The following is a 144179-nucleotide window of genomic DNA, read 5'->3' as shown; positions in this document are numbered from 1 at the left end:
GCCCCAGATGCAAGGTGAGAAGCTAGTTATTATATAAAGGGTGAGCAAAAAAAAATGCGTAGATTTTTAAAATTCAAATTGCGCGGCTAGTGTTAATGGTAGAAAAAAGGCACGCATATCGTTAGAACCGCTAAGAAGTCTATTTTTAGAAAATATAAAAACGATTTCTATGCTATGTATAGTTTAGGAGCTACGTGTTAGAATGTCCCAACTGACTTAAAACTTGACTTGCGAGTAAATTTTGGGACATTTTACCATCTGGCTCCTAGATTATTTGTAGCACAGGAACCGTTCTTATATTTCCAAAAAATACAGTTCATAGCGGTTCTAACGGTATGCGTAACATTTTTCTACTTTTAACACAAGCAGCGCAATTTGAAATTTAAAAATGTAGGCATCTCTTTTTGCAAAATATCTTCTCTAATTTTTAGTTATATTTTAAAATTTACTCGCAAGTCAAGTTTTACACCAGTTTGGACATTTTAACACGTAGCTCCTAAACTATGCGTAGCACAGGAATCGTTTTTATATTTCCTGAAAATAGACTTCTTAGCGGTTCTAACGACATGCATGCCTTTTTTCTACCATTAACACAAGCCGCTCAATTTGAATTTTTAAAATCTACGCATTTTTTTTTGCTCACCCCTTATGTAGAGTATTAACATTTATTAGTACTAAGATTTCTTTGGAATTCATGGCTTGTTTATAACAGTATAGTTAGTTTTCGATGTTGTAATTGATTCTCTGATGACTAGCTAAAGTGCTACATGTGCTGAATTGAATACCCACCGTTTGTTATTGCCTTAGCTTAATAACTTGCATAGCAAGTAAACTGCAATGATAAGATAAGACCTTACATACGAAAGTACATAACAAAGAGAATTTAGTTCGCTTTCATGTTTAGAATCTCCAGTGTCTAAATATACTTTTAAAGTAAGAAATTTCTGGATTAAGAATTTATTAAATCAACAACATATGACTTTTGTCACGTAAAAGAGGAACATCAGTGGATGCTAACCATTAGTACATAGCCTGCGAGTCTTCCATACAATATGACATGTCCACAAGTTGTCGGACTGCATTATTTTTATTTAGATAGATGTCATAAAATCAAAATTCGTTAGGGGTTAAGTTACGCACATCAATTGTTAATTATTTACAATTGGTTCTGATTTAACATAAATTTAAAAATTGCCCATATATTGTAGATTCGCGTCCAATAACATTGCTTGCATGGATGTTTAGTATGGAATAAAGTATCTGTGCTGTTTGAGAAATAGACTATTGAGAACTGTGTTGTGTACAACCCTTTAGTTTTCACTACTGATCACCATGTAAAATTTGATTCTATTATTATGACATAATCTTTGATAATCTAATTTTCATGACAAATCATTGTTTTGTCAGCAATTCTGTTTAAAAAAAAGCGAGGATACAAATGTTCAAGTATGGCTTCCGATTCGTTTCCGCTGAATAATAACCGGTACTGTATGGTCTTACTGAAAATGCATCAAGGATCTTTAGGCATAATACATGAACGATACATTAATGACGATAAAAAATTACCCCTTCTATGGATTGAAAAGTTAATATACTTTCTATTTTAGAAGAAATAAATTAAAATTCAATAAAGGTACCTGATGTTTACTAGTCGACAAATGGTTACCAGAGCAGGATCTTTAAATCATTTTAGTGGTGAGCCAGATCGGGGTGAGCCGAATTTTAGCCAATCACAGCGCGGCATTTCATAAAATGCTGTGCTCTCATTGGTGGAAAGTTGGCTAACCCCGATCTGGCTCACCATTAAAATGATTTAAAAATCCAGCTCAGTGTAGTTTACAGTCTCATCCTTCCATGAAAATGCAGACAAAAAATAAAAGTCTAGGTTTAAGACGCTTTCCGTTGGTCTTCTCCCATAATTTTTATTTTCCTTTGAGTGGATAACTGTTAATAATACTATATGAAAAACATTTGTTGATACATCTAAAATAAAACTAAATGTAGATCCTCTAGACCTCCAGAATGTCTCCTGTGCTTGCAATTTTGTAAATTAAACTGGTTCTAAAAGATTTATACAAACTCTCTTTTCTTGACTTTAAAATTTCGCTACTTTATCAAATCTTACAAACAAGCAGTTACCAAATTTTTCCACCGATATTTTTTATTCTGGAGAAGAAATAATTAAGTTTATCATCATTGGGGATAATCATCAATTTATCTCTCTTATATTATTAATGCTATATTGTGCGTATGTATAAGATGCGGAGATAAAAATCAAAGTTCAACTTCAAATAACAACAGAAAAAGTCATTATTTATTAATTTAATTATTTTACTGATTGAGAAGAGTTGTGTCATTTCAAATGCGTTTTAATTCCGGAGGTGGTACAAAATTACAACACACAAAAATAAATATATTCAGGGTTTGCAAGAATGAGACATTTTAACTTTGCTCAATTTTAAAATCTGTTAATTGTATTTCTCGTATTCATTCGAATCCGGTGGATAGGAACCGGTTCTCATCCATACGAAAAAACTATGTCTAGCATCGTATTATATCCAGTTTTCTACGAATATAGAAATGTACAATCATAAGATTAAAACCAGTTTTTTTAGCCGGTGCCTCCGGCACCTCGGGGCTAAAAAAAAACTAGTTTTAATCTCATATTTGTACTTTCTATATCCGCGGAAAACCGTTTATAATACGATGCGAGAAATAACTATTATCGTATTCATTCGAATCCGGTGGATAGGAACCGGTTCTACTTCTCATCCATACGAAAAAACTATGTCTAGCATCGTATTATATCCAGCTTTCTACGAATGTAAAAATATACAATCATAAGATTAAAACCAGTTTTTTTAGCTGAAAAAAAACATTTTAAATCTTATAATTGTACATTCTATATCCGCGGAAAGCCGATTATAATACCATGCGAGATATAACTATTAAAAGCTTTACACCTTATTTTCTCCCCCTTCACTTACCCTTCACTATGAAAGATAAACACTTAAAAAATAAATTAGTTTTCAAAATAACGTAACTTTTTCTTTTATTCATTTAAAAAAAAACTTTTTGCCTACCTCTCTAAATGTTATAAAACTTTCAACAAGTTCTCTACCCTTGGATATAATCGTCTTTGTTTTTAGATTTTCAAAAGACCCACTTAGATTTGATCTTTGTACATTAAATTTTAGCCCATTATATGAATTATTTAGAATATCATATGATATGTTCACCAATAAGATACATGATCTCTCATTAATTCATTCAAATCTTTAACATATGCGTAAATTAATGAAATATTGACAAATTTAGAATTTTTATTACGCACAGCATGTTCAATAAAACGTCGTTTGCCTCATTCTGTCTATGTGAAGTATCTTATAGTGCCTATAAAAAAATAACGTCATACAATACAATTGTCCAATGATATACAAGTATATATACATATGTATATATATATATTTAGATTTTAGATTTAGATTTTAGATTTATTATTATTATTCCACTAGTTACATATAATATAATAATAAAGCACATTAGGATTTAATAATGAATTACAATTAACATATACAGTATTATATATTAAAATATAACTAGGAAGATTCATGGCACTACACTGTATCTTGGTACTTTGTAGATTTACCCACGACTTGGTTCTGTTTTTCAGGTTGGGGATTGGGTGAAGGCGGCAGAAGGACAAGACAGGCTGAAAGGCCAAAAGTCATGTTCAAATGTGTTATATTTTTTAAATTTAGTAGCCTTCATTCCTGCCTATCCTTCTTTGCCCTGAGAATGATTACATACTTATGAAAGTATGGATACTTATGAAAGAAAAAAACTTCCGGTAAGCAGGTTTATGGTTCATATTGTTACTTTTTTTTGTTATTTAATACAGTAGTTGTTTATTTTTATTTTATATAGTATCTCTTTGCAAACTAGCTGTAAATGGTTAAATCACATACACTGTCAGTTGGGTTATTTTGTCATTTTATGTCATGTCACAGTAGTTTCATTTTATCATTCTTTGTCTTTGTATATTTTTTGCTCTTGTTGTAATTTACAAAGAGTAATTTCATAGTACTTTTTTTATTTTTTTTGTGGTGAGTTTTCAGGTTTGTATATGTTTGTGTTTTTATTGATGGTTTGTTTTGTTTTTCTGTCACTGAGTGTTTGAGTTTTCTCTGTCTGCGTTATGAGCTGTGTGTCATAGTTTTGATTCCAGAGCAAGCTGTTGATCTAAAATAAAGAAATTGATTTTTGATTTTTAGTAATTAGGAGTGTCCTTTTAAGGACTTGTTTATATTTAATTAATATTATTGACTGTTCATGAATAAGATTGTAATTTTATAACTTAAAACTCAGCAATTAGCAGTTTTAATTTTATTTTTGACGAATCAATGAATATTTCTAAGAATTAAGTCAGCAGATTTTTTTTTCTTCAAAGTATGAATTTTAACTTAGTAGTTTCGATTTATTATACTCTAGTATTAAGTAGTTTAGTCGTTTTGTCTCTAAATTTTTGTTTGACGCTGGCTTGAAGCCTATTAAGTAGTTTTGTTTTAAGGTTTTCAAATTTGCGCTCCATACTAGAGTGTGTTAGGATTTTATTTTGTGTAGTTACCTTTTTTTTTTTTTTTTTTAGTGTGTTAGGATTTTATTTTGTGTAGTAACCTTTTCTTATTTTTTTAAAGTCAGTGTAAGTGTTTTTTGTATTAGTAACATAGTTAGTGTTAAATTGCTTACCTAGTAAATGCTTTCACAAATACAGTGAGTTTAACTGAGGTGTGTGTGTAGGAATGAGATGTTTTCATTCTGAAGCTCTCAGCACAACTGATTTGTCAAATAAAATGAATACTGGCCTATCGTTGGTCTTTTGTATTGTATGTTGTCATTTTTTATAGGCTTCGTCTATATGATTTTAAAGGTGAAAATTCCAAGTAGATTCGGAATCATGCAAAAGTGACAAAAATTTTTATGCTTTTTTTGATAGACACAGTAGATTCTAGACTTAAAAAGACAGTAGATTATAGACTTAAAAGAGACAGTAGATTATAGACTTAATAGAGACGTTAGATTATAGACTTAACAGAGACAGTAGATTCTAGACTTAACAGAGACAGTAGATTATAGAATTTACTCGTTATATTTTATAGTTAATTATCTTTAATTAATTGAATGTTATACAATTTTGACTAAGTTTGGTGAATTTAGACAGCATAAATTTTGATAATTTCTTTTTATGATATCATTTTTAAATTAAAAAATTATTATGATCTTGCATAATAAAAAAGTTAATTTATTTCCTGTTGTTGACAATTAACATGATTCATATTGTGGAATTTTTTATATTTTATTGACTGGTGTAATAGATATTTAGAATTATAGATAATTCTACATAATCATTAGTCTTCAAGTACTCTCTACGCATGGCTATGAGTTGCGTCTGACGGTAGCTACGGTATACATAAATACTATTATTGCCTACTTTTAATTTCATATGCTTAAAATAATAAATGTACGTTTTTACTTTTATTTACTTGATGCTTTGCTCTTAGTCGCTAGGGCTTTGTCCTAATAGATATTTGCACCTTGATGATTTCTATTGAGGATGGAAGATTTTCTGAAAGCTGAGTGTTCCATCTCACAGGAGAAATTACATAAAACAAATGTAACACCATAAAAGGTACATTTACAAAGCATATCCTTGTGGCGGTAGCGAGATATTTCCTTCAGACGGACAGATAAAGGGTGTTTAAAAAAAACAATCGCTTCACTATTTTCAATATAAACCCTATAGTTTTGGTCAAAAACTAACAAAAAATGACCCAAATCATGTCCAAGCAATGACAATGAGAAAACACTATTGAATTTTGATTTCTACTAGCCTCTCCTGAGCACTACATGAATATAAAACTTTTAAAAGTTCAATATTTTATTCAAGCACCAATCTTAATTATTATTGAAATAAAGATCTTATGAATGAAGATCAAAGTACAACTAAGATATACGTAATATTCAACTTAGCTGTTTAATCTTAATTTTTCCTTGTCTCTAGCTTTTTTTAAATGAAAAGCTTTCATGCAATTGTTGTATGTCGGACTGAACATAATCAGAATATGCTTTCTAAATTAGCGGATAATGTAAAGTTTCCCTAAAATAGGACATAGCTAAAATGTCTAAATTAACGATTTTTACAATATAACAGTCAAAAATCAAGTAATGTTTCGTATATTTTGAACCTATAATAACATATGAACAATTTAAATTCAAATAAGGCTTGCATTTATTGTAATTTGTTATCCTTGTTTATCATAAATTTTTATTTTTACTGAGAGTGAGACATAAAAATATAACTATTGCATATATAATGCGATCAAACAGATTTTAATATTAAAATTTTCCTCTTTTTTTTATTCAGATAATTTTGACTAAAAATGATTTTAACTGTTTTAAAACCTTTAATAATATTCTTTGCAGATTGAGGATTGAATATTACAAATAATAATACAATCTTCACGTGTTATTGTCTTAATTATTCTTGTTCTATTTTAAGAACTAGAAGCCTCAAGGTAAACTTAAGTTAAATGGGAAGGGGATCGACCTTTCCCCATTTCAATTGAAGTTTTTAAGAGAAAAAGTAAAAAAAAATTGGGAGAGGGTAAATTTTTTTGAAGGGTGGAGTAACCCCCCCCCCCCCCCCCCCAATGTAGTTGGTTTCCTTGGACCTATAAGAAGCTTACCTGTATAGAAGAATCATATCAGTTCCGCAGTTAGCGAGATCCTTCCCTACAGACAAAAAAGTATTACTTCTTATATAATAGGATATCTACTTTGAGATTAATTTAAATAATGTCAAGAATATTTCTGTTCCAGTAATTATCAGACAAGCAAATAAATTAATAAATAGCTTCAAGATTAAATCAGTGTTTTTAAAAAGCTACCTATAAAAAGAGCTTTATAATCAAACTAGCGTCTGTGCATCTAGGAGAGGAGATAAGTAAAGTATGATAATATTTGAAGAAAAAAAACCCTAAAACCATATCGGGACCTGAATGTAAATGTAGAGCTGCTTTCTTTCAGTTCAGACCCTAAAGAACATACAAATAAACCTTACTACTTTATATAATAAAATTAATATGAAGTTTGTTGTTAATAACGCATCTTCTCTTCAACTTGAGTCTGGATGTCTGTCTGTCATACGATTTGAGGTGGCATTTTAGAAAGCAGAGCTGGATCTTTAAATCATTTTAGCGCACCCCGATCTAAATCACCACTAAAATGATTTAAAGATTCAGCTCAGCTAGTTGATAAAAAGTTGCATTTGTCGGGCGTCTTTTTTTCTTTATTCTTGCTTTTCCCTTTAAATCCTAAATATGTGCTTATAGATTTGTTCCATGTTTAATATTAAAAAATATTATTTATATTTGACATTATCGTCCTTGTTATTAGCAACAATGTTGAAACTTGCATAAAATGGTCTGTCCATTATAAAAGTGAATTTATTGTTTTGATCATCGTACACAGCCCATCAATTCTAAAAAACATAATGGGATGAATCTAAATTAGTTGTAAAAAATTACTAAACTTGTTTGAGAATTTTGTGCAAGAACGATAATGTTCAAAATAATGTAGAGATATATTAGAGTAACAGAACCACAAATCTTAGAAATTCATTATATTTAGCTAGGGCATCGCCCCCTGCCTTTCATATTTCTACTGGAGAAGGAGGTTAATAGGTAATCCCACCTTCCTTTTTATGATTTAAAAGTAAATAAGGACAAAAAAGTATTTTGAGAGGGTAATATATTTTCAGTATCTTTGAATAATCTCTCCAAAACAAATCAAACTCCTGACTAGAAACCATACAAAGCTTCTCTGTAAAGAGGAACAAATGTATCCATTGGTAAAAAATTTTACTTTTGATTTTCATACATTTTAAGTTTCTGACAAAATAAACTTTTAGTTTAACAAACCTTGTAACTGAGAACTGGGTGAGGGTGTCGTCCCCCACTCAAGTTTTAATTTATTTTTTAAAAAAAATTTGGAGGGTATAGGTAACCTCCCACAAAATAGTTATAAATCTTCCCAGGACCTATGAGAAGCTACCATGTAAAGGAGAACCATACCGGTTCAGCTTTTAGCGAGGGTAATTTTTTTCTAGGGGTGATTTCTCTTAGGAGGGTGAAGGTAACCTCCCACAAAATAATTATAAATCTTCCCAGGACCTATGAGAAGCTACCATGTAAAGGAGAACCATACCGGTTCAGCTTTTAGCGAGGGTAATTTTTTTCTAGGGGTGATTTCTCTTAGGAGGGTGAAGGTAACCTCCCACAAAATAATTATAAATCTTCCCAGGACCTATGAGAAGCTACCATGTAAAGGAGAACCATACCGATTCAGCTTTTAGCGAGATCCTTCGGTACAGAGAGACAAACAGATATCCTGATACCTAATTATAAGGATATTTCTCGTATTCATTCGAATCCGGTGGATAGGAACCGGTTCTCATCCATACGAAAAAACTATGTCTAGCATCGTATTATATCCAGTTTTCTACGGATATACAAATGTACAATCATAAGATTAAAACCAGTTTTTTCAGCTTATATAATTATTTTTAATCTTATAATTGTACATTCTATATCCGCGGAAAGCTGTTTTTATAATACGATGCGAGAAATAACTATTCTTTTTCTACAGCTATAATTTCGTTACAGATGTATAGACCTAGTTATAGAGTTTAGCCGCTAATAAAAAAAACTGCAAGGGTTGGTCTTGATGATATAAATCAGGGATCTAAAGGGATAAGACAATGGCCGAAATAATGATGTACATCCTTAATGATGATACACAAAATTACCCCCTTTGTAGATTAAAATTAGTAGTTGGAACATTTGACCACTCAACTTAACAAAGGTAACCAAAGTTGTTAAACCCACGAATAAGAAAATTTTACTATAAAACTTTGGGACTATTATAATAAACAGCCCATTGTCCCCCATCTCTCTGGGTAAAAATAGTAATTGTATTAAGTGTGATTCTCCAACTGCATTCCTAAACTAATTCAAAATTATCACGCCAGATATACATACATACATTTACAAAGTTTAGTTTTAATATTTGGGTCGTAGACACGTCCCTTAGCCTCCCTTTCCTTTTTTTTACAACCAACCTTATTTTGCCAATTTCTGTGCACGCGTCTTGAATATATTCAAAAATACTTTTAAAAGAAAGTAAAATCTTGATTGTATTTTTGTGTCTATTTTTGGAGATTTTAACAAAATTAGTAAAGTTGTTTTCCCTACATATTTTCCTGGAAGTATAACAATCTTTCAGTAAAGCAAAACAAAATACTTTTCATCCACTTCTTTTAGAAACACAAAAAGCTCAAAGCATGCAAATAACAATATTAATTAACCCTTTCTGCACGCCAGTGAGAAATTTTAAGCAGTAATTGTTATCAACAAAGATATATTTAGACTAATGATAAAGAAGATGGCTGAATGAAAAAAAACTTCTACTCCTGTCTCTGGCGTTATGCATGGTCTGCCACAAAAATACCAACAAAAGCGAGATTAAAATTAAACCTAATGTCCAGATCTAATCGAATTTATAGCTACACAAATTTTTGCAGTTTCCCATGACTTAGATGATATTTTGGACATTCCCTCCACGATGGCTAATTACATTAAAATGTTACATTTCTTTTAACAAAACTACGAACCTCACCCCACCCACCCCCCCCCCCACAAAAAAAACGATTAATATCCAATGGATTTGAACCGGTTTTGAGCCATGTTGAAAATCATGTATCGTATCGTATTATAGACATTTACGGATAATGAAAAACAAAAAAATAACATTAATACAAGCAAGGACGTCCAATGGGAGGGGTAGTAAAAGGGGTAATTACCCTTTCAACCCCCCCCCCCAAAAAAAATGGGAAAACATGGACGCCCTTGAATGCAAGTTTGGTTATTCCCGTGGTCTTCGGCCCTCCGGATCTAACAAAACTGGAAATAAAATGATCGTCTTATTAAATGACCCATAGTTTTCAAATAAGACCAATAATTTAATTAATTGATTTACATATGAATTGTAGAGTAACTGTTACTGTTATGAGTGTACTCTCCTCTCAATACATATTTTGAATATATGATTTATATTTGTTTAATTTAAGTCTTTAAAAGGGGTACTGTTTCAATAAAGTAAAAAAATGGACATTTTTTCTAATTTTTCCACTCTTGCTCCAGGATTTTAAAATTTATTTTATGCTAAATTTGTGTTTATGTGTATTTTTCAATTGAAATAACGTAGAGTGCTATTTTCAGGGATAATACAATGGAAAAACAATTGATGTACGTACCCATTATTGATAAACAAAATTACTCCTTGAGTAGTTTAAAATTATTGATTGAAAAGTTTGGACACTATTAGTGGGAATTTAACCATTGCAATTTTAATAAAGGTACCTAAAGTTTTGAGCCAACAAACGTGGGCATAAATATATGAGACAAGTGTAATTTACAGTCCATTGTCTCATCCCTTCCTGGCAATTTTATAATGAAATAGGAGCATTAAAGGCCGAAACAACTTCATTATTAGTATTGCGTTACTTTAATTGTTGCCATAGATTACTAGTATAAATGCTTCATTTAATAATAAAATGTGGCTGTTTTGTAAATTAAATAATTCACAGGAATTGTAGAACTAAGAGTTAAAAATTTGTTGATGGGTAACAGAGATTTTTAGCTAGAAAAAAATGTAAAAAATTGGAATTGCCATTCTGTTTAAAGCCATTAAGATAACTTAAACTTTTAGGAAAACTTTGAAATAGTTTATAGGAGTCATAGAGCTCTTAAAGTATTATAGTTTTTTTTCTATAAAGCTTGCTATTAATAAGTCTAATTTTACTGTCTTTTCTCTTTTTCAAAGATTTCTTTAATCTCTCCTACCTTCTTCTACTCTTATCCTTTCTATAAATCTCTTTCTCCCTCTCTCTCTCTCTCTCTCTCTTTCATATCCTTTCTCCTTTTTTCTCTTTATATTGGGCACTCCCTGTTTAGTTAAATAGAGGGTGTTCACCCTGGACAACAAATTTTATCTTGTATTTTTAAAGCAGCCTATCTTGATATAAAAGGAGTAGGAAGTCTATCTGAGTCTACAATCTCTGACCCAATCAGGTTATCCTTTTCATATATGCCCAGACAGTTCTTTATGCAGATTGTAGATCAACCTTCCCAAGAAAAAATGCCCCTAATAAATTACATTTAAAATCACATATCTTCAATTTGTAAATATTGATATAACACAATCTTTGCAAAACATGCCAGTTCTTGAATTGTATTGTGAGGACATCTTCTAGTATTGTCCAAGTTTACAAGTTTTGCATATTAACAACTTCATATTCAGAGATATAGTGGTCTAGTGTAAAGCTCTTTATAGTGCCTATGTAAAAAAATGGACTATTCTAATATGACGCCAATTTTTATAGGCACTATAAAGACCTTGTCTAGTTTTATTCAATACAAGGTAGAAAGTTGTTTGTTCGTCTTTTATATTTCTTACTGCCACTACAATTGGATTCTAAAATTCAAAAAGTATACATAATATTATACTTAGTATAATTTAAACCTACCCAACCAAAATTATATCTTATAAATTGTCCCTTTCTAAAAAAGTAGTTATGGCCAAATCCAATAGACAACTGAAAAATACAATTATACCATGTAAATATCAAAAGCCTTCGTGGGCTTCAAAATTATGTTATTAATATTTTATTACGGAATATCCTGACAGAAGGACGAATTAACGGTGTTATAGTTTATCAACGGTACTTTTAAAGCATTCATATTTTAAAGATTCCTTTGTCCCTGCATCATATTGCATTTAATAACTCTTTCTCAATGCGAATTCTTTCAAAATACAGGAACATGGACATATTTATTTGTATGTACAACGATCTTTGTTTTGTACATTGTGATAGATCATGTTTGGCTTGTGTGTTATTATGCCTAATCAATACAGAGATCGTTGTTTGTCCATTTTAGGCTAGTCTTTTGATTTTGTGAATTTGAAAAAGGAAGGGTGCTTGGCTTTGCTGCAGTTTTAAACACTGCGGCGGCTTTGGCTGTATATAACAAAGTTTTATTTATTGTAAGCAGCTGTTTTTGGATTATGATAATAGATGCTAATAGCCCAATTCCGACTGCATGGTTAAATGTAAAATAAGTTGGACATGTGGTGTAAGATAATAATTTGTGTCCCTGTCCCATCCCATATAAACTCAAAATGCACACACACACACTCACACATGCATATTTTAGTAAAAACTGTGTTTAATAATTCAAAATAGGCATAATAAAACATTTATATTACGTGTAGATGCATTAACTTGGCATTTTCACTCTTTTAAGACGCACAGCAATTCTAAAATTATTACTATTTCAAAAGACTGCAATCATCTGCCCAACTTGAAGATATCTACAGCCGTTCTATTAAATGAAGCTAAAAGCATTTAAGCTGGATAAAACACCAAGCTCTGCATAATATGATGCTAAAAGCGCTATACATTTATTATGAAATCTAAATTTTTATTTCCTTTTTTCGCCATACCTTTACAATTATACTGATACGAATAGTTATTTATCGCATCGTAATAAAGACAGTTTTCCACTGATAGTAAAAGGAAAATTTTTTAAAAGCGAAGCTTTTCTATAATTAGGGTTGGTCCGTCCGTACGTCCGTCCGTCCGAGATAGATAGCTTTTATTCGTTAATTTAGGCATGTTAGAATTGTCCTATCGATTTCAAACTTTGCATGATGATTCCTGTAGTAGTTGGGTACGATTTAGAAAGCGTAGCAACTCTATAATCATTACCAGAATGTCCGTACGTCCATTTTAAACATGTTGATTTTTCTACTTTTTTAACAACAAATTTTCAAGTGTTTTAATTATCCGTTTGATCTGATTTTTGGTATATTGATTCCTGGGACAACAAAGAACAATATTATAAGCGAAGCAACTCTATAATCAAGTCCAAAAGTGTATGTATGTCCATAAACATTATCCTGTTTTTAAGCAGTTTTTCAACAAATTTACCTACAATGTTGATTCGACATTTATACATTTATGTTCCGATTTTTCAGTTCAGATACTATACAAGTGTCAATGTCCGTTTGTCCTACCGTTTCAGTGCTTCGCTTTTATGGATGTTGTCATCCTTGTATAATAAGTATTTTAGGCCCCGCCAAAGGCCTAGGCCTACAAAACTGGTATTAATTATATAATTTTTATTTCAATATACGTAGATGATTGTCTGTAATGATTTTTCAGTATGACGCAGAGCCGGTTTTGTTCCAGTAGATACATGCCATAGTTTCGCGACGAAATACTCAAGCTCCACGATCATTACAAGTACATGACCCGCTCATTGTAGCTATCTAATCGAGTAAATCAATTTGGCTTTCAATTCATCAATTCTTAGGGTATTAAGCAATTTTTAAAAAATAAACGACTAACTAGTCATTGCATTTCCAATAAGTTTTCTATTCTTAGCAGAGATATGGATACAATCTTACTTGTTCTTAGTTTACAATGTAAAATATAATTGGGTAAAAACTTGAGCAGTTAAACAATGACAAAAAATATTAAACGGTGTATGTACATTTGTTTTATATTGTAAATAATTTTATTTTGGCATATAGTGCTATAACATTTCTATTTGTAAGGTGTGTCATTCAAATAAAAGTTATGTTATCGTACTTTTCATTTTTAGACCAAGCTTTTCTACATTTAGGTGTAGAGAGTCAATAACAAGTAGCCGTTGTGCACTGATATCCCCGTCCCATCTTTGGAAAATGAATTGAAAACAAAGAGGAGGGGGGGGGGAGTGCTGGTTGTTTTTTCCTAAGCCAAACTCTTGCGGGAACCTTAACGCTGCATGCAACGATACCCAGAATTCAATATAATCTTACCTAACCTAATCTAAATTAATAAACAAATAACAAAAAACCTTATTTACAACCTATTTTTCAAAATAAGGGGGGGGGGATTATTGGAGCTTATAAGGTATTTTTTCTAACACATATCTGAAGCGTCATTAAAGTTTAAAATATATTATATATTATAATAATATTATTTTTATGCGATATGAATTAAAATGTACTCTAAAATTATTTTAAAATAGGAAATGTGAGTTTGATTATAATTTAATTATCTCATAACAAAATCTCAATTTTCATGGATGATTTCATTCTTGTTTTTATGTGACCTATCCTATTTCTAAAATATGTTTGCGCGCCATTTCACATAAATTTTTTTTGAAGGTAAATGTTTTGGGACAGTTCAGATTAATGTTGAATTATATATTGATTTTTAATTATTTAGTCAATTATTATGTTTTCTTGTTTTAAAAATCATCTTTTGTTGGGCAATAATTTCTGCTCAGCAGCTTCTATATACCTCACTTCTTCTGTCTGTTCGTCCGTAACAATTGATATAGAATTCGTAGATATTGTAAGAGATTTCGCATACCCTGATAAAGTATTTCTCTGATTAATCTCATACAAATTACCCACAAACATACTATATTGTTTAATTTTACTTGTTTAATTAAAAAATCATTGTCCTAAACAATCCAACATCCAATAAATTGTTAAAATTTCTGCTCAAGTTTTTCATTTGGATTAAATCTTAACATTTTTAGAATTTTTTCTCAAGAAATTTGTGTTGAACAGCTTGCTGTCGTTTAAAGCAATTCTATAACAAATCTATTTATATGTTTTAAACTTTTGTTCTCTATAACAAAACTATGTTTTACTAAATAAACAGTGCCATTTAACTAGTAGTCCAAGATTGCCGATCCTTTACCTCATCCCTTCTTCTCCTACTGGACAATAAATAAGGTCCATAATAGCAACCTAAATTATCGACAAACTTTCCCCTGTCAATAAATCCACACATTCTATAACCGAGTATTTGCATATGATATTTTTTAAAATAAACCTTGGTATTTAAATATTTTTAAAATCGAGAAAATAGCCAATGTACAAAGTATATACGAAAGTAGGAAATCGGAACTTGAACTTGTCTGTTATCAAATGAACGACGAAGTGTACTAATAAGAAGCTTTTAACTATTAATATTGAAGTTTAATTATGCAGAATAAGAATGATTAAATATCTATTTTATTTCACAATATTAGAAGGTTAACATTTTATGAATCTGATGAAAATAAACGCGTAGATACTTGAAATTTACACAACAAATCTTTATAACCAGAATGGACAATAAATTGATGATAAACTAAATTTCCCCTTCTTTAGGTTAAAATTACTTGTCGAAAAGTTGGACACAAATAGTTTGCACAATCAAATAAAAATTCGATAAAATTCCCCAAAGTATTTAAGCCTACGAATGATAGAAAGTGATTAAGAACCTTTAAGACAGATTTAATCTAAAGTCCAGTGTCCTACCTCTCTGATTTCACAATAAGACGAACTACATATAAATGTTGTCATTCTTGTTTTTCCACAAGAAGAAAGAAGATTTTAGATAAGGATGGGTCAGTGGGATTTCCAAAATTTCAATAAATTTCGTCATTTTAATAGATATTCAATACAAATATAAAAAGAAACAAGACCGAAAAAGGTCATAACATGCAAAAATGCAATAAAATGTAACTAAAACAGCAAAATACAAGTATACATGGATTGGCACAAAACTTAATTATAGAGTAGCTTTGCTATAAAAATAAGTGGTGATTTGGCAATTTGTGTCAATTATAAAGAATTGTAGAATTATATTACAATTAGCACCCTTATCTTTCCCAATATATGTCAGCTATAGCATAGACGTCGAAGGGGGGGGGGGTAATGGGGCGATTACCCCCCCCCCCCAAACAATTTTTGGAGGGTAAATAGTAAATACCCCCCCCCCAAAATAAAAAATCTCTAATAAAAAAATTTTTGCGCGGAGGGGGTAAAAAAAATTGCGGCCATTTTACCCCCCAAAAAAACGAATTACCCCCCCCTTCAAAAATTTTTACCCCCCCCAAAATAAAAAGCTTGGACGCCCCTGAGCTATAGGTATAGCTTCAAATATCTGAAATGTCCATAAATCTCTGAAAAATATATTTCTTAAATAGACAATTATAAAGGGGTTATACTCTACAGAAATGAATATAGAATACGTGAATAAATTGACAGGAAAACATTTGTCATAAATTTAGGTTACTACATTTGTCCTTATTTATTTTATTATTCAGTAGGAGCGGAGGGGATAGGGTAAAGGGGTTGATTTGATTTTAGCCAGCTGCGAGTATCACTTTATTAGAGTACATGAAAATCTGTTGCAACATCCATGTGATAATAGAAAAATTACTACATATTTATATTTCTGTAATATTTTTTTGTAATTTTCCTTTTTTTGTGATCAATCAAATTAATAAATTTTACAAATGAAAATCAAGGTTTATTAATATATCGACAATTGTTAAAATAAATATAGTTTTATCGAATACGACTTGTATACTTTTAAAAGGAAAGGTATACAGAAATTTTAAAATATTAGAGTTATAAAGAATTATCATATCACACATAGTTTGAATTCAAATTACTAATTCCGTAGTAAAAAATGAAAATAATATTACTTTACAACTGTGTTTAACTTATGAATACGTACAAACTATCAAAGGCAGAAATTTAGAACAATTTTTCATTGTCATGATCCTTTCTGTCCCAGTAGATTAAATATCCTTGTACGAATTTTATCTTATTTTATCTTATTGTTGCTGTGCTACCTATGGGCATAATTGTCTTTCTTATTTTTATTTCAGCATTTGAAAAAAAATAAACTTTTGATTAAATGTAAATAAAATTTAAGTAAGGTTTTCGATTATAACTCTAATATCAGTCAACCACTTGTTAGCTAGAGAAAGCAGGAACATATTAATTCAAATTGGCTCAGCCATACCATATTACAAATATAACCAAGTAAGTGTAGAGCTTTCCCTTAGAAATACTATGGAATTTTTTATTAGAAAGTATTATTGTAATGTATTTATTCTTAGTGTTTTATATTTTTAGTTATTCAGATAAAAGTTAGCTATACTTGTCTAGTTGGATAACCTCCTTGATTTTATCTTTAGTGTTGTTATTGAATATTATATTTTATTTAGATTTGATTTCTTATTTTCACTCTTTCTTCGCTTGTAATATTTTATACTTGGAATTCACTTATAAAACATCTTAATACACTAAAATTATTAGATAACAAGTAAAAAATTGTTCTTCAATATTATATCATATTTTCTTGGTTGATATACTTTTTGCTTTGATAATAGATATTTTTTATAGGTAACAAAATGTTTATTTTACAGATACAAGTTTCATCCCAATTGTATAAAATAAATTCTAAAATGATAATAATTTAAAGGTGTTTTAATTAAAACAAAAAAAATCTGTTTTTTGTATGCCTAAGGGCAAGCATAAGTTATTTACTTATTAATCTTTTTACCAACAAGCCTTAAAGGGAAACTAACCTCTAATTATTATTTGATAAATTTATATTTACAATAATACATATAGTTATTTATTGTATTTTCGCAATATTAATCATGTTGAAATAGATAATTCAAACATTACATATATCGTAATACATATTCCAGTTTTATTTTATGATACTTGAATCATTATACAAAGCTTTAAATGGATAGGACATTTCTTACGTGCCTAGATTAACGATCAAGTAAGTCACGGACGTACGGATCGACAATAATTATAGAAAAGATTTGATTTTAAAAGCTAACTCCCGAAGTGTCCCTTTCCAACGCGCTACAAATTAAAATGCAAATTGGACTAAAACAAAGATGGAGATTTCTAATATGATTGAGAACTTTTTATCATTCTTAGTATCGCAGCTACTCTTTAGCCATATTTACTGTGTATCAATTTACTGTTCTTATTAGTAGTGCATCTACTGTATAACTAGGGTAACTATATTATGTCTGACCGACCGAGTGTGAATAACCGTCAACGAAATTGATTATAAATACCTTGATTTCAATTTCGCATCTGCAGTTTTGTGATTTATTATCAATTGCTAAACTTTTTTGATTTTTATCACTATCTTTTTTACTTTTAAGTAAAAATACATTTTTGATATTTAACGAATCTTTGAAAGTTGTTTGCTGCGCTAGTTATGAATATGATTGTGCTTGTTTAATTACCAGCTAGGAATAAAAACATTATTAATGATGGTGTTGGATGCAATCCTGTGTACGCCAGGGAAAAGATATAAATATCCTGAAAATTTATTTTTAAAAGCGAAGCTTTTCTGCAATTAGGGTTGGCCCGTCTGTTCGAAACAGTTAGCTCTTATCGTTTATTTAAACAGGTTAGAATTGTCCTATCGATTTTAAACTTTGCATGGTGATTCCTATGATAGTTAGGAACGATATAGAAAGCGTAGCAACTCAATGATCGTTACCAGAAAGACCGTACGTCCTTATAAAACATGGTGCTTTTTAATGAAAACATGTCCTTTAACCGTATCATGTATTTAAACAGTTTTGCAACACATTTACTTACACTCTTGCTTAGGCTCATACAAATTATATTCTGTTTTTTTTTCAGTTCTGATATTCTACATACAAGTATTAATGTTCGTTTGTCCTACCGTTTCAGAGCTTCGCTTGTATTGGTGATGTCATCCTTGTATAGTTAAAATGTGATAAACATTGGTTCTATTACTATATCGACAAAAGTAAAATATGGGAACAACTGAAAAAAAAGGAATAACCTTCACTTCTCATTTAGATTAAAGAGAATTGTATACAAACAATTACATTTATCAATATAGACAGACTCCGCGGACAGACTCTAAAACTATAGTAACTATGCTAATAAAAATTCAATATGTATAAGATTGGATTTATATTTAAAATTTCCATACCATACTTGCAATATTTCAATGCATCTTCATGGAAAATGGATTTACACGCTGAAATTTAGTCAACATAACAGACAATTTACTTGGCATTACAAGAAAAAACACTTTTTTTTGTTTAAAGAGTGATATCGTTAGTTATAGATACCATAAACATCATTCAATTGTGGGTTAGGCAAAGAAACTCCGCCACTTATTTTTAATTCATTTAAAATGAAGATGTTTAATATATTGTTGATTTTTAAAAGGTAAAAAACCTGCTGGAGACAAGGTTATTTTTTTGTTACTGCAATTGTCTTATCCCTGCTTTTATTTCATTGTTTTACCATAGAAAAAAATATTCTTACACATGTACAGTACATACTAGGTATACATTATTCTATTACTGATTAAATCCTTATAAAATCTTTAATGCATATGTATTCCTTTCAGGGATGGAGAGGTATTTGACTTGATATCATCATTCTAACGATTTCTTACTTTGCATGATTCTATATTAACTGAAGTCTTCTTTTTAGAAAATTAGAATTATAAGAGAAGCATTTTTATAATTAAGTTTTATAATCATGCTGTATTTAAGCACTATTTTCGACAACTTTGGTAATTGATATTCTATTTCTTCAATTAATTTTGTTTGTCTGACTATGATTATTCGCTTTTATAGATGTTGTTATCCTTGTTAATCTATATTCCTCTACAAAACTGCATTTATTAGGCATTTGATTTTGGTTAAGATTTTCATCATATACATGCACTTTTATATAGTGTTAACAATCACTTAATAATTATTTTTTTTCTTCTTAATTTATAAAAATAAGTTTTTTTAAAAATATGACATAGAATAAAACAGTTTTCGTGTCTGTACTAAAATATCTCACTAACTGCTTTACTAACTGCTACAATTCTTATCTACAGAAAGCTTCTCATATGTCCAGGGAAAGTATTTAACTATTTTTGGTGAAGGTATCTAAAACCTGATAAAATAACCCCTCTTCCAATTGAATATTTTACTTTTTGTTTTATAACTAAAATGGTAAGTTGAGGGTCCCCTAGTCATTTTTGTGCCCCTAGAGATTTCCAGGAGCATAGCCGCAAGTAATGTCATAAATTGAAAACAGATTTTGAGCAATTGATCAGACTTTTTGTTCACTCGTTTTGTTTATTGGTTGGTTGCTGTATATTCTTTTTGGCGGCAACTACTTTGATTTTATTTTTCTATTCGCGGACACTTGTTGACAATATAAATTGCAATAAATGTATATATAGTTTATTTCAGAAGAAGAAATGAGAGAATGATTTAAAATAAGAAATAGAAATTATATAAATCTAGTGAAATAATTTAGTTTAAGATATGATTACGGGAGGTGACTATACATCTGTTTTCCTTTTAAATATCACAGGTAAAATTATCAGATTAAAGTAAAGCCTTTCTGAGATCTTAGTGGATGGACATTATGATATTTATGTTGACAAGAAAAAAAAATGTTCAGTTGCAAGATAGTTTTGTTCATAAAAATCATTAATACGCAAAAAATGTATCCAATTACTAAAGCGTATTAATTTTTAAAGGTTTTGTGATTTTTTATTATTTTTGGAGGAACTTTATTCATGTTTTTAAATTGCATACTTTTAATTTACTTTCCAAAGAGGAATTTAGAGAAAAAGAAAACGATTAAGAGTAAATACGGACACTCTACAATACAGGGATCTAAAACGATAAGCCAATGGCCGATAAATTCATGTGCATCCCCAATGATGATGCAAAAAATTAGATTACAATTTGTGGTTGAAACGCTTTGGCACTCAATTGAATAAACCAACCAATAAAATCTGAATAATAAGTCCCTAAAGTTATTAAGCTAACTAACTAAAAAATATTATTTAAAACTTTGGGGACTAGTGTAATAAACAGCACATTGTCTCCTTTCTTCCTGCTTACAATAGTTTCACATCTAAACTTTTGTATTATTAGAAGAAAAAAATATTTTGATTGAATCATTGAATGGTTTTAAAAATGTTGGTAAATTATTATCTAATCTAAATCTGTTGTGTTGCGTAATGGTAAACAAACATATTTTAAAATATGTTGTTTTTATATGCCTAGCATCACTATATGTCTCTTCTTCCCTCTCTGACTGACTCACTCTTACTGGTCATATATACACAAAACTTATAACTTAATAACATATTATGATAGCTTCTAAGTGAAACGTTTTTTTACAATTGATATACATAGGATTCTATAATAGTATCATTTTGTAATGGATGTAGAATTCACGTGGATATTATAACAGGGGAAAAATTAATGTCATTTTAGCTTGCTAACATGGAACTCATCTATTGGTAAGTTCGTTCATATTGTAGGAAGGGAGGGGAGGGGAAGGGGTAAAGGGGATGGGATGAGGAATTATCATTTTAGCCCGCTGTGTGTTTCACTTTATTAGAGAACATGAAAATCTGGTGTAAGATCCATGTAATAATATATCCATTCATTTTGTAATACCTTCGATACAGATCTCCACATTGTCGTAAATTTGTGGTCTCAAATAGGCAGGGTCCAATATTTTTTTTCTCCAAATTTCCAAATCAAATGATAAAATTTATTCTAACTTCATGCAAAATGTAGGTTTTATATTAAAATCACATTTTCTATGATTTTAACATTTACCATTTACTTTATAATTTTTAAAATCCTATTTAAATGATAGTAAAAGAACGTTTGAACACTGAATGTGCGTATTCTTATATAACCTAGAACCTTATACATGCGGTGTTCCTAAAGTTGTTTTCTATTTATCAGAACAGCAACAGATAGTTTTAATAGAAATATATTAAGATTTATTTGGCTATAGAATAAATATATATTTAGTAAAAATATCCCCCCCCCCCCTCTTAGGAAACAAAAAACTTTCTCCATGTTAATTTATGATAAACTTTTTCCATTATGGTTTCGAAGCTAATTAATATCCGGTGGATTAGAACCGGTTCTCAGCAATACTAAAAAATCATGCATTGCATCGTATTACAGACAATCTTCCACGAATATGAAAATAAAAATCATAAAATCAATACCAGTTTTGGGGCATAAAAACATTGCGATCAAGTACTTATCAATTCTTAGCTTATATGTATGTACACCGTTTGTGAGATATGTCTGCTGTGTGGTGAACTGAAATTAGTTTCCGAATGTGAACACATTTTCCTAGGTGTTTCCCAATCCTATCTCAATATTTGCTACTAGCTAAAGAACCTTCAAACTTCCAAAAAAAAAATCTAAATTTGAAAAATTAAAACTTTGAATGTATAATGTATAAATCGTTAATACATTCAAATTTTGATTTTTTTTTTTTGAAGTTTGAAGGTTTTTTAGCTAGTAGCAAATATTGAGATAGGATTGGGAAACACCTAGGAAAATGTGTTCACATTCGGAAACTAATTTCAGTTCATCTGCTGTGTATATTTAGATAGGGATAAGTAAATGGATGATTAATCAGTGTTAGTGTTAATTTGAGCAGTATACATTAGATACATAGAAACTATTTTTATTCAAATTTCCTACCCAGGATATGGTTTTCCTTTACATGGGAAGCATCTTATAGGCAAAAATAGGGTTTGTAACTATTTTGTGAATGGGTACCTCAACTCTTTGAAGAAAAATCATCCTGGATCCTCCCCCCAGCCCACCCCCTCTCTCACTAAAAACGATTTTTTTTCTTCAAGTCATTAGGGACGTAATCGCTAGTTTTAAATGAAATAACTGAAATCTTGCGATAATAGAAAAGCTTTTGTTTATCCCCATATCTCTGATTTTTATCATGTGTAAATATCAGTAGACAACTAAATTGGAATTATAAAGCGTAAGCAAAATGGATTGCGGATTCTTAAGAAACAGTTAAAAAAACAAGAACAATTACGTACAATATAAATTAATCATGAATAACAGCATTTTTCTAAAAAAAAGTCATTTTAATTACTACCGCAAATTTTTTTTTTTTGAAAACTCTATTAATGGTTTTCATACAAGACAGCAATTGTTTTCTTCGACCTGCTTGCAATTCAACTTAAAATCATGTTATTTGTCTATTTCAAGTTTTGTTTGAAAAGCGAATCTACTCTGTAATGTAGGTAAATATGTCCTGGTAATAAACTTATGTGTTATTTCTTATGTGAACTATTATCTCGGTTTTATTTAGACTTTAGTTTTTCTCATTCGTCGACTTAAAAACTTTTGGGACTTTTATTAATCTTTCAAAAATTTCGACCAATAATTTTAATCTAGAAAGATTTACATCATTTTATTGTCCATTTGCTTATTCCTTAAGATTCCTGAGAAGACCAAGCCCAATGTAAAACATGTCTATCGCTTTTTTTTCTGTATACCTAAATCTATCAAAAGTCTTCTTTTTAGAAAGTCCAGTTCCGGGTTAATCATTTATTTTTTGTAAACGAAAATATTGGGAAAATTGGAATATTGCAATTTTATTGTATGGCTTTAATAACTAGTAAAAATGGCTTACATAATATAGACATACTATTTTTTCCATCAATATTTTTGACTGTATGGTTTTAATAAGTAGTGAACATGGTGACATATTACCGACATAAAGATAAAATCATGACATTGTGACTACATACACGGACAAAAATTATTTAATTTTAAAAAGTTTTTTATTATATTTAAAAGTCCGATTATTTTAAAATATTTTGATATAAAGATATTATAGATATTTAAATTAATACGTTTGACAAAGAGTCGGGGTTAGTAAAGAGGTGTTTTCTAAATAGGTTAGAAAGGATATCTTGTATTTGATATATGATGCTATAGATACTTTTTAAGTTCCTTGAACGTAAATATTTCAATTTATCACTTTTCTTTTAATACCACATATTCAATAAAGCGTTTCCATAAAATTACCAAAAACTTTGGCAATAATTATAACAAAGTTTAGTCAGGGATCTAAAGGGATAATACAATGGCCGTTAAATTCATGTACATCCCCAATGGTGATACACAAAATTTTATTTTCTGAAGATTTAAATTAGTGGTTTAGCGTTTGGACACTCAACTTTAAACCAACCAATCAAAATTCTACGAAAGTCCCCAAAGTTGTCAACTCAACTAATAAGAAAACATTGTTATACAACTTGGGGAACTAGTGTAATAAACAGCCCATTGTCCCATCTCTCTCTGAAATTTAGTAGTGGCTTTGACTTGTAAAGGAGATTCAAATTTTGTAATTTTGGTTGAAAAATGATTAAAGATCACCTAGGTTTATATAATAAACAACACTTTAATATCACAACGTTTGTCTACAGGTTTAAATGTACATTATAATAAGTTTTTTGAGCCATACTGAAAAATCATGTAAAAGTAAAATAATCGAATTCCAGACAATTTTCCATGAATATTAAAATAAAAATCGGGTCTAACAAAACTGGTTTCAATCTTATAGTTTTAATATCCATTGAAATCTGTCTGTAATACTATGCAATAATAACTATTATTAAATGCTATAAAGTCTACCTAAACTATTGAAATAGCATATCGACAGAAAGCTGCTTGCTTTTATAGGGAAAGCTGGCAAGAACTTTTTTTTGCAGAATTGAAAGAACACCATCACTACCACTTGATATGTTTATTAATGATTAAATTTAGAAATTTAGTGGTTTTGTGTTCTTGCCTTAGGGTGTATGAAAGGGTTCATTTGTCTAATATGCTTCTATAATAATTATTCATAGTAGGAGCTAGTATCAGGGATCGAAAGGTATAAGTCAATGGCTGATAAATTGGTAGGTAGCACAGATGAAGGATGTTTCCCTGGACTAACAGATAATCTATATTGTCTAGGTAGCATAGATGAAGGATGTTTCCCTGGACTAACAGATAATCTATATTGTCTAGGTAGTATAGATGAAGGATGTTTCCCTGGACTAACAGATAATCTATATTGTCTAGGTAGCATAGATGAAGGATGTTTCCCTGGACTAACAGATAATCTATATTGTCTAGGTAGCATAGATGAAGGATGTTTCCCTGGACTAACAGATAATCTATATTGTCTAGGTAGTATAGATGAAGGATGTTTCCCTGGACTAATAGATAATCTATATTGTCTAGGTAGCATAGATGAAGGATGTTTCCCTGGACTAACAGATAATCTATATTGTCTAGGTAGTATAGATGAAGGATGTTTCCCTGGACTAACAGATAATCTATATTGTCTAGGTAGTATAGATGAAGGATGTTTCCCTGGACTAACAAATAATCTATATTGTCTAGGTAGCATAGATGAAGGATGTTTCCCTGGACTAACAGATAATCTATATTGTCTAGGTAGTATAGATGAAGGATGTTTCCCTGGACTAACAGATAATCTATATTGTCTAGGTAGTATAGATGAAGGATGTTTCCCTGGACTAACAAATAATCTATATTGTCTAGGTAGCATAGATGAAGGATGTTTCCCTGGACTAACAGATAATCTATATTGTCTAGGTAGCATAGATGAAGGATGTTTCCCTGGACTAACAGATAATCTATATTGTCTAGGTAGTATAGATGAAGGATGTTTCCCTGGACTAACAGATAATCTATATTGTCTAGGTAGCATAGATGAAGGATGTTTCCCTGGACTAACAGATAATCTATATTGTCTAGGTAGTATAGATGAAGGATGTTTCCCTGGACTAACAGATAATCTATATTGTCTAGGTAGTATAGATGAAGGATGTTTCCCTGGACTAACAAATAATCTATATTGTCTAGGTAGCATAGATGAAGGATGTTTCCCTGGACTAACAGATAATCTATATTGTCTAGGTAGTATAGATGAAGGATGTTTCCCTGGACTAACAGATAATCTATATTGTCTAGGTAGTATAGATGAAGGATGTTTCCCTGGACTAACAAATAATCTATATTGTCTAGGTAGTATAGATGAAGGATGTTTCACTGGACTAACAGATAATCTATATTGTCTAGGTAGTATAGATGAGGGATGTTTTCCTGGTCTAACAGATAATCTATATTGTCGCCTGTGTTGGGTTTATGGACAGGGGTGTTCATTCAAAATATATGATACTATGATAAGAAAAATCTTTTAATTGGTTGTTAAAAACATTTTATAAATTAAGTTTTTTTCTGTGAATTTTTTTATGAAGACATTATTGAAACAAGGATGACAACATCCATAAAAGCGAAGCTCTGAAATATTAGGACAAAGGAACATTAAAACTTGTAGAGTGTCAGAACTCCTAAATAAGCAGAATAGAAATATGCGCGTTTTAACAAAATTTTAAGACAATTTGTTGCAAAATTGCTTAAGTAAAGGATACTGTTTAAACACATACACACATTTTAGGACTTTATTACAGAGAAGTTTTGCTTATAACATTGTACTACATATGTTGTCCTAGAGATCAGAAATCAATATTCTGGCAACGATTATAGAGTTGATACGGCTTCTAAATTGTACAGGAACCATCATGCAAAGTTTAAAAATGATATGACAATTGTAACATGTTAAATAACGAGAAGAGCTAACCGTTACGGGCGGACAAACCGACCCTAATTTTAAAAAAGTTTCGCTTTTAATTATTATCATTTTCTATCTTATAGTCCTGTCAATTGAAATTTATTTAAAAACGACATTTGCACATTATATTTGAATGAATGCAACGGCCAGGATTGGACAGTAACTGCTGGACATGAAGAGGGTCTTTCACAGGTAACAGGAAAATTAAGCTAAATTTAATAAGGATTAGGCAGCTGCAGCCTTAACTACCCTTTTTTCATAAAGCCGGTATCATCAACTCGACTGCTAAAGAAGCAGCTTACAGTGCCTAGTAAAAAATGACGTCAATGACAGGCAAGTATACATTTTAACATTACAATTGCAATGTATACTGGCCTATCATTGGTCATTTGTATTGTATGAGGTCATTTTTTATTAGCCGCTATAAGCTGCATCACTGCTGAAAATCTTAAGCTTCAACCGCCGCCACATCTGGAAAATAAATTGTGGCTGATGGCGACTAATCACAAATATGTACTAGAAGAATTCCTAAGGTTGACTTCGGGAATAAAGTAACAAGATCAAGGACTTATTTTTAACGTCGGACTTTAGTTCAAAGTTAGATTTAGATTAAGGATTATTTTTTTGTTTAGATAACTGCCAGAAGTCATGATGAGCTTGGCCGTTTAGTTTGGAACTTTCCTTTAGATATCACATTCAAATCCACCAGTCCTCACGGCTGGCCACAGGTTAAAATAGATAGATAGTTTAATAGATTGATAAAACGATAACTAAATAGATAGATTGATAGATTCAGTGACGTGTGGTAGTGGGATGTCAACATCCACCCCCCATCCATAAAATTTTTAAAAAAAACATGTTAAATCGCTGTGCACGCCACTGGTCAAATTGCTGAATTGATAGATTAATTGATAATTTGATAGATTTGTCAATAATTTGATAGATTTAAATAAACTGTTGAATTGAAAGATAAATAGATAGATAGATAGATTTGAAGTTTGAAGATAGATTATTAAATGTTCCAGTTTTAATGTTGGTATATTAGTAGATTAATATATATCTGCTTGTGTGTGTCATCTCTCTCTACCAAAGATATCCCTAACCACTAAGAGTCTCTAGAGGCCTCTAGGGGCATATCCGCTAGTGATAAGTAAATAAATCATATCTTACATCTTAAATTTAAAAAAATTCTCAAAGTGAAAGGTTTTTAGATTTTTCATTAAATCTTTTTTATAATTAGGAATATGTGATTTTACAAGTTGCATGCTGGGGCCAGAGGGATGTCAAAATATAATACACTAGCAGCTACACCCCTAGAGGCCTCTAGGGTTCTTAAGGCTAGGGGGAGGTCGACCTCTCCCACTTTTAATTGTAGTTTTAAAAAGAAAAAGTTTATAAAACTTTTGGGGGGAGTGTTTTTTTCTATTAGTGATTTTTCTTGGGAGGGTGGTGGTACCCTCCCTCAAATTATTCATAAAAATTCCCAGGACCTATGAAAAGCTACCCTGTAAAGGAGAACAATATCGGTTCAGTGGTTGGCGAGATCTTACACACACAGATGCACAGTCAGATTATTATAAAGATAACTCAATCGTAACATCACCTTACCTAATCCGTTTAATCCGTGAATTTAAGAGGTGCACTATTTTTACACATAATATTGAAATCTTCTACCCCCTTAAAACAGATCATTTAATGGGAAGGAAGGTAAAAACCTGTGCACTCCTCTAAAGTAAAATCATCTTAAAAATTCAAGTACACACACTTATGTAAATAATATCCATTCTTTTCATAAAAAAGGTATAATATGTAACTCTATAGTTTCTCATGAATATTTTAAAAAGTTTAAAATTGAAAGAGCATGTATGTAAATCTGAAAAATGGCGGAAGACTTCTTTTGTTTGCTTTTCATGGTGTGTTTAAGTAACAGCAAATTAATCATTTCTAAATTTAGCTAACCTAAGAATTAGAATTCACTTTAAAAAAAACAACTCTAATCATAACTCTTTTCTTAACTGTCGGTACGTCGAAACGACAGTGCGACATTCAAAGATTGTTAATATTACATCAGGGCTTCAGCCTTAAATTAAATATTTTGTTAAATAAAAGGATTCCTATTTTTTGGGTCAGGTTAAGACTTCCATATGAATTTAAAATTTGTAAAAGGATTTCCCTGAGGCTTACAGGTAGCTGACGCGTGGCTGCCGAGCCCTAGATTACATTCAGCTAAATTCACTCACTGGCAAACAACAACAAAAAATGTAAACACTCTAATCTAATATATGATAATATTTTATGTTACAAGGCCTGGATAAATTTATAATATAATCAATGCATTTAAAGGTTTTAATTTCTTAACAATTGTTAATTTTATTCTTTATGCCAGTATTCTTTACCCTACTGTACTTTAAAATTGAATAAAAAAGGTAAATTCAGAGGTGAATTCTTTAAAAAAAAACTTTTGCCCCACTAAAATTTTAGTGAGGCAAAATTATTCCCTCTAAATTTTTAGTTTGCCTCACTGATTTTAGTGGGGCAAAAGTTTTTCAAGAATTCACCTCAGCTATTTTCATTCATTGCATGTTTGTATAAATATTACAAATTCAAAATCTGTATAAATATGGAGATTTAGGCTCAACATAATTAAATCATCTAATTTTACAATTTCGTTTTTCAGACATTTTTGGGGAAGAAAAATAGAACAAAAGTTTAACTTAATATAAAAACTGAGTTCTACTTCTATCTTTGTGTATCAGCAGATCTTGCTAACCTCTGAGACAATACGATTATTCTTTTCAAGAAGTCTTGGTTTTGTCCTGGTTTTGAAATCAACTGGTTGTTATTTACAATATAATTATAAAGATATCTAATTTTGCATATATGAATAATTCTAAATTTAAAGGAAACGAAGCTACTATTTAATTAACTTTGGCAGTCAGTCAATCCATCCATCCGTAACAATATTTAGGAATGAGGTTTTTTTTAAGAAAGGCAGCTGAAATTTTTAGTGATGATTTCCTTTACACATGAACATCAAGTATATAATTTACTTGGTCTGTCGGTATGTCAAGCTTCAAAAGACACATACATATCTAAATATATCACGCCAGGCTACAATTGAATCAAGACAAAAGTAAGTGCCGAGCTCTAGACCTATAAATGGTGAAATTAGACATAAAACCATGATGATTCCTGGTAAAACTCAAATATTTCAACGGGGTCTTTTTGAAAATTTTAAGTTCAATTTTCATCCCCTAGGAGTTACCGCTTAATCATGACAAGAAAAGCAAAGATTATTTATTTGAAATTTTGAACAACTTTGCTTTTATAAAGTTCTTCATAAAACCACTCCAATTATTTGTAATTAAGATTGCCTTGGCTGTGTACGGAAGTGACATACTTGGGAATGATGTTGTTCGCGGATACGGAGCCGTTCATGCTCCCCTGGCTCCTGGTAGACACAGGTAAAAGTCCTTGTCCGTGGGTACGGAGCTGTTCATGCTCCACTTGCTCCTGTTAGACGCAGGTAACAGCCTGCAGGTGTCACACATTTGCAGGAAGAGAGAGGGCAGTGATAATCAAATAAATCTACTGCAACAATTTTAAATACTAAAGATTTTTTGGTCTAAAAATTTAGCTTTAAAAGGTTTGACAAACAAACATACGAACTCAAAGTACTTTACATCAAAATATATTAATATGTTAAGAGCTCGAGTGGCCATGTTTGTACCTGAGCCAACCAGCAGGCTCCAGAAGCTGGCAGGATGGTTCCTGGGCAGGAGACCTGAATTTGTTGACCTTAGGTAGATATATTTTTTGTCAACAATGAAATTAATTATTCTATGTTTTTTTACACTTTTTAGTTTGTCTAGTGTAAATGCTACACGTTTATTTTTTAAGTGCATTTTCTTACTAATTTTCAATATAAAGCTTCCTTTTTTAGCGTACTTTTAGGATTCTTCTTTTTTATTTTTCGTTCTTAAAGCTTCCCCAATAGGGTACATATATTTTTTTTCTTCTTCAATTAGTGTTTTTGAAATAAAGCTATATGGAACACTTTGATAAAATCATGATTTTCTTTTAAAAATCAAAGCCCCTGCGGAAAGCTTAAATCTTAGGGTCTTACTTATATAACTATTAAATAAATGAACTTAACCTTAATCGGTAAAGAGGATATTTTGTGAAATAATTGGTATCCCGTGTGGGTCCAATTCTTGTTTCAAGCAATTTTGAAATTGGGATTCCTAGGAAGATTAAGCTCCATTTAAACGCGAACATCTCTATCTCTATAATCATACTTTTACTAATATTTATCAGGGATAAGGGATGGGAAACGTAAGAAAATATTATTCCAGGCCTATTTTCCAACTAGGCCTAAAAAACTAGTTTCGGGATGACGCAGTAGTTAGATTTGAAAACTATGAACAATGATGAAATAGCTATTATATGAATGCAAAGAAAAAAAGTATAGAATAGAATTCAGGTAGTTGATTTCACCTATCATAAAATATAATAAAAACTTTTCAAAGGACCAATATGTTAGTGGCTTTAAGTAGAATCCCGTTATTACTTCGCCAACCCCCCCCCCCCCCATTTAAAAAAAGTTTTTTTTGAGATGGTTAAATCTGATTTATTTTCAAACATTTTAAGGGGGGATCTACTTCACCCCAAAATTTGTATATAGAAATAAACACCGCTTTAGCTCCCCAGCTTTAATAAATAAATTAAGTAGAATTGAATAAGTACATAGGTAACATTCTATCAACTAATTGTACCATAGCAAACATATAAATTAAGAATTAAAAAAAAAATTTATTTTACGTTAAATATTAACAGAAAAGTTCAATTAAGTGTGCAATAATTTTTACCAAAATTAATGAAATTTTTTTTTTAACAAAACACAGTACACTTTTATTTACATATTTTTATCATTTAGATGGGTTATCAATTCCACATGAAATGTAACTTTTAAATTGTCTAAAGACATGAGTTTTTCACATTGTTCTAAAGTATAAAATGTTGAATCCTACTCAGTCTTCAAAAAACGATCTCTAAATTTATGTTTTGCTATATGGACATTTATTAATGTGTAAATTTAATAATAAGTTGATGTGATTGAACGTCATATATATTGTTGTCATTCTAATAGCAGAAAGTTTCCATTGTTGTCTTTCTAATAGCAGAAATTTATGTTTGGTTGAATTAATTTAGCCAAAATAATGAACTGGGGGACGCGTTTGTTATTAATTAATTGGTTAATGCTAAAAGCAAGTTTCAGGCTATTGGATATTGGCCTACAGCCAATGAGGAACTGGGGGAAATGAGTTGATTTTATAGGCAAAAAAGAAAAGTTGCCCCATCACTTTTAAAAGGAGGCTGAGACCTAATTTTCGGTCAGGTTTCCCATCCCTTATCCCTGATATTTATAAATTATACTACTTCTTTGACATAATAAAAGCGGTTGCACCCCTTAGCATTTAGGTAAGGGGAGGGCAATAAAATAGACTAAGACAACCCTAAGTCTTAGATTCATTAATAAATAGCCAAAAACCATCCCTGGATAGTATAAAGCTTCCCTAAAATTGAGAACTTAATCGGTACTCAAGCAGAAACCCCAAATAACTTTGCACATCGTGCAGTCAATCTTCACTTTTTAATGTTTTACTATGTCTGTCTCATTCGTTGAGTTTCCTATTTCTGGGCGTTTTCATCCTTGTCTAATTTTAATTATTTATATAACTATAGAAATTGTTATATTCAAATCATTTAAATGGGCATTTAATTCTTTTAATTTAATTCATTTAATTCATTTAATTGCAAATTAATTCTTTATATAAGTTTTATATATTTCAAATAAGTATTAATGGAAATAGCAGCTATGCATCTAGAGGCCCAAGGAAAGAGTGAGGGTATGTCGACCCTTTACTTTTATTTTTCAAGCAAACCTTGCTTTGTATAAAACTACGACAAAAAAGAAAGAATTTTTTTTTTAAGCAAAGCTTTTCTATACTTAGGTTTGGCCCTTCTATGCGTACATCTGGAACGGATAGCTTTTTTTCGTTAATTTATGCATGTTATAATTGTCCTATAAATTTCACACTTAGCATGGTGATTCCAGTAGTAGTTAGGTACGATTTAGAAAGTGTAGGAACTATATAATCACTACCATAATGTCCGTTTGTCCAGTTTAGAAATATAGACTTTAAAATTTTTTGACAACTAAATTTTTTTGTCATCTGATTGATCTGATTTTTGGAATACTGATTCTTAGGACATCAATGTACAATGTTATACTCAAAACATCTCTATAATAAAGTCATAAAAATGTAAGGATAATCTGAAACATTACAGTTTTTTTTATAAATTTATAATCTGATTATTCAGTTCGTTTGTCCTACCGTTTCAAAGCTTCGCCTTTATGGATGTTGTAATCCTTGTTTTTAATCAAAATTAATTATAATTCGGAATTATATCAGAACCTAATACCAACTAAATGAAATAAGAGTTTGATGTAATGTTTAACATTTATTAATACTAATATCACATTTTAAAGACAGGTTAAAATAAAAACAAAATCAAGATTCGGTCGTAGGTACGGGTTGGGATCCTGAATGTTGAATCTTTCTTAGATAAACAAGATATAAAACAAGAATGGCTACGCCACAAGATAATGAAACACTGCAACCAATAGCAATGCCTAGAATCATTGTAGAATTGCCAGCAGCGTCCTCTTTTACAATCTCAACTAAATCTTCCTCAATGCCATCAAAGATGTCGTCAGCAAGATCTTTCTCAAAGTACTCAGTAGCAGTTGGAATTTCTTCTGTGCTGTCGCCAACTTCCTCATCGTTTTCGTGGATTTCTTCAGAATTTTTGTTAATTTTTGGAGGATTTGTTACGCCCACACCTTCTATGGAGTTACCAACTTTTTTGCCATCTTGATCATAATCAGAATAAAGATTCTCTTCAAGTTCAGTAAGAAGATCTTCAAGAACACGAATTTCTTCATCATCAGAAAACATCTCTTCTAAGAGTTCACTCTTTTTGTCATGTTTGGAATTAGTTTCACTTACTTCATCACTATTTTGCTCTGATTCTCTTTTATAATGCAGAGCAGAGCATGTTGTTTGATTAACGAGCAAAATAGTTATCAACAATAGCTGAATGTTTATTGCCATTTTTGGTTAACTGTATCTAGCTGTAAGCTTTGCTTTGAACTGATGATTTTAGCGGGTAATACCAGGTTTTTATGCAACTTTTGATACCATTTCTAATGATAACAAACGATGTTAGGATATGAGCTGCGTATGTCATGGTTACGGTCATCGCATAAAAGAGGCGGGGATTTAGGTAAAGGGGTAAAGGAAGTACTACCTGTTTGACCGTTGCGATACAGGTTGATTTACGGTTATTGCAACTTATAAGGGGGCGGAGAATGTAAGAATAAAAGTGTCTTAAACAAGATAACGGTTGGTTTACGGTCAAAATACGAAAAAAACAAATTAGATTATTTTTTACTTGTTACCAAAAAAGTTCATAAAATTCAGCAGATACGATTTATTTATTCTTTGGATTTTTGGGCCTTCTGTGAAACTAAGCCCTAACCGATATAGGTTTGTGTATTCTAATATATGAAATATTAGCGGCTGCGCTCCAAGCATCTAGGACTAAGAAAAGTAGGAAAATAGCCTTAAATTAAACTCAGATATAAAATACAATAGCCTAAAACCATCCAAGGACCTGTAAGAAGCTTCTATAAAAAGAGAACTCAATCGGTTTAGTAGTTATCAAAATCTTAAGCTACTTACAAAAAAAATCCGTATTACCTTATATTATAGGATATTTTGAATTTTTAACTCTAAGCAGTCAAAAGTTGAAAGATGTTTATCAAATAGATTGAGTCAAAACAGTTCATTCTTATATTCCCATAATATCTACAAAGCTTACTTTAATATAGATGTAGGAAGGGGCATACTACATAGACAATAATTTAAACAATGATTGAATTATTTCCAATAATCAGGAATCGTAAAAGATAAGACAAAGAACGATCAACGGATGTACAGTCCCAATGATGATAAAAAAAATTGATGGTGGAAAAGTTTGGATACTGTCAGTTTGTACCAACCAATCAAGATTTGATAAAAGTAAATAAAGTTTTAAGCTAGGTAAACATGCTTTTTAGGGTGGTTGGTAGTGGACAAGGACGTGAAGTAACTCGAGTGCGCAGCCAAGGATTCATAAACATCACATTCAATGTAGTTACCAAGGACCTATCAAGAATGGGCTATGAAACAATGCCCAAAGAACTTACACCTTTAAAACAGTCAGGTAATACATTTTTTAACAAATGTATATCATTAAGTTTAAAATAAGGATGACGACATCCATGAAAGCGAAACTCATTCTAATAACGCGTAACTACAGAACTGATTGGGTTCTCTATTTCAGGTAATTTTCACTTAGGCCTCGTGATGGTTTTAGGCTATTTAATTTTTAGAATTGAGTATTTGGGTTGTTTTAAGCTATTTCTGTAGCACCTTTGAATACAGAGCCTCTAGATGGTAATGGAACAACCGCTAGTTAATATATAAAGTAGTAAGGTTTTATTTGTATGAAGCTTGAGATTTCAATTTCTACTGACATGAATGAGTTCTCCTTTCAGAGAAGCTTCACATAGACCCTAAGATGGTTTTAGGCTATCTTAAAGAAATTATATTTGGTCTGAAATAAATTATTACCTCTTGTCGACAAAATATTTAAAAATCTTTGTTGGGTCAGAAGCTAATAACCCTAAGCTGTCTAAAGAAGTATATCTTTTTTAATAAGGTAGAAAATTGATATTTTTTTAACTAACCTATCTCTATACGAAAATCAATATTAATCTATTGTTAGGATGTTCCCAAGAGCCTCTGGATACAGCTGGACCATCTTCTCTTGGCAAAAGTTTAGAAGATATTCAGGAATAATTTCCATGCTAAAATATTATCACCATAATTTGGTGTATCATAGAGAGAGAGAGAGAGAGAACAATGGGCTGTTTATCACACTAGTCCCAAAAGTTTTTTGATAATGTTGACTTAACAACTTTGGGGACTTTTACTGAATTTTGATTGGTTGGTTTATTAAGTTGAGTATTCAAACATTTAAACAACTAATTTTAATCTAAAGAGGGGTTAATTTTCTGTGTCATCATTGGGGATGTACATCAATTTTTCGGCCATTGTCTTATCCCTAGCTGGGTATATCCTTGAAAGTAATTTTCTTCCCTCCTAAGATATGAAACTATTTAAGTAAAAAGGAACTAAAGTAGAAAGTTTAGGTAGCCAATTTGGCCTTAACCTATATGAGTTAGAGAGAGAGAGATCAAGGCTCCAAACGTTTCTTGTTATAAACCATATAAGAAGTTTTCATAAAGAGTTGCATCCTATTGTTCTAGTGGTTGACCGATAGTTTGTGTTGCCTTGACAAACAGACAGATAAACAAACAACATATTCTACATTTGTAATAATTTGAATAAAACAGCTAGTTTTATAGTAATGAAACAGTATATAAGCTGCAACTTTTTTTAAAATCTGAGAATAAAATTGAAAAGAGATTCCTTTGTTTTAAAGAAAAATAAAATTTCCATGGAAACTTTTAGGAGGAGAGAGAAGAAGCACTTATTTCTGGAGTACAAAATCTGGATTTGTGACGTTTTTAACAATTTTATTTATTGATAAATTTATCCTTTTTGTCTGATTTTTATTTCTATTTATTATATCATTGTTGATATGTTTGTCTTATCGAATTTTTTTTTCCATTTTTGTGCCATTAATATATTTATTACACCATATTGTTTTAAAAAATTCGAAATATCTTTCTTTATTACGCAATGACCGTCCAGTCCTTAGAAGAAATCTCCGCCCCCTATAATGCCGGTCAAAACAATTGATCAAATCTTAGAGTTTCATCGCCCAACCTTTTATTCGATAATATAAACATTATAGGTTAAAGGATGATTTCAAAACGTTTTTAAAAAGAAAAAAAATAATTTGCGTAGAAAAATTTCTTTGACAAACTTTGGTATTATTTTATAACACCAGACTGTTGCAAACATTATAACTCAATGTTGATTTGAAAGTGGGTTATGTCGACAACTTTACTTAATACAGTATTGTCCAAAGTAATATATATAACCAGGGAGTAAGGTAGGGGACAATGGATCAAATATTCAATTTTTAGGAGTCTCAGACTTTAGGTACTGGCTTAAAGGGAATGTGCAAGAATTTAGCAGTTTCTGACTGACTTAGGGTACTAGCGCACAGAATGCCGCCAACTAGTTTGTTGATTTTGATTTTGGCAGACAAGTATCAATAAACTTAATTTGTTATGATGTAGCTGGTTTTAACAATTTTTTTCTCTCCAGAAAATATCATTTCATAGATAAAATCTTTATTGTGATATTTGTTTAATAAGCAATCTAAGAATCCAATTAAATTTTGGGTTATAGGGCTATGGGTTGAATGGGTTCCAGGGAGATTTTTCTGGTTATGTTAGTCTGGTGTGCTGGTAATATAATTTTCAAATAAATGCTTTTTTCTTGGAACTTTCTTCTTATTTTATTGTTTTCTGTATTGTATTAACTCTACCTTTGAAATTTCCTCAATATTTTCTGGATTAATCTGGTTTTCAAGGCCTTTCAACAAATATTCTTAATTTGAATTAATTGCCCATTGTCCCCTCCCATACTCCCTGCATATAATCTAATTGGGGCGGGATTCTCCTTCGATTTCAAGTGACCATCTAGAGAACCCAAGAGCAACATCCGCTTGGCGATGGGATGCAATGCTCCAACGCCCACTGGTGGATATTAGGTTAAGTATATCCAACAGACAACCAACGAATTGTTTGTACGAACTTGGCCTGAGGTGAGAAGTCCTAACTGTGCATAGTAATGTGCCTGTTTATGATCCAAGGCATTCTCCCTACTCTAACAATTTAAGTCGCGCATCTGACATAGCAGCAGTAGGAACCATTTTAACTAGTCATCGATCATGTTATGTTGTAAAAAACAAGAAGATTTAAGAATATTTATTTATAAAACATAATTGTGACAATTAGAAAGGTGATATCACAGCCAATTTTATTTTCAGCACAGATGTGAGTGTATAGAGGATACAATAGTGATTAGAGTTAGGGACGGCTCTTTATTACTGACTGCTGTAATTCAATTTTAAGGCACTTCTAATTCTTTTTCTCTTGGCATACTAAAATGCAAATTGCTTCATTTAAGGGCAATAAACATCCAAGAAATGCAAAAAACGCCAAAAATAACTCTAGCTGGAAAAACAATGATAGTTTTGTATTTCAAATGTTTTTTGGTACCTTTTTCCTATTTACTTGTTAATTGAACTGTATTTAAATTTTCTGTTTAATACTACTGTAATGTATAAAAACAGCTAATTTCAAGGTAAAATCCTATTTGCAAAAATAGATTATATTTTGATATAAACAAAGCATTTGACTTAAGAAAGACCCCTTTTTTGTAGATGATTAACAACCCCTCTAAGAAGTTCAAATAAAAAAGTATAAAATTGAAATTCAAAGTGCCTTAAAAATCGATTACAAGAGTTTCGATAAATTTAGATTTTTTACTTGGACAAGTAATCAAAGAAAAAGAATAATAGTTTAAAAACCACAGCATAATAGACTAGTATCAAAATAAATCATTTACAATATTCGTTGTGAATAAGGAATTTTTAAAAAGGCAACATTTTTAAAGTAATTTAAATTACAACAGAATATAAAAATCCAACACTTTATGCATATAACTATTCTCAATATTTTAAGTTTGATTTTTTAATGATTATAAGAAGAAAAAAGGAAAAGGCACTTGTATTTGCATTAGATGTAAAAACGAAGCCCAATCTGTACCACTTTTGCACAACTCTTGATTCCTGTGACGTCATATAAATGAGGGAGTTGAGAGGAAAAGAAAGAAAACCCCTAAAAAAGAAATGGAGAATCCCTCATTTTTATTACGTCACAGAAATCAAAAGTGGTGCAAAAATGGTACAGATTGGGCTTCGTCAGATGTAAAGATTGAAATTTATTTGGATGGTAATTTTTTTTATATATTCGATTATTACAGTATTGTAAAACAATTTAATTCTTTCCATAGTTAGATATCGACTTAAGGATAAGAAAATGGACAGTAAATTTATTTTTATCCCCAATTAGGGAAGGGGGAATACCCTTCTGTACAGTAAAAATATTAGTGGAAATGTTTGGAAACTGCTAGTAAATGAAACGGACAATAAATTTCTTTTCATCCCGAATTAGGGAAAACATAATTCCCCTTTCTGTTTATTAAAAGTTAAAGTGGAAACTGCTAAACCGTGATAAAATAACAACATTTTTATAAATAAAATGTTGAAAAGAATAATTTCTTGTCCAATATCCTTTCCCTCCTGATATTTCCTACAAATATATTTATATTGATCAGAGAAGAAACCAGCCAGAATTATTTCCCAGCAAGCCTGCATTCTCCAGCTCCAATCCCTCCTTTACATTCATAATTTCCTTGGGGAGGACAACCTGACCGCCTGCCAGCAGACCTCCCCACAGCCCGAAGGTACCAAAAGACATGATTGTGTGGTTGCAAGCAGCCAACAGAGCCATATCTTCGCCTAGAAATATTTATAATCAAAAGAATAAAAAGTTTTTTTTTATTTAGAACTAAATTAAAATAAGAACACAATTTGTTGTGTAAATAAAGTACTAAAAAAACTATTTAAACTAACAAAAATATTACTATTCTACTTCTTTGAAATGGCTGCAAAACAAATATAAAAGCTAATGGGGATAAAATAGAGTTTTATGCAAGGAAAGAAAATGGACGATAAATTGATGTTATTTTACACTCATTGAGAGAACAAGTTTACTTTAGGAACAAGTGCAATTTTAATGTAATGCCCAATCCCTAACTTAGAATATAATCACTTGCCTACATCATCAGAATATGAATAAGGATGTTTGACATCTTTTGCAGCAATTTTAGTATTCCCCGCAAAAACAACATCAGTCCTTGGCAGGTATTCCTTGGCCCAGTTCAGGTCATCGCTAACAACAATAAATATTGCTGAATTCTTCAATTTTGCCTGAAAAAAACAAGGACATTAGATTTGATCAACGCAACGATAAATATAAAACTTATAATGACAAGCAACATAGACATGACTAACATATTGTAAAGTATGAGAAAAATGTAAAAGATGAAAAAGCAACAAAACTTTTATTTTGCAATAAAAAATATAGAATAATCGGGGATCTTGGGGGATAAGACAATGGACGTTAAATTGATGTTCACCCCCAATTTTCATACAAAAAAAATTAAACCACATATTGATTAAAATACATAATTGATGGAAATCGATTTAGATTGGTGGACACTGATTGTTTATACCCGCAATCAAACAATGATACAGTCACCGAGACACAAAAAAAAATTCACCTGATAAAAATCCATTGCCCTGTAAAAATAATCCAACTTGACAGGTTCTACTAGGTAGGTATTCTTGAGATGATTGAGGTAGTCTGTCCGCCTGATGTGCACTCCAACAAATGTTTCAATTTTCCTACATAAATAGTTTATTAATGGTATTAAAAAACAGAAGAATTTTATCTTCGATAATTTTATGGTTTGTTTGTTTATTACTTTAGGTCAGGTAATATTGGAAAGCCCCGCATTGTTAGGGCGGATCAGTAATATTTGACATAATATCATTTGGCATAAATTCATTTCACATAAAACACTTGACATAAAATCACTTCACATAAAGGTACATTTGACATAAAAACATTTGACATAAAGGTATATTTGCCATAAAGGTACACTTCACATAAAAACGTTTCACATAAAGGTACATTTGACATAAGGGTACATATGATATAAAGGTACATTTGACATAAAGGTACGATTGACATAAAGGTACATTTGACATAAAGGTACACTTGACATAAAGGTACATTTGACATAAAGGTACACTTGGCATAAAGGTACATTTCACATAAAGGTACATTTCACATAAGGGTACACTTCACATAAAGGTACATTTCACATAAAGATACATTTCACATAAACATTTTCTTATTAAAGAATTTTTCACATAAAAACGTTTCACATAAATATACATTTCAAATAAATTTGTCATGAAAACATTTGTCATGGGTACCAGTATAAAACTTTGGGTACCAGTAAAAATTTTGGGTACCAGTAAAAACTTTGGGTACCAGTATAAAACTTTAGGTACCAGAATAAAATTTTGGGTACAGGATAAAATTTTGGATACCAGTATAAAACTTTGGGTACCAGTATAAAACACTTCACATAAAAACGTTTCACATAAAGAAACATTTGATATAAAGGTACATATAATATAAAGGTACATTTGACATAAAGGTATGTTGGACATAAAGGTACATTTGATATAAAGGTACACTTGACATAAAGGTACATTTGACATAAAGGTACACTTGGCATAAAGGTACATTTCACATAAAGATACATTTCACATAAAAAAATTTTCTCATTATAGAATTTTTCACATAAAAACGTTTCACATAAAGATACATTTCACATAAATTTGTCATGAGTAACAGTATAAAACTTTGGGTACCAGTAAAAACTTTGGGTACCAGTATAAAACTTTGGGTACAAGTATAAAACTTTGGAAACCAGTATATAACTTTGGGTACCATCATAAAACTTTGGGTACCAGTACAAAAAAGTACGTTTAACAGATTTTCATTCTTAAATTTGGAAGTTTTTTTTTCATTGAAAATATTTTGAAGAAAAAAACATGATTTTATGTGATTATATGAAATGTACCTTTATGTCAATTTTGTTTTCATTTGAAGAGTACTTTTATTTTAAATAACATTCTATTGCAACAAAAAGGTGATGTTAGCAAATAATTTCTTGAATAAAATCATAAAACGTTTTTTCATTTAATTTTCATTTTTTTCACTGTTGTGTTTTTATTTCACATTAAAAATAAAAATCATAAAATATCTTCCAAATCAAAGAGAAAAAATCTTTGAATTATTGGTCAATTTAAGTTCAAAGATTTTTTTATTGTAAAAAGTTAATTTTTTAAAAATATTTTAGAAAAAAAATCTTCTAACAAAAAAAATTATCATAATCCAAGATGGCGTCAATACATGTAAAATAATATTTTCAAAACAAAAAATTAAAACTTGAATATCTTTTTTTACAGATTGAATTTCAAAAATCGGTCTGACAGTTTTTCCAAAGTCAGTATGATCTATCGAATGAAAAAGGTTTGAAACTGATAGAACATTTCTTTATACTAAAACATATTTTTTCTCCCGTTTTTTCCCACACTTCCAAAAAATGAAATTCAATGAAAATTAAATGGTTCTCACGTTAAAAAAAATTTCTCACGGGTCCAAAAAATGAATTTAAATAAAAATCATATGTACCATTTAAATCAAAATAAATAGTTCCCACATTCTAAAAATTTTCCCATGCTTGACATTCTTGAAAATTGCTAAATAAATGGACATTTAAATAAACCAAAGATCGCGTTTTTTGCAATGGAATGTACCTTAATGTTTATGTGAAATGTTTTTATGGGAAATGTACCTTTTTAATGTACCTTTATATTAAATATATCTTTATATGAAACGTTTTTTTTTGTAAAATATATGTCAAATGTTTATATGAGAAATGTACCTTTATGTCAAATGTACCTTTATGGGAAATGTGCCTTTATGTCAAATGTACCTTTATGAGAAATGTACCTTTTTGCCAAATGTATCTTTATGTGAAATGTACCTTTGTGTGAAACGTTTTTTTTGTGTGTAGTTTATCCATATGTAAAATATACATTTTTTTTATGTGAAGTGTATCTTTATGCCAAATATACCTTTATGTGAAATGGTTTTATGTGAAATGTATCTTATGTGAAATGTATCTTTATGTGAAGTGTACCTTTATGTGAAATGTAACTTTATGTGAAGTGTACCTTTATGTCAAATGTACCTTTATGTGAAATGTACCTTTATGTGAAATGTACATTTATGTGAAGTGTACCTTTATGTCAAGTGTACCTTTATGCCAAATATACCTTTATGTCAAATGTACCTTTATGTCAAATGTACCTTTATGTCAAATGTACCTTTATGTCAAATGTACCTTTATGTCAAATGTACCTTTATGTGAAATGAGTTTATGTGAAACGTTTTTATGTAAAGTGTACCTTTATGTGAAATGAGTTTATGTCAAATGATACTTTATGTGAAATGTTTTATGTAAAATGAATTTATGTGAAGTGATTTTATGTCAAATATTACTGATCCTGTTAGGGCACCCATTTATAATCCACGCAAGGTTAGGGACCCCTGCAAGGGTTAGACACAGAAAAATTCCTTATTCAAATTTTCATCTAATATAATGGAGTGGGGGGGGGGGATAAAGCACGTTAAAGAAAAGCCTAGATAAAGCACAAATTAAAACATTTAAAACTCCTACAGCACAAACAAAAATAAAATACCTTTTTAAATCAATCTCCTTGGCAGCTTTAGCTGAGCGTAACTTCAGGTCAGCACTCTCACGAAACCTTGGCTTGAACGTTAGAATACGCCGCAACGGATGAAGGTACTTATGGAATGCTTTTATTTGATTGGGATACTCGCCAATGTTTAGAGCATGCCCGTAAAAATATTTTGGGTTACTTATATCTGAGTAATCGTAGAATTCATCGTTCCTAAAAAAAATTTGCATATTTTTATAAGTCTATAATCCTAACAAATTAAAATAATATGATGCAATTTCAAAAGAAACAGACAATATTTATATTTTAGTAGTTGAAGATATGATTAATGGTGACTTACTTAAGATTTATTTATATTTTTATTAATAAATTTCTGACTTTAGACATAATTCCTAAATTAATGTGTGGTTTTTGACAGTATAAGCAATTTACAACGAGAATAATATTAATCAAAGATTTTATATAAATCATTAAAAAGAAAACAATCCTTATAAAAATAATAGGATGTATGTTAGTCCGTCTGTTAGTTTGTACTGAAGGATATCACTAACCGCTAAACCGGTATGGTTCTTCTGGGTAGGTTTATAACTATTTTGAGGGAGGGTACCATACCTCTCCCAAGAGAAATCGACCCTAGACAAAAATTACCCTATCCCCAAAAAATGCAATCTACTCCCCCCCTCAAAATTTTATTTTTCACTTATTTTAAAAATCTGAAATAATTATTGGGTTATATAATTTAACTCCCCCTCTTCAAGTGCCCCTAGAGATATAAACTGGTTTATCCAAATGATATTAACCTGTTTTGACGCCATACTGAAAAAAAGATTGGAATAAATGTAAAAATATGGCAAAATTCCTGAAGTAAATTGATGGCCAAGGTGTGTACCATATTCCTCTGCACATGGATGGACGTCCAAATAAATCATTACACAGGTCACTAGCCACAATTTATTAACAATATTATCTCAAATAAAAAGGTACATCGACAAACGTCCTACTGCGACAAACGTCCTAATGCGACAAATCTCCTAAACGACAAACAAAAATTTTAGGACGTTTTACTAAAGAGATGTCGCATTAGGACGTTTGTCCCTTTTGGATGTTTGTCGTATTAGGATGTTTGTCGCATTATGAGGTTTAGGAGGTTTGTCACATTAGGACGTTTGTCGCAGTAGGAGGTTTGTCGGTGTACCAATAAAAACCCTCTCTTGAAATTGTGCTTTAAAATTCATTTTTTTGTTTGGGATATCTTTGTATTATAAAAGGACTTTATAGTACTTGAAATATCTTAAATTTGTGGGAATCTTGGAAGCAAATTATAATGTTATTTGTTGAATTTAGTCTTTAAAAATGCATTTACGATATTATAATACAACATTAATAGCATTTATTAGCTAATATAATTGTATTTTCTATTAAAAGAAACAAATTTATCAATCCTGTTTTTTATATTTTTGCTTAGTTTGAAAAGTAAAGTCTGCAGATATGTAAATGAAAAATCTGCAAATATTAAATATTGTTAATAAAATTCCTTGTTTCTAATATTTCAACATACGGTGATTCTTGTGGTTCAAAATAAAAATTAAAAAGTTTGGCCTGAATCAATTTGAAATCATTTCATTAATTGAGGTTTAAAATTATTTGGCGCATTTTTTTGTTATTTATACTAATAATTTATAAAAACGATAATGGTACAAACACAAGGTTGGATAAACGCCAGAGTGTATAAAAAATCCTTAATCTAACTTAACCAATATATGTAAGAATCTTTAAATGTATAACAACTATGGAGGCTTATTTTTGTATCCTTTTCTTAACCTAACCTACCCTTGTAGAAATATCTTTTTAATTGTTAAAAATAAAAATAAGGCTCTCCAAGAACAAAGATGTAACTTTATTACTCACTATGAAGAAAGGAAGTATTAAGTATGAACATACCCAAGCTGTAGAGTATCTGCGCTAAAATTTTCAAGTTTAATGAATATGATTTTGTTCCTGAGAATTGAGTACAACATGAGAGTACCCGTAAGATTGAGAGAAAGCATATAATGTAGCAAATGCTGATAATTGGTTCCCCAGCCGTCCTTCACCAAATGAACATATGAGAGACCGTCCATCCTTTGGATAATAAGTCTTGTAAACAATACAAATTTTTGTAACTATAACAAATAGTAAAACTACTAATGTTCTTCTAAATATTGGAGGCATTAGTTTGAAAAGTTTGTGTATTTGATTCAGAAGTGGATTTTTTCTCAATGTTCTTTTGTTGGTCTTTATAATCTCATCCATGTTTGATAATTGAAACATTTTTATTATAAAATCATCTGAAATAAACATAGTAAGTTAACAATATATCAAACAAGAATTTCAACTTATGATTAGGAAAACACAGATAAAGTATATGATCTTAACTCGGAGGATTAAGAAGTATAACCTATGTAGCAACAGGGTAAACGTTTATTGAATTAATGCTCTTAAAAACGGAAAGACGGCTTAAGTGTAAGGTTAGATGCTATTTGCACATGAAAAGCTTCAAGATCAGAAGTCAGAATTCTAACTCGGAGATAGACGGAGTAAAAGATCCATAGAATAGCTATGCTCTGTATCTTGAAATGTCTATATATAGTGTAACAGATTAACTAAAATTGAACAAGGCTCTAATAATTGTCATAGTTTGCATGTAGCCCACCAAATAATGACTAACCAACACCCAACAAAATTTTGCAATACTTTCAGGGATAAAATAAGTTTAATCTGACATTTTTACCATTAAAATTAGGGATCTAAAGGGATATGGACGATTTATTGATACACATTCCCAATGATGATCAACAAAATTACCCCTTCTGTAGATTAAAATTGTTGGCTAAACAGTTTGTGCACTAAATAGCTTTGAACCAATCAATCAAAATTCAATAAAAGTTAAGACAATGAATGAAATCACGTGTTTATAAAATTTTGGGTACCAGTGTAATTTATAGACCAATGTCCCCTTCCTCCTTTATCCCAGAAGAATATAAATCTTTAATAAATGATTCACATTGATTAAGAGTTTTAAAAAGACTCAGCTTTTAAAATTAGAAGAACGAGGCAAATGGAACAGGGAGTAAAGGAGGGGACAATGAATCGAATATTCAATCTTTAGGAGTCTCAGACTTTGGGGACTGGCTTAAAGGGAATGTGCAAGAATTTAGCAGTTTCTGACTGAGTTTGGGGACTTGCGCAAGAAATGCCGTTACTCGCTATGTTAGTTTTGAATATATATAGTTTTGCAGACAGAGAGTAGTTCAAATATAAATACACGGCCCCCCTCCCATACTATATTTCACTCCCTTCATCCCCACCTCCTTTTTAAAAGTAGACAAGAAAGGGAATTGGAGAAGGGAGGTGGGGGAAATAAACAGGATAAAAAGGGGCAGGAAGGCGTGCGGGTCATATACTTGCCCATCCAGCTACACGCCTGCCTGCCCCTTTTTTCCGTGTTCACACCACTTGCCCCCAAATCTCTTTTCTCTTTCCCTGTCATCTGAAGAGATCCAGAGAGATATTTCTAGTAATTAATTACAGAATGGTTATGTCAGTCTGTAATACTGGTAATGTTATTTTCAAATGATTGCTTTTTTTCTTGGAACTTTTTTCTTAGTTTATGGTTTTCTAGATTTAATCAACAATCACTTTACAATTTCCACCATATTTTCGGGATTATTCTGGTTTTCATGGCCTTTCTTCAAAAACTCTTAAATTGAATTAATTGCCCATTGTTCCCTCCCTTACTCCCTGCAAATGGAACCTTCACAAAAAGTAAGAAATCTATCTTTAATATTAAAAAGACGTATAAACCTTGAACGACGGGAAATTTAATTTTGATACTACCAAAAATCGAACCAATAACGTAAAAAAGATGTGTGGAATTAAAAAATTTACTGACAGACAAAGTGAATAATAGAGTAGCTTCAATACTAAAAATAACAACGTTTGAAATGGACCTTTATAGGATTTTGCCCAATATTAAAATAATAACAACTCAATTGTGATGGCATATAAAAAATATCCTGCTATTAATAAACAGATAAATCTTAATTTAAAATTCAGACTTTATATTTGTATAAAGTATACAAATCTATTACAAACCTCCAATGCAGGGAGGGAGAGGACAATAGTAAATTATTCTATCCCCAATACTTAAAAAACCCGTTTTGTCATTCGTCAGCCCAAAAATTTATTGGTGAAAACTGATTTTATTTTTTACAATGTATAAGTGTCAAAATTTTTCCCAAAAACAATATTTATCAAATATCATAATTGGGAAGTGGACGAGGTACATTATTTTATTGCCCATTGTTCCATTCCATCCATATAAAGGTGAATTAAATGTTGGACAAATAAAATGTATTTATTTATTAGATTTCAGATTATTATTTAATCCTTAATTAATTACATAAAGTATTAGGTCATAATTTATTGTTTTCAAAAAATTCTTCTAAATAGAAAGGATAATGGCAGCGAGGGAGGGGAAATGTGTCTGTTCATTACACTAGGACTCAGGGTCTTAAAGTAACGTTTTCTTATTCAATGGCTTCAATGGAGACTTTTATTAAATTTTTATTAGTTGATTAAGTGTCAAAACGTTTCTACCCTAAAATGTAATCTACAGATGTGGTGATTTTGTGTATAATTATTGGGGATGTACATCAATTTATCCGCCATTGTGTCATCCCTTTGCATCCCTGAGTTAAGAAGCAGTTTATTATTTTGTCAAAATTACACATAATCTTTATCAATGAACATTTGATATAAATGTCTTTTTACTTAGTTATAATATTGACTTTTGCAAATAGTCCTCCCATTAAATTTTGCTTCAGTGTATGAATACAAACATTAATATAATGACGCCCCCTATCGTGCAAATTCGCAAATTCAACATTTAAACAACGTCTTATGTCATAAGATTTATGAGGCTGTGACTTCACAACTTGCTTTTTGTAATTTATTTATCAAGATTCAATACAGAGGCAACATTCATTTTTAAGCTTTTTGTTTGTCCGTTAAGATCTCAAAAGCAAAATACAAATGCAAAATTATGAACAAGATTTGGTATACAGTTAAACACTCCCTTCTTGCAATATAAAGATAATCCTTGAAATAAAATACTGTTATTCACGGTTATAAATACCAGATTCGGAAAATGTGAAACATAGCATAAAACTAGGATATATTAATCCAGGAAATAAGAAATGATAAATCACCTTCCTATCAATTTAAAAAATCTAAATATCCTTGCTTCACAAATATTTGCAAGTGTAGGTTAATTTAGGCCTAATAGTCCAGTCACCAACCTTAAATAAAACCTTCTCCCCCTTTCATCACTAAACACTACTCATTTAGACCAAACACAAAAATGAAAAAATATGTTTTTTAATTGATTGCAAAAAAACAATTACTGTTTTATCATTGATTTGTATTTTTATGTAATATTCAAAATAAATACAAATCTGAAATAAGCACTAACAATGCACTAATACAGCAATATAGCAAAACTGACCTTGTGGGACTTCCCATGAGAGGTTAGATAACCTATCCTGATAAAGTATAGAAATAGGAAACAAAAAAGATAAGTCTATCTGTTCTTCAATAGGTCAGGAAAAAAGTAAAATATGAAATAAAGTGACTTAATGACAAGCAAGGAATAGTCGTACTGTCAATTTTATTAAAATGACTAAAATGCCAACATATAACCAGACAAGAAAAATCAGATAACTATCTTGCATAGCAGCTAAGTAAATCCAAACAAATAAATTATATACTAATATTTACGAAGTTAATGCCCTCTGTAATTTATTGAATAGAGGGGCCAAGAGAGAGGGTCAAGTGGACAGAAACGGTAACTTTAATACTATTTTAAAAGCGAAGCGCTTCTATAATTAGGGTTGGTCCGTCCGTCCATCCGAGACAGATAGCTTTTTATCTTTAATTTAGGCGTGTTAGAATTGTCCTATCGATTTCAAACATTTCATGATGAGTCCGTACGTCCATTTTAAACATGTTGATTTTTCTACTTTTTTAACAACAAATTTTTATGTGATCTAATTATCCGTTTGGTCTAATTTTTGGTATATTGATTCCTGGGACAACAAAGTACAATATTATAAGCGACGCAACTCTATAATCAAGTCCTAAAAATGTAAATATGTCCATTAAAATTATCCTGTATCAAACAGTTTTTCAACAAATTTACTTACAATTTTGCTTCGACTCTTATACTTTTATATTCTGATTATTCAGTTCTGACACTATACAAGTGTTTATGTCCGTTTGTTCTACCGTTTCAGTGCTTCGCTTTTATTGATGTTGTCATCCTTGTTATGTATAGTGTTAAATAAAAACACCTGTATATTCAGGGAGGTAAGGTAAATGCAAGATTATTATGTGTAGTACAACCCTGATACTAGCAACTGATGGCAGAATTTCACAAATAATACAATTAAGAGAAGATATTTTATCGCCCTTGTTTTCTTATCATCCCTGACTCCCTGTGTATATTGTATTATTCATGATACAAACACACATATCCAATAAAAATAAAGTTATTACAGATCATTAACTTCTTTAGCTTTCCTTCCTTGTAATCAATTATTTTGGGGGGAATGTCATGAAATTAAAGCATATTTTTTTTATTTCTTATACAAAAAAAGATATTTTTTTCTATTTTGTAGTTTTCTAAATAAGTGGGATACAAAAATAGTATTTTTATTTAAAATGAACTTTTCATATATTAGAATACACAAAAAGTTTTAAGCTTCATATTTTGGCGCTTTCACACAAAGTACCATGTTGAGCACTGATAATTTGAAAATAGGGGGGGGGGGGGGAGTTGTGGCTAATCAGTGGTTAGAGAAAAAAAAAATATCCTCTCTGTACTCATTAATATGACACTAAAGTGTTTTTATGTAAAAATAATATAAAATCAAAACTAAAGGACTCAGCACAAATCAATCATTTTCATGTTTATGCAACGATTCAATTACAAATCTACTTATTTTATTATAATTAGACGGAAATATACTATTAAAAACTAATTTATATAAGTTTTTTCAACGGTTAATGTAATAAAATTGCAAAAAATTATAAAGGCAATTCCAGAAAAATCAAGAATAAATTGAAAATTCTTGTCATAATAATATTAAGAAGCGGTTATTATGTACACAAATTAAAAACCGAGTAACTTGATTATGAAGCTGCTATGCTAAAAATAATCACTTTGAAATAAAACACTTCACTATATAGTTATTTAAAACACATGATTTGTTTGATGAAATTAGTAATAAATGTGGAATTAAACTAAAGTGTAGATGGAGTGAGGAGGGTAGAACTATGAAAATAATATTCACGGATTTGGGAATTGGTAAAAAAATATTTTTATAATATATTTTTTAAAGATTTTAGATCATATGGCATTATAGACATTTTGCATCTAATAGGAAAACTAAAACTGAATTAATCCATTTAAAAAAGACTAATTTTTATTCGTGGACAGTATCTAGAAAAAATTTAAAGATCTTTCATTATGGTCTAAGTATTCTTTTTTATTGGTAACTAATTAGATTGAGAGCTTTGATTATGATATATTTACCAATCCTTATTTCCCTGACAGTATTGGATTTCTTATCTCTTACGTATGTGGAGCAGTCAGCACTGCAATTTCACTTTATAACAAGAATGCAACAATTATAAGTATCGCAACAAGATATCCTTTTTTTTATGCATAACTGTCTTCACTGTTTAATTGTTAAATTAGAATGATTAAGCAAAAACATCTTACTAAACTGCCTTTTACATTTTTAGAACACCTTTTGGAAACTCCCACACACACACACACACACACACATAATTGAATCAGTAAAAGAATGTGAATATATTGTAGAATTAAATCAATGTATGATAATTTTTAAAAAACGAACAAGGAAAAGTAAATTTGAAGAATATGGATGTAATCAACATTGTTTTAAATGTTGATAGTAAACGGGAAATGATTAACTGAGAGTGACTAATTCTTTGTTTGCCATATTTTCAGGGAGGAGGGGTAATGGAGTGTAAAGATATTTCCCCCAAAATTTTTTGTTACCTTAAAAACTTGTGAGGGTAAGCTTAAATCTTGAATGGTTTGTACAAGTAATAGAATTTATATAAAATAAGTTTATTTTACTAAATTTTTGTCCATCATAATTTTAATATTAATTGTCCTGGATATTTTTAACAATTGAGTTCTTAATGTTAGTGCCGAATTGAAAAAATAAAGAAACGTAAATTCCCTAAATTTAAGTTAGCTTTTCAATTAGTTGTTTAATAACCAAATCGGATTAATACCCTGGTTAAACATAGTAGTTGCACTGTTAACAGAGAGATGGCTTGTTAAATAAGCTATTATAAAAAATCATTAACAAAATGAGTTTTTGAATAAACAAACCTTTTTTGCTCTACAGAACACTAAACTACCTAGGACTGTAGGTAATTAATACAGTGACAAATGTATGATAAATATTTTTTTTAAAAATAGAGTATATGACAATTCTAACGACAAACATAACATTTTTCTACTATGAACACAAGCCGCGCATTTTGCACATTTTTGCACACCCTTTAAATTGGTCATGGTCCATTAATCTAAAAAAAACAATCACTTTGAAAACCCGTTTTTAAGGCATAATTTGTTGAAAACCATGAAATATTTTTTTCTGATTTAAAATGCCCAAAGCAAATCAAAAATAAGATATTCTGTCAATGGTAAGTGGGTTAAACTAAGCAATACTTTTGTTTCATTAAAAAAAACACTGTATATAAATCCTTGGACCTTTACCTAAGAATTTATTTTCTGAATATGAAACTGATTCCTGGAGAGTGAATGACAACCTTTCTATTTCACTATAAGTAAGTCACTGTGGTTTATTCTATTCTTCTATACTTCAATAGAAAAGAAAGGTTACAACATTAATTATTTATAACAACTGTATTATCATTCAATTATATGGAACGAAGCAGTGGTCAATTTTGAATAAAAACATTTTTGTACAAAATTAATTATATCTGGAACAAATTAATTACTTTATTTTTATTGATGTTGCTATTCTTAATTTCTTCGCTTGTACTAAAACGTAAATTATAAAAAGCACAGCTACTCTTTTATACTTAATTATACTCGTGATGAGTTAACCGTTTTTTTAAATCTAATATAAATTTATTCACTAAAATTTAATGTTTGTCAATATTACTGCTTATAAATATCACATATAAATTCACATGATATAAGCATGGTTAAAACTTTCACTTTTATTCTAAAGGGCAAACTTTTAATACGCACAACCTGGTTAAAACCAGTAGTAAAAATGCACTTGATAAAAGACATTTTTAAGTAAAGAAAACAAGGATGATTCTGAACAATAGAAGCTCACAAAGGTATACCGTATGACAAGAAATTTTTATATACTTGAAATCATATAAAACATTTTGTTATCACAGTTTAATATTTTATATTTTTATCAAATATTAATTGACAACTTTTGAAACAAAACTAAAACTAGCTCTTCATGCTTCAAAGGTTTCACTGAAAATGTAAAAAAAAATTCCTCACATTTATTATTAACAATAACAATTTACTAGATTTCTTTACAATTTCTCATACTTTATTTATTACGTTCGAGGAAAAAAATCTTTTAATTAAAAAAATTTAAATTTTTTTGGAAATATTACGAAAAATTTTATGACATAGGTTATGTAATAAAAATGTTCCACTTTTTTACATATAGGACTTATTTATTACTCATTTATTTCACTTTTGTCTTTTGAAAATTTTGATGGCATTAGCAAATTTCATGTTTTTACGTTTTTTGGCTTACTTCTTTTCTTTTTCTAGTAATTTCAAACAGTTACGCTATTACAGAATGTACATGTCCTTGTTCTTTCAATAAAAGCGAAGCTCTGAAATTAGGCAGTAGGACAAACGAATATTAAGACTTGATAAGGAGAATATTGAATCTCTTTATAGTGCCCATAAAAAATAGGGATAGATTTAAAACCTTGGCCGAAGTATCCCGTATGAACAGTCCATTATTCTAATATGACGTTATTCGGGATTTTTCGGCCAAAAGTTTTTTTTATTTACACTTTTTATATAGGCACTATAAAGAGCTTCAGAATATTGATTTTAAAGTCTAAACAAAACTGTATATAAAGTTGGAAATTTTGTTGTTCAGGACATATTTAATTTTTTATGACTTAATTACAGATGCTTCGCTTATAATATTGTGTTTTGTAGTCCTAGAAATAATTCTTCTAATTAATCAGTTGTATAGGATAATTATATTTTACAAAAAAAATTTGTCAAAAAAGTTTAAAACAAACAGCAACGGACTTTCTGGTGACGATTAGGTTGTTAAAGCAAAGTTTAAAATCCACTGATCAGGGGCGTCCAAGCTTTTTATTTTGGGGGGGGTAAAATTTTTTTAAGGGGGGGGAAAATCGTTTTTGGGGGGGGTAAAATGGCGCGCGAAGCGCGCCGCAAATTTTTTTTACCCCCCTCAAAATTTTTACCCCGGGGGTAAAATTTGCTTGGGGGGGGTAATTACCCCCCCTGAAACCTGTTGGCAGGGGTAAATTTAGTTTACCCCCCCCCCAAAATTTACCCCCGGGGTAAAATTTTTGGGGGGGGTAATTTAAATTTTATTAAATATATAGTATTAAAAATGCGCGCGAAGAGATTTTTTATTTTGGGGGGGGTATTTACCCCCCCAAAATTGTTTGGAGGGGGATAAATACCCCCTCCTAAATGGTTGGGGGTGCCTACGGCACCCCCAGGGTAGGGGTAAATTTTAAATGGGGGGAGTAAAATGAAAAAAATCCCCCAAAATCGTTTGGGGGGGGGGGGGGTAATCGCCCGCTTGGACGCCTATGCCACTGATAAATACCAATGTGCCCAATTTAAAGTTTACAGTTATCCGTTACGTTTGGACGGACAGAACATAACTAAAGAAAATTTTTGCTTTAAAAAAAATAAACATTTTTATTAATTTTAATTTGTATGCATCATTTGTCGTACTGTACTTTGAATATGTATTTACTTAATGATTTTTGCATTACTTCTTTATACATACCTATAATAAACATATTTCTGGAAATTTCAAGTTACAATATTTAATATTATTCTTTTATACTAATATGCAATTTTCGATAATGTATCTACTTTATATCAAAGGTACATTCGTCTGACAGTGACAATGAACACTACTTTATAAAGGGATCAAAACAGATAGTAATGACCAATAAATTGATGATTATACTCAAGGATTATTTACAAAATTACCCCTTCTTTAGATCTCAATTTTATAAATTTCACCTACTGTTTATTTTCTACCAAAGTACTGTAAATGTTCCACTTATAAATAGCTTTGTCCTTAATTTGCATTATGATTCATTGATGAAATTAGAATTACCAGTAAGCATATGTTGTTTTAGGATTTTTGCAGTATTTTGTATTTCACCATATCAAATCATATTTTGTTTATAACGAAGCTATTCTGAAAACTAAGGTATACTCAGGGAGGGATCGAATATTCAATTTTTAGGAGTCTTTGGGTTCTGGCTTAAAGGGAATGTGCAAGAATTTAGCAGTTCCTGACTGAGTTTGGGTACTAGCACAAGAAATGCCGCTACTCACTGTGTTAGTTTTGAATATAGCAGACAGAGAGTAGTTTGGATATAAATACACGGCCCCCCTCCCATACTCTATTTCACTCCCTTTTCCCCCACCTCCTTTTTTAAAGCAGACGAGAAAGGGCAATGAAGAAGGGAGGTGGGGACAAGGAAAATAAACAGGATAAAAAGGGGCAGGAAGGCGTGTGGGTCATATTCTTGCCCAGCCAACTAGAAGTTACCCTACACGCCTGCCTGCCCTTTTTTTCCCTGTTCATATCCCTTGCCCCCCACCTCTCTTTTCCCTTCCCCTGTCATCTGGAGAGTTCCAGGGAGATTTTTCTAGTGATTAATTAGAGAATAGTTATGTCTGTAATACTGGTAATCTAATTTTCAAAATGATAGCTTTTTTTCTTGGAACTTTTTTCTTAGTTTATGGTTTTCTAGATTTAATTAACAATCCTTTTACAATTTCCTTAAAATTTTCTGGATTTCATGGCCTTTCTTTGAAAACTCTTAAATTGAATTAATTGCCCATTGTCCCCTCCCTTACTCCCTGGGTATACTAGTTGGTATATCTTTCGACTTTCCTGATTAACCTTCATGTTTATTTCCCATTATATGTATATAACTATCCCTTTGAACTGGCGGATGGAAAATTGAAGTGGGTTATAGAGTAGCTGTACTACTAAAAAATCAAGTTCTATGCTTGCTTAATTACGACTGTGTATTTGCTATATAAATGTGAGGATCATTTGTTCGAATTGAAGCATGTAATATTTTATACAATTATGTTATTATAGAGAAGAAGGGGTAAGGATAAAGCAAATCATGAATTTTATGAAAACTCACAGCTTATATCTACAACGAAATTAATTCAAAAACCTATACGAAATTTTCATTTGGCGTGGGGGGGCAACACATAGTAGAATTGACGACCTTTTTATCTGCCCCTTAAATATTATTTTGGATTTATTTCGCTTGTTGACTATACCTTATTCCTGGGTTTATGGGTAAAAGCTAGGTACGCAAAATTAAAGACTAATAAAGTTATATTTACATAGCAAATTAATTATATTAAAACCGTCCGTGCATACAGATTTGAACATAAATGATTACAGAAATAAGAAGGGAGGGGCAAAGGGGGATTAACCACCCAAAAAATCAGGTAAATTTTTATATTTCGAACCCCCCAACCACAGAGTTTGATGGGGAGAATTACCCCCTACCCCATGTAAAATTTGTGTGGGTCCGAAAAATTCTGAGTTTTATAGGTAAAGTAATCACACCTAGGCCCAAAAATATAATTTATTATTAAATTAATACATACATATGAATAATATATATTGTGTACATAGAAAGTTGGTATAATATAGAAATCCAATATAATAAATCTAAGTGATAAATTATTGAACATTGGGCCACACTGATTTTTATATCAGCATTGCTGCTATACAATTATCATATTTAGCTTCGGAAATGTGTTTGTTTTGTTCTAGGCCAGGGGTGGGGGTGAGTTTCTTCCCAAATGCCCCTTAATGCCTATAGTTGTTATTGGGGCCTTTGAGGCTTCTCTAAGCCGCGCAGCTATAGCCGAGAGTGGAGATCCCTTATTATTATGCACGTCCCTTCATTGAATATGTTGTTTTAATGTGAATAATTTCACTATTAAAGTCTCCGTAAAAGCTTAAACACTAAAACAAATTTATCAGAGACCTTAACAATTTTTATTTCAAATCACTTTCTATATAATACTAACAAAAGCTAAAACTTTACTTCAATATAAATAAAATGTTTATTATAGTAGATATATGTATATTACATTACTAGTTGAAACTTGAAATGTTTTATAAAGAAAATCGATGCCTGCAAAGAAAATTATAGACATTAACTTGTTATAATAGTTTTTGGTAGTATTTACTTTAATCAAAAATGTAACAATGTTTGTATAGCTTTATTTTGATTTGTAAAAATATAATTTACAATATCAATTTGTATTATTATTTTTTTTAGAAATAGTGAATTTATTATGTCAAAAAGAGTAGATATGTTAGACGTAATGTGTTTAAATAGAAGGTAATACATATTTCAGCGATGACCAATTTTCTTTATTGTCATATAGCAAACATAAAAATAAAATTTTCATTATGATTAGACGATGGGTTGACAAACCGACCGAAGCATTCTTATGACAGATAAATCAGACCTATTTTAAACAAAGAACAAGGATGATAACGTCCATAAATTGTATGTTAAATGCTTTTTGTAAAGGGGTATCATCACAATAAAATTAGTAGTCTATCTTACGAACAAGCAGAGGGAATTATAGAGTAGCTATAAAACTATTTAAAGAAAATAAAAATATATCTGTTAAAACTTTTATTGTCGGATAAGCTCAAATCAATTTAAAATGATTATGGATTTCCAGCAATGTTGGCCACGCCAAGGTTTGCTCCATAACCTGGAACTTGGAGGTTGTCAACTCCTGGGTTGGATCCATAGCTTGGAACCTGTAGGTTTGCTCCATAACCTCCAGTTTCAGGTTCACCTTTAATAAAAAAAAAATTTATACGTCAATTAAATACATTTGTTCTTGTTTTTAGTAGCGAAGCTACTCTATAATTCGGAATGTCCGGCCGTCTGTCTGAGACAAAGTGGAGGAAACGTGATTTTCTCAGCTCTTGTGACAAATAGAAGGCTGAAACTTTTTGACAGCATTTCCATCACTAAGGAGCATAATTAGGCCATTTTTAGTAGCGAAGCTACTCTATAATTCACTTTGTCCGTCCGTCCGTCAGTCCGTCAGTCCGTAACGCTATGGGGGAAATGGGATTTACTCAGCTCCTATAAAAGATAGAAAGCTGAAATTTTTTGACAACATTCCCATCATTAAGGAGCACAATTAACTATAAAACATCAATGGCGGTCGGACGGCTTTTTAGCAGGTTTTAGGCTATTTTTTTATTTTCCACATTTTTGCTCATATCTTTGGTGTTTATGGTCCGATTTTCAAACTTTTTTCAGTTAAAGATATCAAATTAAATTTCCCTTCGTTTGAAGAAAACAACAATGACGGTCAGACTGCCTTTTTGCAGGTTTTTGGCTATTTTTATATTTTTTTACATTTTCCCCCATATCTTTGGTGTTTATGGACCGATTTTCAAAATTTTTTCAGTTAAAGATATCAAAATTAAATTTCCGCTCATTTGAAGAAATCAACAATGACGGTCAGACTGCCTTTTTGCAGGTTTTTGGCTATTTTTTATATTTTTTACATTTTCCCCCATATCTTTGGTGTTTATTAATCGATTTTCAAAATTTTTTCAGTTAAAGATATCAAAATTTAATTTCCCGTCGTTTGAAGAAAACAACAATGACCGTCAGTCCCATCCACGAAATTTTGTGCTTCGCTACTTATGGATGTTGTCATCCTTGTTATATTATTTTACACTTTGGTGTTTATGGTCCGATTTTCAAAAATTTGTTAGTTATGGATATCTAAATTAAATTTTCCGTCGTTTAATACATCCATGGAGGTTGGACTGCCTTATAGCAGGTTTTTGGCTATTTTTACATTTTTACATATTTCCCCATATCTTTGGTGTTTATGGTCCTATTTTCAAAAACTTTGTAGTTAAGAATATCAAAATAAATTTTCCAGTTGTTTAAAAAAACATCCATGGTGATCGGACTGCCTTTTGGAAGGTTTTAAGCAATTTTTTATTTTTACATATTTCCTTTGGTGTTTTTTTATCCGATTTTCAAACTTTTTTGAGATGGCAGTATCATAAAAATTTTTCCTATTGTTCTAAGCATCCAGTTTGTAATTTTCTTTGGCCGTTGGTATGTCAGTCATCATACAAAATAAAAAAAGGTTTTGTGCTTATTTTCTCCAATAAATCTATTCTTGATTTTAAAGAATACTCTTTCATTCTACTTGTACGTATTCCCATCCACGATTTTTGTGCTTCGTTACTTATGGATGTTGTCATCCTTGTTTTGCGTACATTCTGCCCCAATTTATCAATTCAGGAAAGCTTGTTTGACTTTTGAGTGGTTGTTCAGACACCAAGGGGGGAGAATAACCCCCCCCCCCCCCCTCCCCTTGTCACTAAAAATACAACCCTATTGTTATCTGACACCCCATTACACCCCCCCCCCACGATTTTGGTTTAATGGGAGAATTAAAATTTTCGCACAATTCCTGTCAAAGCCCTGTGCATGCCACTGAATTAGTTCCTTATTGGGAAAATGTTTTAATTGGATTTTCCTAAACTCAAATGACAAATTAAGGTACAAGAAACGTCATGCACATATGATTAAATTCTTGCCTGCTGCGGCTATATTATCTCCAGAGTAATGAGTGGCTTGTACCTCATCAAACTAAAAAATAAAATAGAATGTTAATAGGGAAGATTCCCTAAAAAGAGAGTGAGAGACTGATTTTTAAATAACGTAGTAGGTTTTTATTAGTTTGTTCGTTGAGATATCACTAACCAAAAGAATTCTCAATTTTAGGAAAGCTTTATAGTGTCTCGGGACGGTTTTATGCTATTTTCTGCTCTCTACCCTTTCGAATAGATGCTAGCTGATCACCACTTGATATTCTTATAAATCAACATCTTAAAAGCTTTTTGTTTAAATCTTCTTAACCTGTGTATCTTGTTGTAAAGTTTGGGAGCATAATTCACAGCTACAGGAGGAAGGCACACTAAACAAATAATATAAAATTTATAATATAATATATTTTACATTAAATTCATTAAAAAAACTTCCTTACCCTCCTATCCATCCCCGTTTTGGGTTACTTTTGGCCAAAAACATTTAAAGGTCCCTTTTTTTAAACGTGTAAATTTTTTAGAGAAAAATTTATTTAAGTAGAAAAAAAACAATAAATTTTATTTGGACTTTTTTGACACAGGAAAAAATAAAAATAAAACCTAAAGTTATCTTTACAACATTTATGCCTCATTCATATCCAACAGGGTATTATTATTTATTGCAATCCTCAAAAGATGTAGGATGTTTGTGTGTATCTGTACCAAAAGTTCACACAAACTACTTGTCCGATATGGAAACTTTTTATATGTCCTTGGAAGGTTTAAGCAGGCAGACAGACAAACAACTTGTTACTTATTCATATTGAAACCTTATATCTTTGTTGACTTGAAACCCATCAGAACAGATTGTTGGCACAGTTATTGTTGAATGATTCATTGATTGACAACAAGTACACTCGCTTACATGGTAACCTAACCCTAAATTAAATATCTAGTCAGAGACTTGTCAGCTTACTATTTGAATAAAATATAGAGAAAAAGGTTCTATTTAACCCCCGAATTTTTTTTCTCATACATTAAAGTAAAAGAATAAAGGGAGCACTTGCTTTATTTAACTCTACCGACGGGATGGGGACCATGTGCCAACTTCCAATTAGGGCTTTAAATATCAATCAATATCGTCGGAAATACAAACACAGCTACAAAAGAACAGAAAGCAATTTGCTAGCAAACGAAAACGGTTCCCACCACTTGACTCGGGTAGTTAACTCGATTATACATCTATACATTTATTAATGATACAATAAAAAGAAAAATGTAGATTTCTATAGACTTCAAATAGTACAAAGGCAAAATTTAATACTTACTCTGATCAAACCTATTGCCTGACTTGCAGGATCCTCTACACTCCATAATTCCAGGTAAACTCTGGCTGTTGGAACAGTTGCCATGCTCATCATCAAAGAAGTTGATTAATCCAATAGTTTCAGTTTTGGGGGTTAACTTGCAATCTAAATAAACATTAATTTTTGATGTTGATGACAATTTTGTAGAATACTTGGCTAAATAGGTCCATAGATAGTTTTGAGTTAAAAAATTGCATGTTAATTTGTTTGCCAAGGCAAGTCTACATTCTGACCAAAAAAGATTTACTAAATTTCAAAAAATATTATTTGCTTACCAATCTGGGTTTTGTTACATATTTTGCAGCAGCCATTTTCAGATGTTTGAATATTTTCTTGTGGACAGTCCTTATCCAAAGCAGGGCAACTCTCCAATTCTTCAACCAAGATAAACTAAAAATACCAACTGAAATAAATTACATATATGGGTAAATTTTAAATTTTTACTTTTTATTTTTGGAAGAATGTTGCACCCTTGCCTATAATCTTTCTAATATATTAATTTTTTTTTTAAAAAACCTTTCACCGGTTCCAGGAGTAGACAAACGCAGGAGTGTTATAAAAATATCAATTTAGTTAAGTATTTCTATACAGGATAGGTTAGATTAAGACATGAATATACAAATATGCCACCCGCAGGGGTTAGGTACTGAAAAAACCTACAAGTTTAAAATAGGTTAGGTTAGGTTAAGTTTTACACTTCGACGTTTGGGACTCCTGCATTTGTCCTAGAACCCTTTTACCTATACATTGGCGCAATTGAAGAAAGATTTTTTTAAAGTTACCTTTCCATTGTCACCAGGAGAACACTTTTGTTTTCTGCAAGGATCAACTTGAATGGTTTGGTTTGGCAAAATTAGCTGACCAGATGTATCAACACAGTGAGTTTGTACACATGTACCGCAACATTTACCCTCTGAGGTTGTGTATTCATATCCCTAAAATTTTATAAAGGTTTGGTGTGGCATGATCAGCTGATTAGAAGTATAAACACAGTGAGTTTGTACAAATATATCACATCTTTATTTATATTCTTTTTTGACCTAGAATGATTATTTATCACGTGTATTATAAATAGAATTCTGCAGATATAAAAATGTTAATTTTTTTACACAATTTTTTCAAAGCAACAAAAAATACATTTATGTTCATCTTATGAAAATAATTTTTGATTGAGGTACTTTTCAGATACCTGTACCAATGTCTAATTAAAGAAAAATTTTTAAAAAATATTTTTTTGGTGGTGTAAATTGACATTTTGTGAGAAAATTTCACCAAAAATATTAAGATTTTTAACCCTAAAAAATCAGTTTTCTCCATTTTACCCAAAAACGGCCAGGATGCCCCGGGTTTTGCAATAATAATATTAATATGCAACATGTATTGTGTTTAAAACAGTTTTCATAACCTTGGGCCTCCCGGCCGTTTTTGAGTAATTGAGCATTTTACATTGCATGGTTTGAACAATTTCGTTCTTGTTAATTTGAAATTTTCCCTCGTTAAAGGGGGGAGGAGTCATTTTAGAGCCCAAAGTCATCTCTGCAATGTTTTCTAACTTTTGAGGCGGAACTTTCTTTACTTATGCATTATTTGCCTCCGGCCAACCGTTTCGCCGTTATTTGTCGCCGTAGGTGTGAATTTTAACGATTTTTGCCGTTCTCGCGGTTTTAATGGACATTTAAGGGAACAAGGAGTCCTTAAAAAAAGATGACTTATAAATACTTTTATTTTAGCAATTAAATTTGCTAAATTTCATGTGTTCTGAAAAAAATTGTATTTCTAACTGGTTTTGGTTCAGCAGAAATTCAAATTCGGGGATTAATCATAATATTGCAAAAACATTATATATGCGTCTGAGAGAGAAAGAGAAATATACGTTTGAGAGAGAATATAATATAAGCAATTATGTTTATATTCTTATACAAACTTTAAATGAAGATAGCTAGACTTAGAATAAAGGTATTAACACAAAATCAAAAGTGTTTTGAAAATTATGTTATTGTTGTTTATATCTATAAAAAAAAATATTAGAAAACAAGCCTTATTAGTGTCCTATTTTACTTATACTGGACCTACCTAAAAATGCAGGGACTCGAACTGGGTGCACCTGACGCTATATTCATAATCACAAACATTGTTTGCATTGAAGAAATATTTACATAGACGTTTATTTTGTTAAAATATTCCTATCCTAACTAAAGTTATGAAGGTTTATAGATTTTTTAAAAATAGGGTAGCTTCGCTCCTCCAAAACCGCCAGACGTACTTACCAAATGCACATTAGAAGTTAACAGGAGCAAAATTTATGTTATTTTTGAGTTAAAACAAAAGAAATTACATCATTTCGTCAAATACAAGCTTTTTTATTGATGTTTACTTTTGTCTACCCTTAATGTCCCGTTTTTTGGCAAAAGATCCCACTGTGCAGTATGCTAACTATGTTTGAGTAATAGGATACTTTAATGCAGTAAATTTTTTTAAAGAAAGTTGAAAGAGTTGTAAAAGAGTTACAAACAGTCAGTCAGACAGACAGACCGAATACATGGCTAAGTTATATATTAGTTTTGTCATGACAAAGACTAAAAAATATTTCTCTAAAATCTATATTGCTAACTGACAGTGATGCTTTCGAGACAGTAATTGGACATAAATTGAAGAAAAGATAAAATTATTTTCTTTTTTCGTGTCAGAGATTCCAATATGACTTTTCGTTAAGTTTATGCAATTTTATGTGCAAAATATTATTTTACTTTCTAGTTTGTTAAAGTTTAGGCGCATTTTCAGATCTCTAGGGACAGGACATTAGAAGATAAAACTATGAACTTCCAAATGGTGATAAGCAAGAGTACACCTTCTCATGATTAAATCAATGGTTGGAATGGTTGGGCTAATTTGAACAAACCTATTTAAGAGTAGTACATTATCATTTGAATAATGAATTAAAATCTAAATTAAACCAACCTTATCACAATTAATATCACAGTGAATCTGTTTGTATTTGATGGAAATATCCGATGTTTCTTCATCTTTGACACAAGAGTATTGATCACAAGGTGTCGCCCCTGTCCACATATCTCCAACCTACAGGAATTAACATATAAATAAGACTAATAGGACGCGTACTTACAAGGAAGGGTGAAGGTTTTTACCTCAATCCCCTTTAATGAATTTTATCCCTAGTGCATACGCAAATGTTAGGTATTACCCCCCCCCCCCCCGATTTGCAACAAAGTTCAAAGCTTTCATCATCATCAGACGCATCTCTCTTTTTGACTGTGAAGGCCAGAGATTACGGACACCTTGTTCCTCCATGAATTCCTGCTGTCTTTGGCAAGTTTCTCAGCTTCTCCCCATGTTAATTCCAAATTAAAGAGGTCCTTTTCAGTGCTCCGCCTCCAGGTCATTTTTGGTTGTCCCCGATTACGTTTACCAGTGGTGGGGTTCCATTTTAAGCACTTTTTTGGAAACCTATTTTGTTCCATTCTGAGCACATGTCCTAGCCACCTTAGTCTTTTATATTTCACTTCTGCTTCAATACTTTTGCACTTGGTCTTAGCATACAGCTCAAGGTTTGATATTTTGTTTGGCCAGAATATTTTGCAAATTCTTCTTAGGCAGCTATTGTGAAATGCATTAAGTTGATTTGTTTCAGTTTTCACAGTTCTCCAGCATTCCGCTCCATAGAGAAGAACTGATTTCACATTACTGTTGTAAAGTCTGATTTTTGTTTTCAGAGCAAGTTTCTTTGAATTCCAAACGTTGTGTAGACTGTTGAAAGCAACCCTAGCCTTATCAATCCTGGTTTTAATATCAGCTTTTGAGCCATTTTCACTGCTGATAACACTCCCCAGATAGGTGAATTTGTTGCTTTGTTTCAATTGTTCACCATTTATTGTTATAGTTTGATCAGGGTTTGTAGGTATATTCATAATTTCAGTCTTTTTGACATTAACAAAGAGCCCGACTTGTCCTGCATATTTGACTAGTCTATCTGTCTTAGCTTGTAGATGTTTAATTGTTTCTGAAATCAGTGCCAGGTCATCAGCAAAGTCCAGATCTTCTAGGTGTCCTAGTATGCCCAGCTGGAGACCACGTTTTTTGTCCTCTGTGGTTTTCTTCATCACCCAGTCAATGACCAATATAAATAGAATAGGTGATAAAATGCATCCCTGTCTAACTCCAGTGCTTATTTTAAAGAAATCAGATGTCTTATTGTTTCCAACTGAAACACAGGCTTGGAAGTTGTCATAAAATTTAGTTATCATAATTATCATCTTTTCTGGTATACCATAACTTCTTAGTATTTTCCAGAGTGTTTGTCTGTGTATGGAGTCAAAGGCCTTAGAGAAATCAACAAAATTCACGTGAAGTGGCTTGTTAAATTCAACACATTGTTCAATAACTGTCCTAAGGGTGAAAATTTGGTCAACACAGCCCCTTCCAGCACGGAATCCAGCTTGTTCTTCTCTCAGTTTATTGTCAATTTTCTCATCAATTCTGTTTAAAATAACTTTACATAGGACCTTGCTTGGGATAGAAAGCAGCATAATTCCTCTCCAATTATCACAATTGTTCAAATCTCCCTTCTTAGGTAGTTTTATGATTATACCTTTAGACCAGTCCGTTGGTATCTTTTCTTGCCTCCAAATTTTATCAAAAAGATCAGTTAGAGTCCTAGCAGAAAGATCTATGTCTGCCTTAAGCATTTCGGCAGTTATCAAGTCAGGTCCTGGTGCTTTGTCATTCTTTAGGCTATGTATAGCAGCTTTAACTTCTTGAATAGTTGGTGGTCTTATATCTATGTCTATTTCATGTCCTGGTTCTGGTTCAGCAGTAATTTCTGGTTCAGGTCTGTTCAACACTTCTTCAAAATGTGATTTCCACCTTTCAGCAATTTCTTTTTCTGTAGTGAGTAATTTACCATCTTTAGCCTTGATAGTTTCACCACTCTTTTTGCTATATTTGCCACTTAATTGCTTGGTTATGTTGTATACTGTTTTCATGTTACCAAAGTCAGCTGCTCTCTGGGCCTTTTCAGCCAGATTGTCAATGAAATCTCTCTTGTCTTTCCTTGTGCACTTTTTGACTTCTTTGTCTTTAGCAGTATATTCAGCTTTTAAATTGCTCATGTCAGCCAAGTGTTGAGCATTATGGATTTTGTTTTTGAGCTTCTTTCTCTCTTCTATTTTGATCCATGTTTCTTCAGAGATCCAGTCCTTTTTCTCTGGTTTCTTGTGTCCTAGGGTTTCCTTAGCAGTAGATTGAAAGTTTTCTTTAATTGAAGTCCATGTGATCTCAGTCTCGTCATTTAGGTCCTCTAAGACTTGAAATCTATTTCTGAGTTTTAAAACAAATTCATTCTTTATCACAGGGTCCTTTAATCTTGAAGAATCATATTGTCTACCAATCTCACTCTTTTTATCATGGCCAGTACGCTTCAGCTTTAATTTAATCTTACTGACAACTAGTTCATGGTCACTAAATATGTCGGCTCCTCTATAGCTCCTACAGTCTTGCATTGATTTGACCCATTTTCTATTGATCATAATGTGGTCAATCATGTTTCTTGTTTGTCCATCAGGTGTTGTCCAGGTATATTTGTGAATGTTTTTGTGTTGGAATAATGTACCTCCTACAACCATATCATTATTTAAACAGAATTCAAGTAAAAGTTCTCCATTTTCATTTCTTGTACCTATGCCAAAGTGTCCCATTGCATTCTCCACTCCAGTCCTGTCAGTTCCTACTTTAGCATTCATATCTCCAAGAACTAGGCACATGTCATGTTTGGGTACTGAGTTTCTGATTGATTGCAGTTGATCATAAAACTCTTGTTTTACTTCTCTATCTTTGTCATTTGTTGGGGCATAGCATTGGATAATGGTCAACTTGCAGTGCCTTGATTGGAATCTAGCCTTAATTATTCTGTCTGATATAGGTTTCCAGTCTATTAGTGAATTGACATGTCGTTTTTGAATAATTATAGCAACACCATACATATGTTGGCTTTCATGACCAGAATAAAGTATTAGGTGGCCATCTTAGGTTGTAGTTTGTCCTTGTCCTGTCCATCTACATTCGGCAATTCCAAGTATTCCAATATTGTAACTTGTCATTTCTTTAACTACTTGGGCTGTTTTAGTTGACTCATACATTGTTCTAACATTCCAGGTTCCTATCTTACAGCTTTGCTTAGAACTTATTGGTCCTGTCATCAAGTTGATAGCTTCCTTTCGGATTTGACCATCATCTTTCATATTCTCAGTAAACTGAGCATCAGTTCCAACAGTTCTTGTTTCATGTACACCTCTGGCTGTGTGAAAGCCATAAGTGTTTGAGGTTCTGTGGGTGTTTTCTTGAACAGATTTTTTTACAGGTAGGATAGTTAGTCCTACGCAAACCTTTCATATCCCTGGAAGGAAGGGTGACTGGTAAGGGGAGGGACGTCAATATCCCCCAGTACTTCAAGAAGTACCTCCTGCCCTTTCAAAGCTTTAGTTTTTACAAATCAGTTCAAGTTTTTACATTTCATAAAGTTAATGATAAAAAATCTTTTATTCTTTTTTTTACAAGCGGCTACTCCCCCTAGAGGCCTCTAGGGACACGTAAAATTGTTTCTTTTCAATCTATTTTAAAATCAGCAATTTGTCAAAAATATTTTGTATAGTTGTAAACCTTCCCAGGACTTATGAGAAGCTACCCTGTTAAGGAGATCCCGATAGGTTCATCAGTTAGCGAGATCCTTCGGTACAGACAAAGAGACACACATCCTGTTACTTTATTATATGGATTCAGCCTAAATATTCTTAATATAGCAAATTATATTTAATTTTAAAGAAATTTACCTGTTTTACCTCACCATTGTATTTACAGGCAACCTTTTTCCAAGTTGGACAACATACTCCAGGATAAGTTATTTTCTCATATTCATATTCCTACAACATTGAAAGTATACTTATAAGTTCTATCAGATCTTAGAAATATATTTGATCATACAAAATATCTATTGATTATTTCAGTCTCTTAACTTTTCAACAAGGAGGGGTAAATTTGTTAATCATAAATACAACTGGAAATTAATTTCTCGTCCATTATCTTATCCAATATTTTAAACTATTTCCAAACTAAATTAAGCAGAATGTTCATGAAAAAACCACGTAGAAAATTATTAATTATTAAGAATATTCATTTATTTTCTATTGTCATATCTCTGCAATAACCTGATAAGTAGGGGGTTGAGGACACTGCTCAGTTGAACACTGGACCTCAGGTTGTCCAGAAGTGGCCTTACATGTACATGTCTTGCAGATATCCTCCTTCCAGGTATCTCCAACCTGCATCAAATGTTACATACTTGATTATCAGTTAATTTAATTAATCCTTATTTAATTAATATGTACGCCTTTCACTATTTTAGTTATAATACTAATTTCAACAGAGTAGAAAACAATGGGGTGCACAGGGTTTTGTGAGGCCTTCATATAGTAACAATTTTACGGATGGGTACACCCTTTCCCATACACGAATAGGGGTTTATCTCTAAAAATTTGTTATTTACAGCAGGAGTCTTAAAATGCTATGATAAAAGCTCTATAACGCTCTTCTGAAGATTATTTAGGTTACTTTTTTTACTATGCCTAACCCCTGTGGGGGACCCTAACACTGCACTGTGGGGAAACCAAGTACCAAGTATACCATAACCTGACCTAAAGTGATAAAGAAACAACCAAAAACTGCCCCTTCTCACCCATTATTTAAATTTTATTCAAAATAATTGGATGGGGTTTAATTTTTTAGAATAGGGAATTGAGGGAATTCACCGACATACCTGCTTAAGTGAAGCTTGTTGGGTGTTTTGAGATTGGTAGATGCATACATCTTTAGGCCTCTCTAAATATTTAAAATAAAATTGTAAATAATAAGTTAAAGTTTTTAATTGTCCTTAAAATTTTTAAAATTTAGACCAGATTTGAAAATAGATGATTATGAGGACGATAAAATATTAAACAAGTACCAAATTCTGACATTTGGCAACGAAGCCTATAAAAATTACATCATACTGGCTTACCATTGATCAATTAAAATGTATACTGGCATGCCATTGGTAATTTAGACAGTGTATGGGCCTATCATTGGTCATTTGTATTGTATGACGTCATTTTTATAAAGAGCTTTATAGAAATTGCAAATAAAATGTTTAAGTTTCTAATTGTCCTTTTAATTTTTAAAGTTTAGACCAGATTTGTCAATAGAAGAACTATGTGGACGTTAAAAATTCTGGCTTTTGGAAACTTGTAATTTTTACCGCAAATATATTCTGGACAGCAATTAGATGAATTAATCTGCCTGGCCTCATAAAACTGGGCACAGCTTTCCCTCTCACAGGAATCCAAGTTACACGTCTGAAACAAGTTCACTTTATAGAAATCTTTATTTAAAAGTAACAGAATGTCGATTTGTCAGTCTGTGTGTAATAGAATATCTCGCTGGCCGCTAGACTGATTTGGCTCACCTTTACAGGGAAGCTTCTTGTAGGCCCCCGGAAGGTTTTTTTACAAAGGGTAAACTTAATCTTCCAAAGATAAATTAAAATAACCACTATCTTCAACAAAATTATGTTTCTTCTAAAACCCTTCAACCCCTTTAAAGTGACCAAAAGGCCTCTAGGCGCATATACACTTTTTATGGGCGTGTTGAATGTAGATTTTATAAACCTTTTCATGAAAGTTATCCATTAGTTTCTTAAAGAGGAATATGGGAAATGATACCAATAAAAGAACTCATACTCCACACACACCCTCCCCTGAAAAATCTAAAATACAATACTTGCCTTGATGTAAACCTGGCAGCAGCCAGACTTGTCCAGTATCCATTGTTCACCTGGAGCAAGGTCGCCAGATTTACTTGCTGCTGGACAATTCTGTATGCACTCTAAAGTATATCGATTTTTTGTTCTTCCCTCGATATGTCTATCTAACACTGAAACTCCCCGTCTTATTTTAAAATAAATTGAAAATAATGGGTAGTAGGCTTTTTTCTATGCCTAACCAATGCAGAGGACCCTAACCCTGTGGGTTTCATACCTGGGTTACCCTAAAATAACTTTTCAATATAAGAAGGGACGGGGGTTTCTTTGCACATATAGGCAATTTAGGGAAACCGCCGATTATCTTGTATGCTTTGTGCAAAATTACTAATCAACTGGACGATCAATTCTATTATATAAAGAAGTTAACTTTTTGTAGCGAAGGATCTCACTAACCGCGGAACTACTTTACAGTAAAGCTTCTTGTAGATCCCAGGAAAGTTTTAGTATGGTTTTCGGCCATTTTTCTGCCCTTCCATATACCTTTGAATAGTGAGCCCCTAGATGCTAGGAGCGCAACCGCTAGTATTATAAAACTTACCACAAACATAAGAAATGCAGCCATTATCTCCTGTTATCTTTTTTAATTCCTGATCTTTAGCACACGTAGGTTGGGTCACCTAAAACATTCATTATCAATTTGCAGACTTTGTATGCAATTTGTGTGCAGTCTACAGTGTGTTTTTTTAAAGGGACAACAGTATTTTTCCCAAATGCCTTATATTATAAGATTAATGGTCCATGACTAATTTAAATGATGTACAAAAAAGCGTACAATTTTAAAAGTAAATTTTAAGTTTTACCTCCCTTAATTTCAACATCTCATTCAATATCAATTTGGAAATAAATTTAATTTTTACACAGTTAGGGACTTTGGAGTGTAAATCACACGTGTACCCAAAAATTGTATAAGTTAATACTATTATTTGTTGGTACTTTTATCAAATCCTAACTGATTGGTTCAAACAAATATTCCTAATTTTCAAACAATAATTTTAATCTATAAAAAGGGTAATTTAGTTTTTATTCATTTGAGATGGACACTGATTTTATCATTATTTGACTTATCTTTTAAGAACCCTCTACTCTCTCCTTTCAAAACTGTATTTAATTATCCTGAAGATTCAAAAGTATTTCTCTACCTGGGGGCAAGGTTTTGTGGAAAGTTGGCATTCTTGCACTGGACAACATGCATCTCCCTTATCCTTGATGAAATAAAATATGAAGAAGATAAAAATAAATAATCAGTAGCTTAACAAACTTCTCTGAGTAGTAAAAGCAGCCTGCAAACAGTCTGACTATATTCAAAGTAAAGGTGAAAATAATTGACAATTAAAATCAGAACAGTTTTCTCTATTTAAAATCAAAGTTTTAGACAAGTAAATGTATTGGAATAGTTAGACAAAGAGAGAATGAGGAAAATAAAACATTTTAGAACAATCTTTGCGTGAATAGAATCACAAAAATATAACATATTATCACTTTTTTTTCCAATGCTTTATTCTTTCCCTATACTACCTTTCCTTCTTGCTTCTACAGCATAACTTTTTATTAATTTGGACATAATTGCTCTTGTTTAAATTTGATTTTAAAAGCTTAGTTCACTCAGTTCTACAATAAAGTATATTTTTTTCTCCATATTCAAGCCATTGAAGACAGAATGAAACCCTTTTAATGCTAATTTATATTCCATTGATCAAGTCCTGTATCCCAAGTGTACCTGGATGGTTATGAGCTGATATCCAGGAGAACAAACAGGATCTTTACATTCCTCCTTTGTACACTCTATTTCACCTAATTCTAAAGCAAAAAAAAATATATTTTTAGTAGTTCAAAAACTCTTTCATTATGGTGTGTCTGTACATTTGCACAAATACACACAATCTTGCTTTTAAGATACTGTATTATTTACTTTACTGATTTTTTTTTCTCGTTCAAACTCTGCATTTACTGCAAAAATCTAAATTTTCTATGTTATATAATACTTTTTAGTAGCTGTATATGTGATTTTCTCAGATATTTAAGATACATGTTATAAAAGACAAATCTATTGATTTTTTAAAATGGTTTTGTGGTTTTATACATTTTAAAGAGGATATATGTTCTCTCTTTGTAAATTATAATATTTTTGGGGTATCTGTTATCCTTGTACACTAATAATTAATTGTGTACATAATACCTGTGCATGTACACTGTGTACACACTTCCTTATTCCAGGTGTCTCCAATATTATGTACAACTAATGAGACATCTGTACACTGTACACACGTGTCACAACAGCCATCAGCTGTTTTGCGGATGCTAGCTACTGGACAGCTGGAGTTCATATATGGACAGCTGTTTTCCTCTCGCACTAGGACTGCCTTAAAAATCAAATCTTACAATTTCTGTCTAAAAACGTCGGACTCTGTTTTTATTATGAAAGTTTATAAGAGATTTAAAGTATTATAGAAATAAAATAATTGATAAAAACACCAAGCTTTCTAAACAAGGCAAATATTTAAAAACTTAAGATGATTTTATTATCTTTTTATTAATTCAATACATGCATAAAATGAAATACCTGGTCAAGTTGAACTTTACAAATAAGCTTATGACACTGTTCCTCAACAATTTGTCCAATATCTATAAGTTGACCGTCATCAAGTGTACATTGTTCTTCTTTACAATACCCACAACATGTCTTCTCATCTCCTGATATATACTTCGAACCCTAAAGAAAAACAATTATTTTTGTAATCCAAAAAAAATATTTTATTTTTTTTCAATTATTTTTAAAACAAAGCAGTCCTATTTTGTTTATGTTGAGATTGTTTAGTATTTTAGTATGACCAGCTTGGCTTTGTATTTAAAGGGATGAGAGGAGCATAGATATAGCTTAAAACCATCCAAAGACTTAAATTTACTAATGAAGCAGCCTGAAGCAATCCAGTAATATAAGATAAGCTTTCCTAAAATGGAGAACTTAATCAGTTCAGTGGTTAGCAAGATATTGACGGATACACTGAAAAACCTTACTACTTTAAATTGTGGGATAATAAAACTTCCTGTAATTGAAAAGGCTAGGGTTAATAATGAAAATTAATTCTTAAAAACTAAAAAAAAACTTGCCTGAATTTGGTTTCACTTTCGCACGCTCATAGAAGGACGTACAAAGTCATAGAGTAGATGTGCCATCAAACTAAATATCACCTTTGGACAGTCTTCATTACAGTTTTCTCTTTTAATTTGTATATCTGCCTCCCCATTAGAATCCTGTCCACAGGCATACTGCTTACATACATCCCTGCTATCTGACCATGTAGAGTTCATCTTAAAAAAAATATTTTCTTCAATGATCTTCAGGGATAAGACATTAGATGGAAATTTGATGCACACTTCCAATTTGTATGATGAAAATTATTGGTTAAAGTTTTTAGGAACAAATTAAGATTTAAGAAACGTCATCCCACAATTATTATGCCAAATATTGAGAAAACGTGTTTGTAAAACTTTGGGCACCAGCATTATTATGAATATTGCAATTTACTAACACCCTATGGATTTAATCATGAAACGGTTAGGAATACTTAGCACAATAGATAGATAGAAATTATGTATTGCTCTATGATAGACTAGCGGCTACGCCCCTAGAGGCCTCAGGGGCACTTGAGGAGGAGAGTGTCGAATTTAATAATTCAATTTCTTATTTTAGATTTTAAAAGAATAAGTTAAAAAATATTTTACGTTTGACGCTTATTTTTCGTTGAACTCTCTTTCTAAAATTGGGAAATTTTAAAAAAAATTAATTTCTCTAGGGAGGGTGGTGGTACCCTCCCCCCAAATAGTTATAAACCTTCCTGGGACATATGAGAATCTACCCTGTTAAGGAGAACCCGATCGGTTCAGCGGTTAGCGAGATCCTTCGGTACAGACACACAGACATCCTGTTACTTTAGTATAAGGATTAAGATAGATATACCTGTGTATATTTAAATTTGAATTTGGAAAGTGACATATTAACTTTTCTATTTTTCAGTAAAGTTTCAGCATATGTTTAAAGTAACATTTTCTTGTTCATATAAAAGATTAGGTGAAAATTTAAGTTTGAAAAACACGATTAAAAATTGTCAATTTACCAACCTGATAATTAACTCCTTGATACAAACACGCCACTTTTCTATAATCATAGCAACATTCCCCTTCTTCTACTATGTCCTCCAAGACGTACCTAATAAAAACAAGGATGTCAACAGCCATAAATAGCAAAGCGCAAAACGGAGTGACCAACCAAGTCAGTTGAAGAGTAGTTTTTTAGTGAACAAGGGTGTTGACAATCTCATATCCAAATCACGCATGCCCATGAACAAATGAGAAATAGTTTTTAAAATATTTAGGCTAAAATACAAAGTTTTGCTATAAAGTAAAAAATTATAACTAGGTTTAAATTTGATGGAACAATGTTTACTTTTCATCCATTAAACGCTCTTAAAACGTCATGAATAAAATTAATAAAAATATTGAATCACCTAAGTTTATCCAAATTTTTTTGTTTGTTGTTACATCTTTGAACTGTACATACAGGCTCTGGGGCTTTATCTAAATTTATGACATAAAAAAAACAGTTGACAATATTAATGGTAAACACTTTTGAGAAAAATAATCAGAGCTATGAACACAATTTTAATTTTATTTTATTTCTACATACGCCGCTTTCACCGAGCCAAAAAAATGAAAAATAAAGGTGGAAGAATGGATAGTTTTTTGATTGTTAGGTGCTAGACATATGCAAAAACCTACGCCCCCCTTCTTACTTTTAAATAATTTCAAAATATGAGGAGGGATGCTTTTAAATATCGGCCGTCACTTTTACTGACAAGTAAATGCATTGCTGGCGTAATAAAAAGATTTAATAGAAATTAACTTTTGTGTATAAAAAAAAAACACAATCTAAATCATTATCTGTTAACTGTCGCGCGGTAGATTATACCTGGACACTCTGGAGTTGGCTTGGCAGGATTACACTTGCACCTTCGGCATGGTCCATCCTTCCAGGTGTCATCAACCTGAAAAGGGTTCAATTATTTAATTGAGTATGCATAGTATACAAGTTATAAATAAGTGAAATCACATTAAAGATATGTATAATTGATATTATACCTGTATGGTATGGTAGGAAATATAATCTATAATTCGAACTGTTCATCTGTCTATTTGTCTGTATAAGGGAATCGTGAATTTTTGTGAATATTCCCTATACTGATGAACATCCAGTATATAATTTTTACTTGGTCATGCTACAAAAGACCAATGCATATTCTTTTACTGTCTAATTATATATCAAATTTTTAAATGACTGTACTACTTAAAAGATCTCGTAGTACGAAACAATGACACTTAATATCACGACGATCTATAACAAACTTTATCATTTGGGTAACCAACTATTTTTTCTGTTTATAGATGTTTCTAGTTTACTAACGACAACAATAAAGGAGCAAACAATAAACTATTAAAGTACTTAAAGCAGCTAATAGTGCCTATAAAAATTGACATGGTACAATACAAATGACCAATGATAGCCCAGTATATATTTTACCATTGGTCAATTAAAATGTATACTAACCTATTATTGGTCATTTGTATTGTATGGCGTCATTTTTAGGCACTTCAATGTACTTTGATTACGCAATGGGAAAATCCAAAAATTCATTTAAAATCCAATTCAACTTTGAAACAGCAAATAGACAAACTATTGAGCTACAACTCATGACGTAACCCCCATATAATTCCTTATTGTAAATGAAATGCAATTATAACTTTGTAAAGTGAAGAACGTATTTAATTCTCTGTGGAACATAAAGTTTTTGATAAATTTGTTTACGTCATTGTTTGCTTGTTATTTATACATAGAATAGTTAGGAATAGAATTCAAAATAAATAAATTCTTAAAACCATTGGAACAGAGATTTAACTACATCTATTTTCATTTTTCCTTTAAATCTTTGAGTGGTTTTAGACTATTCGTAAAATGCACAAAAAATTATTAATACACTGAAAAAAAGGTTAAATAAGATAAAACAAAATTAAAAATTTTACAAAAATTTTATATTAAAAGAAGAAAACAAAATTTTTTTTGGATTTGTATTTCTGTCTATTCAACTAACAGAATATATTAGAATGCATTAGCAATCTTGTAATTTACTAAATCCAACATGATATATAAATCTTTGGTTAAATATGCTACCTCATTTCTTATCTACACTTTATTTTTCTGTGTTGCATATTATCATATAAAACCCAAATGTACATAACAAACATTCTTCCAGAAAAAGAAAATTCTATCAAACGTTTTTTTTAGGTAAAAATGACGTTAATTTAAACTAAATTCTTTCTAAATAAATATTCCCGTATACATTAAAGTTTGATTATTGACAGTTTTTTATTGTAAAATTATATGAAAAAAAACTTTAATTTCTATTAAGCTTAAAAATCTAACTTTAATTTTTCCTCGTTTAAATTATGAATTTTAAATGGAAACGTCAACGTTTATATTGTGTAATATCTAAAGCATTAATATTAAGATTAAAAGTTTTAATAACAATTTATTACCAGAAAATACACTTAAACTTTATTCAACACTTCTATGAGGAAAATATTTAACATACAATTAACCCAAGATAAGTATTATTTGCAAAAAAAGTTGTCTAACCGGATCTAATCAAACATTCTAGTATTTGAACAAAATTATATGTAAATGGGGGGGGGGGAGGTAAAGTGGCGATTACCCCCCCCCCCCAAACAAAAAAAAGATTTTGCGCGCTTCGCGCGCATTTGTAATACTAAATATTTAATTAAATTCAAATTACAACCCCCAAAAAATTTTACCCCGGAGGTAAATTTTGGGGGGCGGGTAAACAAAATTTATGCCTGCCAACAGATTTCAGGGGGGGTAATTACCCCCCCAAGCAAATTTTATCCCCGGGGTAAAAATTTTGGGAGGGTAAAAAATTTGCGGCGCGCTTCGCGCGCCATTTTACCCCCCCCCCAAAAAAAAACCGAATAACCCCCCCTTAAAATAATTTTCCCCCCCCCTCCAAAAAAAAAGCTTCGACGTCTATGAGATAATATTATGGTTTACTTGAAAATAGTAGAGAAATTTAAGAAGAATTATTATTTTTTCTCTTTGAGTTTGAGTGAACAGTTATATCGTTTAGTAAGAACTAATTTGTTCTTCAGTATTTGAAAGGGATAAAAAGTTAAAGATACAATTTTTGTTTAAGTAAAAAAAATCTTTTTTAATACATACATATATGTCAAGAAAAAAAGACTTACATTCATGGCAATAACAGAGCCAATATTAACATTCTTCATTGTGTACAGGCATTTGTCATCTGGCTTTTCTAAATAATAAAAATAAAAGAAAATTAATTACAACCAGTAAAATGAAGCAGCTTATTGTGCCTAATAAAAATGACGTCATAATATACTAATGACCAATGATAGGCCGGTGAACATTGTAATTGACCATTAACCAATGGTAAAATGTATAATGGCCTAACATTGGTCATTTGTATTGTCTGACGTAATTTTTTATTAGGCACTGTAAGCTGCTTCAGTAAAATTTTGAATTATCTTTCAAATCTGCTGAATATAATTCTTGTTTTAGAAATGGATTTATGACGGTTGTCCGTGGAAAAAAATATTTTTATAAAGACAAAAACCCATAGTAAGAACCGGTTTAATTCCAGAATAAAAGAGGCGGATTATGATGTAAAAACGTACCACAATAGTAACTAGGACAACAATCTACAGAGGTGGAGAGATTCATAGTTTTTATGAGATGGGTGGGGCACTGCACACTTTCTGGACAGCTACCACCATCACAGGCAACCTGCACAATGTTTATCATTTCAATATTTTGTTTAATAAAAATTTTAACTACTTTTTGTAACAAAAACTTAAGCGGTAGCTGGACAAAGTGTCTCATAAAATCAGTCTTTTGACGTCATAAAAATGAGGGATTATCATACTATTTTTAGGGGTTTTCTTTCCCACTTCTCTTCTCATCTCCCTTATTTTTATGACGTCACATGGTTGATTTTTGAGACACTTTATCCAGCTACCTTAAGCGCTTTAAAATTTTTCCCAGGCAGGGAGAAAAAAGGGCCTTGAACTATTAACTTTTTGATACTTAAAATTTTGCAAACACGTTCTCTCATTCGTAGGCTTAAACGATAACTTTGGGGACTCTAATCAAATCTTGATTGGGAAGTACAAACTGTCAATGTCCAAACTTTTCATTGTAACAATTATCTTAATAAGAATTGACATAAATTTGGTTCCTAGGTCGGTACAAGAATAATACAAAGAATTTTTCTCATTTTGAATTAAATATCAAACAACCATATAATGTAGTCTTTACTAAAGCTTAAAAGTAAAGTAATGTAACTTTTAGCCGTTTCCTAGACCTTAAGAAACAAAATAATACGATGTGAAACCTCAAGATAAGGACAACATCCAGACTCTATAGTCTCCAGTTTTTCTCCAGGCTTCAGGCTGAAATCCTCTCCATTCAGGGGGGGACACTGTTCCACACATTCTTGATAGATAGATAGATAGGTAGATAGATAGATAGATAGATAGATAGATAGATAGATAGATAGATAGATAGATAGATAGATAGATAGATAGATAGATAGATAGATAGATAGATAGATAGATAGATAGATAGATAGATAGATAGATAGATAGATAGATAGATAGATAGATAGATAGATAGATAGATAGATAGATAGATAGATAGATAGATAGATAGATAGATAGATAGATAGATAGATAGATAGATAGATAGATAGATAGATAGATAGATAGATAGATAGATAGATAGATAGATAGATAGATAGATAGATAGATAGATAGATAGATAGATAGATAGATAGATAGATAGATAGATAGATAGATAGATAGATAGATAGATAGATAGATAGATAGATAGATAGATAGATAGATAGATAGATAGATAGATAGATAGATAGATAGATAGATAGATAGATAGATAGATAGATAGATAGATGGATGGATAGATAGATAGATAGATAGATAGATAGATAGATAGATAGATAGATAGATGGATAGATAGATAGATAGATAGATAGATAGATAGATAGATAGATAGATGGATAGATAGATAGATAGATAGATAGATAGATAGATAGATAGATATATGGATAGATAGATAGATAGATAGATAGATAAATAGATAGATAGATAGATATATAGTTAGATAGATAGATAGATAGATAGATTAATTGATAGATAGATAGATAGATAGATAGATAGATATATGGATAGATAGATAGATAGATAGATAGATAGATAAATAGATAGATAGATAGATATATAGTTAGATAGATAGATAGATAGATAGATAGATATATGGATAGATAGATAGATAGATAGATAGATAGATAGATAAATAGATAGATAGATAGATAGATAGATATATAGTTAGATAGATAGATAGATTGATTGATAGATAGATAGATAGATTGATTGATAGATAGATAGATAGATAGATAGATTGCTACTCACCCTACCATTTGTATTTTTAGAAATAATCGTTTCCAGCTAAATTTTACCTCGAACTTTAACAGATCTGTTTTATAATACTTGTATTGTATTAAGAAACAATGACGTATGCTTAAGTTTAAATGGGATTAGAAACATTTCATTACAGCGAATTTAAATTTAAAAGAAATTAGAAATTCCAAGTGAAATTATTTAGATTCATTACATTAGAAAAAAATAGATTGATAAAGAACAGATCAAAATTTACGTTTTTAAATGAAAAGACAGATATGATTATAGAATAAATGCCAAATAAACAAAGAAATTTTAACTAAAAAATCAGAAACTCTTTATATTGCCTATAAAAACCATCATACAATACAAATGACCAATGATAGGCCAATACACAGACTTAATTACCAATGACAGGCCAGTATACATATTAATTGACCAATGGTAAGCAAGTATGGCATCATTTTTTATAGGCACGGCACAATAAAAAGAATATAAAAATCAGCCTTTAGCACATGATAACAGCTGAGCCAATTACATTTCGTTACCAAAGGACATACAAACAGTAAGAGTGAGTTGTAGAATAGATTCCCCACTAAAATACACTTCTGGTTACTTTATCTAATCTCTAGAATGAAATATTACCGCAAACAAGTTTCTGGCAACCATTTTCTAGAACAGTTCTGACTTGCTGGAATTTTGCACAGTCAGGTTTCACCAGAGGTTGGCTGCTGCACTCAGCTACAGCAGCGGCAGGGCTGCATACTTGCGACTAAATCATGAAAAAAACTTTTCAAATTTTATATTTATAACTTTTTTATCGCAGAAAGTCTAATACTATGGTATTCTACATTCTCATTTCATGGTCAATTTTTAAAGCATATAGTATATATAAAGGCTGGCCCTCGGCCTCTACCCAAGCAATTCGTATTAAATTCACACCAGTAGGGTATATAAGTTAGGCAGTATCTTGCCAATTGATTAAAAATATACATAGTTATCCGGTACTTTTACTCAAACGTATTTTTAGATTATCAACTCCCCTCCCCTCTCATAATTTTAATTTTAGAAGAAAAATTATCATGTGGACTTCTTCCAACTTTTACCAAAACTAACCTAAAATTAGTATCGAACAAAGCATCCTAATAAAAAAACTTATCCAAATACCTTACAACATGTTCCTGCATCCGTTCCATTTAAAGGTTTAGGTATAAATCCCTGCGGGCATATTACTGGTTCACATTTCTGTTCCGTGCACACTATGGATCCTTTTCCATATGAACCTTCTACAAAATACAAGAGAATTAAAAATAGATTTTTTACCCTGAATTGTCAATTGAATACAATAATCCGTCAAAACTAAAAGTTAGTTATCCTAGGAAAATTTTGTATCTATTTTATATATGCATAACACCAGGGGGATGTAGACTATTGCCATGGGGGATGTAGATAAGTGTAGAGGAAATGACACCCCCATAGTGAGATAAAATCAATCTTATTAGACGTTCACTCAAAGCCCAAAAATAATGGACTTAAAAGTGTATTAAACTGTATATAAGACATTTGCGAATATATTGATACCATTAATTTGCCTCTTAGATAGAAAAAAGTATGTGTTTTTAATATTTTTCTCTTGCTTCAAATCAAATTTCAAATTTGAGTCACCAAAAATGCTAAACTAATTTTTGCTCTAGAAGAATCAATTTTTGGAGTTAGAAAGTGCTTAATACCTCATTTTAATCGCCTGGCATTGCTTTATAATATACAGGTAATGACTTGGTTGTTTATGGAACAGCTGACTAAAAAATCGAGGTTTTGTGATAAACCCACTTTTGTTGTTGCTCCATAAATGATTTTTTTTTTCCTAATTTTTTTGGCTGTAAAGAAGCTTTATATATTCATATAACATCCACCTAAATTTGACTTTTGGTATTTTATTTATAACATCACCAGAGGGAATTGAATTTTGGAAAAAAATATCAATTTATATTTTACACTGCTATGCATTGTTCTTGTTCTTGTTTCTAAAAAAAAATTATATTATAAAAAAGAGAATTATTTAATGCTTCTATAAGTATGTTTATCATTTTTCTAGGCTAAATATAACTATAATTACACCATTTTAAAGTTAGACATCATAACATATTAACACAATTATTAAATCAGTCTGTATTATTAAGCTGGCAACTCTTAAAACAGCTGCATTTCATTATCCTATTATATATAGTAATTATTATATGTATAAACACACTGAATTTTTTAACTTTTTATTGATGGAATACATATGTTTCTCTATAAAAATAGATCATCAGTTCCAATTAAGATGTATAAAATAAGAATTTTAAAAAAATATATATATATGTCAATGCATTTTAAATCCTTTTAAAAGACTAAATAAGAAAGAAGTTTTAGAAAATTGTGCCCCCTGCGGGGTTTTTTACTGCTTATATCCTCTTGGGGTTTGTGGGGGGGGGGGAATTAGCATCTTTATATAAAAAGGGGGAGGTGTTTAAAGAGAATCTTTAAAGGAAAAAAATAGGTCATATTTTATCATTTGCAGTTTTACAAATTAATACATATTATATAAAGCTTTTTTGTCTGTAGCTTAACCCTTAACGGTTGGGGGGGGGGGGGTTGAACGCCCCCCCATCCGGTTTTTTCTATCTTATTTTCTGTGTGGGAAAGATAAAGAGCCCAAACTGCGTGACTTTTTAAGTTTGGGTATGACACATAACTTGGAGTTAGAATTTTTTGAATATCTCCATCCTGGCGGGCACAGGATGCCAGCAAACCTGGCAGGGTCATCCAAGTAAAGAGCAAAAATATTTTTTGACTTAAACAAAGTATTTTATCTTGCCAAAATACTAAAATATCCTCTAGTAGTACATCCTTATATGAAATACAGGTGTTCAAGTCAATTTCAGGTTCCAGGTATGATCCTGCAGGTCCTGATCCTCCAGGTCTCCAGAAATCTTTAAAAGGCTCCTATGGCCTCAATTTTTGACTTAGAGACTTCAAATTTTAAACTTAAGCTTTTCTTACATGTCTACATAACATATTAAAATTTCAAGATCCACCGCCGTTTTCCCGCAACCGCCGACTGCGGCGGCTGGCAGCTGCCAAGTACAGCTGCGGCCGCTGAAATTTATATTTTCAAATATAAAATTTACATAAAGATAAACATTTTCTGCAAAAAAATTGTTCTTCTAGCTTCAAAAATAAGAAAATTACAGCCGTTTGAAATTTTTAAGTAAAAAAGTACCTAAAAACAAAGGTTGTTAAATAAAAGGGTGAAGGAAGCGAAAATTGACTTTGACTTACTTAAGGTCGGAAATTCATCATAACACAGGGGACTTGTACAAAAAAATTTAGCTCTCTAGCTCTAATAGGAACTGAGATAATATGGGGGGGCGTTGAACGCCCCCCCTTCCCCCCCCCCCCCAACTGATTATGGTGCAGCAAGGGGCCCGACTGTTAAGGGTTAAGATTTCAGTAAAGTATAAGGCTATTTTACTAATTTCCTTACTCCTTTAATTACAGAGCTCCTAGATGCTTGGAGCGCAGCTGCTAGTAAACAAACAAAGTAAAACAATTCCTGAATAATTGATTTACAATTTTAAAAAGCAAAACATTTTTACAATTAGGATGTGCATATCCACGCCATGGTTAACTCTTTTTGTTAATTCAGGCGTGTTAGAATTAATCTTAAATGTTGGAAGATGATTTTTGTAGCAGTAAGGTACTTAACAACTTTATAATCATTACTTTATGAAAAGGGATGTCCCGGTGGGGGGGGGGGGGGGGGGGGTAGGGGGTTAAGGGTTATTAATTAATTTGGGGCAACCCCATAATTTTTAAATTCTTAATTTTTAATCTTCCTCTCTCCCCCCCCCCCCCCCAAAAAAAAATATAAAAAGCTTTGATGTCCTTGCCTCTATTATATAAAGATTACCCCACAAAATAAACATGGGGATGCCCAAATTTAGATATTTCAATTTCCCCCCCCCCTTCCCCCCAAATCAAAAAGCTTGGACGTCCTTGATTATGTAAGCTCATTTAAAACATACTGAAATCAATTTGTGTACAACAATTATCCTATTTAGTTTTTTAGTAGTGAAGCTACTCTATAATTCAAAATATTTGTCCGTCCATTGTCTGTCCATTCATCTGTATGTCTGTCCATTGGTATGTCTGTCTGTCTGAGACAGAAAGGTAAAAACGAGATTTTCTCGGCTTCTATAAAAGATAGAAGGCTGAAATTTTCATGGATTGAATATTCTCTCCCTCTATCAATACTCCATATTTTCATCAAGTTTCATTAGGATTTGCCAAAAAACTGGGGTTATATCAATTCCTACATTTCAAGTTTTCATGATTTTCTCTACTCCTATTCAAGATAGATGGTTGAAATTCAGAGATTGAATACTTTGATATTTTGAATAATTTTATCAAGTTTTATTGAGATTTACTTATTTTGGTTCTACCCAGGGAGTAAGGGAGGGGACAATGGATCGAATATTCAATTTTTAGGAGTCTCAGACTTTGGGGACTGGCTTAAAGGGAACATGCAAGATTTTAGCAGTTTCTAACCAATCTTGGGGACCAATTATGAATGACGTCACGCAAAATCATGCATAATCTCGCGGCAAACTAGCGCGTCAACAAAAAGATAAACAATAACAAGCAGACAGAATATTTTGATTTTGAAAATTATTTTGTAAATTGAATCATTACATTTTTTATATCTAATTCTTGTTTAATGTTAATTCATTCCGATTAGTGCGTTGTAGAAAGAAATTATATTAAGATTATTAGTTATTATGAGCAAAGCCTTTCTATAATTAGGTCCCGCACATTTGTACGTCCGTAACGGTTAGCTCTTTTCGTTACTTTAGACATGTTAGATGTTTCTTATTGATTTAATGTAAAGGCAAAAGTTTTTTGTCTTTAGCTTAATATTTCTGTAATTAATGATCCGATTAATTTCAAAATTTTAGGGAAAATTCACGAAGTCCTGAGTTGTTCAAGGTTTGTTTATCATTAAAATCTCAAGATGGTGTTATTTTATTTTTCTGTCCTGGATGCTAGGAGCGCAGCTACCTTTTATCCTAAGATATGTTACTTAAACCTTAAGATCTTTAAAATTAAGATGTACTTATGTTCTCAACTATTTTATTTATGTAGTATGAAATTTTGACGCAAGGTATCTCATTTTTATTTCGTTAAATGAAATAACTTGAGTTAAAAGTTCTGTAGGAAGGTAATTGTTTTAGTAAGTTTTGTAATATAATTATGTAAAGGCTTTTTCATGTCTAAGCTTTTTAATAAATACAATAAAAAAAATTTGGGTAAAAGATGTTGTAAAAGTAAAATGGTATGTTTCCTTAATTTTCCAAATTTTAAATAATAACAATTATGGAAATGAATTGTAAACAAGGGTTTTGATCTCTAGAATCAAAGGCTTGTAGTAAAGCATCAGTTTAAGGATGGTGCATTTCGAATTAAAAACAATTCAAAAAGTCAAAAATTTCCACTAAAGATTGCTATATTGCAAATACTTGTTTTATCTGGAAATATCTGGGTTTTCAACCTTAAAGGGTCACAACTATAAAATTGAATTAACTGCCCATTGTCCCCTCCCTTACTCCCAGGGTTCTACCTCAAACATAGGAGTCCCAAATGTCGGAGTGGACAAATGCAGGAGTCCCAAACATCAGAGTGGACAAACGTAAGAATGGGACAAACGCCAGAGTGGACAAACATCAAGGTGGACAAATGTCGGAGTGGAAAACATTGGAGTGGACATTGCTTAAGTAAAACCTAGGAGTGTCTACTATTTTAATAATATTACAATTTTGAAATTTTTTATACCCTTATCTACAAAATAATGACTATGGCTGCAGCGCTCGGCCCCCTAGCCTATATCCTAACCTAACCTAACGTAAAGTAATGGGACGAAGGTAGGGGGGCTGTGTTTGTATAAAAAAAAATTCAAAATTGAAAAAAAAGTTTGGGACTCCTGTGTTTGTCCACTCCGACGTTTGTCCCAAAAATCCTGCGTTTGTCCACTCCAAGGTTTGTCCCACTCCTGCGTTTGTTCCACTCTGACGTTTGGGACTCATGCATTTGTCCCTCCAATGTTTTTCCACTCCTACATTTGGCATGGAACCGATTATTGGTTGGGGTGCTAGTTTGATTCCTAGATTTGTAAGTTTTAAGGATTTTCTTTACTCCTATTAAAAAAAATTTAAAAGGCTGGGTTTATACCCCCCATAATATATTAAGAGGGGTGATTACCCCAATCCTTAAAAAAATTACCCTTTTACAAGCACCTCCCCCTGGATACTCCTGCACTCCCCCTTGTAGTGACTAGGCCAACTTTATGGTCTCTGGTTTCAGGAAGCCCATTCAATTATGAGAAGTTCACATTATAAGAGCACGCTTATAGCATCCTCTCTATTAGCATTACATGTGTAATGCATTATAGACAGACAGATAGATATTGTGAGGGATCCTACACTTTATAACACCTTGTTTTGCATGGTAAAAATTGTTCCAATAGTTCTTGATATTGATATTTTATTTTAAAATTACAATAACTTGAATATAATGATGTTTAAAAAATGCTGAAATTATAGTTATATTTAGACTAGAAAAATGATTAACATACCTATAGAAGCATTAGATAATTCTCTTTAATTATAAAAATATTTTTTAGAAACAAGAACGAGAACTATGCATAGCAGTATAAAATATAAATTGATATTTTTTTCAAAATTCCAAAACTATCCAGGGTCCTATAAGAAGCATCCATAAAACAGAGAACTCAATAGGTACTGTAATTGTCGAAATCTTAAGCTGAAGACAAAAAAGATTACTACTTTATATAATATGCAGCTGTTTTAAGAGTTGCCAGCTTAATATTACAGACCAATTCAATAATTGTGTTAATATGTTATGATGTCTAACTTTAAAATGGTGTAATTATAGTTATATTAAGTCTAGAAAAATGATAAACATACCTATAGAAGCGTTAAATAATTCTCTTTTTAATAATATAATTTTTTTTTAGAAACAAGAACAAGAACAATGCATAGCAGTGTAAAATATAAATTGATATTTTTTTTCCAAAATTCAATTCCCTCTGGTGATGTTATAAATAAAATACCAAAAGTCAAATTTAGGTGGATGTTATATGAATATATAAAGCTTCTTTACAGCCAAAAAAATTGGGAAAAAAATATTATTTATGGAGCAACAACAAAAGTGGGTTTATCACAAAACCTCGATTTTTTAGTCAGCTGTTCCATAAAAAACCAAGTCATTACCTGTATATTATAAAGCAATGCCAGGCGATTAAAATGAGGTATTAAGCACTTTCTAACTCCAAAAATTGATTCTTCTAGAGCAAAAATTAGTTTAGCATTTTTGGTGACTCAAATTTGAAATTTGATTTGCAGCAAGAGAAAAATATTAAAAAAACATACTTTTTTCTATCTAAGAGGCATATTAATGGTATCAATATATTCGCAAATGTCTTATATACAGTTTAATACACTTTTAAGTCCATTATTTTTGGGCTTTGAGTGAACGTCTAATAAGATTGATTTTATCTCATATGAGTCAATCCAATAATACGAATGACGAAATTTCCCTTTTTTACCAAAATATTCTTGTGTTCTCAAACTCCAAATGATTTTGTTTTTAAGAATCTTCTTGAGTTTAGCAAATAATAAACTTTTAAATAGTTATTTCTTTCATCGTATTATAAACAGCTTTCCGCGGATATAGAATGTACAATTAGGCACCTCGGGGCTAAAAAAACTGGTTTTAATCTTATGATTGTACATTTTTATATTCGTAGCAAGCTGGATCCTATCCACCAAATTCGAATGAATACGAGAAAAATCTTTTAAGTACTTGTATAAATATATAAAATATGTAGTTTACAAATTAAACGCTGATTTTTTGTTGTTGCTTGTACTTAAAAGCTTAATGAGTTAGGTTTTTGTAAAGTACATTTCTGTTTTAATTAGTTTGCATACATCAAAAGAGAATATATTTTATAAAATGTACAAAATAGTTTTCTAAATAAGGGAATAATAAGGTAAAATAACGCTATGTTGTTATAATAACTATTTTGACAAATATTTTACGTTTATAAGTTGATTAACTTAAATCTAATTGTAACCTGAACATGTACAAGAAGTGCAGTCATCCTGTCTCCAGGTTTCATTCAGCTTCCATGAATAATTATCTTGCTGGCAGGTGATACAATTCACTGGAGATACACAGGCACCATTTAACATTACCTTAACGTTTAGGTTATAGCACAAACACTGTACTATAAAATATTCTGGTACTAAAATATTATTCAATTACGTTCTGTCATTTGTTGTCTTAAGCACTTCAGGAGCATTTATTCAAGCTTGACTGGTAGGTAAAAACTAGGAGTGTCCAAACTTTTAATACAATTTTAATATAAAGCAGGCGCCATTTTGTTTTATCATCATTGGGTATGTATATAAATCAATTAACAACTTAATAACAATTATTATTGAATTCTTCGTAAATGACTTTGATATTTATGTCATTTCTACTCATAGGTTAAACAAAAAAAACTGGATGAAGATGAAGGTATATAAGTTGGAAAGAATTTTAATGTTAGGGGGAGATTTGAAATCTGCATCAAATTTTAAGGATTTTTTTTTAAATGCGTTTTTTGTATAATTCTTTATCTAAAAGCGGAAATTCAATTTAAGTTAATTAATTTTGACATCTGTGATTGGTGGATTGAAAACTATCTGTGCTATGATTGGAGAAGCTTAAGTGACATACATCATTTAACCAATTAGATCGCAGATAGTTTTTAATCCACCTATCCTATTGGTCAAAATTAATTAACTTAAATTGTATTTCCGCTTTTAGATAAAGAAATATACAAAAAACGAATTTTATATAAAAAAAATCCTTAAAATTTGCAGATTTCAAATCTCCCTATAACATTGAAATTCTTTCCAACTCATATATCTTAATGAAGATGTTAAAATTTAAAATATCTATAAAGAAAAAAATAAAAGATTTACCAAATTTTGTTTGCAGACACAAGATGGTCCTGTCTCACCAGTACACACGGAATCTCTGTAGTAAGAACATTTAAGAACATTTTTTGGTTTATCCTATAATAAAGGTTTTACTTGTCTGAACTACTGAACAGATTGGGTTCTCTATTTAAATAAGTATTAAGTAGGTATTGTAAAGGTTTAAGCCTATTTATTTTTAGATTGAAGTCTTGAAATGGTTTTAAGCTATTTTTAGCACTCTCTGCCCCTTGTAATACAGAGCCCCTAGATGCTAGGTGTAGCTGCTAGTTGATTCATAATCCATTTATTCTATTTACCAAGCTTACTTGGCTTGATTTACAACACTAAGAGATGTTATTGATGCTGAAGATTTTTTTTCTTTGAAACATATTTCGTTATGAGGGAGCAATAGTTACTAATTTTCAATGTTATGGCCGAGATATTTATTTATGTTGAAAGTATTGAAAGTGCAACCTTTCATACCAAGATATTTTTTTGATAATTTAGTTAAAATTTATATCAAAATATATAAATGCTACCCGAAGTTTTCCAAATCCATATAGATAACAAAATACAATTTTCCACGAATATTAAAATAAAAATGATAAAATTTAAACCAGTATTGTTAGCCTGGGCCTTCGGACCCACGGGGCTAACAAAACTGCTTTTAAATACTTTTTATCTCAATATCTGCGGTAAACTGTCTATAAAATGATGAGATAAGTAACTATTCCGCGCTACTAATGGAGGGTGTCATCCTTGTTTTTAACCTGATCAACTGTAGAAAAAAAATGTGTAATTTAATTTCTCTTCTTCGCTTCACATTTTTCTATTTCCTACCTCAATGAGCACACATATTTTAGGTCGAGGAAATTGGAAAAAAATATTGTGAAAAACTGTCCACCCTTTTTAGGATAGTCCTATTTTACATGGATGAAGGGGACACTGGAATGTCCTTTGACGTTTTGACTTTACGTTCTCTAAGACGTTGACTTAAAACTTTGGTAATTCTTTATGGGATGGTACAAAATAAAAATTTTCAATTTGCGGAATTTCATTTTGTTTTTCATAATTTTTGTGCATGAACTTATCACCATTGTCTCATCCCTTAAGATCCATACCTTTTAACATAAAAGATTATTGTTTTGTATTAATTACCAAATCTATGCATTCCTTGCGTAATTAAGTTTAATAAAAGGAAAACCAACAGCCCCACCCTACATATCAAGGAATAAAAAAGGAAAGGGGTAAAAAAGCTTTTGTTTTATATGTCTCTGATTTTAATTAAATTTTCTGAATTTTAAAAAGATCTATTTTTTAAAGCTCCATTAATATAGTTCTTTTTTTTCATTTGAAGTATGACAATTTTTTATTTAGCAAAACCTGGACTCTTTTAACATTTGTAAAAGTGGTCAATTAGAACTGTCAGGGGAAATTGCATGTAAACATTGTTGATAGATAGAAATCATTTGGAAGAAAAAGCATGGACTTCCACGTGAACTTTTTCTATTTTCAATTTTCTCATTCTTAAATAGCTATTATACAATGTTGACTTTTTTTGAAATAGCCATTTCATTTGTTTATTCTTAACAACGATAACAATACCCAAAAAAGCAAAGCTCTTAAATGGAAGGACAAATTAACATTAACACGTGTAGAGTGGCAGAACTGAACAAGCAGAAAATAAATGTATAAGCTTTAATAAAATTGTAAGTTAATTTGTTGCAAAACTGCTTAAATACAGGACACTGTTTAAGTACATATTTAATTTTTAGGACTTTATCATAGAGATGCTTCGCTTAAAACATTGTACCTTGTTATAATAGGAATAAGAATTTCAAAAATCTAATAAATAGGATAAATATATCACATTGTCTCAACCATGACACTTTGGTTGAGCTTGACTTCCGAATTAGCGGGAAGTTCACGAGATCAGTTGGCGAACATACAAACCCCCAATACCAGGAACCATCAAGTTTCAACAGCAGGTTTGAATATAGATTTATTGATGAAATTATTTCAAAGACCTGAAATTACAATATCAATTAGTTCATAATTCCAGTTATTTATAACCACGTAATCTTATTTGCTTTTTAAAAATCATTTTTCTCTACGGTAAAAAATCTTTGGAAACTTTGGCTTTAAAGGAAAATTATTTGGTTTAATAAATCATTGTTAAATGCAACAATAAGGCACATAAAAATTACTAAAACATATATTAATCATAATTAAGTTTCATGCTTAGCTGGCTAAAGCCTTTTTAAAACTACATATAATCGTCCTATACACCATTCTTCCTAATAAAATTAACAAATTCTACCTGAAGTTCTTATGGTTTCAAATCCCTGATATACTAGGGTCGTTCACACACTATGAGACCAATGATAGGCCCAATTTTGTTCTCCGAAATCTTCACACTCTCATATCTCATTCAAAAGTAAAGAACGTGCGCATCAAAATAAACAAACAATCCATGCCGCGCCACATTATGAAAGGAAAGCCATGAAAGACGACATTTGCGCTTAGTTTTAGGATAATGATAAGGAATTTAATTTCGAACTTGATAAACACAAAGCTTCCTCGAAAAGAGGTTAAGACACACATAAAAAACTTGTTAAAAATGTTAAAAAGCAACATGTTTTAAATGGATGTACGACTTTATGGTTACGATTATAGTGTTGCTAATTATATAAAAGCTTCGTTTTTAAAATAAGATAAATTCTCTGGTAATAATACATTTTATAATCAATAGTTAAACAAAATGTATTATCGTCATGTATCTTAAGCTGTAATGTTTTTTTAAGATGATATTGTAGAATATGTTGAGAATAAAATATTTCCAAGTCCAAAAAGAAAAATATAACTTTTAAAATAACTTTTTTACCAGACTTTTAAAAAACAATACTTTAAATGTTTTTTCCTGTTACAAGTGTTGGGACAAGGGTCTGCACATTCTTTATAATCACTGTTTATGCCACATTCAGGGACAGGACAGCCCATTGTATTTATATACTCTACACATACACCTCCAGAAGAGCTGCACTCCCTACACAAAATATTAATCTATTTCTTGATTTTCCAAACCTAAAAGAAGCATATTTATGCCTTTAAGTAGCGCTGGAATAATAAGCTAACAAAATTTTTGATAAGTAAAAAATAGCAACGCCAAAAATATTGTGTAAAGAGAATGATTTAAAAAAAATTCTCCTTTTATATCTTTCAAAAGATGAACTGGAATTTTTATCTTATTTTTATGTATCCTTTAAACGGAGGGACATACATAAGTTATTGAGTTATTTAATCATCATTTTCAATATTATTTGATACAGAGTTAACATTTGATCCGGAGGAAAACTTAAATAAGATTTAAATACCTCGTATATTGGTCAGCCAGTTCGCACAAGTAATCGTCATGATCAGACTCCATACAAATATCTATCAGGCACATTTCTATATACTTCTCGACAGCAAGGAAGGGGTGACACTGTAAAAAAAAACATGAAAAAATGCAAAAGAAAAATCTTGATATACAAATATCTGTATTCCTGTACTCTGCACTTTGTTTTAATCCTTTTTACACTGCACTGAAAAAAAACATTGTCATAAACAAACACTCAGGGAAAAGGGTACGAGGATTCAGGAATATGACAAACAGACCAAAGTTTAATATTTCTCCAGACGAACGCGATTTTTCAGAAACTTTCAGCTAAAAAAATATTGACAATGCAAAAAAAGTAACACTGTACTTTATAAAAAAAACTATCCGAAAAATACACTGTAAAAAAAACACTTGGATTTAATCTATATTGACACTGTAAAAACATATTACTCACATTTGCAGCTTTAAATCTAACTAAAGTTAAATTGATACATATGAGAAGCCGTACATTGCATTTCATGAATTAAGGCAAAATATATAACTGCACCCCCCACAGACATACATATACACACATACTAACACACACACACACACACACACACACACACATATTCAAATGTATAGAAGAATTAAAATTATTTTTCTTATTATTAAAATGATTAATCTTTTTGTTATTTATAACCTCATAGAATTAACCTTTTTTTAACAAGAAGTTTGTCCTAAAAAAGCTTAGTTTCTATTCATCTATTTGTCTGTATGTATGTTTCTCTGTAACGCTTATGGTATGAATAACTCTGAAGTTTTCTGATTGATTTGAATAAATATCATTTATCAGCTGAATTTTGTATTTTGATGTTAAAATTTCGAAAATTTGCAATCTATTAGTTTTAGCATAGTTTTATAGATTTGATGGATGAGTTTATTTGAATTTGATATTGTCCAAACTACTCATGTTACCTTGCTAAACATTGGGTCACTAAGAATCTGGCATTTCTGTTTCACTTCTTCTGAACACAATTCTGGGGCTGGTGTGGTTCTTGGTGATGTTGATGGGGATGTTGGTGCTCTTGTTGATGTGGGTGTTGTTGAAGTACTTGGTATGGTTGGTAGCAACAACAATGTTTCATTTGTGTCAGTTGTTCCATATTCTAGAAAAAAATACATATATTTAGATTATTTTCTTTAAAATTCCAAAGAACTAAAAATATTTTTTAGTCGCGGAGATAATTTTAATTATTTTTAAAATTAAATTTATATCATTGGCAACCTCTTTAGAGGCTAATTCTTCATAAGCTCATAGCCCACTTCTAACAAATATTTTTTTTTAAATTCAGTAAGGGGGAAATTTTATGTGTCTTTGTTTACGTTAGGTTAGTTAAAATTAGGCACTGGTTAGCCAAATAGAAGTTAGGCACAGAGGGGAAAACTCCCCTTACCCCCATTACTTATTTTTTTCCCAGCACGTTGAAATTTACGTCTGTTTGTTGTTAGATTGTAAATATTGACCTGTATCAATGATGACTGCTTAATTAGCATAATCATAAATAATCCAGGATATAAAGAATATTGACCTGTATCAATGATGACTGCTTCATTAGCATAATCATAAATAATCCACGATGTAAAGAATATTGTCTCTGTAAACACTACTTCACCAGATATCGTTCTGAAATCAGTGTTTAATCGTCTTCACAAAAACGTCAGAAAAAAATTGGAAAATGAGCGACGAAATCATCAAAATCATTTTTGTTGAAATGTTCTTCCCATTCTTTATCAAATTTCATTAATTTTTTACAACTATTCTGAAATGAAATAAAAGAGTTTTACAAAACCTGTTTTGAATTATCATAAAAGATTTAATGTTGTTATAATTATATCTAGTTGCTTCGCTCCTAGCGTCTAGGGTAGGGTGGGATAGATCAGAAAAATACCTAAACTGATGACAATAAAATCACCCCAAAAATTTTTAAAGCTTTCTAGAAAAGTCCAACCTATTCGGACCATCACATTCCTAGATCTTTAGCTTCAGACAAATAAAACTTACTACTTTACATTATAGGATATCATATCATACGATTATGATTACGACTATGTTTGGGACAAGCAAGTCTAGAAAAATAGACCATTTTTTGACCAATAGCAAAGTGTAAAAACAATACGACCACATTTGATAGAAAGAGTAAACATTTTAATACGAAATGGCAATTTTTAAATCAATTTTTGTTCAATTTCTTAGGATATTAGATATATTGAACAAGTTTTATTGCATTGTACAATGATTAAACATTCCTGAAGTCATCAGCTTGGTCGTCATTACAGTTTCCACACAGTCCATCCAGTGAGCTTCCATACATTACACTCGGAGCTCTAAACATTTTACAGTTAAAGTCTCAGTCTTAAAATAAGGTAGAAACAACCATAAAATGAAACTTTAACAAAATATAAATAAAACCACCAAAGAACATTTCGTGTACCTTAAGGCTCTGCAAAACGAAATGGTTATTTTATATTTTTATATAAATAAAAGTAAAATTTTGAATTTTACCTTATTGTAATTTCATCACTAAGAATATCCGCTTCCACTTCATAATTAGGATCCTTAGCTCTTACTATCACAATATTTTCAGAGGGATATTCAACAACAACACCATGAGGTAGGTCCGCATGGTTTGTCAGAGGGTTGTTGTTTAGGTAGACATGGTTGGTGGTTTGGTTCAGAGCAACTTTGATGGTGTTGTCGTAGTACAACATTTCTACTTCATCAACACATGTCTAGATGCGAAAGAAAGTTTAGGGATCTTAAGGCATAAGGCAAATGATATATAATAAATGCATCCCCAAAACAAAATTCCACCTTTTGTAGATTAAAATAATTGGTTTAAAAGTTTTGACAGGCTAAAAATGCACCTTTTTTGTTGTGTCATAACCATAGTATTCTTAAAAATTTGATCAAAGCATTGTTTAGAAAAATCATTTACCTTATGTCTATATCCTGCAGAGCAATCTGTTGTGACCGCCAAAATCTGGATATCAAGTCCTGTAGCAGGATCTGTCAGCCTGCTCATCAGCACCTTCTTGTCAGGTAGGAGATGGAAGGTCTTGTGGTCAAATGTGGAGTATCCTACACTGCTTTGCTTCTTACATACACCTATTTTGTTTGAAATATTAAAGTATACTACTAATCATAAGTGGTATTTTAATCCACCTTTTAAATAATTTCAAGCTAAAAATTATTTTTTTTTGTTATTTCAAGCTTACTTGACTTTCAATATCCCTAATTTAAATTGTAGGATGATAAATTTATGAAGATTTTGCAAATAAAAACTATCAGTTACGGACAGATTCCAGTTTTATAAAAGGTTTGCTATTAAAGGATTAATAAACTTTTAATATTTTTCTTAGAAATATCACTTAATCTATATATACTTATCGTTTTCGAAAGAATTTTGAAAAAACATTTTGAAAAAAAAATCTAGAAATATTTTACTTACAATTTTTGCACTGGTTAGACTGAACACATTTATCTCCATCTCTGATAAGACCATTGGGACAGAAACAACCAGGAAAACAAACTGTATCTCCAGTTATCAGATCAGCACACTCTTGGTCCTTTCGACAAATTTTATGAATAAAATGCATATAAAATATAATATATTATACAACTTTCATGCTCTTAATCAAAAAAGACATATTAACAAGAGTGGTAGGGGACAATGGGATGTTTATTACAATAGTTCCCAAAGTTTTATAATAACGTTGTCTTACTCGCTGGCTTAACAACTTTGGGGACTTTTATTAAAATTTTATAGGATGTTACATAAAGTGGTGCGTCCGAACGTTTCAACCACTAATTGTAATCTACAGAAAGGGTGATTTTGTGTATCATCGTTGGAAATGTACATCAGTCTATCGGCCATTGTCTTAATCTTTTAAAATCCTGATGATTAACATTAGCCGCGCTTCATCAACCTTTGGTTTTAAATTTCAAACTGTCATTACCTTCGAATACAATAGCGCACATGATTATTTTATCAAAATAATACTATCTTCAAGCATATTTTTTTGTATCTTAAATAATAATCTGCGTAATTACATCAACATGACAAAAATCAATACACCAAACGAGTTGTTTTGTCAAAATATTACAATCATCAACAGGTGACACAACCGAAAACTTTTAACATAGAATTTAAAGAAACATTTGTATTGGTCAATTTCAATAAACTGATGGTCATTAATCGTTTTCAAAAGAAAGTTTGCAATGAACAATTTATTATTTAATCAAATTTTTTAAAACCATTTTGTAATCTCACCTTTCTCAAATTTGAGCATGTTGATTCGCAGGTGTGGTGGTAGCAATCCATGTACACAAAACTTTCAGGACAGGGGTTAGCTAAAAAAATATTTCTTTCAAGCTTTAATAGTTATTTGTTTCCTTTACAGAGAAGGTTCTCAGAGATTCAGGAAAGGTTCTTAACTATTTTAAGAGTATCTTCACCTCCTCAAAAAAGTAGCCCCGAGAAAAAATTTCTCCCCCCCCCCAAAAAAAAATCTACTTTATTCTTTAAAAACTAAAGTTAAAAATAGATGTTTGACTTCTTTATTCCTGGATATAACAGTCCTTATTTTAAACAAAAAAATGATAATTCCCAATGCTTTAGAAATAGAGTAATCTACGCTTCATTGTTGCACACAGAAAGGAAAACTATTTATCTCTTATCTTTTTCAAGCTAAAAATAGAATTAAGAAGGAAAAAACAAGGATGATGCTGTATGAAAGAAAGTGTACAAATACCTTCTAACTCCTCGTTCTTGTTTGTTATATTTTAGCCCTTCTTGTAGCCTTACTCCTTCAAGTACCGCCCTCATGAGCCTTACTTAACCTAACTTAACCCTAAAAAGACAGTACTAGTACACTTTCATTCATTTTTTTAAATTCACAAATTTAGGAATATTGTCGAGTTTTTTATATTATGATTTGCGTAAAATACTGTAAAGTCAAATTTTAAAAAAGTCTGAGTTATTTACTAAGTATATTTGCGATAACTTTTATTTAATGAAATCTTCCAATTTTTAACCTGTACAAAACGGCCTGCTTAATTGCTTCAAGATCCATGTCAGATCTATATAGGAAATAAATGTCTATAAACGAGCTCAAGTTTTCCAAGGACTATTCGTTGAAAACTCATAGTGCTCCAATAATCCATAATAAACTCTCATTGCCCAGAACTATAAGACCCATTATTTTACTTTATTAAAAACAAATTCATTTTTTTCATTTCATGTTGATATTTACATTATAATGAAGTATTTAATTTCTAATCATAAAAAAGAAAATTTAAATTTATGATATAATAAATTTAAGAAAACTCTGTTTTAAAAGAATTCGATTGTGGCGACACTTTGTGTGTTCAAATATTGAACTAAAATTGTAATCATATAATAAACCCTTTGGTGATGGTAATGTAAAGAAAAAAATATAATTTAAAAGATCTTTTTAGGATCATTTAAATTATTAAATATTTACTTCCGTTTAAATAGTAATGCCGGGTGAGGAAAATAGATTTATTGAGAAATATATATGCATATAGAAAACTAGCCAATAGGGAGATAGTTATATCGAGCCAACTCTAGTGTTAAAAATATCATCATCATAGTAGATGTATGTTTTCGCTAAAGTCAAAACTTTTCCACCGCTGACTTTAATATATATATATATAGAAGTAGTGATTTTATTTATAATAATTTGGGTGTATTGTATATAAACTTCCTACACGCTCCCTTAAGATTCCTATGTAAACTTGAAATTGTATTACACACAAGGCGAGGAGTTTATAGGGATGAAAAGTAAATTGTGCAGTATCTTTAAATGTAAAAACTGAATGAAACCCTCTCTGTTGTTCTATATTGTTCCTTAATAGAATCTATAAACTGTGATAGCTTCTTGATTCTCAATACAAAAACTTTCCACAGTGATTTTACACCAATGCAATGGTTTAAGGTATTGTGAATAAATCACAAAATATGAGATAATATACCCTAACTAAATAGCAGTTTCTTCGACATATTAAAGCTTCATTGAATACTTAATATGGCATTTATTTTGGTGGTTAGAATAAAACAAGGATAACAACATCCATAAGTAGCGAAGCTCAAAAATTATGAATGGAAAATTATCGGGAAAAAATACTATAAAGCAGTGTCATACAATAAACATTAATCTTGATAAAATAGGGAAATCAGGAAATCTTAAAAATCACGCAACCTTAAAAATCACAAAAATTATAAAATCTAGGAATCGATCTAGCACCGCAATTTATAGACAAATCTTGATGAAACTTGATAAAAATATGTAGAATATGAGCATATTCAATCCCTAATAATTTTAGCCGCCAATCCTGAATAGGAATCGAAAAAACCATAGAAAACCTAAAAATCTAGGAATCGATCTAGCACCCCAATTAACAAATAAATCGCAATAAAGCATAAGGAACTTATGTAGAATCTAAGCAATCCCTGAAAATTTCAGCTCATCATCTTAGAAAGGAGTTGAGAAAATCAAGAAAACATGAAAATCTAGGAATCGATCTAGCACCCCAAATAACAGACAGGTGGACAAAACAATGTATAGATTAGAGGGGCATATGTTATGAGAATCTTCACTAAAAATTTCAGCTGTCTATCTTTTATAGGAGCCGAGAAAATCACGTTTCCCCCACTTTGTCTCAGACGGACGGACAGACGGACGGACATTTCGAATTATAGAGTAGCTTCGCTACTAAAAACATAGAGGTTAAAGTAAAATATAGCTATGTAATAATAACAACAAAATTACTAAAGGTCTCTCTTTTTGTAGATTATTATACGACCAGTAACACGTTGGACGTCAGGACAAATTCTAGTTAAAGAGTAGCTACGCTAGTATAGAAATATCATACGGCAAAGGTGTAAAGTCCTCCAATTTTGAAGATGAATGGACGGATCCGCCTCCCTGCATTTCTTCACATAAGATTCCATTATTTTACACCTAAACAAAATTCCTCTTATGAAACGTTTAACATTTATTTGCGCATTTTATTTATATCTGGGGTATGTTTGTAACCTAGCATTTAAGTTAATGTAAAATGCATTTAATATTTGTGTTGTATTGACGCGTTTACAAAAAAAAAATTTAATCGAAAATCGTTTAAGTTTATTAAGCTATTGAAAGTTAGAATTTTGATTTTAATTGACCAAAAAACCTGCCAGAGTATTTTATTTTACCTGTTGGGTTGTTATTGTTGTGCAACCTATGAAGACGATTGTCCTTGATAACTATATTAAACGGAAATTAGATTGCGGCTGTCTTAGAATTTATTTTCACTAAAATACATACAAAATATAGCTCTATGAAAATTTTATTTGCAATTTTTTTAGAACTGTTTCATGTAAATTTCCAATTTAAATCTTTAAAATATTTAATTTTAATTACTCTGTAAGCAAAGAATCACACCCCCTTTATTTTAGAAATAAATGGATTATAAGGGGGAGTTTTTTTTCTTTTTTATTCCTATCCCCTGTGAGGGTCCCCAACCCGGCAAGGCCTATATCTGCTGCACTCTAATTGCACGGAGCTACCCTATACCTATTATAACCTGAGCTAACATAAAAAAAAAAAAAACAACAAACCCCAAAACATTTTTTTCAATTGATTTTAATATAAAGGGAAGGGATCTCTGATCAAGAAACTTTGTGGGGAAACGACATCTGCTGCTCTGTAAAATTCTTTCCCAAAAAATCAATTAAAATTATTTTTCTAATTTGCTACATATTTTTCCCATGAAACTGAAACTTTATTAAGAAACAGTAAAAGTGTCTAACTATGACGTCAGAAAAAAATAACAATTAACCAATGAGAGGCCGCTATATATTTTACCATTGTGAATACTGGCTTCTCATTGGTTAATTGTTAATTTTTTCTGACGTCATAGTCGGACACTTTTACTGTTTTCAGAAACTCTTATTGTGACTATCAAAAATTAACGTCATACAATAAAATAACCAATAATAGGCCACTACACAGGCTAAATTACCAATGGCTGGCCAGTATGAATTTTAATTGACGAATAGTAGGCAAGTAAGACGTAATTTTTATAGGTATTATAAAAATCTATCTAATTGACAAGTTATCTATCTATTTACTGACTTGCAGGTGGTATCAGTTTCATCATCCTGTTCCAAGCACTCACAAATTTGTTCCAGACAGGTATTCATAAATACATCCCCGTTAACCACATTCTTACATGCGTTTAGTGGAGGAAACCTTCACAAAATACATATTTATGAAAACTCAAATAACTATGAAATATTTAAATTAATGATTGCTGGAACCTAGTAATAGTGTCTAACTTTTTATCTGTGTGACGTAACAAAAATCCATCTCTTTTTTAGGGGTTTCCTTTCCCACCTCCCTTCTCATCCTTGGATTTTTGTTACGTCACAAAGATAAAAAGTTAGACACTATTACTAGGTTCTGATTGCTGTAAACATTTCAAAAGAAGGAGGATGTGAAACTACCTCTTTTCCCCAAGATAGACCTAAACCAGCCTAGGACAAATATAAAGTGTCTCTGAAAGGAGGAGTTGACTAATTCATTCGATTTAGAAATGTTAGACATTTTCTTGGTTGTTAAATGTTATGCTAAAGTCAAACTGTCTATAATTCTATGATTTTAAAATTCAGTGGCGTGCGAGCCTAAGGTGACATTTGAAGTAACACATAAAACGCAATCACCCTAACCTTCCCATTCCCTCCCAAGGGAGAGAGGAAATTTAACAAAATGTTTAAAATACTCCGACCCCCCCCCCCCCTGTACAAATTGCTTTGTTCTCAATGGTTTACCTTACAGCTCTACAGAGTCTCATAGCATTCTTTAAAACATCAGCTGGACATACCTTGCCCTTTAACAAAATGAAATCATTTGCATCTATATTTGCTAGACAAAGACAAATTAATCTTCCTTCTAATAATGTTTTAAAAAGATTAAAAAAATATTTTAATTTCAGTGTTTGATATTATTAAAATTTAAGGATCATGGAAAGAAAACAAAATAGTGGGTTTTGTCGTATTTTCACAGTAGCATTTGTTTATTAAATGTTAATGATAACAACGCAAGGTTAGAGCCCCCCGCAGGGGCTAGAAATAAGGGAAAGGCTGCTTTTAAACCCGCAATTTCATTTTCTTTCAATGATCCAACTTTAATTGTTTGTTAGTATGCATATTCAGCACATATTAGAATTTACAAACCTGGCAGTCATTCTCAGGATCCTTCCAGCTATTAAACAGCTGATCAGCTGATCCTGCCATGGACCCAGTTGACATCTGCCAGTCATCTGCAAAAAAAGAACAAAATGTAATTTACCTTAATTATAATTAAAGGTGTGCCTCTTTATTTGTACAATCTGTGTCTAGAAGTTCTATCTTTGCAAGGCAAAGAATTGTCGCTGTTATTGAAGTAATGAATCTCTCTCTAAATAACTATTTTAAAAGCAACAAAAGGATAAAATCTTAACTTTATTAATTAATTTGGATCAAGTTTTACTATCTTTAGAATAATTATTTTACATAATATTGGAAGTATTACTTTGATATGAAAAAATGTAATAATCGGTTTAATTATAATGCTTATAGTGTTCAACTTATTTTCTTCGAACCAAAAATATATGTATAGTAATACCTGTATCCAAGCCATTATTGTTTCCACACAACCCTCTGTAGCTATTACCTCTGGGTACCTACAGGTAAAATTTTCATGGAATAATAAAAACAAGCAAATAAAATTCTTCATACATAAAATAACAATAGTGAAGTATTTTGCAGTAGAACTTAGAATTTCTAAATATTTTAGCACTTCTGAACCGTTTTTTTTACAAAAAATTTATCATTTTCATTGTAACCAAACTTAATATTTAGTACAAATTAACTTACTTTGATGTTAAGCTCTCCATTGCAGTTCCACTCGACACTTATTTCATCATAGACAAATAAGATGGAATCTCCAAGTTTTCTTACGCTGTAATCTTTACCATTGGTAAATCTAGTTGCCTATGTAATCAAAGATATATCATTAATGATTCCATGATTTCGTGCTTGTAAAGTAGAAAAATAGTGTCTAAATGTATACAATTTTACCTGATCGGCTGTATACAGATTGCCATTGATTTGAACCATAAGCTTTGTGTCAAAGATAATAGTAGTGGCTCCAATGCTAAAACTTAGCTTTGATTCACAGGATCTCACTGTGCATGTTTTTATGACTACAGATAAAAACAAAATTCAATGATTTTAATTTTAGATACAAATATGGGTGCATAAAATGAACCAGAACTTTTATAAATTGTAACTGCTTGTTATTCATAAATCTTTATACGGGCTGCATTATTTTCAATAATATACTATCTTTAAAATGGTAAATGGCTGTAAATAAAAAAAAACACTAAAGGGGCTTACATTGAATTTGAAGGTCTTTTGTGCTGTCCATGAAAACAGTATGGGAGCAGACATCCTTTGTAAATGTAGTGTTGTCAAATGTCTGCAACATTGTTCCCGCCAGTGTACAGACACTTGTTAGCTTCAGCGCAACTGCTGGTGGCTTAGAACTGGTTTCAAGTGGGACACACTCATACCTTTATGAAGAATGATTTAATACCTTATCTCCTTTAACAACTATTTTACAATATATCAAAAAGTTTTAATGTGAAAAAACTGTAATCTTTTTTATTAAGTACCTAGGGCATTGAACTCCTAACAACAATGAAGCTTGAGTTGATGTCTGCAATTGTGTTCCAGGAGCTGAGTATTTTGCTGCATGGTCATTGATCCTCTTTAGCTCATATCCTGGTAGGATGATAGATAAAAAATTTATAACAATTATGAATGTAATTTTTTTAATTAGAACAATATGTTGGCTCTAATTAATTTTGATTACATGCAGGAGGGGCTACAAAAGAGTTAGATCCTTTTTGCTCCACTGTTTTAATTCATTATAAGTAAGCTGATGTGTAAGTAAATTAAGATGGTCTTGAAACTCTTTCCTTTAAAGCAAAAACCTAGAAGTTAATTTAAAATTACATATTGAGTGTTTTACTTACCATCAGGACAATCTGGTTTAGTGCACTCATCTGATCCATCATTGACAAGGCATTTGTAGAATGGACAGCCATTTAGAGTTTCTATTTCTGTTCTCACTAAAGTTCTACCTGACTCACACTTTGGCTTTTGACAAGGTAATCCTGCGTAGGAGTAGTCTTCTTCATCTAAATAATTTTCCTATTTCAGGTAAAGAATATGAACAAGGCCGATTTCTAAGAGTTGATAAGTGGATGATCACAACCCCTCCTCCCCTTCTAATCTAAATTTTTAAGAAAACCCCCATAAAAAACCCTTACTTCTCAAGGCCTTAACCCTCCCTAAACTCTTATTCATGCATATCCCTACCTGTAGGCTCCTTACTTAACCTTACCTAACCAGAAAAAAGTTCCTTAATTTTTAGATTATTATTTTGTCAATTTTTAAAAATAATTGAATAACCATCTTTAGTAGGTGGACAGTCTTTTTCATCATCAGGGCAATGTTGAATTCCATCACACCAGAGTGATTCTTCAAGACAAGTTCCTGAACTTGGACACAGTTTAGTGCCTGCTGAACAACTCTAAACAGTGAAAGAAATTATTACAAAAAGAAATCAATACAATTTCAAACAAGACCTAGCTGAAACCATGATATGTAATTGTAAGTGTTGTATAGGAAAGCTTTTATCTAGAAACAAGCACAAATTATTAAATATAATACAGTTTGGTCAACCAGATAAATATTATGATTGGATGTTTGATGGTTGGTTTTACCTTACAAATGCAATCACAATAAAGTGTCTTCTCACTATGTTCTCCTGGTCCACATGGGGGACAGACCTGAATATCAAAACATTCATTTTAGTTACAAAGTACACCTAAATCCCACCTAAAACAATGTAACATTTATAAACTAGTAATATTACCTTAGGAACACAATCCCTTAACAATCCATTCTTACATGTACAAGTCTCACAATTTTCATTCTCAATGCTTGACATAGGTTTAACTCTAAAAAATCATAATTGATTTTATTTTCCTTAAAATTTAAAATGTTATTAATTTTAACTTACCTGATTCCCTCTACATAGCAATTACAATTTTCCATGCTGACACAACTGTATCCGTCCCATAATAAACCTGGTAGACAGGAACATTTGCTGGGTGCTGCAGTTTCTCCAGGACACGTTCTACAATGTAAAGGTAATCCTGGTGCTTCTGTAGGAAATATTACTGGGGATTCTGTCGATGTTTTGTGTTCTTGGGTTACCTTTGTCACTATTTCAGCATCTTTCTCAGTAGTATAAACATAGACAGGATAGTCTCTTTGGGATGAGGTAGTGAATGCTGCTGGTATGTCAGGAGTATTTGGTCTAGGTGTGGTTGAAGGTTTGGAATCAACAGGGAAAACAATAGGGTTAAAATCAATTGTGCTTTGTCCTTCAATAGGATTAATTGGTTTACTGGATGGTGAACTAGTGGTGTAATATGGAGCAATTGTAGGTGCATTAGTAAGATCTACTGGCTTATTGGTTACGCTGTCAGTAGGAAATACTATAGGGTTATAATCTTTTGTTGTTTGCTCATCTAGAGGCTTCTGTGTTGTTTCTCCATAATGAGAATATGTTGTTGAATTAAAAGGTATGTAAGGACTTTCTGTTGATCTTTCACTGTCAGATGGAACAACTACTGGTAACTGTGTCACTAATTCATCATCATTAGCACATCCTAATAGACTAAATCTGAACCCAATACCAATATGCCACTTTAGAGGAACAATTTGAATATACAAAGCTTTGATTGGTCTATCCAGGTATTGTGCATTTATTGTATCACTGTCATAGTTTCCAGAAAATATTCTGTCACCTAAAAATAAAATTGTTTTTTTCTATTTAATTTCTTTAAGTGGTGTAATTTAAAAGTTTTTACCTCCAACATCATTCTTGATTGTCATCCAATTTATCCTGTCATTGCTGTACTTGATCTGGAAAGCTTGTACCCAGTACACAGAATTATACAGACCCTTGGTTTGAATTCCAGACACAAGTGTGTTTTCACCCAATGCTATTGTCAACACTTGATCTGAAGAATCATGTTCTGGTCTCCAACCAGTACTGTAATGAATTTGATTACAATTTACAATTGACTTTCAAATTACAATTTTAGTAGTAAAGCCATGAAAAAAAATATTACATTGGACAAATCAACACTGTTAAATGCCTTAAGTGATGATTATTGGGTACTAACAAATATCTCAAGACCATATTGTTATTCTAAAACCAATAGTTCCTTTCAATTAGACTATTTGCAGAAAACTAATCTCAAGATTTATGACATTTTCTGAAAGTCCAAACTGTGAATGATAATGATCTTTGCCTATTTGTAAGCCAGGCATCAATCTTCTTATATTTTTTATTACTATTGTTAAGAAATGAACCTTATGGTCAAAAAGCTGGTATTTTGTGTTTACAATACAATTTCAGGTAGGAAGCACCCATAGTGATAATTTTGCTGATTGAGTATAATCAAATTCCTTGAGACAATGCCAGCATTATTAGGACCATTATAATCATCATTATAGACAGAGGTAGCTTTTACTCTTTCCTTCAGGTTAAGTTCATTAAGACACCTCAGCTCTAAATCAATATACAAATTGTAGTTAATAGAATATACTTATTACCGAATATTAAAACTTTTGAACATAAGAAAATAAAAGGTTACAATATTTTAGATCATATCCATATACTTTATTACTTTTCTTGTCCACTTATACTATAGAACAGTCATAAATGAATCTGCCTCATTTTTTTCAGTTTTCTGCTGTGCTAGGAGAAGCCTAACTGCAGAGGACAACCTTATTGGTCCAGTGTTTAGTTAGATCTTAAGCTACGGATACACAGGCAGACATCCTGTTACATTTATATAAGAAAATTACCTCTTGTAATAGGTGGGGGTGTTTCAGTAATATGAATAGGTTGTGGTGTTGTTACTGGTTCTGAAGGTTTAGTAGTATCTGTCACTGTAGATGCTACTTGTACAATCATTTATCATGAATAAAAGAAAACTTGTTTACATCAATCATAGGATTTTAAATGGATAATATAAATTTAAATTTAAATTAGATACTTATTGATTATGAAATTTAAGAATTTTTCTAACAAACCCAAATTTTCTTTTAATAAGTTTGACTTTTTAAAATAAAAAACCAAAACATTTGCTTATACAACTATCAAATATAATAAATTTCCTTTGGTAGTCTTTTCAGTTGTTATTACTTGTTCTGTGGTCTCTTTACCAGTTGTTGTTTCATACTCATGACATCCAAATAATTTCAACCTAATATTGAATCATTAAAAATTCGCCCTTAAAATTCAAAATTTAAAGTGTAGTTACAGAATACTAATAAAGAAAATACTGTAGACTATATAGAGGCTGCAATAAAGTGACACACAGAAAACTGTCCCGAATTTGTATTTATTTTGAGGAACAAGACTCCAGTGACGTCATATTTTTCTTTCCCGAAAAAGGGAAGGGGGGAAGAAAATCTCTTCAAAAGAGATGGGGAAAACCCCCTTTTCTCCCATCTCTTTTTTCTTCCCCCCTTCCCTTTTTTTCTTTCCCCCTTCCCTTTTTCGGGAAAGAAAAATATGACGTAACCGGAGTCTTGTTCCTCAAAATTAATACAAATTCGGGACAGTTTTCTGTGTGTCCAATAAAGTAATCTAAATAAAATAGAGGAGCTACAACTTTGCTTCTAAAATATTAATACAAAATCTTTACCTCATTGCTATTTGATTGACCCATGTCCTTGCATATACCCTGATGTACTGGGCTTCAAATGGGGTCAAGAAGTCAATATGAACTGGTGTTGTAGTGTCAGGATTTCCTTGGAATACCTGTAAAAATAAAATAATGAATTGCTCTTCCTTCAAAGATTTTTTGGTCAAAAAGGTGAGGAGTTCGAGTCTTAGCCCATTGACTAAATACATAGAATACGGCAATTCTTCTTTGTCAGACAAATTATTTCAATAGGTAAAAAATAGACCCTGTGAAAAATTGTTTTTAATTACTTTCTTACCAAATTCCAGCAATACGAAGTTTGGTTGTATGAAGAAAAGGTTTAGATATGTAAATGAAAAATAACTTTGTAATTTCTAAACAAATATATTGATACCTTTTCTTGTTGAGTATCAGGCACCAAAATCTTATGATACCTAGACCCATCAGAGCTGTATATGATTGTGAAAGAGGTAACATAAGCATTATAGAAGCTTGATCCTTCTATGGTAACACCATACATTGGAGTTACGGTTCCCAGGTCTATTTGGATGTATTGGTACTTGTCTGTTTGACCGGCTGCCCAAGCATCTAGATAGAAATGAGATTAATTTTTAGCATAGCACAAAACATATTGGCTGCTTCAACTCAATTTTGGTTGCTAACAAAAAGAACTCTTTCAAATTTTTTAACTATTTTGTATAGCTTTGAAAAAAAAATTTATTTATAAAATGGTTGATTTGTTGTATATAGTATGTTATATAAAAGCAGAAAAGTAACAAAATAACAGTCTTAATTATTTTTGTAGACTAAAAACAAAACTCTTCAACTATTTACTAGATAAAGTTGTTAATATCTTGAAAAACAAATAGAAATGCATTGGCATGACAATTCATTAATTTATATAAGGTGTTCAGAGGGTGTTTTTATTCCTATACATACATATGACTTAAATGTTCTTTATGTAATATGTTGTTCTAGCTTTCCCCATTATGGAGACAATTGTCTTTGTTCAAAGGTCAACTAACCTGGCTTTGAATTAAAATTGAAGTAATTTCTGGCAAAGATGGATAGATCTGGTCCAGGGTCTTTCACAAGGTCGGGATTTGAGTTGGCTGAGGTTGTTGACGCGGTAAAGCCTGAAGATGGTAGATCAAACAGCAGGTCATACTCACTAAAATATATTGTACATTGTCATCTTCCTGTTTCAATTGAAATCTTTCTGGCATAGAATAAAATAGTTAGTAAAATGTTTATTAGTAATTCATTTGTTATACATGGATTTTTTTCAAAAATGAAAAATAACTGAAAGTACAACAGACAGAACAAGCAGAAGAAGAAAAAATTATTTATGTTTTCCTTGTTTCTACAAAAAAAAGTCTATGTCAAACTTAAAAACAATTTCCGCTTTACCAAATAAGGAAATATCCGATAAAATATTTTAATGTTAAATGTGATTGACATAAAATTTTTTACCTGGGATGATTACTATTATGAAATTAGAGGTGCAAGGTAGAGGTGTTAGCACCCCTTATTTAATTTAAATTGTAAAGACCTTATTCCCTTTTTTTATTCCCTTATGGTTTATCACCGCTCCCCCCCCCCCCCCCCTAAAAAAAATAATTGATATTTTTGTTAATAAACTATTTTATGGGCACCCTTTGTGCAGCCTTTAGCTCATAAATAATATTCTTTTTATGCACAAAGCATTTCCCATTCACAGACTGATAAAAAGAATAATTATTTTCCTATATATGATTGTTCATCTTTTCTTTTTTATATGTACTCTCTATGAAAATAAATGGTTATTAAATTATTAACTGCTTTGTATTATAGACAGATTTACGCAAAAGTATAATAAAAGTATTAAGTTAATACAGAGAGGGAGGGGATATCAGGCTATTTATTATTTTAGTCTTTAAAGTCTTATATTAACGTTTTCTTATTCGTTAGCTTAACAACCTTGGAGATTATATTGAATTTTCACTTATTGTAATCTACAAAAAAAAATTATCTATCATCATTGGGGATGTACATCGATTTATTTGCCATTGTCTTATCTCTTTAAATCCTTGGAATTAATAACAGTTTTATTGGCCTCGAAGAATAAATTCTCTAGAAATGTTAGATGGAGAAAAAATATTTAGTCAAAATATCTTAAAGCACAAAGGAATACTAAAAATTCCAAAGAGGGTATTATAATAAATTATCCTCTTTAATCCTGATAGTTTTTTCTTCTGTCTGTTGCATTATAGAAATTAATGAATAGTCTTGCTTTCATTGTTATGCTTATGGTGAAGCTTTTTAATAAATCATGGCTTGTCTGATTTTTCTGAGCATCAGACAATTAATTGTTAACCGTGGCCGTTTCGGATTCTTTTTTACGAGACAAATAAATATATACCCCTATTGCCTTATTAAAAGCGAAGCTTTTCTATAATTAGGGTCGGTCAGTCCGTCCGTCCGTCAGTTCGTCTGTCCATAACGGTTAGCTCTTTTCGTTAATTTAGGCATGTTAGAGTTGTCCTATCGATTTCAAACTTTGCATGGTGATTCCTGTAGTAGTTAGGTACAATTTAGAAAGCGTAGCAACTCTATAATCATTACCAGAATGTCCGTACGTCCATTTTAAACATGTTGATTTTTAACTTTTTTAACAGCAAATTTTTATATGATAAAATTATTCGATTGATCTGATTTTTGAAAACTGATTCCTAGGACAACAAAGTACAATGTTATAAGCAAAGCAACTCTATAGCCCTAAAAATGTAAGTATGTCGTTAAACATTATCCTGTATTAGCGCAGTTTTTCAACAAATTTGCTTTAAATTTTGTTTCTAATTTTATACATTTATATTCTGATTATTCAGTAATGGCACTCTACAAGTGTTAATGATCGTTTGTCCTACCGTTTCAGAGCTTCGCTTTTATGGATGTTGTCATCCTTGTTTTTAATCAGTACTTCTTGTCAGGGACCTCAAGGGATAAAACATTGGCGGATGAATTGATCTACATCCCAAATAATGAACACAAATTTACCCCTTCTTTAGAAATAAGTGGTTGAAACATTTGGACACCCAACTTTATGAACCAACCAATCAGAATTCATTATAAGTTTCCATAGTTGTTAAGGCAACGAACAAGAAAACGTTATTAAAAAAACTTTGGGGACTGTTTGTAATAAACAGCCCAATGTTCCCTTCCTCCCTGACCTCTTGTACAAAAATTTATGGCTTAAAATACGAATAACTTACTTTTGCTTGCTGCATGGTGGAGGTGGGCTTGAAATACTGTAAACAATCACAACATTCCAGTAAATTTCTTTTTCTTTACACATTATAATTATCAATTATGTGGTATAAATGTAGATTTTTAAATGTTTTAAATGATAATAATACTTTTTAGACAACTTTATTGACAAAGTATTAATAATGATTCATTACTATTGGTTTTTAGATGTAGTATATACGTGGATAGTAAACCAGAAGAAAAATTTTGGTCAAGTTAGCTTGCTATTTTCACTGTCATTATTTGGTCGGGATATTCATCCAGAATGAGGGTAGGTGATGGGTGGAAAGGGGAGGAAATCGTTATTTTATCTCGCTAGATGGTTTGCTTTAATTAACAAAATGAAAATCTGGTGTAATATCCAAATTAATAGCTTATAGTTCTCCTTCTATATGCATAAATTGGTATGGCTCTAATAAGTTATAATAAAATTGAAAATTGCACAGTAAGGCCGGGCTTATATACGTCTGTCGTTTGGCCGTATATTTAGGTTTGATTGGCAAAAAATATTTTTCATGAAAAGGTTTGGTGACTTTTTATAAAAAACATTTTTATTCTATTTAAACAATTATTATATTCCTTGAGTAATAGTTGATTTAGATGAAGTTGTTATTGGGGAATCTGAGGTTGAAGAAGATTGTGTAACTAAAATATCTTTTCAAATTAGAAATTTAATGATATCTAAGTAAAGAACTTATTTTTATTTTGCAATATTTTTAAAGGCCAAAACGATTTGATGATAGTGTTTATGATTATGATTTATATTTATCCTGTAGCTATTATTCATATTCTCAATACAATCAATTGGTGGTATTATTTTAATATAAATCAAAGACATTATAAAGAAAAAGGGCTCGTCAGTTGAGCCACAGCCGCCTGTAGGCATCAAGGAAATCAACCTTTAACAATTTTTAAAATCAGCTGAAAGTCTAAACCTGACCAAATTATAACAAGTCCTATTTTTAAAAAAATTTCAAAACATCCAAACGGGTATAAATTTAAGGCTGAGTCGCGGTTGACCTGCTTTTAAATTAAACTAGACTTACCTTGTTTGTCCAGGAAAGACTTTTTTATTTTAAAATACGGAATCTTAATTAAAATTTTATGACCTATAAGATAGTTTATTTGTTACTAGCTTCTACTGGTGGGGTCAGTTTTTTCCAGGGGCGATTTCTCTTGAGAGGGTGGTGTTACTTTACCCAAAAATCGTTATTAACCTTCCCAGGTCCTATATGAAGCTACCTTGTAAAGGAGAAGCATCAGTTCAGTGGTTAGCCAGATCTTTTAGTACAGACACACAGACAGACAAATAGACAGAGATCCTGTTACTTTATTAAAAGGATATGAAACCTGTAGAGTATTGTTGCAGTGGTATTGGTTGATTACAACCAAACAGCTCAAGCTTGATGGCTATATCATTATGCCAAGATTTTGGAATTACTCTGAGGTAACATTTTATACACATATCTATAATACAAAGTAGAATGATGTCCGTCTGTCCGTCCGTCCGTCTGTCCCTTAAGATCTCGGTAACAACTGAACCGATTGGATTCTACTCTTCAGGTAATATACCTACTGGTCCTGTGGTGGTTTTAGGCTATTTTCTTGGGGGATGGGACACCCACAACCAACCCCCAAAAAACAAAAAATACCCCCCCGGGCCCCCCCTCCATTTTTTTCCGGAAAATTTCGAAATCGAAGTGGGGGCATCTCCAATCATTTTTTTATTCTTTTTAATTACTTCTTAGGGCAAAGCCCCTAGAGGCAAGGGGCGAAGCCGCTAGTATTTATTAATTGATTAATTTAAAAAAAAATAACAATACATTTAACTTGATACTATGTACTAATTAAATAAAAGGCAACAAATGAAAATATGTAACAAAACTTAAAATAACTGAAAATCTTCTTGAAAAATTTACGACCTATAAGTGTTTTTTTGTGTATAAAAATTCCTGATAAATTGAGCTGTAATACCATATGGAAAAAATGCCAAAGCTGGATTATTCACATCTGATGGACCATTAAAAATCTACAAAAGAAAATAAATTTAAAGAATACTGAATTTTCTTCTAAAGTGTTTAAATTGTTCTCTCTTTATATAGTTAAAATAAAGAAAATTAAAAATCATTTTCTTTTATACTCATAAACTTTAAAGATTTCTAAACCAGGGCTCGGCTGCCGCGCGTTAGCCGCGTGTAAGCCTTTGGGAAATACCCTTATTACAACTTTAAAATTCAGCTGGATATCTGAACTTTTTCCTAAACAGACAATCCATCTTTTCAGAATTATTTTTTTTGCACACAATCGAGTTTAATTTTGAGTCTCAGGCGCAGCTGAGACGCTGCTGTCGAGCCCTATTGTAAACGCAATGACTTGGATTTCTATTTTCTTTATAATAAATAATTAACCTTTGTTTCACCATCTTGTTGAACATCATAAAATTGTTGTCCATCCAAACTAAACTGTACAATGTAGGTAATGATATAAGCATCCAGCACTGTTGAGCCCTGCACCTGGATACCAAATATTTGAACATCCTGCTGGCCCAGATCAATTTCCAGGTATTCTCCAGGTGTGGTTGATATTGGGGACCAGGCATCTGAAGAATTAGAATTTGTTTTAAATGTACAATCAAAAATATCATTTACTTAACTCGACATATAATAACTTGGATGTTGCACCAGATTTTCATTTACCCTAATAACATGATACTTCCAGTAGGAAAAATTGACCCATTGACCAACGAACTGACCAATAAATGAGAACTATTGTAGCAACTAAATTGGCGGCAAATTTTACCCTGTTAATATATCCACGTATTCTATATCTATTTTTATTTACCACGGACTGGAATAAAGTAATTAAATTTGAAATGTAAATGTAAATGCCAAAAAAATTATTCAAATTGAAAGGCCAAAGGAAGATTATTAATAACTAACCTATTTCTTTTTTAAGCAAAGCATATGCATTTCCCACAAAATTTGCAATACCGCCATAGGAGCCTTTTCTCTTCTCAGAAATCCTTAAAAAATGATTATCTTATTCTTCTAGATTTTTTTTTCTTTAATGATAACCGTTTGTTTGTATGTGTGCATACAAAAAAAGTAAAATTTTAAAATCATATCTTATTTTCCAGTATATTTCGAAAACAATTAATATCCGCTGGATTAGAACTGAAAAATCATGTATCGTATCGTATTATATCCAGTTTTCTACGAAAAATATGATATTAATTAAAACCAGTTCGGCATCTCGGATCGAACAAAACTGGTTGTCGCGGCTACAAAGCCGACTTTTCAATTAGGACGTATCAGACGTCCAGGTTATAGAGATACTTGGCCAGGAATGAGATGAATGACAAAACAGTTTATGATCCGTTTTTATTCGAAAACATACAAAACATTGAACATCCTGTAATGATCTTTTCCTCAGGGAGTAAGGGAGGGGACAATGGATCGAATATTCAATTTTTAGGAGTCTCAGACTTTGGGGACTGGCTTAAAGGGAATGTGCAAGAATTTAGCAGTTTCTGACTGAGTTTGGGGACTTGCGCATAGAATGCCGCTACTCATTATGTATGTTTTGAATATTGCAGACGGGGAGAAGGGATAAGGGAAGTGGGGGGAAGGGAAATAAACACTCGTTGTGTTAGTTTGGAATGTAGCAGACGGGGAGAAGGGAGAAGGGAAGTGGGGGGAAGGGAAATAAACACTCGTTGTGTTAGTTTGGAATGTAGCAGACGTTGAGAAGGAAGAAGGGAAGTGGGGGGAAGGGAAATAAACACTCGTTGTGTTAGTTTGGAATGTAGCAGACGGGGGGGAGAAGGGAGGTGGGGGCAAGGGGCAAGGGAAATAAACAGAATAAAAAGGGGCAGTCATATTCTTGCTAGCAGCTGGCCGGGTCCAATAATCTTTTAATATAAAAATCGCACCAAAAACCTCAATATATTTCATCAAAAACAAGTTGTGATTTTACTTTACATGATGCTATGGAAATCTATTATTCAATTAACAATCCCTTTATAATTTCCTACAAATTTATTGGATTAAACTGGATTTCATGCCCTTTCTTTGATAACTCTTATATTGAATTAATTGCCCATTGTCCCCTCCCTTACTCCCTGTCTTTTCCTACTTTTCTGAAAACCACTTTATTACCAATACACTGGTTTTACTCTTAAATTTGTACATATATAATACGATTTAAATTTAAATTAAAAGATTTTTTTACCTGGCATAATTAGGTTTACTGGAAGCACTTGAAGAAGAGGCACTAAAGCCAGAATCGTCTACTTGGGGTAGAAGTGCAAACAAACTAAACAAAAAATGTAATATTTTTTTCAATTGTTGCAAATGAACACATATTTACAATTACAATGTTCATTAATTAGCAAAGTTAGGTAAAGAACAGTATTCCTCATAACTGTAATTGCAAAGCTTTTGGAGCATATAAAAGCACCATAAATGATTATTTACACAAGAAAGTCTGTACAGTGCTCATTTATATACATTTGTATACTTTTAAAATACTAATTAAGATTTTTTCATGTTTTTGAGATGCATAAAGTCTGTACATTTAAGCACCTCAGAGCGACCAACAGTCGGCAGAATATACAGGTTAAGAGGTAGCTGTGCTGCAAACAAAATGTAACAGTAATTTCTTTGCAATTTCAAGAGGACTGCTTACTTAGCTTTTGATTACATTTAAAAATTAAGTTTTTAAAAACCGTACCCATCTTTTGTACATGTGTAAAGAACTTCTGGCTTAGATGTTGATGGATTTGCTTTTGCTGTTGAAGGCTTTATTGTTGTTGAAGATTTTTCAGTTGATACAGAAGTATAGAAGGCTGTTGAAGATGGTAATGAGGTTGATGATGGGACAGTCGTTGAAGGTACTAAGGGTCTAAAAAATGTTAATAATCAGATTTTTAATTATTAAAGCTATCTACATCTGTTCAATTGATATCCCATATGTACAGAATTGTTTGTCCTTAATTTTGATTGAGCTCAAAGTCCTTATAGGAGACATAATTACAGAACCAGTATCAATATTCCCTGAAGAGTAGAGCCCAGTTAGTTCAGCGGTTACTAAGATCTTAAACTTCAGACAGACGGACGGATGGACATTTTTCTACTTTGTATTATAGATGTATTTCTACTTGGTAATGTACCTTTGTGTGGTACTAGCAGCTTGTTCTTGTTTACACTCTGGCCTTATCTTGTACACATTCAATGGCCAATCACAGATGTTTACAACTGGATTAAACATGGTACCAGGTCCGCAATTTTTCAAAACCAGTTTTCCAGTGACGTCACAATGGTAGAATGAATGACATTCATCAGCTATGCTGATGTGTGCGTTAATTTGGGTACACTGCTGACCAATCAGAAGGCCGGAACAGTTGTACAGGGTAGTTAGAAATTCTAACAGATTTATTTTATTTAAAGTAGCAAAAGTGGTATTGGATTGAAGATAGGCTATTTTGGATGTGCTGAATTTTAATTTCCAAATGAGTACGCAGTTTTCGCGGTGTTTCCTCATCCTATCTCAATATTTACTACTAGCTAAAAAAGCTTCAAACTTCAAAACTTTCAAAATTTTGAACGTATAAAGGATTTATACATTCAAAACTTTAGTTTTCAATTTTTTTAAGTTTGAAGCTTTTTTAGCTAGTAGTAAATATTGAGATAGGATGAGGAAACACCGCGGAAACTGCGTACACATTTGGAAATTAGAATTCAGAACATCCTATTTTGACATTCATAATGAGTATTTTTTTATTATTTGCTGCTTTGAATAAACACCTGGCATGTCAGGAGGAAACTGAAAGTTAGAACCTTCCAGTACATTTGTAACCTGAGTATCCTCTAGGAGTTCATTGATAGCATAAACATTGGCAACTTTTAGTGCTTGGTGGCTTTCAAACAGGTGTCCCAAGTTTTCTTTGATACCCTTAATATAATTCAATTAAATGTTTGTTTGAAGCCTAATGATTTAATTTCTACCAAAAATTTTGCAATAAAAGGAAAAAAGAAGGGTATTGTAGGATATGTCAATTTATTCTATAGATCTATGAATGATAGTTATGTTTATATATTTAATATATATTCTTATTTTTTTGGATTTATCTTTATTGTAGAAAAAAACATCACCTTAATTTTATTGAGTTGACCAATAAGAGCCACATCATCACTAACTTGAACAGAGTTGACCAGCTTATCACTAATCTGCTGTAGTAATGTCAATATTTCCTCACATTTATCTTCTTCCACAGTTTTACCTTCCTCTTCCTTCTTTAACAATGTTAATTAATATCTTTTTTTGCTCAAAAGTAAAAAACAAGATTTTTTAAATCAGTAAATTTTTAACCATTTTTATAAAAAGAAAACTTTCTATTTGAATTGACCAGAATATTGAATTATAGAAATTTAGTTTACCTAAGAAAATACGAACAGAAATTTGATTGTTTTGGGTGAGAATTTCCTTTCTTGAATAAAGATTTTAGTAATTTTCTTTCAAAAGTTTTCAAAATAAAGTTTAATCTTAATATAAAATATTTCTAACATTTGTATTCCTGACACTCAGGTCTGTTGGCAGTGACCAGGTCAGATTTTAGGCAGCTCCCATTTAATTTAGAGAATAATTCATGTTCAGGGCATCGATGTTCCATAATATTTATCTGACCATTTGTGGCCTAAACATAATATAAACATTTTGCAGGCTTGTGTCAGTTTTTCCATAAAAATAAAGAAAACAAATATAAAGATGTATATGTCTTGGTAAAATTTTTCCTCTTTATGTACTTGGATGAGTAATGAGTAGAAGACAGCTGTTTTCCTACCTACATGCACTTACCTTGCTGGAGTAGTGAAGATTACAGATGTTTTTGTCTGGGTAGAATTTTCCTACTTACATCTACTTACCTTGCAGGAGTAGTAAAGATTACAGATGTTTTTGTCTGGATAGAATTTGTCCTCTTTACACCCACTTCCATTCTGTTCAAGTTCTACATTCATTACCAGTTGAGACAGCTTGCCTGAAATGGTTTTCCTCATTGTTAAAGTTTTCAAGTTTTCATTAATACATTTTACTAACTCTACTTTGAATAATTAAGATTTTCGAGTCAAGTTAAGATAACTATGAAATGTATATGTTCTTGTTTTAATTAAATGATAGAAATTCATTTTAAATATAGAAAGAAAAACGTCAGAATGAGATAAAGAGTTAAAATAAGTTTTGAAAGAGAGAAGATAATCCAAGTTTTTAACTTTCTTAACAAGAAAACTTTCAAGGATTATTTTTTTTGTAAAACTGATCAATATAACTTTGGATCTAAAAATAACTTATCTAAATGTTTATAAACAGATAAGAACAAAAATATAATACTTATTTATATATATGTAATAATTATAGAAAGCCAGAAAGAATGGATTTATATAAAACTTACATGAACATTTAACTCTAAATTCCATATCTTGACAGTCCTCTCCTTGACAGGGAAGCTTTAGACCAGTTGACATACAGTCTGTGCCCTGATTTTTATATATAATCCATAAAATGTTTGTTTTTACATTTTTAGTAAATTGTATAATGCATATGTAGTTTGCTTGAAATTAAATAAAGCCAATTAAAACAAATTTCTAAATTGGACCTTGAATACTAATTACTAGATTATCCTGCCTGATCTAATGCTCCAGATTGCCTGCATTCCATGCTGGATATCTCCTGTCGGCCACACCATCCAGGTACACTTCCATCTACCAACTATGAAACAATAATTAAACTAGAAGATATAATATAAAATCTTAATCCAATTTAGGCTAAAAGAAATAGGTCATACATGTAAAAGTCTAGAAAGATATTTTTAAAAAGATGATATTGAGACAAAATCTATTGTTTTTCATAATATACATTATTGTAAAACAATTTTTTAAAAACTTTAATTTCAGGTAAACTCTTACTTATTTAAAATAAAATATCCTTCCCTAAATCTAAAATATGAATATAAACTTGTTTTTGAATGTATTATATAATTGATAAAATAAGTAAGTAAGCTTACAATGACAGGAGTTATGTCTTGAATAGGATATTTTGCTGACATCCATCCAGTCCAACCTTCTCTACAACTTAGTAACAAGGATATGTCACTTGCATTGTAGAAACTTTCTAAAAATTTTAAAAAAATATGAAATTTGAATTGTACTTGCATACATATTACAAATTATTCCAATTATCTAAAGATACTAAAGCTACTCCACAATTCACCTTAGGGTAGAGTTTTTGGATAACTGAAATGTGGTGAACTATATAATAGATGTGGATAATATAGTTCTTGTTCGTTAAAAAGAAACAGTACCTTGATAACCATCAGTAGAATTATTTGGACCAGTACATGTGTTTTCACAAACTTTAGCATTATTCAGGCATTCACTAAAATGTTGTAAGTTGTTATAAGAAGCACAATATTCAAAACTATAGAGTAGTTGTTATATTTTAATTATTATATTTTTTGTAAACAACTAAAACCCTGATTTAAATAGTTTTTTTTTAATGTTTTTTGAGTATCAGCCGTATTTATTAAATTATTTAACACTAAAAAATGTAAAAGCTTTAGTTTTTACTTCATGAGTTTAGTAACAGGCAAAGAAAAAAAGAACCTTTGAACAATGAAAAATCTCAACATCAATTATAATATGCAAGCTTCTAAATTGCTATAAAAGAAAGAAAGGGGTATAGTCCTTTCCACGACATCCCTCCATAAGGAGCGATTCTTCGTATTTTTAAAATGGCTTTTTATAGGTTATTTTAGGTTAGGTTAGGTTAGGTTATATTGTGTTAGGTGATTGCCCCACAGGGTTAGGTAATTGGCCCCGCAGGGTTAGAGCCCCCCGCAGGGGCTAGAAATAGAAGAAAAGCTACTGTGAAAAATACAAGGATCGCTCCTTATGGAGGGATGTCGTGGAAAGGACTATACCCGAAAGAAATAATTATTTCTCTTTATTTTTTCTTTTCAAATCAAATTACTGATCATTATTATAACTAAGCTCTATCATAATTTAAGAAAAGACAATGGAAAAATAAAAATGTTTTAATACCATATCTGACAAGAAGTTTGTGACATGACATCACCATCATAATATATTTGTCCAGCTTCCTCCAGACAGACAGGACGGCACGAGGATTTCAGGATACAACTCACATTTCTCCAATCCTGAATAAAATCTAAGTTAACTTTTCTTGACGGAGAGACCAAAGAAATTGTGACGAATCTACTCTATAAATGTTAGTGTATGACCATTAACGTGCGCAGCAATTAACCAGGGAATGGGGGGGAACCATTAGGAAACAAAATAGGAAAAGGCAGGCATTCCCCATAACCCATTTGAAATGGATGGGTTGTTGACACTCTTTTACACCGCCATACAGCACGCCATTAAGTCTGTCCTTTTGTCTGTCGGTGATTCTAAGGTTGTTTGCTTTTTCGTACAAACACTTAAATGTTTGTTTAAAAAAAAATAGGTGAAATAATCTATTGACAGAGTAGCTCTAAAAGAGCAGGAACTCTACAAATGGAATTTATATTAACCTTCTTTCTCAAAAACTTATCTTTTTTTAATATACCTTTTACATCTAGTTGGGCCAAAAAAAAATTTTAAAATAATTTTTTTCAAATTTTCCTGTTATATAAGTCAATAAAATGAATTGTAACAAGGATGACAACATCCATAAAAGCGAAGCTCTGAAACGGTAGGACAAACGGACATTAACACTTGTATAATGTCAGAACTGAATAATCAGAATGCGAATGTATAAGAGTCAAAGCAAAATTGTAAGTAAATTTGTTGAAAAACTGCTTGATACAGGAAAATGATTAAGGACATACTTACATTTTTAGGACTTGATTATCGAGTTGCTTCGCTTATAATATTGTACTTTGTTGTCCCAGGAATCAGTATACCAAAAATCAGACCAATCGGATAATTAGGTCACATACAAATTTGTTGTTAAAAATGTTAAAAAAATCAACATGTTTAAAATGGACGTACGGACATTCTGGTAATAATTATAGAGTTGCTACGCTTTCTAACTCGTACCTAACTATTACAGGAATCACCATGCAAAATTTGAAATCGATAGGACAATTTTAACATGCCTTAATTAACGAAAAAAACTAATTAAAAAAGTAAAAAAATCAACATGTTTAAAATGGACGTACGGACATTTTGGTAATGATTATAGAGTTGCTACGCTTTCTAACTCGTACCTAACTACTAAAGGAATCACCATGCAAAATTTGAAATCGATAGGACAATTCTAACATGTCTAAATTAACGAAAAAAGCTATCCGTGACGGACGGACGGACGGACGTACGGACGGACGGACGGACCGACCCTAATTATAGAAAAGCTTCGCTTTTAAAAATACTTAAATAGTACATATATAAGAAGTATAGAAAAAAAAGAGTTACATCAAAAACAACAGAAAAAGGCCAATCAAATAGTCACTAATTGGGTACTAATGTCTGCTATAGATGGTCAAGATAAATTGATGTGCGCCCCCAACTCCAATAAACATAATTTCCCTTCTATAGAATTGGTGGAAAATTTTGTGCACTTCTAGTTTGTACAACCCAAACATGGTTTAATAAGCATCTCTAAAGGTTTTTGTCAACAAATGAGAGAACGCATTCATGAAACTTTGGGGACCAGTATAATTTCTAGGCCTATGTCCCCTCTTCCCCAGGTGCACTAAGAAACTATTCTTATACTAAAGTAACAGGATGTGTGTCTGTTTGTTTGTGTGTCTGTGTGTTTGTACCGAAGGATCTCGCTAACCGCTGAACCGATCGGGTTCTCATTTTTTAACATTTTTTAAACTAAAAATAAAAATGGGGGGGAGGAACCCCCCCCCCCAAAAAAAAAAAAAATAATTATTCCCCCCCAAAAAAATTTTTTTTTACTTTTTCTTTTCAAATCTAATATAGTAATTGGATAATCAAATTTGACTCTCCCCTCCTCAAGTGCCCCTAGAGGCCTCTAGGGCCGCAGCCGCTAGTAGCTAATAATTGAACAACAAAAATGCGGTAATGTAAAATAAGTTAAAGTATACTTGCTTTCTGTGTAATAATTTGAATTCAGCATACAAATAGATTTCAAAGAAACATTTGGAATAAGAAAATTTATGTGGAATATATTAGTGTGGTGTACTAACAAGATTCCAGATACAATTTTCCTACGCAATTTCTTTGCAAACTTAGATTGCGATGCATCCTTGTAAGCGGTAAGAAATTACATGAAGAAATGTATTCAAATATATTTTTCCTTTGTGTAATAATTATATGACATTTTAAAACACAATCTTAAGTTTTAGCTGAATGTCTAAACCTTTTTTATGGCAACCCGTCTGATTAGAAAAAGTTTTTTTAGCTTAAAAATGTTTGTACGTACATATATTTAAGGCTTATGCCAGGGTGAAACGCGGCTGCCAAGCCCTGTCTGAATTTCCCTTGCCCCTCTCTCAACAAATAGTACCTGATGTATCCTATCCTGTGTACAGGCATCAGGTTTACATCCTTCTGTACAGCTTCCATCACCACAGTCCTGGTAACTCAGTAGCGTGCTCAGAAAATCTTTTTTTTTATATATTCTTCACACAACGCTACAATCAATGTTAATATAGCCCGCCCCATCTTATTTTTAAATAAATTGAAAACAAAGTGCTTTACCTTTACCTAAACCTTATGGGAGGCCCTAACTCTAAAATGCCTATACCTTTTACCCAATATAACCTAACCTAATATGAACAAAGAAAAACACATTCACACAGAAAACTATTTCTCCTGTAGGTATTTTCATTTTTTTCTAGATAAAGGGCAGGGGTTTTGTGTATAACTAGGAACTTTGAAGGTAACGGCAAAATATTTTGTTGGATCATGATATTTAAAAAATTTAAGTGAGTGTTCACAACTAGAATGTCCAAGAAAAGAAGAGGGCTAGAGTTAAAAATATCCCCCCAAACTCTCCTTCTCTCTTACAAGAAAAGGTATTTCTAGTCATATAGAAATATGTTTTCCTTATAAACATTTGATTTTCTGTGCTCGCTGATGCCTGCGATATTCTGGAATATTTGTTATAATTCTGACAAGTCTTGAGTGGACACCTGGAGGCACAGGTAGAGTAACTGTGGCGGTCAGGACATTGCAGGGCTAAACATTAATATTTGTTATAATTCTGACAGGTCTTGAGTGGACACCTGGAGGCACAGGTAGAGTAGCTGTGGCGGTCAGGACATTGCAGGGCTAAACATTAATATTTGTTATAATTCTGGCAAGTCTTGAGTGGACACCTGGAGGCACAGGTAGAGTAGCTGTGGCGGTCAGGACATTGCAGGGCTAAACATTAATATTTGTTATAATTACAAGTCTTGAGTGGACACCTGGAGGCACAGGTAGAGTAGCTGTGGCGGTCAGGACATTGCAGGGCTAAACATTAATATTTGTTATAATTCTGGCAAGTCTTGAGTGGACACCTGGAGGCACAGGTAGAGTAGCTGTGGCGGTCAAGACATTGCAGGGCTTGAAATTAAAAATATATAGTGTTTTAACCCTATTTTTTTAGATAGTTATGTAAATATATTTTCAATATAGGTATAAAAGGTATCATTATTTTTTTTTTATTTCTAAAAGATAATTTATGAACCGAATTAACCGAATAATATAATTTAACCCATGACGTTCTAGTGTAAATTACATCTATTTTATATCTATGTCAATCATTTATGTTTTAGTAATATCATATACTTACGACAAAGTCCTTGAGACCTCCATTTGATATTTACTCCTGCCCTCGCACATGCCTTAAAAAGATATGTATTCATGATAGAAATATAGTAGATAGTTATATGTCAATAGGGGATTTTTTTCTAATTGATACATTTCTGTATTTTTCGTAACCTAACCTAAAATAACTTATAAAAAGCTGATTTAAAAATACGACGAATCGCCCCTTATGGGGCGATGTTACGAAAGGGACTATTCCCGTTTTTTTTCAAACAAATCCTTTAAACATTTTTTTTATATTCAAGCAATAAAATGTGGTTCTAGACGCCAAGAATAAGGTGGATGCTGTGAGTATTGGTTTAAAAAATATGACGTAACAAAAAAAATTAGCCAATGAGAGTCCACTACGCATGCCGCCATTGGTCAATAACGGCCTCTCATTGGCTAATTTTTTTTGTTACGTCATATTTTTTAAACCAATACTCACAGCATCAATAAGGTGTAGCAAACAAGCGAAATGAATTCAAAATAATATTTGGGGTACAGATAAAAAGGTCTTCAATTCTTCTATGTGTTTACCACTAACAACAGCTGAAAATCACGTATGCTAGGTTTATTATTTTTTTCGAATTAATTTCGTTTTTAGTATAATGTGTCTAGACGTTATTTTTGGACGTTGACGTTCTTGTTGAAATGTTAGTACACATATGTACACTCACAATCATCATCAATATTATACAAGCGTACAAAATGTACATATTTACCTGTGCATAAGCTGAAACCGCTGTACACATACACTCACAATCGCCTCCAACATTACAGCCACAAGTGTCCTTTATACATCTCTCCAACCTTATTTGACACATTTTGATTATTACATTAAGTATAAAAAGTGAGTTTGCCAATTTTTAAATGTAGTAAAACTAAAATTAAATTATTTATTAAAAATAGAAAGCATATCAGACTTAGTTTTTAAAATAATATTGAAGATCTTTGCGCTATTGCTTGTGTTGGTGCAAATGTGAAGGTAATTGACAAAAATTCTAAGTACATCTTAGCAACAATTTTTATCAAATGGTATGTGTGTTATCTTAAATTCATTCCAGTTTTTCTGCTGCTGCCAATAAGAATTATTTACCATGGTTTTAATGGAACTTCAGAATGACATGGCTGGAATAATGAACTTTTCAGAACTCCACACTTTTTGTCCGCCCACATCTTCCTGTGTGGAAATAGATTACAGGTGTCCTAAAATTTTGTAATTTTATGTAATACAAAAAACAATAATATCTTTTTCACATTAAATGAACCAATAATAATTTTATTATTTTTTCAATAATTTTTCACTTCTAAATAGTTTTAAATGATAGATGTAATTACGGACCAAGTGATTTAAAGAGTTTTAAGATGTTCAGCGGTCAAAAATCAAGAATATAGAATGATAGCAAAGAAATTCCGCAACTGTTCACTTATTTTTATATGTGTTTAATTTGAGTAGCATTACTGAGCAATGACCAATTGACCAAATAAATTTTTTACAGCCGTCTATCCTGAATAGCAGCCACAATAGGGATATAGACAATAGACTGACGGACTGACTGACAGACGGACAGAAAAACTAAAAAAATATACGAACACAGTAATAGTGTCTGACTGATTATGACGTAACAAAAAAAATTAGCCAATGAGAGGCCACTGTAAATTTTACCATTGGTCAATAACGGCCTCTCATTGGCTAATTTTTTTGTTACGTCATAATCAGTCAGACACTATTACTGTATTCAAAATATACCTGTTGTGCTTCAGCCTTGGGGCAATATCCATGTATCCTCCAGGAGTCAACAAATCTGAGAACTGATGACTCAACATCACCTCCGGGAGACTTTAGGTCATCAGAAGAGTCATCATTAAAGTTTCCACACAATCCTTGGATAGATCCTTTCCACCTGTTAGATTATAAAATTATTATCTTGTATGATATGGAGTAGTGTCTTCTTTATGGTATGCTTATAGTGTTGATAAATTTTATTTATTTTTGCCCCTTTTAGAGATTTAAAGTAAAAATTTCAACATAAAAAATGTATAGTGCATCAATTCATTTGAAATAATTGAGGAATGGCCTAAAGTAATTAAACCAATCTTAATATCCTAAATATTTAATACTATAATATTACTATGTCTGCATGAAAGAATGTATGTCTAGTAAGATCCCATAAAAGCATCTATTGCTTTTCAACAGTTTAAGGGAATTTAGAAGAGTAGTTGGGTTTTAGGCTATTATGGGGTAAAGGAAGTCAACCTTCTCGAGAAAGAAATTTTGTAAACCTCAAGATGAGTGTGGGAGTTGCTAAAGTACAAAACTCGATGAAATTCTAAATTAGACAGCCAAAAAAATACCTTGGGTCAAGTTTAACATAAAGTTTGTTTCCCTTGTCCCATTGTACAGTCACTCCAATATCTCGGATCTCAATCCATAGGTATAGCACAGTGTCAATAATCTAAAGTAATTCTTATTTCATTAATCTATTTTATATATGAATCTATTAATTAAAATGATTAGGTAACATGTTTAAAGTTATCGAAAAGACATATTTTTCAGTTCATTATTATTTGAGGAAAGTCTAGTAAAATTTTACCTGAATTCTTTTAAACTTATGTTTGTGCAACCACTCTCCATCCTTATTGAGATTTATAAACTCCTTGTTATTCCCCTGACCAATGTTGATCTGTACGGCTTTGGAGCATACCACACTGCTTGTCCCACAAGGTACATTCTTCACACTAAAAATCAGGTTTATAGGGATAGTAAAATACACAGTGAATATTTGTAATTTTTGCCTTGAAATAATTGTTGGAGAATAGGAGTTGTACATTAAATTATCTGGCATTGTCTTTTATGTCTGCTAGAATAATAAGTGGTTAGTATAGACACGTGGTTCCAATACATCTAATTTGAGCTAAATTCTTTATTCATAAGAGATCATATATGCCTTTTCTGTATATGTGTACCTATAATATTCTTGCTATATATTTTTGGGATGCTTTTATACTAAACTTGCAACGACATTTAAAACTCCCCTAACAAAACTAAACTGCCCGGAAAATCTAGTACGCTCTGTCCGGTCGTCTTCAATCTTAGAAAACTTCTATTCTAGACAAACAGACAGAAATCCTACAACTTTATAATAATGAATACCTGATGGAAAATGAATCTGAGGATGACAATGAACCTTTGGCCAGAGTATAATCACAACTTCCAAGAACATCATAAACTTTCCTATAATGTTTGATTGAACAATGTTTTTAGATTTAGTCCATTTTTATTGTATTCAATGATAGAATGTAAGTATTACTGTATTTAAAATATCTTACAACATTGCGTAATGAATATTGCTTTATTAAATTTTTTATCACATATTTGCGGAAAATTTTAACAGTAAGAAACATTCCGGCATGGATTATATTACAAAAATTCGATAAATTACTAACTTTTAATTCGTTGGATAAATTATTCTTGTAAGTAATCGTTGAAAATAAAATGTAACCTGTCAAAAGTTTGAAAGTGACCTTCACCCCATGTGGAACAAACAGCCGGACATTCCTTGTTTGTACAGGACCATATTCCATCTCGGCATAAGCTATAAAGAGAGTTAGATTAAGAATAGATAGCAAGGACATTTCTAATTAATTTGAAACCATACACAATCGAATAATTATTGCAAGATAAATAATGTCTTTTTTTATAGGACAATAAGCTGGGTAAATAAATGGATAGGTTTAATTATAGAGATAATTATAATTTAACAAAAAAACGCTCACTATTTGATTACTTGTTGTTCGAAAATTCCCTTTACTAAAAAATTTATTTTTGATGAATTACCATTGGTTGCAGTCTTTCTTAACTGTCTGACCGTCAGAATAACTTTTGCCACCATGATGACAAGGACATTCTGTAGGATGGACACACTTCCCTGATTCTGATACCACATAACCTAAAACATAAGATGTCATATTTTTTGTTCTTTTTTAATTGGTTGACCTATAACTTAATACTTAACAAGGATGACAACATTCAAACGAACAATAACTCTTGTAGAATTTAATAGGTAGAACACAAATTTGTAAGCAAAGACAAAATTGAACATAAATTTACAGCAAATTTGCAAAAATACATGATACTGTAAAAGGACATACATTTATTTTAGAATTTTTACTATAGAGATGCTTCGCTTATAATATTGTACATTGTTGTACTAGAAATCCTTATTCCAAAAATCAGATGAATATGAAAACTATATCATACAATAGCTGTTGTAAACAAAAAGTTTAAAATGAACATGATTTAAATGGACGTATGGACTTTCTGGTAATGATTACAGGGTTGCTACCTATCCTAAATCGTACCTAACTATTATAGAAATCATCAGGCAAAGTTTGAAATCGATAGGACAAATATAACATGTCTAAATTAACAAAAAAGAGCTAGCCGTTACGGACGGACAGACCTACCCTAATTATAGAAAAGCTTTGCTTTTAATAAGGGGCCAGATTTCGATTTCATAATTTTTTTACCTTCCATACATGTACATCCAGGTTTGCAGTCAGTCTGATTATCAGTTGATGGTAAATGCATACTCTAAACAAATAAAATGAATCTTCATACTTACTATTGAAGAGTTGTTAAAATAGTGCATAGACTTTTAGTAAATATATTTGCTAATTTGTTTCCTATACAATAATTACAATTTATCAGGGCTGGGCAGCCTAGCGTCAGCCGAGAGTAAGCCTCAGTGAAATCGTCATGTTATAACTTTAAAATTCAGCTGGATGTCTAAACCTGTTCCATTACAAACAATCCATCTTTTAGGAATTTGTTTTAAGATTGAGGCTTATGCGACGAGTCCTGCAATTTATACGAAGAGTTTTAGAAAGGTTATATTTCCAATTTAAATAAAAGTCTCTCGAGGCTAAGGGTGCAGCAACAAGCCACTGGTATTTTATATCTTTACTAGCGGTTTCGCCCCTAGCCTCTAGGGGCTGTGCCCCAAGAGGTGATCAAAAAAAAAATTTGGCGAAATTCATAAGAGGACGAAGGAAATCTAAAAAAAAAAAAAGGGGGAGGGGGATTTTTTTGTTTTTTGGGGGGTTGGGGGTGTCCCACCCTCCAAGAAAATAGCCTAAAACCACCACAGGACCAGTAGGCATATACCCGGAAGAGTAGAATCCGATCAGTTCATTGGTTACCGAGATCTTAAGGGACGGACAGACGGACAGACAGACGGACAGACAGACGGACAGACAGACGGACAGACGGACAGACATCATTCTACTTTGTATTATAGAAGATAGGATTTTATCAACTATTTCAAGGTGTTTCCAATTATTTACCTGGCACGTAAGACCATAATTTGCACACTTACTAAACTCTTTATTTCCAACACATTTGTGTTGACTTCTGATATACTCTTCAATATCTTCCTCAGTTGCAATACTTGAAATAAATGACATAGTAGCTTTTGTAATATTCCGTAAAATTGTGAGCAAGCTTCCAGTCAAATGTGCTTATTAGGTCAAACTGTTGTTAATTATGACCAAACGCCTAGCATAACTAAACGCATAATTAAGAACAGTTTGACCTAATAAGCGCATGAATGGAATCTTGCACCAAACTTTAGGAAATTAGGCGAAAAAGTCACCCTCTTTGTCATATAATATTTAGGATTAATTCACAGTAAAAAATTAAAATCAATATTTTAAGGGAGGGGGATTATAAGCGCCTTGAACCCCCACCATCATCTTAAAGGACCATGTAGTTTTCTATATCTTTATTAAGATTTCTACAAGATTGGTTAGAATTTTCAGAGGCAAAGCTACTCTACAATTCACTTTCTCTGTTCGTCAGTTAGTCCGTAACGCTAGTGGGAAATGTGATTTTCTTTACTGCTATTGAAGATAGACAGCTAAAATCTTATATGACATATTCGACATCTATATGCTTCCACGAATCTATTTTAGACGTTATGTTGTCCGTCTGTAAGTCTGTCATGCTTGAAAAGACATTACGTTTAGAGGTTTCGTGATTTTCTTTTAGCTTTTGCATCTTCTCATTCCTTTTATTCTTTATTAGGACAACTGAACATCTGTTCTGTATCTCCCTTTGACCGGTTGTATATTCCACGATTTTTTGTGCTTTGCTACTTATGGATGTTGGCATCCTTGTGTTGTGATATGTTTAGATAATCACCTGCAATTCCATCTGGCATTGTGGCAGCTACATATTTCATTTGTTGATTCTCTATAGACCTGAAATTTAATTAAAGAATAGAGGGGGCATGTGCTATATGTAACTCTGCCTACAGGGCTAGGACTCTGTCCTGATTTTTTATTGGGTCTTTGAGTCCCTACGAAAGAACATAAAGTAGTTGGCTAGCAGACAAAAGGGGTTTCTACAACTTGGGGCAGGTAGTTGTCTGTATTTATATATACTTATACATTTATTGTCTAAAAAACTATAGTTAAAATTTGAATGATTAATTACTAAACGAAATTGTCAGTTTTCAATGTCTGTTTCTAAATGTTTGTAAATGAAACACATGTTATTGTTTTTATTCTGCTGTAATTGGTTCTAACACTTTTGTCTCTCAAATTTTAACTTATCTAATAAATAAAATTCTAAACCTTTGAATCCGGGTCTGCTATGCTTCCATCTTCTAGAGTTAAACATCCACAACTTGACAAAGGAATACATTCGCCTTACAAAAAAGAATTAAAACTAAGTTTCATTTCATGTAAACTAGTGACTTGGCTCCCCACAACGACTGAACTTACATATACACAGTTTTTTTTTACTGCTTGACTCTAGTCTGATCGATTATGACATGTGTCCCACTTAAATCAAATTTATGTATGAAAGTGAAACACAAGTTAGAATTTTTACTTTCTTGGGAAGGCTTACGATAGACTGTTACAATTTTTCGTAAATTGTTGATATATCAATATACTAGCGGCTATGCCCCCCAGAGGCCTCTAGGGCACTTTAGGGGAAGTTAAATTCGATAACCCAATTTATTTATTTTAGATTTAAAAAAAAAAGTAAAAAAGTAAGTCTAATGAAATATAGCAAGATCAATGGTAGTCACGGGATTCCTCCCCACGGGATTCCTCCCACTGGATTCCTCCCAACGGGATCCCTCCCACGGTATTCCTCCCACACGGGACTCCTCCCACACGGGATTCCTCCCACACGGGATTCCTCCCACACGGGATCCCTCCCACGGGATTCCTCCCACGGTATTCCTCCCACACGGGATCCCTCCCACTTTTTGAGTAAATGTTACTACCTTGTTGATTTAATAACTGTCCCTCGGGACAATAGCATCCCTCAATACAATGAGTATATGTTACTACCTTGTTGATTTAATAACTGCCCTTCAGGACAATAGCATCCCTCAATACAATGAGTATATGTTACTACCTTGTTGATTTAATAACTGCCCTTCAGGACAATAGCATCCCTCAATACAATGAGTATATGTTACTACCTTGTTGATTTAATAAGTGCCCTTCAGGACAATAGCATCCCTCAATACAATGAGTATATGTTACTACCTTGTTGATTTAATAAGTGCCCTTCAGGACAATAGCATCCCTCAATACAATAAGTATATGTTACTACCTTGTTGATTTAATAACTGTCCCTCGGGACAATAACATCCCTCAATACAATGAGTATATGTTACTACCTTGTTGATTTAATAACTGCCCTTCAGGACAGTAGCATCCCTCAATACAATGAGGTTCTTCTTGTCCCACTGTAATGCAACTAAAACCAGTCTCCTTGTTTCCACAATGTCTACAAAAAACAAATAGCTTTTTAGCAGCTGTAGCCAATTCAAACAGCTGAGAAAAAGCTGAAGTAGCAGCGGTTAAGAGAAGGAAGAATCAGCTACCTTTAACTGCAGCCACCCTTATCCACAACCAAATTTATTCCTTGTGTTATCAACTGTTTTGTTGAGTTCAAGGTGACTTAAATGCGTTCACAACAAAATCTGAGTAAATAATAAGTAAATTTTAGAAATCAATATTTTTTTGGTATTTAAAACCGTATATTTCTTTGTTAATTTACCTATATTGTAAAGGCTCATCGCATTTGAGGTGGCAACGTTCCACTTTGTGTCTCCAATTTATTGTAGCTTCCTAAACAAATAGATAAATTGATTAATATACAATATACTTACATTATTTACATCAGAAATAGTTTATTTGAATTATTTTGAAACTTTTTACTTCCATAAAATATTTATTTGAATGTCGTTTTCCTTGAAATAATTTTTCAAAATGTGTTTTTGATGATTGTACTAAAATAGGTATTTTTATATCATTGATTTGTAAAGAAAAGAAGGTGTATCAACCAGTGGCGTGCGAAGCACTTTGTCTAGGGGGGGGCATTTTGAAGATTTAGTAAAATTTTGCCCCCCCCTAAATCAAAGTGCCCCGGGGGGGCACTTTGCTTTAGGGGGGGGCATTTTGATTATATATACTAATTTTAAATAAGGGCGTTTTAAGGGGTGGGATTATTTGATTATGGGCCTTCTAGTCCTTATCCTTTCTTCCCCATCCCTTCCCCCATCCCTATTTCCCATTTATATCCCCCATCTCATCCCCCCCCCCCATCCCTTCTCCCCACCCTGCAATGACCGAAGGGAAGGGAGCTAGAAAGCATCTTCGAAAAAAAAGTACAGAAGATAATTTAACCTTCCCCCCCCCCCCCCCACCACAAAACATTTCTTTATGGGAGGAAGGGGATGTTATAAAATCTCAGCAGGAAGGATGAATAACCCAATTAAAAAATTTTTGGGAAGGTGGAGATAAAAACACTCATTTTGGAAATAATTTACCAAAAATTAATCTAACATGTAAAACTGATTTTAAATATTTCTTTATTGTATGACAACAAGGATGACAACATCTTTAAGTAGCAAAGCACAAAAAATCATTAATAAGAACACAGACAAGTAGATTTAAAGAGCATCTGTTGAAATAAATATATATTTTAGGTAGAAAAAGTCACAAATCCTTTTTCCTGTATGTTGTGTGATGACAGTCAAAGTAAATTACATTCTGGATGCTCGAAACAGCAAGAAATTTTATTTTTTTTAATATTATAATCCACAAAAAAATTTTTTGTACCATAAAAACCAAGATATAAAGAACTATGTAAAAAAAAAATAAAAAAAATTACTTGTCCTTTCATCTACAGATATAAAAATCTCTTAGAAATATGGAAAACTTTGGGGTATAGTCTCTTTTGTGGCAATGCCTCTTAAGGGGCATTTCGTCGTATTTTCATAATAGCTTTTAATAGGTTATTCAAGGTTAAGTTAGGCCAGGTAATTTCCCCGCAGGGTTAGGCAATTGGCCCCGCAGGAGCTATAAATAGGTGAAAAGCTACTGTGAAAATACGACGAAATACACCTTAAGAGGCAATGTCACAAAAGGAACTATACCCAAAATTTAAAAGATACAAAAATAGCCAAAAACGTCCTGAAAAGCAGTCCGACCTTCATGAATTTTTAATAGTTAATTATACTCCATAATGATGGGAATGTTAACATTAAGTTTTAGCCTTCTATTTTTAATTGCAGTTGAAAAAATCACATTTCCCCCTTAGCATTAGGTACTGACAGCCATAGTGAATTATAGAGAAGCTAAAAACTTATATCAACATATCCTACCCTCTTTAAATGGCACTTTAAAACTCTGTTAATTTTTGATTAAGTGGTGTTTCCAAGGAATTATAAGGGCGGTGCGTGAAGCGCACCTAAAAATATTTACTCCCCCTTTGAACTAAAATCAATTAAAGACAACAAGAGTGGTGTAATTTATCAAGTAAGGAATATAGAGTGTAGATAGTTTTAGAGGTTTTTAATGAAAATTGCCATAAAAAAAACATGTCTTTTTGTATGGGTATGTACACAAAAAAAATGATAAACTTATACTGAAAATAATATGACATCATATATAGTTATTCATTTAGACAGACATACAGTGTTGAGAAAAAGGCTTAGATAAATATCAACGCTGTTTCTTTTTTATATAAAATAACTTTTTGATTGAATATTTGTTGTTTACACATGTTTTTTATAGAAATAAAACTAGTCCCCAATATTTCATATAAAATTTTCTTATTCGTTGGCTCAACAACTTTGGGGACTTTAATGGAATTTTGATTGGTTGGTTAATTAAGTCGAGTTTCCATACATTTCATCCACTAATTGTAATCTATATAAGGGGTAATTTTGTGTATCATCATTTGGGATGTACAAAATTTCTTTGGTAAAAATTTTATATTATACAAAATAAAATACGTCCTATTACCTGGTTTGTTATGTTCAGTAAAAAAAGATTATAACCTAATTTCTACACTAATTTAAAAATTTGGTAAGGTTAAATAAATAGTAACCGTCTGTTTGGCGCGAAGCGCCAAATTTTTTTTTTTGAGTATTTCTTGATCTTTTTTTGGAAACTGGGATAGTTTTGCTTTTTGTAGGGTAGGGGGCAAAAAGGGGCATTTTTGTTGACCAGGGGGGGGCAAAATGGGGCATTTTTTAACATTTAGGGGGGGGGCAGGGGGGGCGGTGGCTAGGGGGGGGCAGGGGGGGGCGTTTTGGTCGCTAGGGGGGGGCGATTGCCCCAAATGCCCCCTTCGGTTCGCACGCCACTGGTATCAACTTTTTTTTTATAGCTAGCCGGTTCTTTTAGTAAGTAGTAGATGTAAAATTTTTCATAGAATTCAGATATGCAATCGGTTTTTTTGTAGACCTCTTATTTTTTAAGTAATTTAAGTTTTGTTTTTTTTAAATTAAGTCGATTTTAAGGTACTAAAATGCAACAAAAAAAAGAAAGAAAATGGCCATTATGAACAAAAATAGTAAGATCTTTAATTTGACACTTTACTTTTTCAATTCTGTCAGGTAATTATTGAAAAAATCGATTTTTTAAACCCACAAGAATAAAAACTTTGAACTTAATTTTATTATTTCACAGGTAAAAAAATATGGGTTCATATATACCTTTAGAATCAGAAAAATATTACAAATCCATTGTAAGCAAAATTGAAAAAAAAAGTTTACAATATAGTATATAAACTACAATAAAAGGAATTATATGAAAATATCATATTATATTGTACAGGCAATGTCTTAATTCTTGAATTGAGTATAAAAATGGGAAGGGGGTAAAGAGGGGGTAAAGAGGGGGTAAAAAAGGGAAGACGATAGTGTTGCCTGAACAAAAAATACAATTGGCCATTTGTTTAATTTTTTATTTTTTTACTTTTTTTCAATTTTGCTTACAATGGATTCGTAATATTTTTCTGATTCTAAAGGTATATATGAACCCATGTTTTTTATGTCTGTTTGAGAAAATTTTTAGGTCTAAAGTTTTTATTAAACCGAGGTTAAAAAAATAGATTTTTTCAATAATTACTCAACAGAATTTTAAAAGTAAGGTGTCAAATTAAAGATCTTACTATTTTTGTTCTTACTGGCCATTTTCTTCTTTTATTTTGTTGCGTTTTAGTACCTTAAAACCGACTTAATTATTTTTTTAAAAAACTTAAATTACTTAAAAAATAAGAGGTCTACAAAAAAACCGATTGCATATCTGAATTCTATGAAAAATTTTACATCTACTACTTACTAAAAGAACCGGCTAGCTATAAAAAAAAAGTTGATACACCTTCTTTAAAAAATATATGTGTAAAACCTAATAAAAAAAACACTAAATACCAAATTCATTCGCATTTTTTTTCTTGATTCATTTACTCTACTACTGCCTTAGTTGTTTTTATTTCTAAAGTATTACCAAATATACAAAATGTACATATTTCTGTAATATTTTAAGTTTATTTTAGAGGAGCCCGTATAAACATTAAAAGAGCTTAATTTCACCTTAACCGTGCAAAAATCAGCTAAAGCTGACAAAATTGAACATTGGCAGGCAACATCTGTGGATTCACAAGTACAGAAATCTGTCAAACAATTCTCATATGCTTCCTCTATATCAACCTTAATACGACAATATTTATAAATATCGTAGCTGTGTTTAGTGCCCTAGGAAAATGAGGATAGATGTCACAGCTTTTGGCCTACCTTATTGACGTCATAGTAGAGGGAAAAGAAAGGAAAGTGTGAAAGAAACTTTCTAGAAAAGAGATTGGGTATATTGTATTTTCTGACGTCAATAGAATGTAAGGCCAAATGCAGTGACATCAATCCCCATTTTGCTAGGGCACTATAGACAGCTATATGAATAACATTTAAAAGTATCTTCATTTTGTTACAAAAGTAGCAGAATGTTTTCTGACCTCTAAGATCTCGTAATAGGCTGCACTGATTTATCCACAATTTTGATAGCATTTACATTTGACCAGGGAAGCTTTTCGACTATTTGGACAAAAAAATAGGTAGTCTTACCAATATCTTGGGACCAAACAACTAGTATCCTATTCTATCCTATTATATAAAGTAGTCAGCTTTTTTGTCTGTATCGAAGGATCTCGCTAACCGCTTTACCAATCGGGTTCTCCTTAACAGGGAAGGTTTATAACTATTTTAGGGGAGGGTACCAGCACCCTTCCTAGAGAAATCACAAAAAAATTGAAAAATGTATATTCAAGAGACTTGAACGCAAAAAAAAAAGACGAAATAAAAAAAACATTTAAAGTGTCACTAGAGGCCTCTAGGGGCGTAGCTGCTAGTTATATAATGAAGTAAGAAAGAATTGTTTGTCCGTTGAGATCTCGGTAACCACTTGATAGATTGTGTATTAACCTATGAGCTAATAATGATATCAACGTAATTATGTAGTACCTGGGTTTGACAATCTTGGAAAACTGAAGATTTTATGATTTGACAAAATTGAGTTGCTGTGTTGAACTTCTCAGGATCATGCATACATCTGTCAAACTGAATATGCAAAATATATTTTGTATGTCCGTTGTTTATGCATAGAACAGTTATTTAAATTGCAAAGCTTTTTGATGCTCTTTATAGTATAAAAAAGGGGGTAAATTTCAAATTTTTTTGCCATAGTTTCACGAATGACGTCATATTAGAGTAGTAATATATTTTTATACTATGACGTCATTTAATAATTTATAATTTTTTTTTTTTACAGGCACTATAAGAAGCGTTTAGACATAAGGTTTCCATATTAAGTAAAAATAATCTGGAATGCATTGCAAAAATCCACTATGTTAATTTAACGGTATATTTCTACATTTTGTCTACAAAGTTATAAATGAAATAATTGTCCTATTAATATTATTCATCATTATTATTATAGGCCTTAAATCCCACAGTTAAGTTATATTAAAAACATTCAAAATTATTTCTGTTTGTTTTACGTACTAATTATATTTTAAGCTTTGCTTTTATGGATGCTGTAATCCTTGTTTATTGTTTGCATTCAAATACATATTTAAATACTATAAAATATGACATTAAAAGATATAAATATTAGAAATAGGAAATTCTACAAACTCTAAAAAAAATATCTGAGCTATAGTCTCTACTTCAAAGATAAACTATAAAACATAATACAATTTTCATTTTCCACATACTAAATACATCCCTGCAATTCAGCGGCCATTCCACAAGTGGGGTTTACTCTCCATCTGCAAATTAAAAAAGTTAAATATTTAATATATTAATAAGCCTCTCTAATATATGCATTTATAAAAATTTTAAAGAGTTATTACCCCATCAAATTTACACAAAAATTAATATGTCCTTTATTTACTGATTTGTAGGCTTTCTTTTATGTATGTTGTAACAGATCTATGGTATAGATTTACATATATAAAGACAACTACCCCCCCCCCCTTTTCCAATGACCTTTTTTTTCTGCTAGCAAATTGCTTTCTGCTACGTCGCTATGTTAATATTTCCAAAACCATTGGCCGATTTTCAAAGACCCAATTGAGAGTCTGCACAAGGTCAATGAGATAGGAAATACAGTTATTTAACCCCTACCCCCTCTAGTGTTTTACTCTTATTATATTGTCATACTTGTTCCACTATCAAATGAATAATCCTTCTTACTTGTTAACAAAATCAATAGCATCTTCTTCAACATCTCCTTCAGGAGTAATAAAAGCTTCAGTATTGTGACCGCTGAATGTTCCACAAACACCCTTAAGTTAGAATAAGGGAGATTATAAGTGTCTAGAACATTTACAAACATGCTAGTCAGGTAAAATTCAAGGAATAAGGTATAACCAACTAGTGAAATCAACCTTAAATAATATTTGGAGGGCAGATGTAAAGGTCGTCAATTCTACTATGTGTTGACCCCCAATGACAACTGAAAATCATGTATAGGTTTTGTGATTTTTTTCGAAGTAATATATTTGCTGGTATAAACTGGGTAAAATTTAAAATGTAGAAAAATTAGGGGTCTACAGTTATTTTCTCTTGGAGGCTAGAGGTACATTCTCTTAAAATGGATTTTAAAAACCTATCTGGGACACACCAATAGATATCCGTTTTCTTTTATATAGAAATGGTCATGAATCATTTGTCCTTTTCAATTTTTTTTTTTATATTATTAATTACTCCACCTGCACTTGATCTTGAAGAGAAGGTGGAAGGTCAATGTATAGAAGACTATCTCCATTCCATAATAGTCTTACTTCATATTCAGGTAAAACAACTGAATATTAAGATTAGGGTCTAGAAAATGTCATTTAATTTAACTATAAAAAAAACTACAAAAATATTTTAAAAACTGATTTTAAAACAAGAACTAATTGATTATTGTAAGCATATAGTTTAAAAATTATGAACCTACCTAATGACCAATGAGATGATGCCTTATGCACAGTGAATCTTTCATTATGAACAGGAATTACACTCTCCTCTCCATCAACTAAAATCTCATGGTCTAAACCAAGCTTTAACTTTCTGCCTCCAGCACTGAAATGATAAAGAAGGTTTATATATTTAATTAGCAAATGCTCCATTCTTACCTTATTCAAAGTTTTCATGAATTAAAAAGAATAATTCTTACCTTATGATGACTCTTTTGATGCAAAGATTGTTAGATGCAGTAGAAACAAGGTATCTTGCCTCTTGTAGAGTACAATCATCATATTCAAGAGCTATGGAGAATGCAGCATGCTTTACAAGGGTGTACATACAGTGCCCAGTAAAACTCAATTTCTGAAATTTTTTTATTTATAACTTTTATTTTGAGCATTGGGAATATACCACTTTAAATCTATAAGAGTTTTCACCTTTTCTAGATTTTTTTTTAAAAATGTACCTGTCCAGCGAAAGTTGTAATGGCTGAATGAACAGAATCTACCAGACATCTTTGTGCACAGAAATCAGTTGTGCACACCCATTTAGAACCAGAACATTCACTAGTAAATTGTTGTAGATATGAAAAACAGTGTACAAAATGTACATTATCCACTAAATATCTTTAAATACATTCAGAAGTGTGTTTAGAAACTATTTTCAATTAAACTTTGGTAAAATTTCTATTCACTGTATTCAATTTAAAATAAAATTCTATCTAAGGAACTAGTAATTGTGAGAATTTTTATTCTTGGCCTAGAGTGTTCTAGAGATTTATTTAAGTTAATTTCTCTTAATTCTAAGGTTTAAACTTAATCAAGAAAATGAGACAGACTTGTTTCTTACCAAGTATTGCAGTCTCTTCTAATTCTGTGACCAGAGGTATAAAACTTTCCATTACTCTCACATGGACAATCCTTCTCCAAAATGCACCTAGAATATTACAAGTCAATTCCGCTTTCCGTGGATATTAAAATAAAAAAAATTGAAAGATAAAGACCAGTATCGTTAGCCCTGAAAGAACAAAGGCCCGGGCTAACAAAACTGGTATTAATTTTATGATTTTTAACTTGATAATTGTGCAAAATTGTCATGAATTTTCAGTATGGCTGAGAACCAGTTCTAACCCACCGAATATTATTCGGTTTTGAAGCCTTACACGAAAGTTAATTCTAAGTTTAAGAACTAGATTACTTGAATGAACAATGATATATTATACCTGTCCTGATACAGTCTGGTACCTTCTGGACAATAACATCCAGGTATACAAAACTCGACATTACTCATATCTACAAATAGATTATCACATATTTGTTATTCTGCTATAAGTTGTTTATTATTTAATTTAGATTCAAGTTAAAAGATTTCTCAGATTTAGGATGGAGTATTGGGATAAGTATTGGTTAATATTGGTAAAATTTCTTGTATATATCTTTTTTTAATCGTAATTTCTTACCTGAATTCTCAGCACAACTAGGGCATGCGCCAAAGCCACACTCCTTGAATTGCTTGCCAGCTGGGCAGGTCATTGAGCACATGTCTGCACGCCTCCAGGACTCCAGGGAAAGGCCCTTGTTCTGGCATATTTTCACATATGTCTCCATAGACTAAATTAGAAGTTAATTATATGATTTATTTTTTAAAACTAAATTTGGATTTTAAAAACAGAAGTTATTATTTTTTCAAAGAAGGTGTATCAACTTTTTTTTATAGCTAGCCGGTTCTTTTAGTAAGTAGTAGATGTAAATTTTTTCATAGAATTCAGATATGCAATCGGTTTTTTTGTAGACCTCTTGGTACTTGCTTACATGTGGTAGACTGGAGCACCGAAAACCCCCCCCCCCCCGCTTAGTTTTGACAAAAATCAAAAATAAGGGGGGGGTAGTTTTTTAATGTCTGGAAAACGGCAAGGAGGAAAAGTGCTCAGCAAGGCAAAGACTTAACCCCCCCCTTAATTTTGAAGAAAATCAAAAATAAGGTGGGGGTAGTTTTTTCACTGTACAACACGCCAGAAAGTTGAGTGAGGTAAATCAAGAAAATCCAGTATACCAGAGGGGAAACTTTATTACAGGGATATTCATGTTTTGGGGCATAATTTCCTTATTTATTAACTTTGGCCAGTAAAAGGTTTTAATTTTGCGCAAACTAAGCGGCGGGGGGGGTTTTCGGTGCTCCGGTCTTCACATGTAAGCAAGCACCGACCTCTTATTTTTTAAGTAATTTAAGTTTTTTTTAAAAAAATTAAGTCGATTTTAAGGTACTAAAAAGCAACAAAAAAAAAGAAAGAAAATGGCCATTATGAACAAAAATAGTAAGATCTTTAATTTGACACCTTACTTTTTCAATTCTGTCAGGTAATTATTGAAAAAATCGATTTTTTTAAACCCACAAAAAAAAGTTTACAATATAGTATATAAACTACAATAAAAGGAATTATATGAAAATATCATATTATATTATACAGGCAACGTCTTAATTCTTGAATTGAGTATAAAAATGGGAAGGGGGTAAAGAGGGGGTAAAAAAGGGAAGACGAAAGTGTTGCCTGAACAAAAAATATAATTGGCCATTTGTTTATTTTTTATTTTTTTACTTTTTTTCAATTTTGCTTACAATGGATTCGTAATTTTTTTTTCTGATTCTAAAGGTATATATGAACCCATATTTTTTTACCTGTGAAATGATAAAATTAAGTTCAAAGTTTTTATTCTCGTGGGTTTAAAAAAATCAATTTTTTCAATAATTACCTGACAAAATTCAAAAAGTAAGGTGTCAAATTAAAGATCTTACTAGTTTTGTACATAATGGACATTTTCCTCCTTTTTTTTTGTTGCGTTTTAGTACCTTGAAATCGACTTAATCTTTTTTTAAAAAACTTAAATTACTTAAAAAATAAGAGGTCTACAAAAAAAAAACGATTGCATATCTGAATTCTATGAAAAATTTTACATCTACTACTTACTAAAAGAACCGGCTAGCTATAAAAAAAAAAGTTGATACACCTTCTTTCAAGAATTAATCCTTTCTGTATAAATATGATATAAGAACACAATTTGTTGTGCTAAATTCTGGTTATAATAGTTGTTTATAAATTAACCTGGCAAGCTTTATCTTGGTCACTGCAGTAGGCAGTCTTACAAGATTCATAGAATGGTAGAGGACTGACAATGTTATGACAAGCAGAAAATGAACTGGAGGTCAGAAGCTTCTTACAAAAAGCTGTTGCATCCTGGTAGTAAATAAACATTATTTGCTCATTCTTTTTTAAAATTTAATAAAAGCACGAAAATTGTGAGAAATGTCCAGTATCGCCCGGAAATCGATTAATATCTGGTGAATTAAAAACCGGTTCTCAGCCATACTGAAAAATCATATGAAGATAAAAATCATAACATTAAAAGTTTTTTTTATATCCGCGGAAAGCTGTTTATAATGAGCTGCGCTGAATAGCTATTCTTGTATTTCTATTTCTTAATGTTTATTTCCTGTAGAATTCTTTGGTCAGTTGAACATTTATCAACTCTCTGATACTGTGTTACCTCATAATTTACACCTGAAAATATAACTCATTTATTTTTTAATGATGTAGAATAAAATTTTTAAAAATTATCGAATTCAAGTCAGCCAAACATATAACTGTAAGGTTGCAACGCTTTTGCCTTTTTGACCTTAATATTCCTTTATTTTAAGTAATAGGTAATCTCCAAGAATCCGAATTGTAAATTAAGTCTTAAGTTATTACCAGGCTCGGCAGCCGCGCATACGCCTCAAATTTAAACTCGCCAGTGAACCAAAAAAATTTCGAAAAGATGGATTGTCTGTTTAGTAACAGGTTTAGGCATTCAGCTGAATTTTATAATACTAGCGGCTTCGCCCCTAGCCTCTAGAGGCTTTGCCCCAAGAGGTTTGATCAAACCAATTTTTCGTATTTTAGATTTAAAAAAAAAAAGAAAAAAAAAATTTTTTTTTGGGGGGGGAATTTTTTTTTTTTGGGGGGGGAGGGGGTATTTTTCATTTTTGGGGGGGTTGGGGGTGTCACACCCCCCGAGAAAATAGTTATAAACCTTCCCGGGACCTATGAGAAGCTACCCTGTAAAGGAAACCCGATCGGTTCAGCGGTTAGCGAGATCCTTCGCTACAAACAAACAGACAAACAAACACACACACAAACAGACAGACATCGTTCTACTTTGTATTATAGATGACGATTTAACTGAGGCTTACACGCGGCTTCCGAGCCCTGCATCTGTTTAATTGCAAACACTAAAGTCAATATAAAAACACAAAATTATCTCAAACATGTTTAATCAAATTTTTATCTAATTTACTGATATGAAATACTTACTTGTAATAACAGTAAAATGTTGAATAAACTGGTTGATATTAACTGCCTGACCCTCGGTGTGATAGAAATCATCAAATATGTTATCAGTTAAAGTACCGCAAAATCCAATTGTTCTATTCCAGTTATTTGATTCTGCATCAATAACTATGAAATCCTAAAAAACAGTAAAAAATGATTCCATGCTTTTTTCCTCCTATCATATAAAGTAAAAAAAGTTATTTTATCTGAAGCTCAAGATTTCAATAACTACAGAACTGATTGAGTTTTCCTTAGGTCCCGTAATGGTGTTTTTATGACTAAACTTTCAGACGATTTTTTTAAGACCGAGTCTTTAATGCTAGGGGCTCAGACGCTTATTGATCAAAATGCATTAATCTTCCCAAAAACTAATTTTAAAATAAAAAAAATTCCAAATAAAAAAACTAGGATCATAAAACCTAAGCCATTTACGCTTACTGTTTAAAAGTTGTTGGATTGGAGCCTGCATTGTTGGAAAAAGTAGATTTGTAGATTGTATGTTTTGTATTCTTTACAGAATACTCCGGAAATATGGACAGACATAAAACGATATTTTGAAATTAATAGTTAAAATAAAAAATCTTATACCTTTGAGTTCCATCTGAGGGTGAGACCTAATCCAAGTATCTCCACAAATATCCACTGTCCGGATTTCAGGAAGACAATTCCATCCTTCTGACCAGGAATGAGGAGGCTGGAACCTGAACTGATTGCCCGTGCCTGCCCGTTGGAGTCAATACTAAGATTCACCTGAATGTTTACAATTATCTATATCAGATAACAATCATGGTTTCATTACACAAATGTAACAAAACTATATGGAGGTAGTGCTTCTGAGCCTTATTGATTAAGGGGTGTCGTAGCTCAGTGGCAACGCACTGAGTTACGGTGGGGAAGGTTTGAGTTCAAGTCCCCACGTTGCAACTTAAATTTCTCCTTCGCAATACATTCACGCAACTTCCCCTTGGTTGTGTAAGAAGGGAGATAATTGGGTAATATCAGTGCAACCCTTTCCCTTACCCCAAGCTTCTCAGCGGAGAGCGTCATTCTTTACTGTGACTTAATTTGGGACACCTGCCATACTCGGTGATTGTAAAGTAATATAGAGTAGCTCTCTTAAGACAGCGGGTCAAGACAGCGCGGCTTGGACCTTGCTGGTCCTGATGGCTAGCATACAAAAGTGTCTCATCCTACTCTATGACTACTTCAGTCTAAACATAAATACACACAATCTTAATGATTACCTGAACATCCTCTAACTCTAAATTAATCTGTAGATTGTCTGTGCCCGGTTGTCCAACTACTGATATTTTTACAGTATTGTCTCTGAAAAATTTCTCATTAAATAAATCTTTTTATACCAAGGTGTTGCAAGTTTTTTTCAATCTTTAAATTAAACTATTAAAATGTGTTGTAGAACCCAATGATATTTTTCACATGAAGAATCTTTTCAAATCTCAAGTGCAATTGATAATTCAGAGCTACGTTATTTTTACTATAATTAAATCTTTTTTATTAATCAACAAATAGCGATATGCTTTTTTATGTAGTGAATGAGATTTCCTTGGTTCAAGAAGTGCCACATGTTCTGCTGAACTCTGAAGTAAAATAACAATAGTATAATAAACAAAACAAAAAATGGTTCTCCTTATGTTTCATGTCGACCAAAATCAAGGGGTTTCGGTGGTGAAGTAATTGTTTTGAGTGAAAGAATCTCTTGTTACATTTAATTACAACTCAAAATATTCAGGACATTGGAAAATGGCAATCATCCTAAAAATAAATTTAATATGGAAATATGTGAATTGTAAATAATATTGTAGAGAATTAGGGTGTTTATTAATTCATCTATAATTGTTCTATCTCTTTCAGGTAAGAGTTACATAATCTAGATTACATTTGAAAATCTTTTAATTCACTGAGATATCTAAATTGAATTACTCAATACTCTTGCTACCTGGAGAGAAAACACATTTCCATCAAATGTTCTGAAATAGAATTATCAATTTTTTTTATATGTACTAAACCATTAAATTAAACCCAACTGATCTAATACGATACTAATTTAATGTAGAATATATATATTTTGAGTATATTTAGAATTAAATATACGACAGAAGAAGTATTTTTGGGTATAGCAATAAGAAGACAAAAAATTGGTTTTGATGTGAGAGGCAGCAATTTATTGCACAGTAAAAATAGGTATTGTGCATTAATCACATTATGTAAAAATAAACATGTTAAATGGCACATTATTTTTAAACAATTTATGTTTTAATTTCAAATTTTTGACTTATGATATATGATATGTTTATATAAAGTTAATTTTTTAAAACTTCTGGATTTACATTAATTAAAGAGCAGCTGTGCTACAAAGAAATAATTTTTACAGTTAATGGATAATTCCCTGTAATGATGTCCCGCCCATATATAACAGGAACCTTTCTTCTTTGCTGATTCCTGATTATTCATTTATTATCTTATTTGTCAGTATTCATGGATGAAACGTAATAAACTAGTGGCTACGCCCCAAGAGGCCTCTAGGGGTACTTGAACTGGGAATAGTGCAAGTCGACCCATCCCCCGTTTTAAATTTAACTTTTAAAACAAAAGTAAAAACAAGGATGACAACATCCATAAGTAGCGAAGCACAAAATTTCGTCGATGGGAATACGTACAGGTAGATTTAAAAGG

At 31.4% G+C, this 144179-nt stretch overlaps 4 protein-coding genes across 4 annotated transcripts; 1 reads left to right on the top strand and 3 right to left on the bottom strand.

Annotated features, from left to right (window-relative positions):
• The first annotated feature begins 20229 nt into the window (after positions 1-20229).
• On the top strand, positions 20230-35459 carry B9d1 (B9 domain-containing protein 1). Its single transcript, XM_080151792.1, has 8 exons — positions 20230-20355; positions 25938-26012; positions 26642-26682; positions 27123-27218; positions 29860-29954; positions 30198-30293; positions 34676-34821; positions 35386-35459. The coding sequence occupies exons 1-8, from the start codon at positions 20307-20309 to the stop codon at positions 35457-35459; spliced, it is 672 nt and encodes a 223-aa protein (XP_080007918.1). The 5' UTR covers positions 20230-20306.
• A 2090-nt stretch (positions 35460-37549) lies between these two features.
• Positions 37550-44010, bottom strand: LOC145311749 (galactoside alpha-(1,2)-fucosyltransferase 1-like). Its single transcript, XM_080150726.1, has 5 exons — positions 43912-44010; positions 43051-43265; positions 39987-40110; positions 39480-39633; positions 37550-39162 (listed from the first exon to the last, which is right to left on the bottom strand). Exons 1-5 carry the CDS (start codon positions 43954-43956, stop codon positions 38975-38977), a joined length of 726 nt encoding a protein of 241 aa, XP_080006852.1. The 5' UTR covers positions 43957-44010; the 3' UTR covers positions 37550-38974.
• A 13091-nt stretch (positions 44011-57101) lies between these two features.
• Positions 57102-135223, bottom strand: LOC145311748 (hemocytin-like). The gene is made up of 96 exons (XM_080150725.1): positions 135131-135223; positions 134210-134326; positions 130384-130454; positions 130001-130110; positions 128937-129010; positions 128503-128561; positions 127647-127749; positions 126831-126894; positions 126139-126250; positions 125804-125896; positions 125455-125535; positions 124895-125039; positions 124656-124756; positions 124051-124204; positions 123397-123506; positions 123023-123110; positions 122284-122335; positions 121588-121685; positions 121012-121080; positions 118575-118690; positions 117836-117909; positions 117539-117645; positions 117160-117243; positions 116927-117011; positions 116403-116515; positions 116056-116173; positions 115632-115774; positions 115284-115431; positions 114650-114902; positions 114211-114381; positions 113710-113793; positions 112419-112501; positions 111888-112078; positions 111436-111508; positions 110830-110925; positions 110062-110124; positions 109446-109521; positions 107220-107365; positions 106589-106782; positions 106195-106310; positions 105664-105750; positions 105350-105444; positions 104950-105050; positions 104344-104530; positions 103488-104280; positions 103341-103425; positions 103189-103254; positions 102875-102995; positions 102436-102600; positions 102073-102181; positions 101795-101970; positions 101477-101601; positions 101273-101389; positions 101022-101079; positions 100592-100677; positions 100187-100245; positions 99492-99608; positions 98245-98333; positions 95621-95700; positions 94799-94916; positions 94286-94455; positions 93853-94079; positions 93602-93674; positions 92879-92978; positions 92265-92455; positions 91303-91412; positions 90853-90974; positions 87932-87990; positions 87037-87157; positions 80013-80131; positions 79491-79617; positions 77765-77865; positions 77049-77157; positions 76599-76666; positions 74254-74329; positions 73793-73862; positions 73407-73494; positions 72477-72596; positions 71848-71997; positions 71464-71647; positions 71005-71084; positions 70427-70489; positions 69826-69904; positions 69249-69349; positions 68724-68820; positions 68247-68308; positions 67639-67752; positions 67264-67353; positions 63380-63499; positions 61204-61356; positions 60697-60811; positions 60383-60526; positions 59885-59993; positions 59389-59446; positions 59067-59118; positions 57102-57283 (listed from the first exon to the last, which is right to left on the bottom strand). Exons 1-96 carry the CDS (start codon positions 135212-135214, stop codon positions 57150-57152), a joined length of 11109 nt encoding a protein of 3702 aa, XP_080006851.1. The 5' UTR covers positions 135215-135223; the 3' UTR covers positions 57102-57149.
• Positions 135224-135874: 651 nt separating this feature from the next.
• Positions 135875-143944, bottom strand: LOC145312794 (von Willebrand factor-like). The gene is made up of 17 exons (XM_080152031.1): positions 143896-143944; positions 143443-143476; positions 143051-143083; positions 142730-142813; positions 142074-142235; positions 141468-141621; positions 140611-140675; positions 140220-140354; positions 138579-138729; positions 138342-138411; positions 137969-138055; positions 137586-137685; positions 137331-137482; positions 137112-137236; positions 136882-136973; positions 136364-136455; positions 135875-135936 (listed from the first exon to the last, which is right to left on the bottom strand). The coding sequence occupies exons 9-17, from the start codon at positions 138724-138726 to the stop codon at positions 135882-135884; spliced, it is 921 nt and encodes a 306-aa protein (XP_080008157.1). The 5' UTR covers positions 138727-138729; positions 140220-140354; positions 140611-140675; positions 141468-141621; positions 142074-142235; positions 142730-142813; positions 143051-143083; positions 143443-143476; positions 143896-143944; the 3' UTR covers positions 135875-135881.
• Positions 143945-144179: the final 235 nt, after the last annotated feature.

This window comes from Acartia tonsa, chromosome 2, assembly GCF_053477335.1.
Source record: "Acartia tonsa isolate MP-2025a chromosome 2, ASM5347733v1, whole genome shotgun sequence".
NCBI lineage: Eukaryota > Metazoa > Arthropoda > Copepoda > Calanoida > Acartiidae > Acartia > Acartia tonsa.
The sequence above is the reverse complement of the archived record's forward strand: the minus strand, read 5'-3'. Positions and strand labels throughout refer to the sequence as shown.

Bases quoted from the DNA above. Each gene is read 5' to 3' on its own strand.
- LOC145312794 (XM_080152031.1), bottom strand. From the start codon at position 138,726: ATGGAGACATATGTGAAAATATGCCAGAACAAGGGCCTTTCCCTGGAG. The intron at 138,412-138,578 runs GTAAGAAATTAC...ATCTATTTGTAG, and splicing joins TAGTTGTGCTGAGAATTCAG to ATATGAGTAATGTCGAGTTT. The intron at 136,456-136,881 runs GTGGAGTAATTA...TTCTAACTTAAG, and splicing joins CTCTTCAAGATCAAGTGCAG to GGTGTTTGTGGAACATTCAG.
- B9d1 (XM_080151792.1), top strand. From the start codon at position 20,307: ATGATTACGGGAGGTGACTATACATCTGTTTTCCTTTTAAATATCACA. The intron at 26,683-27,122 runs GTAACAGGAAAA...TTTTTTGTTTAG, and splicing joins ATGAAGAGGGTCTTTCACAG to ATAACTGCCAGAAGTCATGA. The intron at 30,294-34,675 runs GTAGATATATTT...CATGCTTTTTAG, and splicing joins CCTGAATTTGTTGACCTTAG to GGTGGTTGGTAGTGGACAAG.
- LOC145311749 (XM_080150726.1), bottom strand. From the start codon at position 43,956: ATGTGCAGAGGAATATGGTACACACCTTGGCCATCAATTTACTTC. The intron at 43,266-43,911 runs AGGAATTTTGCC...CAAATTTTTTTT, and splicing joins CTTGGCCATCAATTTACTTC to AGGAACGATGAATTCTACGA. The intron at 39,634-39,986 runs GTGAATTTTTTT...TGTTTTTTTCAG, and splicing joins GGGCAATGGATTTTTATCAG to GCAAAATTGAAGAATTCAGC.
- LOC145311748 (XM_080150725.1), bottom strand. From the start codon at position 135,214: ATGCATGATCCTGAGAAGTTCAACACAGCAACTCAATTTTGTCAAATC. The intron at 111,509-111,887 runs GTTAATTATTTA...TTTCTTTTGTAG, and splicing joins AACAAGATGGTGAAACAAAG to ATTTTTAATGGTCCATCAGA. The intron at 87,158-87,931 runs GTAAATCTTTTA...CTAAACGTTAAG, and splicing joins GTGTCTGCAAACAAAATTTG to GTAATGTTAAATGGTGCCTG.